General features: G+C 41.4%; 1 protein-coding gene across 5 annotated transcripts; it reads right to left on the bottom strand.

The window, feature by feature from the left end:
• Positions 1-60,159: 60,159 nt before the first annotated feature.
• LOC139561065 (polyamine-modulated factor 1-binding protein 1-like) lies at positions 60,160-111,069 on the bottom strand. Of its 5 annotated transcripts, XR_011672043.1 has the most exons (21): positions 110,829-111,069; positions 109,839-109,859; positions 109,708-109,740; positions 108,620-108,640; positions 97,523-97,543; positions 97,392-97,424; positions 97,280-97,300; positions 93,401-93,421; positions 93,272-93,301; positions 93,071-93,091; positions 89,480-89,509; positions 88,231-88,251; positions 74,795-74,815; positions 74,622-74,654; positions 72,809-72,829; positions 69,261-69,281; positions 67,869-67,889; positions 63,852-63,872; positions 61,855-61,929; positions 61,243-61,766; positions 60,160-61,161 (listed from the first exon to the last, which is right to left on the bottom strand). XR_011672043.1 is itself a non-coding variant. In XM_071377883.1 (20 exons), exons 1-20 carry the CDS (start codon positions 111,031-111,033, stop codon positions 61,687-61,689), a joined length of 771 nt encoding a protein of 256 aa, XP_071233984.1. In that variant the 5' UTR covers positions 111,034-111,069; the 3' UTR covers positions 60,160-61,686. The 5 variants fall into 5 exon arrangements, 4 of the variants coding, with proteins under 4 accessions (XP_071233984.1, XP_071233985.1, XP_071233986.1 ...); XM_071377883.1 differs by having other exon boundaries at positions 60,160-61,766; XM_071377884.1 differs by lacking the exon at positions 67,869-67,889 and having other exon boundaries at positions 60,160-61,766.
• Between the last annotated feature and the right edge of the window lie 16,480 nt (positions 111,070-127,549).

Here is a 127,549-nt window from a genome sequence, read left to right as displayed (position 1 = left end):
CAGACCAGCTAAATCTACTGTCTCTACTATATTAAGACAGACCAGCTACATCTACTGTATTGATTATGTTATGACAGACCTGCTAGATCTACTGTCTCTAGTATATTATGACAGACCAGCTATATCTAATGTCTCTATTAGATTATGACAGACCAGCTAGATCTACTGTCTCTATTATATTATGACAGACCAGCTAGATCTACTGTCTCTATTATATTATGACAGACCAGCTAGATCTAATAACTCTATTATACACTGCTCAAAAAAATAAAGGGAACACTTAAACAACACAATGTAACTCCAAGTCAATCACACTTCTGTGAAATCAAACTGTCCACTTAGGAAGCAACACTGATTGACAATACATTTCACATGCTGTTGTGCAAATGGCATAGACGAAAGGTGGAAATTATAGGCAATTAGCAAGACACCCCCAATAAAGGAGTGGTTCTGCAGGTGGTGACCACAGACCACTTCTCAGTTCCTATGCTTCCTGGCTGATGTTTTGGTCACTTTTGAATGCTGGCGGTGCTTTCACTCTAGTGGTAGCATGAGACGGAGTCTACAACCCACACAAGTGGCTCAGGTAGTGCAGCTCATCCAGGATGGCACATCAATGCGAGCTGTGGCAAGAAGGTTTGCTGTGTCTGTCAGCGTAGTGTCCAGAGCATGGAGGCGCTACCAGGAGACAGGCCAGTACATCCGGAGACGTGGAGGAGGCCGTAGGAGGGCAACAACCCAGCAGCAGGACCGCTACCTCCGCATTTGTGCAAGGAGGAGCAGGTGGAGCACTGCCAGAGCCCTACAAAATGACCTCCAGCAGGCCACAAATGTGCATGTGTCAGCATATGGTCTCACAAGGAGTCTGAGGATCTCATCTCGGTACCTAATGGCAGTCAGGCTACCTCTGGCGAGCCCATGGAGGGCTGTGCGGCCCCCCAAAGAAATGCCACCCCACACCATGACTGACCCACCGCCAAACCGGTCATGCTGGAGGATGTTGCAGGCAGCAGAACGTTCTCCACGGCGTCCCCAGACTCTGTCACGTCTGTCAAGTGTGAACCTGCTTTCTTCTGTGATATGTGCTCTGTCTCCAGAGCTCTATATAACAGACTGATGACCTGTCTCCATAGCTCTATATAACAGACTGATGACCTGTCTCCATAGCTCTATATAACAGACTGATGACCTGTCTCCATAGCTCTATATAACAGACTGATGACCTGTCTCCATAGATCTATATAACAGACTGATGACCTGTCTCCATAGCTCTATATAACAGACTGATGACCTGTCTCCATAGCTCTATATAACAGACTGATGACCTGTCTCCATAGCTCTATATAACAGACTGATGACCTGTCTCCATAGCTCTATATAACAGGCTGATGACCTGTCTACATAGCTCTATATACAGACTGATGACCTGTCTCCATAGCTCTATATAACAGACTGATGACCTGTCTCCATAGCTCTATATAACAGACTGATGACCTGTCTCCATAGCTCTATATAACAGACTGATGACCTGTCTCCATAGCTCTATATAACAGACTGATGACCTGTCTCCATAGATCTATATAACAGACTGATGACCTGTCTCCATAGCTCTATATAACAGACTGATGACCTGTCTCCATAGCTCTATATAACAGACTGATGACCTGTCTCCATAGCTCTATATAACAGACTGATGACCTGTCTCCATAGCTCTATATAACAGGCTGATGACCTGTCTACATAGCTCTATATACAGACTGATGACCTGTCTCCATAGCTCTATATAACAGACTGATGACCTGTCTCCATAGCTCTATATAACAGACTGATGACCTGTCTCCATAGCTCTATATAACAGACTGATGACCTGTCTCCATAGCTCTATATAACAGACTGATGACCTGTCTCCATAGCTCTATATAACAGACTGATGACCTGTCTCCATAGCTCTATATAACAGACTGATGACCTGTCTCCTGATGACCTGTCTCCATAGCTCTATATAACAGACTGATGACCTGTCTCCATAGCTCTATATAACAGACTGATGACCTGTCTTCTGGTGACCTGTCTCCAGAGCTCTATATATCAGACTGACCTGTCTCCAGAGCTCTATATAACAGACTGATGACCTGTCTCCATGGCTCTATATAACAGACTGATGACCTGTCTCCATAGCTCTATATAACAGACTGATGACCTGTCTCCATAGCTCTATATAACAGACTGATGACCTGTCTCCATAGCTCTATATAACAGACTGATGACCTGTCTCCATAGCTCTATATAACAGACTGATGACCTGTCTCCACATATCTATTTAACATACTGATGACCTGTCTCCATAGCTCTATATAACAGACTGATGACCTGTCTCCATAGCTCTATATAACAAACTGATGACCTGTCTCCTGATGACCTGTCTCCATAGCTCTATATAACAGACTGATGACCTGTCTCCATAGCTCTATATAACAGACTGATGACCTGTCTCCATAGCTCTATATAACAGACTGATGACCTGTCTCCATAGCTCTATATAACAGACTGATGACCTGTCTCCATGGCTCTATATAACAGACTGATGACCTGTCTCCATAACTCTATATAACAGACTGATTACCTGTCTCCATAGCTCTATATAACAGACTGATGACCTGTCTCCTGATGACCTGTCTCCATAGCTCTATATAACAGACTGATGACCTGTCTCCATAGCTCTATATAACAGACTGATGACCTGTCTCCATAGCTCTATATAACAGACTGATGACCTGTCTCCATAGATCTATATAACAGACTGATGACCTGTCTCCATAGCTCTATATAACAGACTGATGACCTGTCTCCATAGCTCTATATAACAGACTGATGACCTGTCTCCATAGCTCTATATAACAGACTGATGACCTGTCTCCATAGCTCTATATAACAGACTGATGACCTGTCTCCATAGATCTATATAACAGACTGATGACCTGTCTCCATAGCTCTATATAACAGACTGATGACCTGTCTCCATAGCTCTATATAACAGACTGATGACCTGTCTCCTGATGACCTGTCTCCATAGCTCTATATAACAGGCTGATGACCTGTCTCCATAGCTCTATATACAGACTGATGACCTGTCTCCATAGCTCTATATAACAGACTGATGACCTGTCTCCATAGCTCTATATAACAGACTGATGACCTGTCTCCATAGCTCTATATAACAGACTGATGACCTGTCTCCATAGCTCTATATAACAGACTGATGACCTGTCTCCTGATGACCTGTCTCCGTAGCTCTATATAACAGGCTGATGACCTGTCTCCATAGCTCTATATAACAGACTGATGACCTGTCTCCTGGTGACCTGTCTCCAGAGCTCTATATATCAGACTGACCTGTCTCCAGAGCTCTATATAACAGACTGATGACCTGTCTCCATGGCTCTATATAAACAGACTGATGACCTGTCTCCATAGCTCTATATAACAGACTGATGACCTGTCTCCACATATCTATATAACATACTGATGACCTGTCTCCATAGCTCTATATAACAGACTGATGACCTGTCTCCATAGCTCTATATAACAAACTGATGACCTGTCTCCTGATGACCTGTCTCCATAGCTCTATATAACAGACTGATGACCTGTCTCCTGATGACCTGTCTCCATAGCTCTATATAACAGGCTGATGACCTGTCTCCATAGCTCTATATAACAGACTGATGACCTGTCTCCTGATGACCTGTCTCCATAGCTCTATATAACAGACTGATGACCTGTCTCCAGAGCTCTATATAACAGACTGATGACCTGTCTCCATGGCTCTATATAACAGACTGATGACCTGTCTCCATAACTCTATATAACAGACTGATGACCTGTCTCCATAGCTCTATATAACAGACTGATGACCTGTCTCCTGATGACCTGTCTCCATAGCTCTATATAACAGACTGATGACCTGTCTCCATAGCTCTATATAACAGACTGATGACCTGTCTCCATAGCTCTATATAACAGACTGATGACCTGTCTCCATAGATCTATATAACAGACTGATGACCTGTCTCCATAGCTCTATATAACAGACTGATGACCTGTCTCCATAGCTCTATATAACAGACTGATGACCTGTCTCCATAGCTCTATATAACAGACTGATGACCTGTCTCCATAGCTCTATATAACAGACTGATGACCTGTCTCCATAGATCTATATAACAGACTGATGACCTGTCTCCATAGCTCTATATAACAGACTGATGACCTGTCTCCATAGCTCTATATAACAGACTGATGACCTGTCTCCTGATGACCTGTCTCCATAGCTCTATATAACAGACTGATGACCTGTCTCCATAGCTCTATATACAGACTGATGACCTGTCTCCATAGCTCTATATAACAGACTGATGACCTGTCTCCATAGCTCTATATAACAGACTGATGACCTGTCTCCATAGCTCTATATAACAGACTGATGACCTGTCTCCTGATGACCTGTCTCCATAGCTCTATATAACAGGCTGATGACCTGTCTCCATAGCTCTATATAACAGACTGATGACCTGTCTCCTGGTGACCTGTCTCCAGAGCTCTATATATCAGACTGACCTGTCTCCAGAGCTCTATATAACAGACTGATGACCTGTCTCCATGGCTCTATATAAACAGACTGATGACCTGTCTCCATAGCTCTATATAACAGACTGATGACCTGTCTCCATAGCTCTATATAACAGACTGATGACCTGTCTCCATAGCTCTATATAACAGACTGATGACCTGTCTCCATAGCTCTATATAACAGACTGATGACCTGTCTCCATAGCTCTATATAACAGACTGATGACCTGTCTCCATAGATCTATATAACAGACTGATGACCTGTCTCCATAGCTCTATATAACAGACTGATGACCTGTCTCCATAGCTCTATATAACAGACTGATGACCTGTCTCCTGATGACCTGTCTCCATAGCTCTATATAACAGGCTGATGACCTGTCTCCATAGCTCTATATACAGACTGATGACCTGTCTCCATAGCTCTATATAACAGACTGATGACCTGTCTCCATAGCTCTATATAACAGACTGATGACCTGTCTCCATAGCTCTATATAACAGACTGATGACCTGTCTCCATAGCTCTATATAACAGACTGATGACCTGTCTCCTGATGACCTGTCTCCATAGCTCTATATAACAGACTGATGACCTGTCTCCATAGCTCTATATAACAGACTGATGACCTGTCTCCATAGCTCTATATAACAGACTGATGACCTGTCTCCTGATGACCTGTCTCCATAGCTCTATATAACAGGCTGATGACCTGTCTCCATAGCTCTATATAACAGACTGATGACCTGTCTCCATAGCTCTATATAACAGACTGATGACCTGTCTCCATAGCTCTATATAACAGACTGATGACCTGTCTCCTGGTGACCTGTCTCCATAGCTCTATATAACAGACTGATGACCTGTCTCCATAGCTCTATATAACAGACTGATGACCTGTCTCCTGGTGACCTGTCTCCATAGCTCTATATAACAGACTGATGACCTGTCTCCTGATGACCTGTCTCCATAGCTCTATATAACAGGCTGATGACCTGTCTCCATAGCTCTATATAACAGACTGATGACCTGTCTCCTGATGACCTGTCTCCATAGCTCTATATAACAGACTGATGACCTGTCTCCAGAGCTCTATATAACAGACTGATGACCTGTCTCCATGGCTCTATATAACAGACTGATGACCTGTCTCCATAACTCTATATAACAGACTGATGACCTGTCTCCATAGCTCTATATAACAGACTGATTACCTGTCTCCTGATGACCTGTCTCCATAGCTCTATATAACAGACTGATGACCTGTCTCCATAGCTCTATATAACAGACTGATGACCTGTCTCCATAGCTCTATATAACAGACTGATGACCTGTCTCCATAGATCTATATAACAGACTGATGACCTGTCTCCATAGCTCTATATAACAGACTGATGACCTGTCTCCATAGCTCTATATAACAGACTGATGACCTGTCTCCATGGCTCTATATAACAGACTGATGACCTGTCTCCATAACTCTATATAACAGACTGATGACCTGTCTCCATAGCTCTATATAACAGACTGATGACCTGTCTCCTGATGACCTGTCTCCATAGCTCTATATAACAGACTGATGACCTGTCTCCATAGCTCTATATAACAGACTGATGACCTGTCTCCATAGCTCTATATAACAGACTGATGACCTGTCTCCATAGATCTATATAACAGACTGATGACCTGTCTCCATAGCTCTATATAACAGACTGATGACCTGTCTCCATAGCTCTATATAACAGACTGATGACCTGTCTCCATAGCTCTATATAACAGACTGATGACCTGTCTCCATAGCTCTATATAACAGACTGATGACCTGTCTCCATAGATCTATATAACAGACTGATGACCTGTCTCCATAGCTCTATATAACAGACTGATGACCTGTCTCCATAGCTCTATATAACAGACTGATGACCTGTCTCCTGATGACCTGTCTCCATAGCTCTATATAACAGGCTGATGACCTGTCTCCATAGCTCTATATACAGACTGATGACCTGTCTCCATAGCTCTATATAACAGACTGATGACCTGTCTCCATAGCTCTATATAACAGACTGATGACCTGTCTCCATAGCTCTATATAACAGACTGATGACCTGTCTCCTGATGACCTGTCTCCATAGCTCTATATAACAGGCTGATGACCTGTCTCCATAGCTCTATATAACAGACTGATGACCTGTCTCCTGGTGACCTGTCTCCAGAGCTCTATATATCAGACTGACCTGTCTCCAGAGCTCTATATAACAGACTGATGACCTGTCTCCATGGCTCTATATAAACAGACTGATGACCTGTCTCCATAGCTCTATATAACAGACTGATGACCTGTCTCCATAGCTCTATATAACAGACTGATGACCTGTCTCCATAGCTCTATATAACAGACTGATGACCTGTCTCCATAGCTCTATATAACAGACTGATGACCTGTCTCCATAGCTCTATATAACAGACTGATGACCTGTCTCCATAGATCTATATAACAGACTGATGACCTGTCTCCATAGCTCTATATAACAGACTGATGACCTGTCTCCATAGCTCTATATAACAGACTGATGACCTGTCTCCTGATGACCTGTCTCCATAGCTCTATATAACAGGCTGATGACCTGTCTCCATAGCTCTATATACAGACTGATGACCTGTCTCCATAGCTCTATATAACAGACTGATGACCTGTCTCCATAGCTCTATATAACAGACTGATGACCTGTCTCCATAGCTCTATATAACAGACTGATGACCTGTCTCCATAGCTCTATATAACAGACTGATGACCTGTCTCCTGATGACCTGTCTCCATAGCTCTATATAACAGACTGAGGACCTGTCTCCATAGCTCTATATAACAGACTGATGACCTGTCTCCATAGCTCTATATAACAGACTGATGACCTGTCTCCTGATGACCTGTCTCCATAGCTCTATATAACAGGCTGATGACCTGTCTCCATAGCTCTATATAACAGACTGATGACCTGTCTCCATAGCTCTATATAACAGACTGATGACCTGTCTCCATAGCTCTATATAACAGACTGATGACCTGTCTCCTGGTGACCTGTCTCCATAGCTCTATATAACAGACTGATGACCTGTCTCCATAGCTCTATATAACAGACTGATGACCTGTCTCCTGGTGACCTGTCTCCATAGCTCTATATAACAGACTGATGACCTGTCTCCTGATGACCTGTCTCCATAGCTCTATATAACAGGCTGATGACCTGTCTCCATAGCTCTATATAACAGACTGATGACCTGTCTCCTGATGACCTGTCTCCATAGCTCTATATAACAGACTGATGACCTGTCTCCAGAGCTCTATATAACAGACTGATGACCTGTCTCCATAGCTCTATATAACAGACTGATGACCTGTCTCCATAACTCTATATAACAGACTGATGACCTGTCTCCATAGCTCTATATAACAGACTGATTACCTGTCTCCTGATGACCTGTCTCCATAGCTCTATATAACAGACTGATGACCTGTCTCCATAGCTCTATATAACAGACTGATGACCTGTCTCCATAGCTCTATATAACAGACTGATGACCTGTCTCCATAGATCTATATAACAGACTGATGACCTGTCTCCATAGCTCTATATAACAGACTGATGACCTGTCTCCATAGCTCTATATAACAGACTTATGACCTGTCTCCATAGCTCTATATAACAGACTGATGACCTGTCTCCATAGATCTATATAACAGACTGATGACCTGTCTCCATAGCTCTATATAACAGACTGATGACCTGTCTCCATAGCTCTATATAACAGACTGATGACCTGTCTCCATAGCTCTATATAACAGACTGATGACCTGTCTCCATAGATCTATATAACAGACTGATGACCTGTCTCCATAGCTCTATATAACAGACTGATGACCTGTCTCCATAGCTCTATATAACAGACTGATGACCTGTCTCCATAGCTCTATATAACAGACTGATGACCTGTCTCCATAGATCTATATAACAGACTGATGACCTGTCTCCATAGCTCTATATAACAGACTGATGACCTGTCTCCATAGCTCTATATAACAGGCTGATGACCTGTCTACATAGCTCTATATACAGACTGATGACCTGTCTCCATAGCTCTATATAACAGACTGATGACCTGTCTCCATAGCTCTATATAACAGACTGATGACCTGTCTCCATAGCTCTATATAACAGACTGATGACCTGTCTCCATAGCTCTATATAACAGACTGATGACCTGTCTCCATAGCTCTATATAACAGACTGATGACCTGTCTCCATAGCTCTATATAACAGACTGATGACCTGTCTCCTGATGACCTGTCTCCATAGCTCTATATAACAGGCTGATGACCTGTCTCCATAGCTCTATATAACAGACTGATGACCTGTCTTCTGGTGACCTGTCTCCAGAGCTCTATATATCAGACTGACCTGTCTCCAGAGCTCTATATAACAGACTGATGACCTGTCTCCATGGCTCTATATAAACAGACTGATGACCTGTCTCCATAGCTCTATATAACAGACTGATGACCTGTCTCCATAGCTCTATATAACAGACTGATGACCTGTCTCCATAGCTCTATATAACAGACTGATGACCTGTCTCCACATATCTATATAACATACTGATGACCTGTCTCCATAGCTCTATATAACAGACTGATGACCTGTCTCCATAGCTCTATATAACAAACTGATGACCTGTCTCCTGATGACCTGTCTCCATAGCTCTATATAACAGACTGATGACCTGTCTCCATAGCTCTATATAACAGACTGATGACCTGTCTCCATAGCTCTATATAACAGACTGATGACCTGTCTCCATAGCTCTATATAACAGACTGATGACCTGTCTCCATAGCTCTATATAACAGACTGATGACCTGTCTCCTGGTGACCTGTCTCCATAGCTCTATATAACAGACTGATGACCTGTCTCCATAGCTCTATATAACAGACTGATGACCTGTCTCCATAGATCTATATAACAGACTGATGACCTGTCTCCATAGCTCTATATAACATACTGATGACCTGTCTCCATAGCTCTATATAACAGACTGATGACCTGTCTCCATAGCTCTATATAACAGACTGATGACCTGTCTCCATAGCTCTATATAACAGACTGATGACCTGTCTCCATAGATCTATATAACAGACTGATGACCTGTCTCCATAGCTCTATATAACAGACTGATGACCTGTCTCCATAGCTCTATATAACAGACTGATGACCTGTCTCCTGATGACCTGTCTCCATAGCTCTATATAACAGGCTGATGACCTGTCTCCATAGCTCTATATACAGACTGATGACCTGTCTCCATAGCTCTATATAACAGACTGATGACCTGTCTCCATAGCTCTATATAACAGACTGATGACCTGTCTCCATAGCTCTATATAACAGACTGATGACCTGTCTCCATAGCTCTATATAACAGACTGATGACCTGTCTCCTGATGACCTGTCTCCATAGCTCTATATAACAGACTGATGACCTGTCTCCATAGCTCTATATAACAGACTGATGACCTGTCTCCATAGCTCTATATAACAGACTGATGACCTGTCTCCTGATGACCTGTCTCCATAGCTCTATATAACAGGCTGATGACCTGTCTCCATAGCTCTATATAACAGACTGATGACCTGTCTCCTGGTGACCTGTCTCCAGAGCTCTATATAGCAGACTGACCTGTCTCCAGAGCTCTATATAACAGACTGATGACCTGTCTCCATGGCTCTATATAAACAGACTGATGACCTGTCTCCATAGCTCTATATAACAGACTGATGACCTGTCTCCATAGCTCTATATAACAGACTGATGACCTGTCTCCATAGCTCTATATAACAGACTGATGACCTGTCTCCACATATCTATATAACATACTGATGACCTGTCTCCATAGCTCTATATAACAGACTGATGACCTGTCTCCATAGCTCTATATAACAAACTGATGACCTGTCTCCTGATGACCTGTCTCCATAGCTTTATATAACAGACTGATGACCTGTCTCCTGATGACCTGTCTCCATAGCTCTATATAACAGGCTGATGACCTGTCTCCATAGCTCTATATAACAGACTGATGACCTGTCTCCTGATGACCTGTCTCCATAGCTCTATATAACAGACTGATGACCTGTCTCCAGAGCTCTATATAACAGACTGATGACCTGTCTCCATGGCTCTATATAACAGACTGATGACCTGTCTCCATAACTCTATATAACAGACTGATGACCTGTCTCCATAGCTCTATATAACAGACTGATGACCTGTCTCCATAGCTCTATATAACAGACTGATGACCTGTCTCCTGATGACCTGTCTCCATAGCTCTATATAACAGGCTGATGACCTGTCTCCATAGCTCTATATAACAGACTGATGACCTGTCTCCTGGTGACCTGTCTCCATAGCTCTATATAACAGACTGATGACCTGTCTCCTGATGACCTGTCTCCATAGCTCTATATAACAGGCTGATGACCTGTCTCCATAGCTCTATATAACAGACTGATGACCCGTCTCCTGGTGACCTGTCTCCAGAGCTCTATATATCAGACTGACCTGTCTCCAGAGCTCTATATAACAGACTGATGACCTGTCTCCATGGCTCTATATAAACAGACTGATGACCTGTCTCCATAGCTCTATATAACAGACTGATGACCTGTCTCCATAGCTCTATATAACAGACTGATGACCTGTCTCCATAGCTCTATATAACAGACTGATGACCTGTCTCCACATATCTATATAACATACTGATGACCTGTCTCCATAGCTCTATATAACAGACTGATGACCTGTCTCCATAGCTCTATATAACAAACTGATGACCTGTCTCCTGATGACCTGTCTCCATAGCTTTATATAACAGACTGATGACCTGTCTCCTGATGACCTGTCTCCATAGCTCTATATAACAGGCTGATGACCTGTCTCCATAGCTCTATATAACAGACTGATGACCTGTCTCCTGATGACCTGTCTCCATAGCTCTATATAACAGACTGATGACCTGTCTCCAGAGCTCTATATAACAGACTGATGACCTGTCTCCATGGCTCTATATAACAGACTGATGACCTGTCTCCATAACTCTATATAACAGACTGATGACCTGTCTCCATAGCTCTATATAACAGACTGATGACCTGTCTCCATAGCTCTATATAACAGACTGATGACCTGTCTCCTGATGACCTGTCTCCATAGCTCTATATAACAGGCTGATGACCTGTCTCCATAGCTCTATATAACAGACTGATGACCTGTCTCCTGGTGACCTGTCTCCAGAGCTCTATATATCAGACTGACCTGTCTCCAGAGCTCTATATAACAGACTGATGACCTGTCTCCATGGCTCTATATAAACAGACTGATGACCTGTCTCCATAGCTCTATATAACAGACTGATGACCTGTCTCCATAGCTCTATATAACAGACTGATGACCTGTCTCCATAGCTCTATATAACAGACTGATGACCTGTCTCCACATATCTATATAACATACTGATGACCTGTCTCCATAGCTCTATATAACAGACTGATGACCTGTCTCCATAGCTCTATATAACAAACTGATGACCTGTCTCCTGATGACCTGTCTCCATAGCTTTATATAACAGACTGATGACCTGTCTCCTGATGACCTGTCTCCATAGCTCTATATAACAGGCTGATGACCTGTCTCCATAGCTCTATATAACAGACTGATGACCTGTCTCCTGATGACCTGTCTCCATAGCTCTATATAACAGACTGATGACCTGTCTCCTGAGCTCTATATAACAGACTGATGACCTGTCTCCATGGCTCTATATAACAGACTGATGACCTGTCTCCATAACTCTATATAACAGACTGATGACCTGTCTCCATAGCTCTATATAACAGACTGATGACCTGTCTCCATAGCTCTATATAACAAACTGATGACCTGTCTCCTGATGACCTGTCTCCATAGCTTTATATAACAGACTGATGACCTGTCTCCTGATGACCTGTCTCCATAGCTCTATATAACAGGCTGATGACCTGTCTCCATAGCTCTATATAACAGACTGATGACCTGTCTCCTGATGACCTGTCTCCATAGCTCTATATAACAGACTGATGACCTGTCTCCAGAGCTCTATATAACAGACTGATGACCTGTCTCCATGGCTCTATATAACAGACTGATGACCTGTCTCCATAACTCTATATAACAGACTGATGACCTGTCTCCATAGCTCTATATAACAGACTGATGACCTGTCTCCTGATGACCTGTCTCCATAGCTCTATATAACAGACTGATGACCTGTCTCCATAGCTCTATATAACAGACTGATGACCTGTCTCCATAGCTCTATATAACAGACTGATGACCTGTCTCCATGGCTCTATATAAACAGACTGATGACCTGTCTCCATAGCTCTATATAACAGACTGATGACCTGTCTCCATAGCTCTATATAACAGACTGATGACCTGTCTCCATAGATCTATATAACAGACTGATGACCTGTCTCCATAGCTCTATATAACAGACTGATGACCTGTCTCCATAGCTCTATATAACAGACTGATGACCTGTCTCCTGATGACCTGTCTCCATAGCTCTATATAACAGGCTGATGACCTGTCTCCATAGCTCTATATACAGACTGATGACCTGTCTCCATAGCTCTATATAACAGACTGATGACCTGTCTCCATAGCTCTATATAACAGACTGATGACCTGTCTCCATAGCTCTATATAACAGACTGATGACCTGTCTCCATAGCTCTATATAACAGACTGATGACCTGTCTCCTGATGACCTGTCTCCATAGCTCTATATAACAGGCTGATGACCTGTCTCCATAGCTCTATATAACAGACTGATGACCTGTCTCCTGGTGACCTGTCTCCAGAGCTCTATATATCAGACTGACCTGTCTCCAGAGCTCTATATAACAGACTGATGACCTGTCTCCATGGCTCTATATAAACAGACTGATGACCTGTCTCCATAGCTCTATATAACAGACTGATGACCTGTCTCCATAGCTCTATATAACAGACTGATGACCTGTCTCCATAGCTCTATATAACAGACTGATGACCTGTCTCCATAGCTCTATATAACAGACTGATGACCTGTCTCCATAGCTCTATATAACAGACTGATGACCTGTCTCCATAGATCTATATAACAGACTGATGACCTGTCTCCATAGCTCTATATAACAGACTGATGACCTGTCTCCATAGCTCTATATAACAGACTGATGACCTGTCTCCTGATGACCTGTCTCCATAGCTCTATATAACAGGCTGATGACCTGTCTCCATAGCTCTATATACAGACTGATGACCTGTCTCCATAGCTCTATATAACAGGCTGATGACCTGTCTCCATAGCTCTATATACAGACTGATGACCTGTCTCCATAGCTCTATATAACAGACTGATGACCTGTCTCCATAGCTCTATATAACAGACTGATGACCTGTCTCCATAGCTCTATATAACAGACTGATGACCTGTCTCCATAGCTCTATATAACAGACTGATGACCTGTCTCCTGATGACCTGTCTCCATAGCTCTATATAACAGACTGATGACCTGTCTCCATAGCTCTATATAACAGACTGATGACCTGTCTCCATAGCTCTATATAACAGACTGATGACCTGTCTCCTGATGACCTGTCTCCATAGCTCTATATAACAGGCTGATGACCTGTCTCCATAGCTCTATATAACAGACTGATGACCTGTCTCCATAGCTCTATATAACAGACTGATGACCTGTCTCCATAGCTCTATATAACAGACTGATGACCTGTCTCCTGGTGACCTGTCTCCATAGCTCTATATAACAGACTGATGACCTGTCTCCATAGCTCTATATAACAGACTGATGACCTGTCTCCTGGTGACCTGTCTCCATAGCTCTATATAACAGACTGATGACCTGTCTCCTGATGACCTGTCTCCATAGCTCTATATAACAGGCTGATGACCTGTCTCCATAGCTCTATATAACAGACTGATGACCTGTCTCCATAGCTCTATATAACATACTGATGACCTGTCTCCATAGCTCTATATAACAGACTGATGACCTGTCTCCATAGCTCTATATAACAAACTGATGACCTGTCTCCTGATGACCTGTCTCCATAGCTTTATATAACAGACTGATGACCTGTCTCCTGATGACCTGTCTCCATAGCTCTATATAACAGGCTGATGACCTGTCTCCATAGCTCTATATAACAGACTGATGACCTGTCTCCTGATGACCTGTCTCCATAGCTCTATATAACAGACTGATGACCTGTCTCCTGAGCTCTATATAACAGACTGATGACCTGTCTCCATGGCTCTATATAACAGACTGATGACCTGTCTCCATAACTCTATATAACAGACTGATGACCTGTCTCCATAGCTCTATATAACAGACTGATGACCTGTCTCCATAGCTCTATATAACAAACTGATGACCTGTCTCCTGATGACCTGTCTCCATAGCTTTATATAACAGACTGATGACCTGTCTCCTGATGACCTGTCTCCATAGCTCTATATAACAGGCTGATGACCTGTCTCCATAGCTCTATATAACAGACTGATGACCTGTCTCCTGATGACCTGTCTCCATAGCTCTATATAACAGACTGATGACCTGTCTCCAGAGCTCTATATAACAGACTGATGACCTGTCTCCATGGCTCTATATAACAGACTGATGACCTGTCTCCATAACTCTATATAACAGACTGATGACCTGTCTCCATAGCTCTATATAACAGACTGATGACCTGTCTCCTGATGACCTGTCTCCATAGCTCTATATAACAGACTGATGACCTGTCTCCATAGCTCTATATAACAGACTGATGACCTGTCTCCATAGCTCTATATAACAGACTGATGACCTGTCTCCATGGCTCTATATAAACAGACTGATGACCTGTCTCCATAGCTCTATATAACAGACTGATGACCTGTCTCCATAGCTCTATATAACAGACTGATGACCTGTCTCCATAGATCTATATAACAGACTGATGACCTGTCTCCATAGCTCTATATAACAGACTGATGACCTGTCTCCATAGCTCTATATAACAGACTGATGACCTGTCTCCTGATGACCTGTCTCCATAGCTCTATATAACAGGCTGATGACCTGTCTCCATAGCTCTATATACAGACTGATGACCTGTCTCCATAGCTCTATATAACAGACTGATGACCTGTCTCCATAGCTCTATATAACAGACTGATGACCTGTCTCCATAGCTCTATATAACAGACTGATGACCTGTCTCCATAGCTCTATATAACAGACTGATGACCTGTCTCCTGATGACCTGTCTCCATAGCTCTATATAACAGGCTGATGACCTGTCTCCATAGCTCTATATAACAGACTGATGACCTGTCTCCTGGTGACCTGTCTCCAGAGCTCTATATATCAGACTGACCTGTCTCCAGAGCTCTATATAACAGACTGATGACCTGTCTCCATGGCTCTATATAAACAGACTGATGACCTGTCTCCATAGCTCTATATAACAGACTGATGACCTGTCTCCATAGCTCTATATAACAGACTGATGACCTGTCTCCATAGCTCTATATAACAGACTGATGACCTGTCTCCATAGCTCTATATAACAGACTGATGACCTGTCTCCATAGCTCTATATAACAGACTGATGACCTGTCTCCATAGATCTATATAACAGACTGATGACCTGTCTCCATAGCTCTATATAACAGACTGATGACCTGTCTCCATAGCTCTATATAACAGACTGATGACCTGTCTCCTGATGACCTGTCTCCATAGCTCTATATAACAGGCTGATGACCTGTCTCCATAGCTCTATATACAGACTGATGACCTGTCTCCATAGCTCTATATAACAGACTGATGACCTGTCTCCATAGCTCTATATAACAGACTGATGACCTGTCTCCATAGCTCTATATAACAGACTGATGACCTGTCTCCATAGCTCTATATAACAGACTGATGACCTGTCTCCTGATGACCTGTCTCCATAGCTCTATATAACAGACTGATGACCTGTCTCCATAGCTCTATATAACAGACTGATGACCTGTCTCCATAGCTCTATATAACAGACTGATGACCTGTCTCCTGATGACCTGTCTCCATAGCTCTATATAACAGGCTGATGACCTGTCTCCATAGCTCTATATAACAGACTGATGACCTGTCTCCATAGCTCTATATAACAGACTGATGACCTGTCTCCATAGCTCTATATAACAGACTGATGACCTGTCTCCTGGTGACCTGTCTCCATAGCTCTATATAACAGACTGATGACCTGTCTCCATAGCTCTATATAACAGACTGATGACCTGTCTCCTGGTGACCTGTCTCCATAGCTCTATATAACAGACTGATGACCTGTCTCCTGATGACCTGTCTCCATAGCTCTATATAACAGGCTGATGACCTGTCTCCATAGCTCTATATAACAGACTGATGACCTGTCTCCTGATGACCTGTCTCCATAGCTCTATATAACAGACTGATGACCTGTCTCCAGAGCTCTATATAACAGACTGATGACCTGTCTCCATGGCTCTATATAACAGACTGATGACCTGTCTCCATAGCTCTATATAACAGACTGATGACCTGTCTCCATAGCTCTATATAACAGACTGATGACCTGTCTCCTGATGACCTGTCTCCATAGCTCTATATAACAGACTGATGACCTGTCTCCATAGCTCTATATAACAGACTGATGACCTGTCTCCATAGCTCTATATAACAGACTGATGACCTGTCTCCATAGATCTATATAACAGACTGATGACCTGTCTCCATAGCTCTATATAACAGACTGATGACCTGTCTCCATAGCTCTATATAACAGACTGATGACCTGTCTCCATAGCTCTATATAACAGACCGATGACCTGTCTCCATAGATCTATATAACAGACTGATGACCTGTCTCCATAGCTCTATATAACAGACTGATGACCTGTCTCCATAGCTCTATATAACAGACTGATGACCTGTCTCCATAGCTCTATATAACAGACTGATGACCTGTCTCCATAGATCTATATAACAGACTGATGACCTGTCTCCATAGCTCTATATAACAGACTGATGACCTGTCTCCATAGCTCTATATAACAGACTGATGACCTGTCTCCATAGCTCTATATAACAGACTGATGACCTGTCTCCATAGATCTATATAACAGACTGATGACCTGTCTCCATAGCTCTATATAACAGACTGATGACCTGTCTCCATAGCTCTATATAACAGGCTGATGACCTGTCTACATAGCTCTATATACAGACTGATGACCTGTCTCCATAGCTCTATATAACAGACTGATGACCTGTCTCCATAGCTCTATATAACAGACTGATGACCTGTCTCCATAGCTCTATATAACAGACTGATGAGCTGTCTCCATAGCTCTATATAACAGACTGATGACCTGTCTCCATAGCTCTATATAACAGACTGATGACCTGTCTCCATAGCTCTATATAACAGACTGATGACCTGTCTCCTGATGACCTGTCTCCATAGCTCTATATAACATACTGATGACCTGTCTCCATAGCTCTATATAACAGACTGATGACCTGTCTTCTGGTGACCTGTCTCCAGAGCTCTATATATCAGACTGACCTGTCTCCAGAGCTCTATATAACAGACTGATGACCTGTCTCCATGGCTCTATATAAACAGACTGATGACCTGTCTCCATAGCTCTATATAACAGACTGATGACCTGTCTCCATAGCTCTATATAACAGACTGATGACCTGTCTCCATAGCTCTATATAACAGACTGATGACCTGTCTCCACATATCTATATAACATACTGATGACCTGTCTCCATAGCTCTATATAACAGACTGATGACCTGTCTCCATAGCTCTATATAACAAACTGATGACCTGTCTCCTGATGACCTGTCTCCATAGCTCTATATAACAGACTGATGACCTGTCTCCATAGCTCTATATAACAGACTGATGACCTGTCTCCATAGCTCTATATAACAGACTGATGACCTGTCTCCATAGCTCTATATAACAGACTGATGACCTGTCTCCATGGCTCTATATAACAGACTGATGACCTGTCTCCATAACTCTATATAACAGACTGATTACCTGTCTCCATAGCTCTATATAACAGACTGATGACCTGTCTCCTGATGACCTGTCTCCATAGCTCTATATAACAGACTGATGACCTGTCTCCATAGCTCTATATAACAGACTGATGACCTGTCTCCATAGCTCTATATAACAGACTGATGACCTGTCTCCATAGATCTATATAACAGACTGATGACCTGTCTCCATAGCTCTATATAACAGACTGATGACCTGTCTCCATAGCTCTATATAACAGACTGATGACCTGTCTCCATAGCTCTATATAACAGACTGATGACCTGTCTCCATAGCTCTATATAACAGACTGATGACCTGTCTCCATAGATCTATATAACAGACTGATGACCTGTCTCCATAGCTCTATATAACAGACTGATGACCTGTCTCCATAGCTCTATATAACAGACTGATGACCTGTCTCCTGATGACCTGTCTCCATAGCTCTATATAACAGGCTGATGACCTGTCTCCATAGCTCTATATACAGACTGATGACCTGTCTCCATAGCTCTATATAACAGACTGATGACCTGTCTCCATAGCTCTATATAACAGACTGATGACCTGTCTCCATAGCTCTATATAACAGACTGATGACCTGTCTCCATAGCTCTATATAACAGACTGATGACCTGTCTCCTGATGACCTGTCTCCATAGCTCTATATAACAGGCTGATGACCTGTCTCCATAGCTCTATATAACAGACTGATGACCTGTCTCCTGGTGACCTGTCTCCAGAGCTCTATATATCAGACTGACCTGTCTCCAGAGCTCTATATAACAGACTGATGACCTGTCTCCATGGCTCTATATAAACAGACTGATGACCTGTCTCCATAGCTCTATATAACAGACTGATGACCTGTCTCCATAGCTCTATATAACAGACTGATGACCTGTCTCCATAGCTCTATATAACAGACTGATGACCTGTCTCCACATATCTATATAACATACTGATGACCTGTCTCCATAGCTCTATATAACAGACTGATGACCTGTCTCCATAGCTCTATATAACAAACTGATGACCTGTCTCCTGATGACCTGTCTCCATAGCTCTATATAACAGACTGATGACCTGTCTCCTGATGACCTGTCTCCATAGCTCTATATAACAGGCTGATGACCTGTCTCCATAGCTCTATATAACAGACTGATGACCTGTCTCCTGATGACCTGTCTCCATAGCTCTATATAACAGACTGATGACCTGTCTCCAGAGCTCTATATAACAGACTGATGACCTGTCTCCATGGCTCTATATAACAGACTGATGACCTGTCTCCATAACTCTATATAACAGACTGATGACCTGTCTCCATAGCTCTATATAACAGACTGATGACCTGTCTCCTGATGACCTGTCTCCATAGCTCTATATAACAGACTGATGACCTGTCTCCATAGCTCTATATAACAGACTGATGACCTGTCTCCATAGCTCTATATAACAGACTGATGACCTGTCTCCATAGATCTATATAACAGACTGATGACCTGTCTCCATAGCTCTATATAACAGACTGATGACCTGTCTCCATAGCTCTATATAACAGACTGATGACCTGTCTCCATAGCTCTATATAACAGACTGATGACCTGTCTCCATAGCTCTATATAACAGACTGATGACCTGTCTCCATAGATCTATATAACAGACTGATGACCTGTCTCCTGATGACCTGTCTCCATAGCTCTATATAACAGACTGATGACCTGTCTCCATAGCTCTATATAACAGACTGATGACCTGTCTCCATAGCTCTATATAACAGACTGATGACCTGTCTCCTGATGACCTGTCTCCATAGCTCTATATAACAGGCTGATGACCTGTCTCCATAGCTCTATATAACAGACTGATGACCTGTCTCCATAGCTCTATATAACAGACTGATGACCTGTCTCCATAGCTCTATATAACAGACTGATGACCTGTCTCCTGGTGACCTGTCTCCATAGCTCTATATAACAGACTGATGACCTGTCTCCATAGCTCTATATAACAGACTGATGACCTGTCTCCTGGTGACCTGTCTCCATAGCTCTATATAACAGACTGATGACCTGTCTCCTGATGACCTGTCTCCATAGCTCTATATAACAGGCTGATGACCTGTCTCCATAGCTCTATATAACAGACTGATGACCTGTCTCCTGATGACCTGTCTCCATAGCTCTATATAACAGACTGATGACCTGTCTCCAGAGCTCTATATAACAGACTGATGACCTGTCTCCATGGCTCTATATAACAGACTGATGACCTGTCTCCATAACTCTATATAACAGACTGATGACCTGTCTCCATAGCTCTATATAACAGACTGATGACCTGTCTCCTGATGACCTGTCTCCATAGCTCTATATAACAGACTGATGACCTGTCTCCATAGCTCTATATAACAGACTGATGACCTGTCTCCATAGCTCTATATAACAGACTGATGACCTGTCTCCATAGATCTATATAACAGACTGATGACCTGTCTCCATAGCTCTATATAACAGACTGATGACCTGTCTCCATAGCTCTATATAACAGACTGATGACCTGTCTCCATAGCTCTATATAACAGACCGATGACCTGTCTCCATAGATCTATATAACAGACTGATGACCTGTCTCCATAGCTCTATATAACAGACTGATGACCTGTCTCCATAGCTCTATATAACAGACTGATGACCTGTCTCCATAGCTCTATATAACAGACTGATGACCTGTCTCCATAGCTCTATATAACAGACTGATGACCTGTCTCCTGATGACCTGTCTCCATAGCTCTATATAACAGGCTGATGACCTGTCTCCATAGCTCTATATAACAGACTGATGACCTGTCTCCATAGCTCTATATAACAGACTGATGACCTGTCTCCATAGCTCTATATAACAGACTGATGACCTGTCTCCTGGTGACCTGTCTCCATAGCTCTATATAACAGACTGATGACCTGTCTCCATAGCTCTATATAACAGACTGATGACCTGTCTCCTGGTGACCTGTCTCCATAGCTCTATATAACAGACTGATGACCTGTCTCCTGATGACCTGTCTCCATAGCTCTATATAACAGGCTGATGACCTGTCTCCATAGCTCTATATAACAGACTGATGACCTGTCTCCTGATGACCTGTCTCCATAGCTCTATATAACAGACTGATGACCTGTCTCCAGAGCTCTATATAACAGACTGATGACCTGTCTCCATGGCTCTATATAACAGACTGATGACCTGTCTCCATAACTCTATATAACAGACTGATGACCTGTCTCCATAGCTCTATATAACAGACTGATGACCTGTCTCCTGATGACCTGTCTCCATAGCTCTATATAACAGACTGATGACCTGTCTCCATAGCTCTATATAACAGACTGATGACCTGTCTCCATAGCTCTATATAACAGACTGATGACCTGTCTCCATAGATCTATATAACAGACTGATGACCTGTCTCCATAGCTCTATATAACAGACTGATGACCTGTCTCCATAGCTCTATATAACAGACTGATGACCTGTCTCCATAGCTCTATATAACAGACCGATGACCTGTCTCCATAGCTCTATATAACAGACTGATGACCTGTCTCCATAGCTCTATATAACAGACTGATGACCTGTCTCCTGATGACCTGTCTCCATAGCTCTATATAACAGGCTGATGACCTGTCTCCATAGCTCTATATAACAGACTGATGACCTGTCTCCATAGCTCTATATAACAGACTGATGACCTGTCTCCATAGCTCTATATAACAGACTGATGACCTGTCTCCTGGTGACCTGTCTCCATAGCTCTATATAACAGACTGATGACCTGTCTCCATAGCTCTATATAACAGACTGATGACCTGTCTCCTGGTGACCTGTCTCCATAGCTCTATATAACAGACTGATGACCTGTCTCCTGATGACCTGTCTCCATAGCTCTATATAACAGGCTGATGACCTGTCTCCATAGCTCTATATAACAGACTGATGACCTGTCTCCTGATGACCTGTCTCCATAGCTCTATATAACAGACTGATGACCTGTCTCCAGAGCTCTATATAACAGACTGATGACCTGTCTCCATGGCTCTATATAACAGACTGATGACCTGTCTCCATAACTCTATATAACAGACTGATGACCTGTCTCCATAGCTCTATATAACAGACTGATGACCTGTCTCCTGATGACCTGTCTCCATAGCTCTATATAACAGACTGATGACCTGTCTCCATAGCTCTATATAACAGACTGATGACCTGTCTCCATAGCTCTATATAACAGACTGATGACCTGTCTCCATAGATCTATATAACAGACTGATGACCTGTCTCCATAGCTCTATATAACAGACTGATGACCTGTCTCCATAGCTCTATATAACAGACTGATGACCTGTCTCCATAGCTCTATATAACAGACCGATGACCTGTCTCCATAGATCTATATAACAGACTGATGACCTGTCTCCATAGCTCTATATAACAGACTGATGACCTGTCTCCATAGCTCTATATAACAGACTGATGACCTGTCTCCATAGCTCTATATAACAGACTGATGACCTGTCTCCATAGATCTATATAACAGACTGATGACCTGTCTCCATAGCTCTATATAACAGACTGATGACCTGTCTCCATAGCTCTATATAACAGACTGATGACCTGTCTCCATAGCTCTATATAACAGACTGATGACCTGTCTCCATAGATCTATATAACAGACTGATGACCTGTCTCCATAGCTCTATATAACAGACTGATGACCTGTCTCCATAGCTCTATATAACAGGCTGATGACCTGTCTACATAGCTCTATATACAGACTGATGACCTGTCTCCATAGCTCTATATAACAGACTGATGACCTGTCTCCATAGCTCTATATAACAGACTGATGACCTGTCTCCATAGCTCTATATAACAGACTGATGACCTGTCTCCATAGCTCTATATAACAGACTGATGACCTGTCTCCATAGCTCTATATAACAGACTGATGACCTGTCTCCTGATGACCTGTCTCCATAGCTCTATATAACAGGCTGATGACCTGTCTCCATAGCTCTATATAACAGACTGATGACCTGTCTTCTGGTGACCTGTCTCCAGAGCTCTATATATCAGACTGACCTGTCTCCAGAGCTCTATATAACAGACTGATGACCTGTCTCCATGGCTCTATATAAACAGACTGATGACCTGTCTCCATAGCTCTATATAACAGACTGATGACCTGTCTCCATAGCTCTATATAACAGACTGATGACCTGTCTCCATAGCTCTATATAACAGACTGATGACCTGTCTCCACATATCTATATAACATACTGATGACCTGTCTCCATAGCTCTATATAACAGACTGATGACCTGTCTCCATAGCTCTATATAACAAACTGATGACCTGTCTCCTGATGACCTGTCTCCATAGCTCTATATAACAGACTGATGACCTGTCTCCATAGCTCTATATAACAGACTGATGACCTGTCTCCATAGCTCTATATAACAGACTGATGACCTGTCTCCATAGCTCTATATAACAGACTGATGACCTGTCTCCATGGCTCTATATAACAGACTGATGACCTGTCTCCATAACTCTATATAACAGACTGATTACCTGTCTCCATAGCTCTATATAACAGACTGATGACCTGTCTCCTGATGACCTGTCTCCATAGCTCTATATAACAGACTGATGACCTGTCTCCATAGCTCTATATAACAGACTGATGACCTGTCTCCATAGCTCTATATAACAGACTGATGACCTGTCTCCATAGATCTATATAACAGACTGATGACCTGTCTCCATAGCTCTATATAACAGACTGATGACCTGTCTCCATAGCTCTATATAACAGACTGATGACCTGTCTCCATAGCTCTATATAACAGACTGATGACCTGTCTCCATAGCTCTATATAACAGACTGATGACCTGTCTCCATAGATCTATATAACAGACTGATGACCTGTCTCCATAGCTCTATATAACAGACTGATGACCTGTCTCCATAGCTCTATATAACAGACTGATGACCTGTCTCCTGATGACCTGTCTCCATAGCTCTATATAACAGGCTGATGACCTGTCTCCATAGCTCTATATACAGACTGATGACCTGTCTCCATAGCTCTATATAACAGACTGATGACCTGTCTCCATAGCTCTATATAACAGACTGATGACCTGTCTCCATAGCTCTATATAACAGACTGATGACCTGTCTCCATAGCTCTATATAACAGACTGATGACCTGTCTCCTGATGACCTGTCTCCATAGCTCTATATAACAGGCTGATGACCTGTCTCCATAGCTCTATATAACAGACTGATGACCTGTCTCCTGGTGACCTGTCTCCAGAGCTCTATATATCAGACTGACCTGTCTCCAGAGCTCTATATAACAGACTGATGACCTGTCTCCATGGCTCTATATAAACAGACTGATGACCTGTCTCCATAGCTCTATATAACAGACTGATGACCTGTCTCCATAGCTCTATATAACAGACTGATGACCTGTCTCCATAGCTCTATATAACAGACTGATGACCTGTCTCCACATATCTATATAACATACTGATGACCTGTCTCCATAGCTCTATATAACAGACTGATGACATGTCTCCATAGCTCTATATAACAAACTGATGACCTGTCTCCTGATGACCTGTCTCCATAGCTCTATATAACAGACTGATGACCTGTCTCCTGATGACCTGTCTCCATAGCTCTATATAACAGGCTGATGACCTGTCTCCATAGCTCTATATAACAGACTGATGACCTGTCTCCTGATGACCTGTCTCCATAGCTCTATATAACAGACTGATGACCTGTCTCCAGAGCTCTATATAACAGACTGATGACCTGTCTCCATGGCTCTATATAACAGACTGATGACCTGTCTCCATAACTCTATATAACAGACTGATGACCTGTCTCCATAGCTCTATATAACAGACTGATGACCTGTCTCCTGATGACCTGTCTCCATAGCTCTATATAACAGACTGATGACCTGTCTCCATAGCTCTATATAACAGACTGATGACCTGTCTCCATAGCTCTATATAACAGACTGATGACCTGTCTCCATAGATCTATATAACAGACTGATGACCTGTCTCCATAGCTCTATATAACAGACTGATGACCTGTCTCCATAGCTCTATATAACAGACTGATGACCTGTCTCCATAGCTCTATATAACAGACTGATGACCTGTCTCCATAGCTCTATATAACAGACTGATGACCTGTCTCCATAGATCTATATAACAGACTGATGACCTGTCTCCATAGCTCTATATAACAGACTGATGACCTGTCTCCATAGCTCTATATAACAGACTGATGACCTGTCTCCTGATGACCTGTCTCCATAGCTCTATATAACAGGCTGATGACCTGTCTCCATAGCTCTATATACAGACTGATGACCTGTCTCCATAGCTCTATATAACAGACTGATGACCTGTCTCCATAGCTCTATATAACAGACTGATGACCTGTCTCCATAGCTCTATATAACAGACTGATGACCTGTCTCCTGATGACCTGTCTCCATAGCTCTATATAACAGGCTGATGACCTGTCTCCATAGCTCTATATAACAGACTGATGACCTGTCTCCTGGTGACCTGTCTCCAGAGCTCTATATATCAGACTGACCTGTCTCCAGAGCTCTATATAACAGACTGATGACCTGTCTCCATGGCTCTATATAAACAGACTGATGACCTGTCTCCATAGCTCTATATAACAGACTGATGACCTGTCTCCATAGCTCTATATAACAGACTGATGACCTGTCTCCATAGCTCTATATAACAGACTGATGACCTGTCTCCATAGCTCTATATAACAGACTGATGACCTGTCTCCATAGCTCTATATAACAGACTGATGACCTGTCTCCATAGATCTATATAACAGACTGATGACCTGTCTCCATAGCTCTATATAACAGACTGATGACCTGTCTCCATAGCTCTATATAACAGACTGATGACCTGTCTCCTGATGACCTGTCTCCATAGCTCTATATAACAGGCTGATGACCTGTCTCCATAGCTCTATATACAGACTGATGACCTGTCTCCATAGCTCTATATAACAGACTGATGACCTGTCTCCATAGCTCTATATAACAGACTGATGACCTGTCTCCATAGCTCTATATAACAGACTGATGACCTGTCTCCATAGCTCTATATAACAGACTGATGACCTGTCTCCTGATGACCTGTCTCCATAGCTCTATATAACAGACTGATGACCTGTCTCCATAGCTCTATATAACAGACTGATGACCTGTCTCCATAGCTCTATATAACAGACTGATGACCTGTCTCCTGATGACCTGTCTCCATAGCTCTATATAACAGGCTGATGACCTGTCTCCATAGCTCTATATAACAGACTGATGACCTGTCTCCATAGCTCTATATAACAGACTGATGACCTGTCTCCATAGCTCTATATAACAGACTGATGACCTGTCTCCTGGTGACCTGTCTCCATAGCTCTATATAACAGACTGATGACCTGTCTCCATAGCTCTATATAACAGACTGATGACCTGTCTCCTGGTGACCTGTCTCCATAGCTCTATATAACAGACTGATGACCTGTCTCCTGATGACCTGTCTCCATAGCTCTATATAACAGGCTGATGACCTGTCTCCATAGCTCTATATAACAGACTGATGACCTGTCTCCTGATGACCTGTCTCCATAGCTCTATATAACAGACTGATGACCTGTCTCCAGAGCTCTATATAACAGACTGATGACCTGTCTCCATGGCTCTATATAACAGACTGATGACCTGTCTCCATAACTCTATATAACAGACTGATGACCTGTCTCCATAGCTCTATATAACAGACTGATTACCTGTCTCCTGATGACCTGTCTCCATAGCTCTATATAACAGACTGATGACCTGTCTCCATAGCTCTATATAACAGACTGATGACCTGTCTCCATAGCTCTATATAACAGACTGATGACCTGTCTCCATAGATCTATATAACAGACTGATGACCTGTCTCCATAGCTCTATATAACAGACTGATGACCTGTCTCCATAGCTCTATATAACAGACTGATGACCTGTCTCCATAGCTCTATATAACAGGCCGATGACCTGTCTCCATAGATCTATATAACAGACTGATGACCTGTCTCCATAGCTCTATATAACAGACTGATGACCTGTCTCCATAGCTCTATATAACAGACTGATGACCTGTCTCCATAGCTCTATATAACAGACTGATGACCTGTCTCCATAGATCTATATAACAGACTGATGACCTGTCTCCATAGCTCTATATAACAGACTGATGACCTGTCTCCATAGCTCTATATAACAGACTGATGACCTGTCTCCATAGCTCTATATAACAGACTGATGACCTGTCTCCATAGATCTATATAACAGACTGATGACCTGTCTCCATAGCTCTATATAACAGACTGATGACCTGTCTCCATAGCTCTATATAACAGGCTGATGACCTGTCTACATAGCTCTATATACAGACTGATGACCTGTCTCCATAGCTCTATATAACAGACTGATGACCTGTCTCCATAGCTCTATATAACAGACTGATGACCTGTCTCCATAGCTCTATATAACAGACTGATGACCTGTCTCCATAGCTCTATATAACAGACTGATGACCTGTCTCCATAGCTCTATATAACAGACTGATGACCTGTCTCCATAGCTCTATATAACAGACTGATGACCTGTCTCCTGATGACCTGTCTCCATAGCTCTATATAACAGGCTGATGACCTGTCTCCATAGCTCTATATAACAGACTGATGACCTGTCTTCTGGTGACCTGTCTCCAGAGCTCTATATATCAGACTGACCTGTCTCCAGAGCTCTATATAACAGACTGATGACCTGTCTCCATGGCTCTATATAAACAGACTGATGACCTGTCTCCATAGCTCTATATAACAGACTGATGACCTGTCTCCATAGCTCTATATAACAGACTGATGACCTGTCTCCATAGCTCTATATAACAGACTGATGACCTGTCTCCACATATCTATATAACATACTGATGACCTGTCTCCATAGCTCTATATAACAGACTGATGACCTGTCTCCATAGCTCTATATAACAAACTGATGACCTGTCTCCTGATGACCTGTCTCCATAGCTCTATATAACAGACTGATGACCTGTCTCCATAGCTCTATATAACAGACTGATGACCTGTCTCCATAGCTCTATATAACAGACTGATGACCTGTCTCCATAGCTCTATATAACAGACTGATGACCTGTCTCCATAGCTCTATATAACAGACTGATGACCTGTCTCCATAGCTCTATATAACAGACTGATGACCTGTCTCCTGGTGACCTGTCTCCATAGCTCTATATAACAGACTGATGACCTGTCTCCATAGCTCTATATAACAGACTGATGACCTGTCTCCATAGATCTATATAACAGACTGATGACCTGTCTCCATAGCTCTATATAACAGACTGATGACCTGTCTCCATAGCTCTATATAACAGACTGATGACCTGTCTCCATAGCTCTATATAACAGACTGATGACCTGTCTCCATAGCTCTATATAACAGACTGATGACCTGTCTCCATAGATCTATATAACAGACTGATGACCTGTCTCCATAGCTCTATATAACAGACTGATGACCTGTCTCCATAGCTCTATATAACAGACTGATGACCTGTCTCCTGATGACCTGTCTCCATAGCTCTATATAACAGGCTGATGACCTGTCTCCATAGCTCTATATACAGACTGATGACCTGTCTCCATAGCTCTATATAACAGACTGATGACCTGTCTCCATAGCTCTATATAACAGACTGATGACCTGTCTCCATAGCTCTATATAACAGACTGATGACCTGTCTCCATAGCTCTATATAACAGACTGATGACCTGTCTCCTGATGACCTGTCTCCATAGCTCTATATAACAGACTGATGACCTGTCTCCATAGCTCTATATAACAGACTGATGACCTGTCTCCATAGCTCTATATAACAGACTGATGACCTGTCTCCTGATGACCTGTCTCCATAGCTCTATATAACAGGCTGATGACCTGTCTCCATAGCTCTATATAACAGACTGATGACCTGTCTCCTGGTGACCTGTCTCCAGAGCTCTATATAACAGACTGATGACCTGTCTCCATGGCTCTATATAAACAGACTGATGACCTGTCTCCATAGCTCTATATAACAGACTGATGACCTGTCTCCATAGCTCTATATAACAGACTGATGACCTGTCTCCATAGCTCTATATAACAGACTGATGACCTGTCTCCACATATCTATATAACATACTGATGACCTGTCTCCATAGCTCTATATAACAGACTGATGACCTGTCTCCATAGCTCTATATAACAAACTGATGACCTGTCTCCTGATGACCTGTCTCCATAGCTCTATATAACAGACTGATGACCTGTCTCCATAGCTCTATATAACAGACTGATGACCTGTCTCCATAGCTCTATATAACAGACTGATGACCTGTCTCCATAGCTCTACATAACAGACTGATGACCTGTCTCCATAGCTCTATATAACAGACTGATGACCTGTCTCCATAGCTCTATATAACAGACTGATGACCTGTCTCCTGGTGACCTGTCTCCATAGCTCTATATAACAGACTGATGACCTGTCTCCATAGCTCTATATAACAGACTGATGACCTGTCTCCATAGATCTATATAACAGACTGATGACCTGTCTCCATAGCTCTATATAACAGACTGATGACCTGTCTCCATAGCTCTATATAACAGACTGATGACCTGTCTCCATAGCTCTATATAACAGACTGATGACCTGTCTCCATAGCTCTATATAACAGACTGATGACCTGTCTCCATAGATCTATATAACAGACTGATGACCTGTCTCCATAGCTCTATATAACAGACTGATGACCTGTCTCCATAGCTCTATATAACAGACTGATGACCTGTCTCCTGATGACCTGTCTCCATAGCTCTATATAACAGGCTGATGACCTGTCTCCATAGCTCTATATACAGACTGATGACCTGTCTCCATAGCTCTATATAACAGACTGATGACCTGTCTCCATAGCTCTATATAACAGACTGATGACCTGTCTCCATAGCTCTATATAACAGACTGATGACCTGTCTCCATAGCTCTATATAACAGACTGATGACCTGTCTCCTGATGACCTGTCTCCATAGCTCTATATAACAGACTGATGACCTGTCTCCATAGCTCTATATAACAGACTGATGACCTGTCTCCATAGCTCTATATAACAGACTGATGACCTGTCTCCTGATGACCTGTCTCCATAGCTCTATATAACAGGCTGATGACCTGTCTCCATAGCTCTATATAACAGACTGATGACCTGTCTCCTGGTGACCTGTCTCCAGAGCTCTATATATCAGACTGACCTGTCTCCAGAGCTCTATATAACAGACTGATGACCTGTCTCCATGGCTCTATATAAACAGACTGATGACCTGTCTCCATAGCTCTATATAACAGACTGATGACCTGTCTCCATAGCTCTATATAACAGACTGATGACCTGTCTCCATAGCTCTATATAACAGACTGATGACCTGTCTCCACATATCTATATAACATACTGATGACCTGTCTCCATAGCTCTATATAACAGACTGATGACCTGTCTCCATAGCTCTATATAACAAACTGATGACCTGTCTCCTGATGACCTGTCTCCATAGCTTTATATAACAGACTGATGACCTGTCTCCTGATGACCTGTCTCCATAGCTCTATATAACAGGCTGATGACCTGTCTCCATAGCTCTATATAACAGACTGATGACCTGTCTCCTGATGACCTGTCTCCATAGCTCTATATAACAGACTGATGACCTGTCTCCAGAGCTCTATATAACAGACTGATGACCTGTCTCCATGGCTCTATATAACAGACTGATGACCTGTCTCCATAACTCTATATAACAGACTGATGACCTGTCTCCATAGCTCTATATAACAGACTGATGACCTGTCTCCATAGCTCTATATAACAGACTGATGACCTGTCTCCTGATGACCTGTCTCCATAGCTCTATATAACAGGCTGATGACCTGTCTCCATAGCTCTATATAACAGACTGATGACCTGTCTCCTGGTGACCTGTCTCCAGAGCTCTATATATCAGACTGACCTGTCTCCAGAGCTCTATATAACAGACTGATGACCTGTCTCCATGGCTCTATATAAACAGACTGATGACCTGTCTCCATAGCTCTATATAACAGACTGATGACCTGTCTCCATAGCTCTATATAACAGACTGATGACCTGTCTCCATAGCTCTATATAACAGACTGATGACCTATCTCCACATATCTATATAACATACTGATGACCTGTCTCCATAGCTCTATATAACAGACTGATGACCTGTCTCCATAGCTCTATATAACAAACTGATGACCTGTCTCCATAGCTCTATATAACAGACTGATGACCTGTCTCCTGATGACCTGTCTCCATAGCTCTATATAACAGACTGATGACCTGTCTCCTGATGACCTGTCTCCATAGCTCTATATAACAGGCTGATGACCTGTCTCCATAGCTCTATATAACAGACTGATGACCTGTCTCCTGATGACCTGTCTCCATAGCTTTATATAACAGACTGATGACCTGTCTCCTGATGACCTGTCTCCATAGCTCTATATAACAGGCTGATGACCTGTCTCCATAGCTCTATATAACAGACTGATGACCTGTCTCCTGATGACCTGTCTCCATAGCTCTATATAACAGACTGATGACCTGTCTCCAGAGCTCTATATAACAGACTGATGACCTGTCTCCATGGCTCTATATAACAGACTGATGACCTGTCTCCATAACTCTATATAACAGACTGATGACCTGTCTCCATAGCTCTATATAACAGACTGATGACCTGTCTCCTGATGACCTGTCTCCATAGCTCTATATAACAGACTGATGACCTGTCTCCATAGCTCTATATAACAGACTGATGACCTGTCTCCATAGATCTATATAACAGACTGATGACCTGTCTCCATAGCTCTATATAACAGACTGATGACCTGTCTCCATAGCTCTATATAACAGACTGATGACCTGTCTCCATAGCTCTATATAACAGACTGATGACCTGTCTCCATAGATCTATATAACAGACTGATGACCTGTCTCCATAGCTCTATATAACAGACTGATGACCTGTCTCCATAGCTCTATATAACAGACTGATGACCTGTCTCCTGATGACCTGTCTCCATAGCTCTATATAACAGGCTGATGACCTGTCTCCATAGCTCTATATACAGACTGATGACCTGTCTCCATAGCTCTATATAACAGACTGATGACCTGTCTCCATAGCTCTATATAACAGACTGATGACCTGTCTCCATAGCTCTATATAACAGACTGATGACCTGTCTCCATAGCTCTATATAACAGACTGATGACCTGTCTCCTGATGACCTGTCTCCATAGCTCTATATAACAGGCTGATGACCTGTCTCCATAGCTCTATATAACAGACTGATGACCTGTCTCCTGGTGACCTGTCTCCAGAGCTCTATATATCAGACTGACCTGTCTCCAGAGCTCTATATAACAGACTGATGACCTGTCTCCATGGCTCTATATAAACAGACTGATGACCTGTCTCCATAGCTCTATATAACAGACTGATGACCTGTCTCCATAGCTCTATATAACAGACTGATGACCTGTCTCCATAGATCTATATAACAGACTGATGACCTGTCTCCATAGCTCTATATAACAGACTGATGACCTGTCTCCATAGCTCTATATAACAGACTGATGACCTGTCTCCATAGCTCTATATAACAGACTGATGACCTGTCTCCATAGCTCTATATAACAGACTGATGACCTGTCTCCACAGATCTATATAACAGACTGATGACCTGTCTCCATAGCTCTATATAACAGACTGATGACCTGTCTCCATAGCTCTATATAACAGACTGATGACCTGTCTCCTGATGACCTGTCTCCATAGCTCTATATAACAGGCTGATGACCTGTCTCCATAGCTCTATATACAGACTGATGACCTGTCTCCATAGCTCTATATAACAGACTGATGACCTGTCTCCATAGCTCTATATAACAGACTGATGACCTGTCTCCATAGCTCTATATAACAGACTGATGACCTGTCTCCATAGCTCTATATAACAGACTGATGACCTGTCTCCTGATGACCTGTCTCCATAGCTCTATATAACAGACTGATGACCTGTCTCCATAGCTCTATATAACAGACTGATGACCTGTCTCCTGATGACCTGTCTCCATAGCTCTATATAACAGGCTGATGACCTGTCTCCATAGCTCTATATAACAGACTGATGACCTGTCTCCATAGCGCTATATAACAGACTGATGACCTGTCTCCATAGCTCTATATAACAGACTGATGACCTTTCTCCATAGCTCTATATAACAGACTGATGACCTGTCTCCTGGTGACCTGTCTCCATAACTCTATATAACAGACTGATGACCTGTCTCCATAGCTCTATATAACAGACTGATGACCTGTCTCCTGGTGACCTGTCTCCATAGCTCTATATAACAGACTGATGACCTGTCTCCTGATGACCTGTCTCCATAGCTCTATATAACAGGCTGATGACCTGTCTCCATAGCTCTATATAACAGACTGATGACCTGTCTCCTGATGACCTGTCTCCATAGCTCTATATAACAGACTGATGACCTGTCTCCAGAGCTCTATATAACAGACTGATGACCTGTCTCCATGGCTCTATATAACAGACTGATGACCTGTCTCCATAACTCTATATAACAGACTGATGACCTGTCTCCATAGCTCTATATAACAGACTGATGACCTGTCTCCTGATGACCTGTCTCCATAGCTCTATATAACAGACTGATGACCTGTCTCCATAGATCTATATAACAGACTGATGACCTGTCTCCATAGCTCTATATAACAGACTGATGACCTGTCTCCATAGCTCTATATAACAGACTGATGACCTGTCTCCATAGCTCTATATAACAGACTGATGACCTGTCTCCATAGCTCTATATAACAGACTGATGACCTGTCTCCATAGATCTATATAACAGACTGATGACCTGTCTCCATAGCTCTATATAACATACTGATGACCTGTCTCCATAGCTCTATATAACAGACTGATGACCTGTCTCCATAGATCTATATAACAGACTGATGACCTGTCTCCTGATGACCTGTCTCCATAGCTCTATATAACAGACTGATGACCTGTCTCCATAGCTCTATATAACAGACTGATGACCTGTCTCCATAGCTCTATATAACAGACTGATGACCTGTCTCCATAGCTCTATATAACAGACTGATGACCTGTCTCCATAGCTCTATATAACAGACTGATGACCTGTCTCCATAGCTCTATATAACAGACTGATGACCTGTCTCCTGGTGACCTGTCTCCATAGCTCTATATAACAGACTGATGACCTGTCTCCATAGCTCTATATAACAGACTGATGACCTGTCTCCATAGATCTATATAACAGACTGATGACCTGTCTCCATAGCTCTATATAACAGACTGATGACCTGTCTCCATAGCTCTATATAACAGACTGATGACCTGTCTCCATAGCTCTATATAACAGACTGATGACCTGTCTCCATAGCTCTATATAACAGACTGATGACCTGTCTCCATAGATCTATATAACAGACTGATGACCTGTCTCCATAGCTCTATATAACAGACTGATGACCTGTCTCCATAGCTCTATATAACAGACTGATGACCTGTCTCCTGATGACCTGTCTCCATAGCTCTATATAACAGGCTGATGACCTGTCTCCATAGCTCTATATACAGACTGATGACCTGTCTCCATAGCTCTATATAACAGACTGATGACCTGTCTCCATAGCTCTATATAACAGACTGATGACCTGTCTCCATAGCTCTATATAACAGACTGATGACCTGTCTCCATAGCTCTATATAACAGACTGATGACCTGTCTCCTGATGACCTGTCTCCATAGCTCTATATAACAGACTGATGACCTGTCTCCATAGCTCTATATAACAGACTGATGACCTGTCTCCATAGCTCTATATAACAGACTGATGACCTGTCTCCTGATGACCTGTCTCCATAGCTCTATATAACAGGCTGATGACCTGTCTCCATAGCTCTATATAACAGACTGATGACCTGTCTCCTGGTGACCTGTCTCCAGAGCTCTATATATCAGACTGACCTGTCTCCAGAGCTCTATATAACAGACTGATGACCTGTCTCCATGGCTCTATATAAACAGACTGATGACCTGTCTCCATAGCTCTATATAACAGACTGATGACCTGTCTCCATAGCTCTATATAACAGACTGATGACCTGTCTCCATAGCTCTATATAACAGACTGATGACCTGTCTCCACATATCTATATAACATACTGATGACCTGTCTCCATAGCTCTATATAACAGACTGATGACCTGTCTCCATAGCTCTATATAACAAACTGATGACCTGTCTCCTGATGACCTGTCTCCATAGCTTTATATAACAGACTGATGACCTGTCTCCTGATGACCTGTCTCCATAGCTCTATATAACAGGCTGATGACCTGTCTCCATAGCTCTATATAACAGACTGATGACCTGTCTCCTGATGACCTGTCTCCATAGCTCTATATAACAGACTGATGACCTGTCTCCAGAGCTCTATATAACAGACTGATGACCTGTCTCCATGGCTCTATATAACAGACTGATGACCTGTCTCCATAACTCTATATAACAGACTGATGACCTGTCTCCATAGCTCTATATAACAGACTGATGACCTGTCTCCATAGCTCTATATAACAGACTGATGACCTGTCTCCTGATGACCTGTCTCCATAGCTCTATATAACAGGCTGATGACCTGTCTCCATAGCTCTATATAACAGACTGATGACCTGTCTCCTGGTGACCTGTCTCCAGAGCTCTATATATCAGACTGACCTGTCTCCAGAGCTCTATATAACAGACTGATGACCTGTCTCCATGGCTCTATATAAACAGACTGATGACCTGTCTCCATAGCTCTATATAACAGACTGATGACCTGTCTCCATAGCTCTATATAACAGACTGATGACCTGTCTCCATAGCTCTATATAACAGACTGATGACCTGTCTCCACATATCTATATAACATACTGATGACCTGTCTCCATAGCTCTATATAACAGACTGATGACCTGTCTCCATAGCTCTATATAACAAACTGATGACCTGTCTCCTGATGACCTGTCTCCATAGCTTTATATAACAGACTGATGACCTGTCTCCTGATGACCTGTCTCCATAGCTCTATATAACAGGCTGATGACCTGTCTCCATAGCTCTATATAACAGACTGATGACCTGTCTCCTGATGACCTGTCTCCATAGCTCTATATAACAGACTGATGAGCTGTCTCCAGAGCTCTATATAACAGACTGATGACCTGTCTCCATGGCTCTATATAACAGACTGATGACCTGTCTCCATAACTCTATATAACAGACTGATGACCTGTCTCCATAGCTCTATATAACAGACTGATGACCTGTCTCCTGATGACCTGTCTCCATAGCTCTATATAACAGACTGATGACCTGTCTCCATAGCTCTATATAACAGACTGATGACCTGTCTCCATAGCTCTATATAACAGACTGATGACCTGTCTCCATAGATCTATATAACAGACTGATGACCTGTCTCCATAGCTCTATATAACAGACTGATGACCTGTCTCCATAGCTCTATATAACAGACTGATGACCTGTCTCCATAGCTCTATATAACAGACTGATGACCTGTCTCCATAGATCTATATAACAGACTGATGACCTGTCTCCATAGCTCTATATAACAGACTGATGACCTGTCTCCATAGCTCTATATAACAGACTGATGACCTGTCTCCTGATGACCTGTCTCCATAGCTCTATATAACAGGCTGATGACCTGTCTCCATAGCTCTATATACAGACTGATGACCTGTCTCCATAGCTCTATATAACAGACTGATGACCTGTCTCCATAGCTCTATATAACAGACTGATGACCTGTCTCCATAGCTCTATATAACAGACTGATGACCTGTCTCCATAGCTCTATATAACAGACTGATGACCTGTCTCCTGATGACCTGTCTCCATAGCTCTATATAACAGGCTGATGACCTGTCTCCATAGCTCTATATAACAGACTGATGACCTGTCTCCTGGTGACCTGTCTCCAGAGCTCTATATATCAGACTGACCTGTCTCCAGAGCTCTATATAACAGACTGATGACCTGTCTTCATGGCTCTATATAAACAGACTGATGACCTGTCTCCATAGCTCTATATAACAGACTGATGACCTGTCTCCATAGCTCTATATAACAGACTGATGACCTGTCTCCATAGATCTATATAACAGACTGATGACCTGTCTCCATAGCTCTATATAACAGACTGATGACCTGTCTCCATAGCTCTATATAACAGACTGATGACCTGTCTCCATAGCTCTATATAACAGACTGATGACCTGTCTCCATAGCTCTATATAACAGACTGATGACCTGTCTCCATAGATCTATATAACAGACTGATGACCTGTCTCCATAGCTCTATATAACAGACTGATGACCTGTCTCCATAGCTCTATATAACAGACTGATGACCTGTCTCCTGATGACCTGTCTCCATAGCTCTATATAACAGGCTGATGACCTGTCTCCATAGCTCTATATACAGACTGATGACCTGTCTCCATAGCTCTATATAACAGACTGATGACCTGTCTCCATAGCTCTATATAACAGACTGATGACCTGTCTCCATAGCTCTATATAACGGACTGATGACCTGTCTCCATAGCTCTATATAACAGACTGATGACCTGTCTCCTGATGACCTGTCTCCATAGCTCTATATAACAGACTGATGACCTGTCTCCATAGCTCTATATAACAGACTGATGACCTGTCTCCTGATGACCTGTCTCCATAGCTCTATATAACAGGCTGATGACCTGTCTCCATAGCTCTATATAACAGACTGATGACCTGTCTCCATAGCTCTATATAGCAGACTGATGACCTGTCTCCATAGCTCTATATAACAGACTGATGACCTTTCTCCATAGCTCTATATAACAGACTGATGACCTGTCTCCTGGTGACCTGTCTCCATAACTCTATATAACAGACTGATGACCTGTCTCCATAGCTCTATATAACAGACTGATGACCTGTCTCCTGGTGACCTGTCTCCATAGCTCTATATAACAGACTGATGACCTGTCTCCTGATGACCTGTCTCCATAGCTCTATATAACAGGCTGATGACCTGTCTCCATAGCTCTATATAACAGACTGATGACCTGTCTCCTGATGACCTGTCTCCATAGCTCTATATAACAGACTGATGACCTGTCTCCAGAGCTCTATATAACAGACTGATGACCTGTCTCCATGGCTCTATATAACAGACTGATGACCTGTCTCCATAACTCTATATAACAGACTGATGACCTGTCTCCATAGCTCTATATAACAGACTGATGACCTGTCTCCTGATGACCTGTCTCCATAGCTCTATATAACAGACTGATGACCTGTCTCCATAGATCTATATAACAGACTGATGACCTGTCTCCATAGCTCTATATAACAGACTGATGACCTGTCTCCATAGCTCTATATAACAGACTGATGACCTGTCTCCATAGCTCTATATAACAGACTGATGACCTGTCTCCATAGCTCTATATAACAGACTGATGACCTGTCTCCATAGATCTATATAACAGACTGATGACCTGTCTCCATAGCTCTATATAACAGACTGATGACCTGTCTCCATAGCTCTATATAACAGACTGATGACCTGTCTCCATAGATCTATATAACAGACTGATGACCTGTCTCCATAGCTCTATATAACAGACTGATGACCTGTCTCCATAGCTCTATATAACAGACTGATGACCTGTCTCCTGATGACCTGTCTCCATAGCTCTATATAACAGGCTGATGACCTGTCTCCATAGCTCTATATACAGACTGATGACCTGTCTCCATAGCTCTATATAACAGACTGATGACCTGTCTCCATAGCTCTATATAACAGACTGATGACCTGTCTCCTGATGACCTGTCTCCATAGCTCTATATAACAGACTGATGACCTGTCTCCATAGCTCTATATAACAGACTGATGACCTGTCTCCATAGCTCTATATAACAGAATGATGACCTGTCTCCTGATGACCTGTCTCCATAGCTCTATATAACAGACTGATGACCTGTCTCCATAGCTCTATATAACAGACTGATGACCTGTCTCCATAGCTCTATATAACAGACTGATGACCTGTCTCCTGATGACCTGTCTCCATAGCTCTATATAACAGGCTGATGACCTGTCTCCATAGCTCTATATAACAGACTGATGACCTGTCTCCTGGTGACCTGTCTCCAGAGCTCTATATATCAGACTGACCTGTCTCCAGAGCTCTATATAACAGACTGATGACCTGTATCCATGGCTCTATATAAACAGACTGATGACCTGTCTCCATAGCTCTATATAACAGACTGATGACCTGTCTCCATAGCTCTATATAACAGACTGATGACCTGTCTCCATAGCTCTATATAACAGACTGATGACCTGTCTCCACATATCTATATAACATACTGATGACCTGTCTCCATAGCTCTATATAACAGACTGATGACCTGTCTCCATAGCTCTATATAACAAACTGATGACCTGTCTCCTGATGACCTGTCTCCATAGCTCTATATAACAGACTGATGACCTGTCTCCATAGCTCTATATAACAGACTGATGACCTGTCTCCATAGCTCTATATAACAGACTGATGACCTGTCTCCATAGCTCTATATAACAGACTGATGACCTGTCTCCATAGCTCTATATAACAGACTGATGACCTGTCTCCATAGCTCTATATAACAGACTGATGACCTGTCTCCTGGTGACCTGTCTCCATAGCTCTATATAACAGACTGATGACCTGTCTCCTGATGACCTGTCTCCAGAGCTCTATATAACAGACTGATGACCTGTCTCCATAGCTCTATATAACAGACTGACCTGTCTCCATAGCTCTATATAACAGACTGATGACCTGTCTCCATAGCTCTATATAACAGACTGATGACCTGTCTCCAGAGCTCTATATAACAGACTGATGACCTGTCTCCATGGCTCTATATAACAGACTGATGACCTGTCTCCATGGCTCTTTATAAACAGACTGATGACCTGTCTCCATAGCTCTATATAACAGACTGATGACCGGTCTCCATAGCTCTATATAACAGACTGATGACCTGTCTCCATAGCTCTATATAACAGACTGATGACCTGTCTCCATAGCTCTATATAACAGACTGATGACCTGTCTCCAGAGCTCTATATAACAGACTGATGACCTGTCTCCATAGCTCTATATAACAGACTGATGACCTGTCTCCATAGCTCTATATAACAGACTGATGACCTGTCTCCATAGCTCTATATAACAGACTGATGACCTGTCTCCATAGCTCTATATAACAGACTGATGACCTGTCTCCTGATGACCTGTCTCCAGAGCTCTATATAACAGACTGATGACCTGTCTCCATAGCTCTATATAACAGACTGATGACCTGTCTCCATAGCTCTATATAACAGACTGATGACCTGTCTCCATAGCTCTATATAACAGACTGATGACCTGTCTCCATAGATCTATATAACAGACTGATGACCTGTCTCCATAGCTCTATATAACAGACTGATGACCTGTCTCCATAGCTCTATATAACAGACTGATGACCTGTCTCCATAGCTCTATATAACAGACTGATGACCTGTCTCCATAGCTCTATATAACAGACTGATGACCTGTCTCCATAGATCTATATAACAGACTGATGACCTGTCTCCATAGCTCTATATAACAGACTGATGACCTGTCTCCATAGCTCTATATAACAGACTGATGACCTGTCTCCATAGATCTATATAACAGACTGATGACCTGTCTCCATAGCTCTATATAACAGACTGATGACCTGTCTCCATAGCTCTATATAACAGACTGATGACCTGTCTCCTGATGACCTGTCTCCAGAGCTCTATATAACAGACTGATGACCTGTCTCCATAGCTCTATATAACAGACTGATGACCTGTCTCCATAGCTCTATATAACAGACTGATGACCTGTCTCCATAGCTCTATATAACAGACTGATGACCTGTCTCCATAGATCTATATAACAGACTGATGACCTGTCTCCATAGCTCTATATAACAGACTGATGACCTGTCTCCATAGCTCTATATAACAGACTGATGACCTGTCTCCATAGCTCTATATAACAGACTGATGACCTGTCTCCATAGCTCTATATAACAGACTGATGACCTGTCTCCATAGATCTATATAACAGACTGATGACCTGTCTCCATAGCTCTATATAACAGACTGATGACCTGTCTCCATAGCTCTATATAACAGACTGATGACCTGTCTCCATAGATCTATATAACAGACTGATGACCTGTCTCCATAGCTCTATATAACAGACTGATGACCTGTCTCCATAGCTCTATATAACAGACTGATGACCTGTCTCCTGATGACCTGTCTCCATAGCTCTATATAACAGGCTGATGACCTGTCTCCATAGCTCTATATACAGACTGATGACCTGTCTCCATAGCTCTATATAACAGACTGATGACCTGTCTCCATAGCTCTATATAACAGACTGATGACCTGTCTCCTGATGACCTGTCTCCATAGCTCTATATAACAGACTGATGACCTGTCTCCATAGCTCTATATAACAGACTGATGACCTGTCTCCTGATGACCTGTCTCCATAGCTCTATATAACAGACTGATGACCTGTCTCCATAGCTCTATATAACAGACTGATGACCTGTCTCCATAGCTCTATATAACAGACTGATGACCTGTCTCCTGATGACCTGTCTCCATAGCTCTATATAACAGGCTGATGACCTGTCTCCATAGCTCTATATAACAGACTGATGACCTGTCTCCTGGTGACCTGTCTCCAGAGCTCTATATATCAGACTGACCTGTCTCCAGAGCTCTATATAACAGACTGATGACCTGTCTCCATGGCTCTATATAAACAGACTGATGACCTGTCTCCATAGCTCTATATAACAGACTGATGACCTGTCTCCATAGCTCTATATAACAGACTGATGACCTGTCTCCATAGCTCTATATAACAGACTGATGACCTGTCTCCACATATCTATATAACATACTGATGACCTGTCTCCATAGCTCTATATAACAGACTGATGACCTGTCTCCATAGCTCTATATAACAAACTGATGACCTGTCTCCTGATGACCTGTCTCCATAGCTCTATATAACAGACTGATGACCTGTCTCCATAGCTCTATATAACAGACTGATGACCTGTCTCCATAGCTCTATATAACAGACTGATGACCTGTCTCCATAGCTCTATATAACAGACTGATGACCTGTCTCCATAGCTCTATATAACAGACTGATGACCTGTCTCCATAGCTCTATATAACAGACTGATGACCTGTCTCCTGGTGACCTGTCTCCATAGCTCTATATAACAGACTGATGACCTGTCTCCTGATGACCTGTCTCCAGAGCTCTATATAACAGACTGATGACCTGTCTCCATAGCTCTATATAACAGACTGACCTGTCTCCATAGCTCTATATAACAGACTGATGACCTGTCTCCATAGCTCTATATAACAGACTGATGACCTGTCTCCAGAGCTCTATATAACAGACTGATGACCTGTCTCCATGGCTCTATATAACAGACTGATGACCTGTCTCCATGGCTCTTTATAAACAGACTGATGACCTGTCTCCATAGCTCTATATAACAGACTGATGACCGGTCTCCATAGCTCTATATAACAGACTGATGACCTGTCTCCATAGCTCTATATAACAGACTGATGACCTGTCTCCATAGCTCTATATAACAGACTGATGACCTGTCTCCAGAGCTCTATATAACAGACTGATGACCTGTCTCCATAGCTCTATATAACAGACTGATGACCTGTCTCCATAGCTCTATATAACAGACTGATGACCTGTCTCCATAGCTCTATATAACAGACTGATGACCTGTCTCCATAGCTCTATATAACAGACTGATGACCTGTCTCCTGATGACCTGTCTCCAGAGCTCTATATAACAGACTGATGACCTGTCTCCATAGCTCTATATAACAGACTGATGACCTGTCTCCATAGCTCTATATAACAGACTGATGACCTGTCTCCTGATGACCTGTCTCCATAACTCTATATAACAGACTGGTGACCTGTCTCCATAGCTCTATATAACAGACTGATGACCTTTCTCCATAGCTCTATATAACAGACTGATGACCTGTCTCCATAGCTCTATATAACAGACTGATGACCTGTCTCCATAGCTCTATATAACAGACTGATGACCTGTCTCCATAGCTCTATATAACAGGCTGATGACCTGTCTCCATAGCTCTATATAACAGACTGATGACCTGTCTCCATAGCTCTATATAACAGACTGATGACCTGTCTCCATAGCTCTATATAACAGGCTGATGACCTGTCTCCACAGCTCTATATAACAGGCTGATGACCTGTCTCCATAGCTCTATATAACAGACTGATGACCTGTCTCCATAGCTCTATATAACAGACTGATGACCTGCCTCCATAGCTCTATATAACAGACTGATGACCTGTCTCCTGATGACCTGTCTCCATAGCTCTATATAACAGACTGATGACCTGTCTCCATAGCTCTATATAACAGACTGACCTGTCTCCAGAGCTCTATATAACAGACTGATGACCTGTCTCCATAGCTCTATATAACAGACTGATGACCTGTCTCCAGAGCTCTATATAACAGACTGATGACCTGTCTCCATGGCTCTATATAACAGACTGATGACCTGTCTCCATAGCTCTATATAACAGACTGATGACCTGTCTCCATAGCTCTATATAACAGACTGATGACCTGTCTCCATAGCTCTTTATAACAGACTGATGACCTGTCTCCTGATGACCTGTCTCCATAGCTCTATATAACAGACTGATGACCTGTCTCCGTAGCTCTATATAACAGACTGATGACCTGTCTCCATAGCTCTATATAACAGACTGATGACCTGTCTCCATAGCTCTATATAACAGACTGATGACCTGTCTCCTGAGGACCTGTCTCCATAGCTCTATATAACAGACTGATGACCTGTCTCCTGATGACCTGTCTCCATAGCGCTATATAACAGACTGATGACCTGTCTCCATAGCTCTATATAACAGACTGATGACCTGTCTCCATAGCTCTATATAACAGACTGATGACATGTCTCCATAGCTCTATATAACAGACTGACCTGTCTCCAGAGCTCTATATAACAGACTGATGACCTGTCTCCATAGCTCTATATAACAGACTGATGACCTGTCTCCAGAGCTCTATATAACAGACTGATGACCTGTCTCCATGGCTCTATATAACAGACTGATGACCTGTCTCCATGGCTCTTTATAAACAGACTGATGACCTGTCTCCATAGCTCTATATAACAGACTGATGACCGGTCTCCATAGCTCTATATAACAGACTGATGACCTGTCTCCATAGCTCTATATAACAGACTGATGACCTGTCTCCATAGCTCTATATAACAGACTGATGACCTGTCTCCAGAGCTCTATATAACAGACTGATGACCTGTCTCCATAGCTCTATATAACAGACTGATGACCTGTCTCCATAGCTCTATATAACAGACTGATGACCTGTCTCCATAGCTCTATATAACAGACTGATGACCTGTCTCCATAGCTCTATATAACAGACTGATGACCTGTCTCCATAGCTCTATATAACAGAGTGATGACCTGTCTCCATAGCTCTATATAACAGACTGATGACCTGTCTCCATAGCTCTATATAACAGACTGATGACCTGTCTCCATGGCTCTATATAACAGACTGACCTGTCTCCATGGCTCTATATAAACAGACTGATGACCTGTCTCCATAACTCTATATAACAGACTGATGACCTGTCTCCATAGCTCTATATAACAGACTGATGACCTGTCTCCATAGCTCTATATAACAGACTGATGACCTGTCTCCATAGCTCTATATAACAGGCTGATGACCTGTCTCCACAGCTTTATATAACAGGCTGATGACCTGTCTCCATAGCTCTATATAACAGACTGATGACCTGTCTCCATAGCTCTATATAACAGACTGATGACCTGTCTCCATAGCTCTATATAACAGACTGATGACCTGTCTCCATAGCTCTATATAACAGAGTGATGACCTGTCTCCATAGCTCTATATAACAGAGTGATGACCTGTCTCCATAGCTCTATATAACAGACTGATGACCTGTCTCCATAGCTCTATATAACAGACTGATGACCTGTCTCCATAGCTCTATATAACAGACTGATGACCTGTCTCCTCTATATAACAGACTGATGACCTGTCTCCATAGCTCTATATAACAGACTGATGACCTGTCTCCATAGCTCTATATAACAGACTGATGACCTGTCTCCATAGCTCTTTATAACAGACTGATGACCTGTCTCCTGATGACCTGTCTCCATAGCTCTATATAACAGACTGATGACCTGTCTCCGTAGCTCTATATAACAGACTGATGACCTGTCTCCATAGCTCTATATAACAGACTGATGACCTGTCTCCATAGCTCTATATAACAGACTGATGACCTGTCTCCTGATGACCTGTCTCCATAGCTCTATATAACAGACTGATGACCTGTCTCCTGATGACCTGTCTCCATAGCTCTATATAACAGACTGATGACATGTCTCCATAGCTCTATATAACAGACTGATGACCTGTCTCCATAGCTCTATATAACAGACTGATGACCTGTCTCCATAGATCTATATAACAGACTGATGACCTGTCTCCATAGCTCTATATAACAGACTGATGACCTGTCTCCATAGCTCTATATAACAGACTGATGACCTGTCTCCATAGCTCTATATAACAGACTGATGACCTGTCTCCATAGATCTATATAACAGACTGATGACCTGTCTCCATAGCTCTATATAACAGACTGATGACCTGTCTCCATAGCTCTATATAACAGGCTGATGACCTGTCTACATAGCTCTATATACAGACTGATGACCTGTCTCCATAGCTCTATATAACAGACTGATGACCTGTCTCCATAGCTCTATATAACAGACTGATGACCTGTCTCCATAGCTCTATATAACAGACTGATGACCTGTCTCCATAGCTCTATATAACAGACTGATGACCTGTCTCCATAGCTCTATATAACAGACTGATGACCTGTCTCCATAGCTCTATATAACAGACTGATGACCTGTCTCCTGATGACCTGTCTCCATAGCTCTATATAACAGGCTGATGACCTGTCTCCATAGCTCTATATAACAGACTGATGACCTGTCTTCTGGTGACCTGTCTCCAGAGCTCTATATATCAGACTGACCTGTCTCCAGAGCTCTATATAACAGACTGATGACCTGTCTCCATGGCTCTATATAAACAGACTGATGACCTGTCTCCATAGCTCTATATAACAGACTGATGACCTGTCTCCATAGCTCTATATAACAGACTGATGACCTGTCTCCATAGCTCTATATAACAGACTGATGACCTGTCTCCACATATCTATATAACATACTGATGACCTGTCTCCATAGCTCTATATAACAGACTGATGACCTGTCTCCATAGCTCTATATAACAAACTGATGACCTGTCTCCTGATGACCTGTCTCCATAGCTCTATATAACAGACTGATGACCTGTCTCCATAGCTCTATATAACAGACTGATGACCTGTCTCCATAGCTCTATATAACAGACTGATGACCTGTCTCCATAGCTCTATATAACAGACTGATGACATGTCTCCATAGCTCTATATAACAGACTGATGACCTGTCTCCAGAGCTCTATATAACAGACTGATGACCTGTCTCCATAGCTCTATATAACAGACTGATGACCTGTCTCCAGAGCTCTATATAACAGACTGATGACCTGTCTCCATGGCTCTATATAACAGACTGATGACCTGTCTCCATGGCTCTTTATAAACAGACTGATGACCTGTCTCCATAGCTCTATATAACAGACTGATGACCGGTCTCCATAGCTCTATATAACAGACTGATGACCTGTCTCCATAGCTCTATATAACAGACTGATGACCTGTCTCCATAGCTCTATATAACAGACTGATGACCTGTCTCCAGAGCTCTATATAACAGACTGATGACCTGTCTCCATAGCTCTATATAACAGACTGATGACCTGTCTCCATAGCTCTATATAACAGACTGATGACCTGTCTCCATAGCTCTATATAACAGACTGATGACCTGTCTCCATAGCTCTATATAACAGACTGATGACCTGTCTCCATAGCTCTATATAACAGAGTGATGACCTGTCTCCATAGCTCTATATAACAGACTGATGACCTGTCTCCATAGCTCTATATAACAGACTGATGACCTGTCTCCATGGCTCTATATAACAGACTGACCTGTCTCCATGGCTCTATATAAACAGACTGATGACCTGTCTCCATAACTCTATATAACAGACTGATGACCTGTCTCCATAGCTCTATATAACAGACTGATGACCTGTCTCCATAGCTCTATATAACAGACTGATGACCTGTCTCCATAGCTCTATATAACAGGCTGATGACCTGTCTCCACAGCTTTATATAACAGGCTGATGACCTGTCTCCATAGCTCTATATAACAGACTGATGACCTGTCTCCATAGCTCTATATAACAGACTGATGACCTGTCTCCATAGCTCTATATAACAGACTGATGACCTGTCTCCATAGCTCTATATAACAGAGTGATGACCTGTCTCCATAGCTCTATATAACAGAGTGATGACCTGTCTCCATAGCTCTATATAACAGACTGATGACCTGTCTCCATAGCTCTATATAACAGACTGATGACCTGTCTCCATAGCTCTATATAACAGACTGATGACCTGTCTCCTCTATATAACAGACTGATGACCTGTCTCCATAGCTCTATATAACAGACTGATGACCTGTCTCCATAGCTCTATATAACAGACTGATGACCTGTCTCCATAGCTCTTTATAACAGACTGATGACCTGTCTCCTGATGACCTGTCTCCATAGCTCTATATAACAGACTGATGACCTGTCTCCGTAGCTCTATATAACAGACTGATGACCTGTCTCCATAGCTCTATATAACAGACTGATGACCTGTCTCCATAGCTCTATATAACAGACTGATGACCTGTCTCCTGATGACCTGTCTCCATAGCTCTATATAACAGACTGATGACCTGTCTCCTGATGACCTGTCTCCATAGCGCTATATAACAGACTGATGACCTGTCTCCATAGCTCTATATAACAGACTGATGACATGTCTCCATAGCTCTATATAACAGACTGATGACCTGTCTCCATAGCTCTATATAACAGACTGATGACCTGTCTCCATAGATCTATATAACAGACTGATGACCTGTCTCCATAGCTCTATATAACAGACTGATGACCTGTCTCCATAGCTCTATATAACAGACTGATGACCTGTCTCCATAGCTCTATATAACAGACTGATGACCTGTCTCCATAGATCTATATAACAGACTGATGACCTGTCTCCATAGCTCTATATAACAGACTGATGACCTGTCTCCATAGCTCTATATAACAGGCTGATGACCTGTCTACATAGCTCTATATACAGACTGATGACCTGTCTCCATAGCTCTATATAACAGACTGATGACCTGTCTCCATAGCTCTATATAACAGACTGATGACCTGTCTCCATAGCTCTATATAACAGACTGATGACCTGTCTCCATAGCTCTATATAACAGACTGATGACCTGTCTCCATAGCTCTATATAACAGACTGATGACCTGTCTCCATAGCTCTATATAACAGACTGATGACCTGTCTCCTGATGACCTGTCTCCATAGCTCTATATAACAGGCTGATGACCTGTCTCCATAGCTCTATATAACAGACTGATGACCTGTCTTCTGGTGACCTGTCTCCAGAGCTCTATATATCAGACTGACCTGTCTCCAGAGCTCTATATAACAGACTGATGACCTGTCTCCATGGCTCTATATAAACAGACTGATGACCTGTCTCCATAGCTCTATATAACAGACTGATGACCTGTCTCCATAGCTCTATATAACAGACTGATGACCTGTCTCCATAGCTCTATATAACAGACTGATGACCTGTCTCCACATATCTATATAACATACTGATGACCTGTCTCCATAGCTCTATATAACAGACTGATGACCTGTCTCCATAGCTCTATATAACAAACTGATGACCTGTCTCCTGATGACCTGTCTCCATAGCTCTATATAACAGACTGATGACCAGTCTCCATAGCTCTATATAACAGACTGATGACCTGTCTCCATAGATCTATATAACAGACTGATGACCTGTCTCCATAGCTCTATATAACAGACTGATGACCTGTCTCCATAGCTCTATATAACAGACTGATGACCTGTCTCCATAGCTCTATATAACAGACTGATGACCTGTCTCCATAGCTCTATATAACAGACTGATGACCTGTCTCCATAGCTCTATATAACAGACTGATGACCTGTCTCCATGGCTCTATATAACAGACTGACCTGTCTCCATGGCTCTATATAAACAGACTGATGACCTGTCTCCATAACTCTATATAACAGACTGATGACCTGTCTCCATAGCTCTATATAACAGACTGATGACCTGTCTCCATAGCTCTATATAACAGACTGATGACCTGTCTCCATAGCTCTATATAACAGGCTGATGACCTGTCTCCACAGCTTTATATAACAGGCTGATGACCTGTCTCCATAGCTCTATATAACAGACTGATGACCTGTCTCCATAGCTCTATATAACAGACTGATGACCTGTCTCCATAGCTCTATATAACAGACTGATGACCTGTCTCCATAGCTCTATATAACAGAGTGATGACCTGTCTCCATAGCTCTATATAACAGAGTGATGACCTGTCTCCATAGCTCTATATAACAGACTGATGACCTGTCTCCATAGCTCTATATAACAGACTGATGACCTGTCTCCATAGCTCTATATAACAGACTGATGACCTGTCTCCTCTATATAACAGACTGATGACCTGTCTCCATAGCTCTATATAACAGACTGATGACCTGTCTCCATAGCTCTATATAACAGACTGATGACCTGTCTCCATAGCTCTTTATAACAGACTGATGACCTGTCTCCTGATGACCTGTCTCCATAGCTCTATATAACAGACTGATGACCTGTCTCCGTAGCTCTATATAACAGACTGATGACCTGTCTCCATAGCTCTATATAACAGACTGATGACCTGTCTCCATAGCTCTATATAACAGACTGATGACCTGTCTCCTGATGACCTGTCTCCATAGCTCTATATAACAGACTGATGACCTGTCTCCTGATGACCTGTCTCCATAGCGCTATATAACAGACTGATGACCTGTCTCCATAGCTCTATATAACAGACTGATGACATGTCTCCATAGCTCTATATAACAGACTGATGACCTGTCTCCATAGCTCTATATAACAGACTGATGACCTGTCTCCATAGATCTATATAACAGACTGATGACCTGTCTCCATAGCTCTATATAACAGACTGATGACCTGTCTCCATAGCTCTATATAACAGACTGATGACCTGTCTCCATAGCTCTATATAACAGACTGATGACCTGTCTCCATAGATCTATATAACAGACTGATGACCTGTCTCCATAGCTCTATATAACAGACTGATGACCTGTCTCCATAGCTCTATATAACAGGCTGATGACCTGTCTACATAGCTCTATATACAGACTGATGACCTGTCTCCATAGCTCTATATAACAGACTGATGACCTGTCTCCATAGCTCTATATAACAGACTGATGACCTGTCTCCATAGCTCTATATAACAGACTGATGACCTGTCTCCATAGCTCTATATAACAGACTGATGACCTGTCTCCATAGCTCTATATAACAGACTGATGACCTGTCTCCATAGCTCTATATAACAGACTGATGACCTGTCTCCTGATGACCTGTCTCCATAGCTCTATATAACAGGCTGATGACCTGTCTCCATAGCTCTATATAACAGACTGATGACCTGTCTTCTGGTGACCTGTCTCCAGAGCTCTATATATCAGACTGACCTGTCTCCAGAGCTCTATATAACAGACTGATGACCTGTCTCCATGGCTCTATATAAACAGACTGATGACCTGTCTCCATAGCTCTATATAACAGACTGATGACCTGTCTCCATAGCTCTATATAACAGACTGATGACCTGTCTCCATAGCTCTATATAACAGACTGATGACCTGTCTCCACATATCTATATAACATACTGATGACCTGTCTCCATAGCTCTATATAACAGACTGATGACCTGTCTCCATAGCTCTATATAACAAACTGATGACCTGTCTCCTGATGACCTGTCTCCATAGCTCTATATAACAGACTGATGACCTGTCTCCATAGCTCTATATAACAGACTGATGACCTGTCTCCATAGCTCTATATAACAGACTGATGACCTGTCTCCATAGCTCTATATAACAGACTGATGACCTGTCTCCATAGCTCTATATAACAGACTGATGACCTGTCTCCATAGCTCTATATAACAGACTGATGACCTGTCTCCTGGTGACCTGTCTCCATAGCTCTATATAACAGACTGATGACCTGTCTCCATAGCTCTATATAACAGACTGATGACCTGTCTCCATAGATCTATATAACAGACTGATGACCTGTCTCCATAGCTCTATATAACAGACTGATGACCTGTCTCCATAGCTCTATATAACAGACTGATGACCTGTCTCCATAGCTCTATATAACAGACTGATGACCTGTCTCCATAGCTCTATATAACAGACTGATGACCTGTCTCCATAGATCTATATAACAGACTGATGACCTGTCTCCATAGCTCTATATAACAGACTGATGACCTGTCTCCATAGCTCTATATAACAGACTGATGACCTGTCTCCTGATGACCTGTCTCCATAGCTCTATATAACAGGCTGATGACCTGTCTCCATAGCTCTATATACAGACTGATGACCTGTCTCCATAGCTCTATATAACAGACTGATGACCTGTCTCCATAGCTCTATATAACAGACTGATGACCTGTCTCCATAGCTCTATATAACAGACTGATGACCTGTCGCCATAGCTCTATATAACAGACTGATGACCTGTCTCCTGATGACCTGTCTCCATAGCTCTATATAACAGACTGATGACCTGTCTCCATAGCTCTATATAACAGACTGATGACCTGTCTCCATAGCTCTATATAACAGACTGATGACCTGTCTCCTGATGACCTGCCTCCATAGCTCTATATAACAGGCTGATGACCTGTCTCCATAGCTCTATATAACAGACTGATGACCTGTCTCCTGGTGACCTGTCTCCAGAGCTCTATATATCAGACTGACCTGTCTCCAGAGCTCTATATAACAGACTGATGACCTGTCTCCATGGCTCTATATAAACAGACTGATGACCTGTCTCCATAGCTCTATATAACAGACTGATGACCTGTCTCCATAGCTCTATATAACAGACTGATGACCTGTCTCCATAGCTCTATATAACAGACTGATGACCTGTCTCCACATATCTATATAACATACTGATGACCTGTCTCCATAGCTCTATATAACAGACTGATGACCTGTCTCCATAGCTCTATATAACAAACTGATGACCTGTCTCCTGATGACCTGTCTCCATAGCTTTATATAACAGACTGATGACCTGTCTCCTGATGACCTGTCTCCATAGCTCTATATAACAGGCTGATGACCTGTCTCCATAGCTCTATATAACAGACTGATGACCTGTCTCCTGATGACCTGTCTCCATAGCTCTATATAACAGACTGATGACCTGTCTCCAGAGCTCTATATAACAGACTGATGACCTGTCTCCATGGCTCTATATAACAGACTGATGACCTGTCTCCATAGATCTATATAACAGACTGATGACCTGTCTCCATAGCTCTATATAACAGACTGATGACCTGTCTCCATAGCTCTATATAACAGACTGATGACCTGTCTCCATAGCTCTATATAACAGACTGATGACCTGTCTCCATAGATCTATATAACAGACTGATGACCTGTCTCCATAGCTCTATATAACAGACTGATGACCTGTCTCCATAGCTCTATATAACAGACTGATGACCTGTCTCCATAGATCTATATAACAGACTGATGACCTGTCTCCATAGCTCTATATAACAGACTGATGACCTGTCTCCATAGCTCTATATAACAGACTGATGACCTGTCTCCTGATGACCTGTCTCCATAGCTCTATATAACAGGCTGATGACCTGTCTCCATAGCTCTATATAACAGACTGATGACCTGTCTCCATAGCTCTATATAACAGACTGATGACCTGTCTCCTGATGACCTGTCTCCATAGCTCTATATAACAGACTGATGACCTGTCTCCATAGCTCTATATAACAGACTGATGACCTGTCTCCATAGCTCTATATAACAGACTGATGACCTGTCTCCTGATGACCTGTCTCCATAGCTCTATATAACAGACTGATGACCTGTCTCCATAGCTCTATATAACAGACTGATGACCTGTCTCCATAGCTCTATATAACAGACTGATGACCTGTCTCCTGATGACCTGTCTCCATAGCTCTATATAACAGGCTGATGACCTGTCTCCATAGCTCTATATAACAGACTGATGACCTGTCTCCTGGTGACCTGTCTCCAGAGCTCTATATATCAGACTGACCTGTCTCCAGAGCTCTATATAACAGACTGATGACCTGTCTCCATGGCTCTATATAAACAGACTGATGACCTGTCTCCATAGCTCTATATAACAGACTGATGACCTGTCTCCATAGCTCTATATAACAGACTGATGACCTGTCTCCATAGCTCTATATAACAGACTGATGACCTGTCTCCACATATCTATATAACATACTGATGACCTGTCTCCATAGCTCTATATAACAGACTGATGACCTGTCTCCATAGCTCTATATAACAAACTGATGACCTGTCTCCTGATGACCTGTCTCCATAGCTCTATATAACAGACTGATGACCTGTCTCCATAGCTCTATATAACAGACTGATGACCTGTCTCCATAGCTCTATATAACAGACTGATGACCTGTCTCCATAGCTCTATATAACAGACTGATGACCTGTCTCCATAGCTCTATATAACAGACTGATGACCTGTCTCCATAGCTCTATATAACAGACTGATGACCTGTCTCCTGGTGACCTGTCTCCATAGCTCTATATAACAGACTGATGACCTGTCTCCTGATGACCTGTCTCCAGAGCTCTATATAACAGACTGATGACCTGTCTCCATAGCTCTATATAACAGACTGACCTGTCTCCATAGATCTATATAACAGACTGATGACCTGTCTCCATAGCTCTATATAACAGACTGATGACCTGTCTCCAGAGCTCTATATAACAGACTGATGACCTGTCTCCATGGCTCTATATAACAGACTGATGACCTGTCTCCATGGCTCTTTATAAACAGACTGATGACCTGTCTCCATAGCTCTATATAACAGACTGATGACCTGTCTCCATAGCTCTATATAACAGACTGATGACCTGTCTCCATAGCTCTATATAACAGACTGATGACCTGTCTCCATAGCTCTATATAACAGACTGATGACCTGTCTCCAGAGCTCTATATAACAGACTGATGACCTGTCTCCATAGCTCTATATAACAGACTGATGACCTGTCTCCATAGCTCTATATAACAGACTGATGACCTGTCTCCATAGCTCTATATAACAGACTGATGACCTGTCTCCATAGCTCTATATAACAGACTGATGACCTGTCTCCTGATGACCTGTCTCCAGAGCTCTATATAACAGACTGATGACCTGTCTCCATAGCTCTATATAACAGACTGATGACCTGTCTCCATAGCTCTATATAACAGACTGATGACCTGTCTCCTGATGACCTGTCTCCATAACTCTATATAACAGACTGGTGACCTGTCTCCATAGCTCTATATAACAGACTGATGACCTTTCTCCATAGCTCTATATAACAGACTGATGACCTGTCTCCATAGCTCTATATAACAGACTGATGACCTGTCTCCATAGCTCTATATAACAGACTGATGACCTGTCTCCATAGCTCTATATAACAGGCTGATGACCTGTCTCCATAGCTCTATATAACAGACTGATGACCTGTCTCCATAGCTCTATATAACAGACTGATGACCTGTCTCCATAGCTCTATATAACAGGCTGATGACCTGTCTCCACAGCTCTATATAACAGACTGATGACCTGTCTCCATAGCTCTATATAACAGACTGATGACCTGTCTCCATAGCTCTATATAACAGACTGATGACCTGCCTCCATAGCTCTATATAACAGACTGATGACCTGTCTCCTGATGACCTGTCTCCAGAGCTCTATATAACAGACTGATGACCTGTCTCCATAGCTCTATATAACAGACTGACCTGTCTCCAGAGCTCTATATAACAGACTGATGACCTGTCTCCATAGCTCTATATAACAGACTGATGACCTGTCTCCATAGCTCTATATAACAGACTGATGACCTGTCTCCATGGCTCTATATAACAGACTGATGACCTGTCTCCATGGCTCTTTATAAACAGACTGATGACCTGTCTCCATAGCTCTATATAACAGACTGATGACCGGTCTCCATAGCTCTATATAACAGACTGATGACCTGTCTCCATAGCTCTATATAACAGACTGATGACCTGTCTCCATAGCTCTATATAACAGACTGATGACCTGTCTCCATAGCTCTATATAACAGACTGATGACCTGTCTCCATAGCTCTATATAACAGACTGATGACCTGTCTCCATAGCTCTATATAACAGAATGATGACCTGTCTCCATAGCTCTATATAACAGACTGATGACCTGTCTCCATAGCTCTATATAACAGACTGATGACCTGTCTCCATAGCTCTATATAACAGAGTGATGACCTGTCTCCATAGCTCTATATAACAGACTGATGACCTGTCTCCATAATTCTATATAACAGACTGATGACCTGTCTCCATAGCTCTATATAACAGACTGATGACCTGTCTCCATGGCTCTATATAACAGACTGACCTGTCTCCATGGCTCTATATAAACAGACTGATGACCTGTCTCCATAGCTCTATATAACAGACTGATGACCTGTCTCCATAGCTCTATATAACAGACTGATGACCTGTCTCCATAGCTCTATATAACAGGCTGATGACCTGTCTCCACAGCTTTATATAACAGGCTGATGACCTGTCTCCATAGCTCTATATAACAGACTGATGACCTGTCTCCATAGCTCTATATAACAGACTGATGACCTGTCTCCATAGCTCTATATAACAGACTGATGACCTGTCTCCATAGCTCTATATAACAGAGTGATGACCTGTCTCCATAGCTCTATATAACAGAGTGATGACCTGTCTCCATAGCTCTATATAACAGAGTGATGACCTGTCTCCATAGCTCTATATAACAGACTGATGACCTGTCTCCATAGCTCTATATAACAGACTGATGACCTGTCTCCTCTATATAACAGACTGATGACCTGTCTCCATAGCTCTATATAACAGACTGATGACCTGTCTCCATAGCTCTATATAACAGACTGATGACCTGTCTCCATAGCTCTTTATAACAGACTGATGACCTGTCTCCTGATGACCTGTCTCCATAGCTCTATATAACAGACTGATGACCTGTCTCCGTAGCTCTATATAACAGACTGATGACCTGTCTCCATAGCTCTATATAACAGACTGATGACCTGTCTCCATAGCTCTATATAACAGACTGATGACCTGTCTCCTGATGACCTGTCTCCATAGCGCTATATAACAGACTGATGACCTGTCTCCATAGCTCTATATAACAGACTGATGACCTGTCTCCATAGCTCTATATAACAGACTGATGACATGTCTCCATAGCTCTATATAACAGACTGACCTGTCTCCAGAGCTCTATATAACAGACTGATGACCTGTCTCCATAGCTCTATATAACAGACTGATGACCTGTCTCCAGAGCTCTATATAACAGACTGATGACCTGTCTCCATGGCTCTATATAACAGACTGATGACCTGTCTCCATGGCTCTTTATAAACAGACTGATGACCTGTCTCCATAGCTCTATATAACATACTGATGACCGGTCTCCATAGCTCTATATAACAGACTGATGACCTGTCTCCATAGCTCTATATAACAGACTGATGACCTGTCTCCATAGCTCTATATAACAGACTGATGACCTGTCTCCAGAGCTCTATATAACAGACTGATGACCTGTCTCCATAGCTCTATATAACAGACTGATGACCTGTCTCCATAGCTCTATATAACAGACTGATGACCTGTCTCCATAGCTCTATATAACAGACTGATGACCTGTCTCCATAGCTCTATATAACAGACTGATGACCTGTCTCCATAGCTCTATATAACAGAGTGATGACCTGTCTCCATAGCTCTATATAACAGACTGATGACCTGTCTCCATAGCTCTATATAACAGACTGATGACCTGTCTCCATGGCTCTATATAACAGACTGACCTGTCTCCATGGCTCTATATAAACAGACTGATGACCTGTCTCCATAACTCTATATAACAGACTGATGACCTGTCTCCATAGCTCTATATAACAGACTGATGACCTGTCTCCATAGCTCTATATAACAGACTGATGACCTGTCTCCATAGCTCTATATAACAGGCTGATGACCTGTCTCCACAGCTTTATATAACAGGCTGATGACCTGTCTCCATAGCTCTATATAACAGACTGATGACCTGTCTCCATAGCTCTATATAACAGACTGATGACCTGTCTCCATAGCTCTATATAACAGACTGATGACCTGTCTCCATAGCTCTATATAACAGAGTGATGACCTGTCTCCATAGCTCTATATAACAGAGTGATGACCTGTCTCCATAGCTCTATATAACAGACTGATGACCTGTCTCCATAGCTCTATATAACAGACTGATGACCTGTCTCCATAGCTCTATATAACAGACTGATGACCTGTCTCCTCTATATAACAGACTGATGACCTGTCTCCATAGCTCTATATAACAGACTGATGACCTGTCTCCATAGCTCTATATAACAGACTGATGACCTGTCTCCATAGCTCTTTATAACAGACTGATGACCTGTCTCCTGATGACCTGTCTCCATAGCTCTATATAACAGACTGATGACCTGTCTCCGTAGCTCTATATAACAGACTGATGACCTGTCTCCATAGCTCTATATAACAGACTGATGACCTGTCTCCATAGCTCTATATAACAGACTGATGACCTGTCTCCTGATGACCTGTCTCCATAGCTCTATATAACAGACTGATGACCTGTCTCCTGATGACCTGTCTCCATAGCGCTATATAACAGACTGATGACCTGTCTCCATAGCTCTATATAACAGACTGATGACATGTCTCCATAGCTCTATATAACAGACTGATGACCTGTCTCCATAGCTGATAGAAACAGAAGGAATATCCTCCCCAATGACACTACTAATAACTGTCCTGCTGAGGAAGAGACGTCTCCATTGTCCCTGAACAGCTTGAAGTGTTCAGGCAGAATGACAGAGACACTTTGTTCCCACGAATCACATGTTCAATAATGATGACATCATAACAAGACCTGTTACCTGGAGGACAATGTCTCTACCACAGGTTACCAAGGAAACAGTAACACTACCTAGTAACATTCAATAATGTTAAAATATTACACTGGAGTCACGTTCTGACACAATGATTTCCTAGTTTATTAAAATCAAGAAATCATCAATACATGGAAAATACCATTTAACTGTATATACATGATCAATATATAACATACAGTGGGTCTGGAATTATTGACACCCTTGATAAAGGTAATAATGACTGTATAAAATAAATACTGAGCTATATCATCTGCTCAACATGTGTCAATTACGATTGATCTGATTATAATATTTAGTTTAAGGAGTAGTATTTATTTTCTAAATGATTGACCCCCCTGAAGAGTCTGATAAACTAGTCAGAAGGTTATCTGGTTATCTGGTTATCTGTTATCTGGTTCTATATTCATAACAATGACATCATCACACTCCTGTAGATTTTGGGCCGTCAATCATTTTGACCCCTAACTTTTTACAACAAAAATACATTACAAACATATATTTCTCTGAGCAATTGTGTTAGTTTAAAATATTATAATTTACAATTTATTTTGAGCATACAATAGGTCAGTATTTTATTTATTTATGTAATATAGTCATTATTGCTAATCTTTAACAAGGATGTCAATAATTTGACCCCTCTGTATATAATCAAGGTGAACACTAAAAAAGCAGAGCAAAAATAAACACTTAAAGTCAAATAAAAAACTGGCACATTGACATGAAGCTAAAATATAAACATTTCAATAAATGGTTTAATCAGTCTTGTTCACAGAAGCTGACAGGTTGAAGCTAAAATATAAACATTTCAATAAATGGTTTAATCAGTCTTGTTCACAGAAGCTGACAGGTTGAAGATAAAATATAAACATTTCACTCAGTCTTGTTCACAGGAAACTGAGGGGAGGAGCCTCACAATAATGGCTGGAACGGAGCCAATGGAATGGCATCAAACATGGAAACCATGGAAACCACATGTTGGATGTATTTGATACCAGACCACTGATTCCTCTTCAGCCAATACCACGAGCCCCTCCTCCCCAATTAAGGTGCCACCAACCTCCTGTGGTCTGGTTGATATACCTGATTATCAGGTACTGGACATAAGAGAGTCTGTAACAGATTCTAACAGGAGACCTTAGTCCTGTGGTCTGGTTGATATACCTGTGATTATCAGGTACTGGACATAAGAGGGTCTGTAACAGATTCTAACAGGAGACCTTAGTCCTGTGGTCTGGTTGATATACCTGATTATCAGGTACTGGACATAAGAGAGTCTGTAACAGATTCTGACAGGAGACTTTAGTCCATCATTCAATTCAACACTATCAATTCCTGAGGGGGATTAGAAAGACATTGTTTATGGGGAAAACATATATAGAATAACCAGGAAATGGATATAAACCCATAATACAAACATGGGTAGTAAAACTTCAAAAAGTAAAGAACTACTGAAAGTGGATTATAGAGTAATGACTAACACGTTTATCAAATGACTTTGTCTTACCAAGATTCATATCACTCACAAGTAATATACTCAGAAACTCAGCTTTGTTAGGTCTGTTATTGTTAGGTCCCCCCTCCCCCACCCTCCCTCTCTATAGAAACTCAACTTCCACCCCTCTCCAGCTCATCCAGATAATCATTCTTTGAACCCAGTAAAGACTCCATCTCCATCTCTTCAGACTCTATTAAAGATAGAAAGGATTTAGAACGAATCAACAACATTAAGAATGAATTAATTCTAGAAACATTAGAATCATAAAGACTGATTACTTTGGGAAGGAGTCTGTGTTTTCTGTTGACCTCCTGGAGAGGTGGAGAGGGATTGGATGGTCTCTTTAGCTTTCCCTGAGGACAAGAACAGACAGTCAGATAGATAGAATACATATAACAGATAGATAGATATAATAGATATAACAGATAGATAGAATAGATATAACAGATAGATAGAATAGATATAACAGATAGATAGAATAGATATAACAGATAGATAGAATAGATATAACAGATAGATAGAATAGATATAACAGATAGATAGAATAGACATAACAGATAGATAGAATAGACATAACATATATAACAGATAGAATAGAATAGATATAACAGATAGAATAGATATAACAGATAGACAGAATAGATAGAATATAATAGATATAATAGATATAATAGATAGAATAGATAGAATAGAATAGATATAATAGATAGATAGAATATATATAATAGATAGATAGAACAGATATAACAGATAGAATAGATATAACAGATAGATAGAATAGATATAACAGATAGATAGAATAGATAGAATAGATATAATAGATAGATAGAATAGATATAACAGATAGATAGAATAGATATAACAGATAGATATAACAGATAGAATAGATAGAATATAATAGATATAACAGATAGATAGAATAGATATAACAGATAGATAGAATAGATAGAATAGATATAATAGATAGAATAGAATAGATATAATAGATAGAATAGAATAGATATAATAGATAGAATAGATATAACAGATAGATAGAATAGATATAACAGACAGATAGATATAACAGATAGAATAGATATAACAGATAGATATAATAGATATAACAGATAGAATAGATATAACAGATAGAATAGATATAACAGATAGAATAGATATAACAGATAGAATAGATATAACAGATAGATAGAATAGATATAACAGATAGAATAGATATAACAGATAGATAGAATAGATATAACAGATAGAATAGAATAGATATAACAGATAGAATAGAATAGATATAACAGATAGAATAGATATAACAGATAGAATAGATATAACAGATAGAATAGATATAACAGATAGATAGAATAGATATAACAGATAGAATAGATATAACAGATAGAATAGATATAACAGATAGATAGAATAGATATAACAGATAGAATAGAATAGATATAACAGATAGATAGAATAGATATAACAGATAGATAGAATAGATATAACAGATAGATAGAATAGATATAACAGACAGATAGATATAACAGATAGAATAGATATAACAGATAGATAGAATAGATAGAATATAATAGATATAACAGATAGATAGAATAGATAGATAGAATAGATATAACAGATATAACAGACAGATAGATATAACAGATAGAATAGATATAACAGATAGAATAGATATAACAGATAGATATATAACAGATAGAATAGATATAACAGATAGAATAGAATAGATATAACAGATAGATAGAATATATATAACAGATAGAATATAATAGATATAACAGATAGAATAGAATATATATAACAGATAGATAGAATAGATATAACAGATAGATAGAATAGATATAACAGATAGATAGAATAGATATAACAGATAGATAGAATAGATATAACAGATAGATATAATATATATAACAGATAGAATAGAATATATATAACAGATAGAATATATATAACAGATAGATAGAATAGATATAACAGATAGATAGAATAGATATAACAGATAGAATAGATATAACAGATAGAAATAATAGATATAACAGATAGAATAGATATAACAGATAGAATAGATATAACAGATAGATAGAATAGATATAACAGATAGATAGAATAGATATATATAACAGATAGATATAATCGATATAACAGATAGATAGATAGAAAAGATAGATATATGGATATAATAAACTGACCATCAATTGTATATATGTAATATAACAGATAGTCAGAACACACATGTTGGTGAGCCTTAACAATGTAGACAAACACACACACTACTTACTCAGTTCTGCTTTCAGTCCATCTGGTGTAAAAATTAAATAAAGATAGTGAGATATTGATAATTAAATAATCATTGAATCATGATATTTATACACTACATGACCAAAAGCATGTGGACACCTGCTCATTGAGCATCTCATTCCAAAATCATGGGCATTAATATGGAGTTGGTTCCCCTTTGCTGCTATAACAGCCTCCACTCTTCTGGGAAGTCATTAATATGGAGTTGGTTCCCCTTTGCTGCTATAACAGCCTCCACTCTTCTGGGAAGTCATTAATATGGAGTTGGTCCCCCTTTGCTGCTATAACAGCCTCCACTATTCTGGGAAGTCATTAATATGGAGTCAGTCCCCCTTTGCTGCTATAACAGCCTCCACTATTCTGGGAAGTCATTAATATGGAGTTGGTCCCCCTTTGCTGCTATTACAGCCTCCACTCTTCTGGGAAGTCATTAATATGGAGTTGGTCCCCCTTTGCTGCTATAACAGCCTCCACTCTTCTGGGAAGTCATTAATATGGAGTTGGTCCCCCTTTGCTGCTATAACAGCCTCCACTATTCTGGGAAGTCATTAATATGGAGTCAGTCCCCCTTTGCTGCTATAACAGCCTCCACTACTCTGGGAAGGCATTAATATGGAGTTGGTCCCTCTTTGCTGCTATAACAGCCTCCACTATTCTGGGAAGTCATTAATATGGAGTTGGTCCCCCTTTGCTGCTATAACAGCCTCCACTATTCTGGGAAGGCTTTAATATGGAGTTGGTCCCCCCTTTGCTGCTATAACAGCCTCCACTATTCTGGGAAGGCATTAATATGGAGTTGGTCCCCCTTTGCTGCTATAACAGCCTCCACTATTCTGGGAAGGCTTTAATATGGAGTTGGTCCCCTCTTTGCTGCTATAACAGCCTCCACTATTCTGGGAAGTCATTAATATGGAGTTGGTCCCCCTTTGCTGCTATAACAGCCTCCACTATTCTGGGAAGGCATTAATACGGAGTTGGTCCCCCTTTGCTGCTATAACAGCCTCCACTATTCTGGGAAGGCATTAATATGGAGTTGGTCCCCCTTTGCTGCTATAACAGCCTCCACTATTCTGGGAAGGCATTAATATGGAGTTGGTCCCCCTTGGCTGCTATAACAGCCTCCACTATTCTGGGAAGGCTTTCCACTAGATGATGGAACATTGCTGTGGGGAATTGCTTCCATTCAGCCACAAGAGCATTAGTGAGGTCTCCCTCTCTCTCTTCTCTCAGAGGACCTGAGCCCTAGGACCATGCCTCAGGACTATCTGGCCTGATGACTCCTTGCTGTCCCCAGTCCACCTGGTTGTGCTAAGCATCAGTATAGAGCTAACAAGCTGTGTCAGTATAGAGACAAAGTTGATTCACAATTCAACGGCTCAGACACGAGAGGTATGTGGCAGGGTCTACAGTCAATCACGGATTACAAAAAGAAAACCAGCCCCGTCGCGGACCAGGATGTCTTGCTCCCAGACAGACTAAATAACTTTTTTGCTCGCTCTGAGGACAATACAGTGCCACTGACACGGCCCCCTACCAAAACCTGCGGACTCTCCTTCACCGCGGCCAACGTGAGTAAAGCATTTAAACGTGTTAACACTCGCAAGGCTGCAGGCCCAGACGGCATTCCCAGCCGCGTCCTCAGAGCATGCGCAGACCAGCTGGCTGGAGTGTTTACGGACATATTCAATCAATCCTTATCCCAGTCTGCTGTTCCCACATGCTTCAAGAGGGCCACCATTGTTCCTGTTCCCAAGAAAGCTAAGGTAACTGAGCTAAATGACTATCGCCCCGTAGCACTCACTTCCGTCATCATGAAGTGCTTTGAGAGACTAGTCAAGGACCATATCACCTCCACCCTACCTGATACCCTAGACCCACTCCAATTTGCTTAACGCTCACGCCTCCAACCCGATCATCAAGTTTGCAGATGACACTACAGTGGTAGGCTTGATTACCAACAACGACGAGACGGCCTACAGGGAGGAGGTGAGGGCCCTCGGAGTGTGGTGTCAGGAAAATAACCTCTCACTCAACGTCAACAAAAGAGATGATTGTGGACTTCAGGAAACAGCAGAGGGAGCACCCCCCTATACACATCGACGGGACAGTAGTGGAGAAGGTGGAAAGTTTTAAGCTACCTTTTCCCAGACCTGCTGTTTTCAACTGTTCTGCCTGCGGCTATGTAACCCTGACCTGTTCACCGGACGTGCTACCTGTCCCAGACCTGCTGTTTTCAACTCTCCAGAGACAGCAGGAGCAGTAGAGATACTCAGAATGATCGGCTATGAAAAGCAAACTGACATTTACTCCTGAGGTGCTGACCTGTTGCACCCTCTACAACCACTGTGATTATTATTATTTGACCCTGCTGGTCATTTATCAACATTTGAACATCTTGGCCATGTTCTGTTATAATCTCCACCTGGCACAGCCAGAAGAGGACTGGCCACCCCTCATAGCCTGGTTCCTCTCTAGGTTTCTTCCTAGGTTTTGGCCTTTCTAGGGAGTTTTTCCTAGCCACCGTGCTTCTACATCTACATTGCTTGCTGTTTTGGGTTTTAGGCTGGGTTTCTGTACAGCACTTTGTGACATCGGCTGATGTAAAAAGGGCTTCATAAATACATTTGATTGATCGATTGATGCTGGGCGATTAGGCCTGACTCGCAGTCGGCGTCCAATTCATCCCAAAGGTGTTCGATGGGGTTGAGGTCAGGGCTCTGTGTAGGCCAGTCAAGTTCTTCCATACCGATCTCGACAAAACATCTGTATGGATCTCGCTTTGTGCATAGTGGCATTGTCATGCAGAAACAGGAAAGGGCCTTCCCCAAACTGTTGCCACAAAGATTTCTCTTCACTGGAACTAAGGGGCCCGAACCATGAAAAACAGCCCCAGACCATTATTCCTCCTCCACCAAACTTTACAGTTGGCACTATGCATTGGGGCAGGTAGTGTTCTCCTGGCATCTGCCAAACCCAGATTCATCTGTCAGACTGCCAGATGGTGAAGCGTGATTCATCACTCCTGAGAACGTATTTCCACTAGTCCAGAGTCCAATGGCGGTGAGCTTTACACTACTCCATCCGACGCTTGGCATTGAGCATGGTGGTCTTAGGCTTGTGTGCGGCTGCTCGGCCACGGAAACCCATTTCATGAAGCTCCAGACAAACAGTTATTGTGTTGACGTTGCATCCAGAGGCAGTTTGGAACTCAGTACTGAGTGTTGCAACCGAGGACAGACGATTTTTACGGCCTTCAACACTTGGCGGTCCCATTCTGTGAGATTCTGTGGCCTACCACTAAACGGCTGAGACATTTTTGCTCCTAGATGTTTCCACTCCACAATAACAGCACTTACACTTGACCGGGGCAGCTCTAGCAGGGCAGAAACTTGACCAACTGACTTGTTGGAAAGGTGGCATCCTAAGACAGTGCCACGTTGAAAGTCGCTGAGCTCTTCAGTAAGGCCATTCTACTGACAATGTTTGTCTATGGAGATTGCATGGCTGTGTGCTTGATTTTATACACCTGTCAGCAACGGGTGTGGCTGAAATAGAATCTACTAATTTAAAGAGTTGTCCACATACTTTTGTATATATAGTGTAGTTAATCTGTGTATTATATAGTGTAGCTAATCTGTGTAATATATAGTGTAGTTAATCAGTGTAATATATAGTGTAGTTAATCAGTGTAATATATATTGTAGTTAATCAGTGTAATATATAGTGTAGTTAATCAGTGTAATATATAGTGTAGTTAATCAGTGGAATATATAGTGTAGTTAATCAGTGTAATATATAGTGTAGTTAATCGGTGTAATATATAGTGTAGTTAATCGGTGTAATATATAGTGTAGTTAATCAGTGTAATATATAGTGTAGTTAATCAGTGTAATATATAGTGTAGTTAATCTGTGTAATATATATAGTGTAGTTAATCTGTGTAATATATAGTGTGTTTTCACTTAAATCAATGAAATACAGCCCATAGACAACTTACCGTTCTCTATTCTGACCTCCTCTGTAGACAGTAGATAAAACATGATGTATTATGGGTACTAGAACATGAAGACAGACTACATCCTCTCTATTCTGACCTCCTCTGTAGACAGTAGATAAAACATGATGTATTATGGGTACTAGAACATGAAGACAGACTACATCCTCTCTATTCTGACCTCCTCTGTAGACAGTAGATAAAACATGATGTATTATGGGTACTAGAACATGAAGACGGACTACATCCTCTCTATTCTGACCTCCTCTGTAGACAGTAGATAAAACATGATGTATTATGGGTACTAGAACATGAAGACAGACTACATCCTCTCTATTCTGACCTCCTCTGTAGACAGTAGATAAAACATGATGTATTATGGGTACTAGAACATGAAGACAGACTACATCCTCTCTATTCTGACCTCCTCTGTAGACAGTAGATAAAACATGATGTATTATGGGTACTAGAACATGAAGACAGACTACATCCTCTCTATTCTGACCTCCTCTGTAGACAGTAGATAAAACATGATGTATTATGGGTACTAGAACATGAAGACAGACTACATCCTCTCTATTCTGACCTCCTCTGTAGACAGTAGATAAAACATGATGTATTATGGGTACTAGAACATGAAGACAGACTACATCCTCTCTATTCTGACCTCCTCTGTAGACAGTAGATAAAACATGATGTATTATGGGTACTAGAACATGAAGACAGACTACATCCTCTCTATTCTGACCTCCTCTGTAGACAGTAGATAAAACATGATGTATTATGGGTACTAGAACATGAAGACAGACTACATCCTCTCTATTCTGACCTCCTCTGTAGACAGTAGATAAAACATGATGTATTATGGGTACTAGAACATGAAGACAGACTACATCCTCTCTATTCTGACCTCATCTGTAGACAGTAGATAAAACATGATGTATTATGGGTACTAGAACATGAAGACAGACTACATCCTCTCTATTCTGACCTCCTCTGTAGACAGAAGATAAAACATGATGTATTATGGGTACTAGAACATGAAGACAGACTACATTCTCTCTATTCTGACCTCCTCTGTAGACAGTAGATAAAACATGATGTATTATGGGTACTAGAACATGAAGACAGACTACATTCTCTCTATTCTGACCTCCTCTGTAGACAGTAGATAAAACATGATGTATTATGGGTACTAGAACATGAAGACAGACTACATTCTCTCTATTCTGACCTCCTCTGTAGACAGTAGATAAAACATGATGTATTATGGGTACTAGAACATGAAGACAGACTACATTCTCTCTATTCTGACCTCCTCTGTAGACAGTAGATAAAACATGATGTATTATGGGTACTAGAACATGAAGACAAAGACACAGACACACTACTTACTCAGGTGTCCTTGTAGTTCATCTGGTGTAAAAATTAAATAAAGATAGTGATAATTAAATAATCATTGAATCATGAGATTTATACACTACATGACCAAAAGTATGTGGACACCTGCTCATTGAACATCTCATTCCAAAATCATGGGCATTAATATGGAGTTGGTCCCCCTTTGCTGCTATAACAGCCTGCACTATTCTGGGAAGTCATTAATATGGAGTTGGTCCCCCTTTGCTGCTATAACAGCCTGCACTATTCTGGGAAGTCATTAATATGGAGTTGGTCCCCCTTTGCTGCTATAACAGCCTCCACTATTCTGGGAAGTCATTAATATGGAGTTGGTCCCCCTTTGCTGCTATAACAGCCTCCACTATTCTGGGAAGTCATTAATATGGAGTTGGTCCCCCTTTGCTGCTATAACAGCCTCCACTATTCTGGGAAGTCATTAATATGGAGTTGGTCCCCCTTTGCTGCTATAACAGCCTCCACTATTCTGGGAAGTCATTAATATGGAGTTGGCCCCCCTTTGCTGCTATAACAGCCTCCACTATTCTGGGAAGTCATTAATATGGAGTTGGTCCCCCTTTGCTGCTATAACAGCCTCCACTATTCTGGGAAGTCATTAATATGGAGTTGGTCCCCCTTTGCTGCTACAACAGCCTCCACTTTTCTGGGAAGTCATTAATATGGAGTTGGTCCCCCCTTTGCTGCTATAACAGCCTCCACTACTCTGGGAAGTCATTAATATGGAGTTGGTCCCCCTTTGCTGCTATAACAGCCTCCACTATTCTGGGAAGGCTTTCCACTAGATGATGGAACATTGCTGTGGGGACTTGCTTCCATTCAGCCACAAGAGCATTAGTGAGGTCTCCCTCTCTCTCTTCTCTCAGAGGACCTGAGCCCTAGGACCACGCCTCAGGACTATCTGGCCTGATGACTCCTTGCTGTCCCCAGTCCACCTGGTTGTGCTAAGCGTCAGTATAGAGCTAACAAGCTAAGCGTCAGTATAGAGACAAAGTAGAGTCGCAATTCAACGGCTCAGACACGAGACGTATGTGGCAGGGTCTACGGTCAATCACGGATTACAAAAAGAAAACCAGCCCCGTCGCGGACCAGGATGTCTTGCTCCCAGACAGACTAAACAACTTCTTTGCTCGCTTTGAGGACAATACAGTGTCACCGACACGGCCCGCTACCAAAACCTGCGGACTCTCCTTCACCGCGGCCAACGTGAGTCAAACATTTAAACGTGTTAACCCTCGCAAGGCTGCCAGCCCAGACGGCATCAACAGCTGCGTCCTCAGAGCATGTGCAGACCAGCTGGCTGGTGTGTTTACGGACATATTCAATCAACCCCTATCCCAGTCTGCTGTTCCCACATGCTTCAAGATGGCCACCATTGTTCCTGTTCCCAAGAAAGCGAAGGTAACTGAACTAAATGACTACCGCCCCGTAGCACTCACCTCTGTCATCATGAAGTGCTTTGAGAGACTAGTCAAGGACCATATCACCTCCACCCTACCTGACACCCTAGACCCACTCCAATTTGCTTAACGCTCACGCCTCCAACCCATCATCAAGTTTGCAGACGACACTACAGTGGTAGGCTTGATTACCAACAACGACAAGACGGCCTACAGGGAGGAGGTGAGGGCCCTCGGAGTGTGGTGTCAGGAAAATAACCTCTCACTCAACGTCAGCAAAATAAAAGAGATGATCGTGGACTTCAGGAAACAGCAGAGGGAGCACCCCCCTATCCACATCGACGGGACAGTAGTGGAGAGGGTAGTAAGTTTTAAGCTACTTTGTCCCAGACCTGCTGTTTTCAACTCTCTAGAGACAGCAGGAGCGGTAGAGATACTCTTAATGATCGGCTATGAAAAGCCAACTGACATTTACTCCTGAGGTGCTGACTTGCTGCACCCTCGACAACTACTGTGATTATTATTATTTGACCATGCTGGTCATTTATGAACATTTGAACATCTTGGCCATGTTCTGTTATAATCTCCACCCGGCACAGCCAGAAGAGGACTGGCCACCCCTCATAGCCTGGTTCCTCTCTAGGTTTCTTCCTAGGTTTTGGCCTTTCTAGGGAGTTTTTCCTAGCCACCGTGCTTCTACACCTGCATTGCTTGCTGTTTGGGGTTTTAGGCTGGGTTTCTGTACAGAACTTTGTGACATCGGCTGATGTAAAATGGGCTTAATAAATACATTTGATTGATCGATTGATGCTGAGCGATTAGGCTTGGCTCGCAGTCGCGTTCCAATTCATCCCAAAGGTGTTCAATGGGGTTGAGGTCAGGGCTCTGTGCAAGCCAGTCAAGTTCTTCCATACCGATCTCGACAAACCATTTCTGTATTGACCTCGCTTTGTGCACAGGGACATTGTCATACTAAAACAGGAAAGGGCCTTCCCCAAACTGTTGACACAAAGATTTCTCTTCACTGGAACTAAGGGGCCCAAACCATGAAAAACAGCCCCAGACCATTATTCCTCCTCCACCAAACTTTACAGTTGGAAGTATGCATTGGGGCAGGTAGTGTTCTTCTGGCATCCACCAAACCCAGATTCATCTGTCAGACTGCCAGATGGTGAAGCGTGATTCATCACTCCTGAGAACGTATTTCCACTAGTCCAGAGTCCAATGGCGGCGAGCTTTACACCACTCCACCCAACGCTTGGCATTGAGCATGGTGATCTTAGGCTTGTGTGCGGCTGCTCGGCCACGGAAACCCATTTCATGAAGCTCCAGACAAACAGTTATTGTGTTGACGTTGCATCCAGAGGCAGTTTGGAACTCAGTACTGAGTGTTGCAACCGAGGACAGACGATTTTTACGGCCTTCAACACTTGGCGGTCCCATTCTGTGAGCTTCTGTGGCCTACCACTAAACGGCTGAGACATTTTTGCTCCTAGATGTTTCCACTCCACAATAACAGCACTTACACTTGACCGCGGCAGCTCTAGCAGGGCAGAAACTTGACCAACTGACTTGTTGGAAAGGTGGCATCCTAAGACAGTGCCACGTTGAAAGTCACTGAGCTCTTCAGTAAGGCCATTCTACTGACAAGGTTTGTCTATGGAGATTGCATGGCTGGGTGCTTGATTTTATACACCTGTCAGCAACGGGTGTGGCTGAAATATAATCTACTAATTTAAAGAGTTGTCCACATACTTTTGTATATATAGTGTAGTTAATCAGTGTAATATATAGTGAAGTTAACCCGTGTAATATATAGTGTAGATAATCAGTGTAATATATAGTGTAATATATAGTGTAGTTAATCAGTGTAATATATAGTGTAATATATAGTGTAGTTAATCAGTGTAATATATAGTGTAGTTAATCAGTGTAATATATAGTGTAGTTAATCAGTGTAATATATAGTGTAGTTAACCCGTGTAATATATAGTGTAGATAATCCAATTTGTAAGTCGCTCTGGATAAGAGCGTCTGCTAAATGACTTAAATGTAAATGTAATAATCAGGAAATAAGGAAAGTGTTTTCACTTAAATCAATGAAATACATGCAGTTGTGCAACTCACCCCTCTCTCTTGTGACCTTGTCTGTAGACAGAAGATAAAACATGATGTATTATGGGTACTGGAACATGAAGACAGACTACATCCTCTCTATTCTGACCTCCTCTGGGGCCAGAAGATAAAACATGATGTATTATGGGAACTAGAACATGAAGACAGACTACATCCTCTCTATTCTGATCTCCTCTGTAGACAGTAGATAAAACATGATGTATTATGGGTACTAGAACATGAAGACAGACTACATCCTCTCTATTCTGACCTCTGTAGACAGTAGATAAAACATGATGTATTATGGGTACTAGAACATGAAGACAGACTACATCCTCTCTATTCTGACCTCCTCTGTAGACAGTAGATAAAACATGATGTATTATGGGTACTAGAACATGAAGACAGACTACATCCTCTCTATTCTGACCTCCTCTATAGACAGTAGATAAAACATGATGTATTATGGGTACTAGAACATGAAGACAGACTACATCCTCTCTATTCTGACCTCCTCTGTAGACAGTAGATAAAACATGATGTATTATGGGTACTAGAACATGAAGACAGACTACATCCTCTCTATTCTGACCTCCTCTATAGACAGTAGATAAAACATGATGTATTATGGGTACTAGAACATGAAGACAGACTACATCCTCTCTATTCTGACCTCTGTAGACAGTAGATAAAACATGATGTATTATGGGTACTAGAACATGAAGACAGACTACATCCTCTCTATTCTGACCTCCTCTGTAGACAGTAGATAAAACATGATGTATTATGGGTACTAGAACATGAAGACAGACTACATCCTCTCTATTCTGACCTCCTCTGTAGACAGTAGATAAAACATGATGTATTATGGGTACTAGAACATGAAGACAGACTACATCCTCTCTATTCTGACCTCCTCTGTAGACAGTAGGTAAAACATGATGTATTATGGGTAATAGAACATGAAGACAGACTTCATCCTCTCTATTCTGACCTCCTCTGTAGACAGTAGATAAAACATGATGTATTATGGGTACTAGAACATGAAGACAGACTACATCCTCTCTATTCTGACCTCCTCTGTAGACAGTAGATAAAACATGATGTATTATGGGTACTAGAACATGAAGACAGACTACCTCCTCTGTAGACAGTAGATAAAACATGATGTATTATGGGTACTAGAACATGAAGACAGACTACATCCTCTCTATTCTGAACTCCTCTATAGACAGTAGATAAAACATGATGCATTATGGGTACTAGAACATGAAGACAGACTACATCCTCTCTATTCTGACCTCCTCTGTAGACAGTAGATAAAACATGATGTATTATGGGTACTAGAACATGAAGACAGACTACATCCTCTCTATTCTGACCTCCTCTGTAGACAGTAGATAAAACATGATGTATTATGGGTAATAGAACATGAAGACAGACTACATCCTCTATATTCTGACCTCCTCTGTAGACAGTAGATAAAACATGATGTATTATGGGTACTAGAACATGAAGACAGACTACATCCTCTCTATTCTGACCTCCTCTGTAGACAGTAGATAAAACATGATGTATTATGGGTACTAGAACATGAAAACAGACTACATCCTCTCTATTCTGACCTCCTCTGTAGACAGTAGATAAAACATGATGTATTATGGGTACTAGAACATGAAGACAGACTACATCCTCTCTATTCTGACCTCCTCTGTAGACAGTAGATAAAACATGATGTATTATGGGTAATTTCCTCAATTTCCTTTGATAATGTTGGTAATGTTGAAAATGACATGAATATAGTAAACACAGAGACAACACTTACCCAGCTGTCCAGTCAGGTTTTGAATGAGTTCATCTAGGGGGGAGGGAAATATATTCACTCAACTTGTCAAAAATAAATAAATACACAGACAGACAGACAGACAGACAGACAGACAGACAGACAGACAGACAGACAGACAGACAGACAGACAGACAGACAGACAGACTACTTACTCAGCTCTCCTTGTCGTTCATCTGGTATAAAAATAAAATAAAGATAGTGATAATTAAATAATCATTGAATCATGAGATTTATACACTACATGACCAAAAGTATGTGGACACCTGCTCATTGAACATCTCATTCCAAAATCATGGGCATTAATATGGAGATGGTCCCCCTTTGCTGCTATAACAGCCTCCACTATTCTGGGAAGGCTTTAATATGGAGTTGGTCCCCCTTTGCTGCTATAACAGCCTCCACTATTCTGGGAAGGCTTTAATATGGAGATGGTCCCTCCTTTGCTGCTATAACAGCCTCCACTATTCTGGGAAGACATTAATATGGAGTTGGTCCCCCTTTGCTGCTATAACAGCCTCCACTATTCTGGGAAGGCTTTAATATGGAGTTGGTCCCCCTTTGCTGCTATAACAGCCTCCACTATTCTGGGAAGGCTTTAATATGGAGTTGGTCCCCCTTTGCTGCTATAACAGCCTCCACTATTCTGGGAAGTCATTAATATGGAGTTGGTCCCCCTTTGCTGCTATAACAGCCTCCACTATTCAGGGAAGGCTTTCCACTAGATGATGGAACATTGCTGTGGGGACTTGCTTCCATTCAGCCACAAGAGCATTAGTGAGGTCTCCCTTTCTCTCTTCTCTCAGAGGACCTGAGCCCTAGGACCATGCCTCAGGACTATCTGATCTGATGACTCCTTGCTGTCCCCAGTCCACCTGGTTGTGCTAAGCGTCAGTACAGAGCTAACAAGCTAAGCGTCAGTATAGAGACAAAGTAGAGTCACAATTCAACGGCTCAGACATGAGACGTATGTGGCAGGGTCTACGGCCAATCACGGATTACAAAAAGAAAACCAGCCCAATCGCGGACCAGGATGTCTTGCTCCCAGACAGGCTAAATAACTTTTTTGCTAACTTTGAGGACAATACAGTGCCACTGACACGGCCCGCTACCAAAACCTGCGGACTCTCCTTCACCGCGGCCAACGTGAGTAAAACATTTAAACGTGTTAACCCTCGCAAGGCTGCAGGCCCAGACGGCATCCCCAGCCGCGTCCTCAGAGCATGCGCAGACCAGCTGGCTGGTGTGTTTACAGACATATTCAATTAAACCTTATCCCATTCTGCTGTTCCCACATGCTTCAAGAGGGCCACCATTGTTCCTGTTCCCAAGAAAGCTAAGGTAACTGAGCTAAACGACTATCGCCCCGTAGCACTCACTTCCGTCATCATGAAGTGCTTTGCGAGACTAGTCAAGGACCATATCACCTCCACCCTACCTGACACCCTAGACCCACTCCAATTTGTTTAACGCTCACGCCTCCAAATCAATCATCAAGTTTGCAGACGACACTACTACAACGAGACGGCCTACAGGGAGGAGGGGAAGGCCCTCGGCCCTCTACAACAGTTTGCTGACGACACTACTACAGCTAGACGGCCTACAGGGAGGAGGGGAGGGCCCTCGGCCCTCTACAACAGTTTGCTGACGACACTACTACAACGAGACGGGGAGGAGGGGAGGGCCCTCGGCCCTCTACAACAGTTTGCTGACGACACTACTACAACGAGACGGCCTACAGGGAGGAGGGGAGGGCCCTCAGCCCTCTACAACAGTTTGCTGACGACACTACTACAACGAGACGGGGAGGAGGGGAGGGCCCTCGGCCCTCTACAACAGTTTGCTGACGACACTACTACAACGAGACGGCCTACAGGGAGGAGGGGAGGGCCCTCAGCCCTCTACAACAGTTTGCTGACGACACTACTACAACGAGACGGGGAGGAGGGGAGGGCCCTCAGCCCTCTACAACAGTTTGCTGACGACACTACTACAACGAGACGGTCTAAAGGGAGGAGGGGAGGGCCCTCTACAACAGTTTGCTGACGACACTACTACAACGAGACGGCCTACAGGGAGGAGGGGAGGGCCCTCAGCCCTCTACAACAGTTTGCTGACGACACTACTACAACTAGACGGCCTACAGGGAGGAGGGGAGGGCCCTCAGCCCTCTACAACAGTTTGCTGACGACACTACTACAACTAGACGGCCTACAGGGAGGAGGGGAGGGCCCTCGGCCCTCTACAACAGTTTGCTGACGACACTACTACAACGAGACGGCCTACAGGGAGGAGGGGAGGGCCCTCAGCCCTCTACAACAGTTTGCTGACGACACTACTACAACGAGACGGGGAGGAGGGGAGGGCCCTCAGCCCTCTACAACAGTTTGCTGACGACACTACTACAACGAGACGGCCTACAGGGAGGAGGGGAGGGCCCTCAGCCCTCTACAACAGTTTGCTGACGACACTACTACAACGAGACGGTCTAAAGGGAGGAGGGGAGGGCCCTCTACAACAGTTTGCTGACGACACTACTACAACGAGACGGTCTACAGGGAGGAGGGGAGGGCCCTCAGCCCTCTACAACAGTTTGCTGACGACACTACTACAACGAGACGGCCTACAGGGAGGAGGGGAGGGCCCTCAGCCCTCTACAACAGTTTGTTGACGACACTACTACAACGAGACGGCCTACAGGGAGGAGGGGAGGGCCCTCAGCCCTCTACAACAGTTTGCTGACGACACTACTACAACGAGACGGCCTACAGGGAGGAGGGGAGGGCCCTCAGCCCTCTACAACAGTTTGCTGACGACACTACTACAACGAGACGGTCTAAAGGGAGGAGGGGAGGGCCCTCTACAACAGTTTGCTGACGACACTACTACAACGAGACGGTCTACAGGGAGGAGGGGAGGGCCCTCAGCCCTCTACAACAGTTTGCTGACGACACTACTACAACGAGACGGCCTACAGGGAGGAGGGGAGGGCCCTCAGCCCTCTACAACAGTTTGCTGACGACACTACTACAACGAGACGGGGAGGAGGGGAGGGCCCTCAGCCCTCTACAACAGTTTGCTGACGACACTACTACAACGAGACGGTCTAAAGGGAGGAGGGGAGGGCCCTCAGCCCTCTACAACAGTTTGCTGACGACACTACTACAACGAGACGGGGAGGAGGGGAGGGCCCTCAGCCCTCGACAACCACTGTGATTATTATTATTTGACCCTGCTGGTCATCTATGAACATTTGAACATCTTGGCCATGTTCTGTTATAATCTCCACCCAGCACAGCCAAAAGAGGACTGGCCACCCCTCATAGCCTGTTTCTTCTCTAGGTTTCTTCCTAGGTTTTGGCCTTTCTAGGGAGTTTTTCCTAGACACCGTGCTTCTACACCTGCATTGCTTGCTGTTTGGGGGTTTTAGGCTGGGTTTCTGTACAGCACTTTGTGACATCGGCTGATGTAAGAAGGGCTTCATTAATACATTTGATTGATCAATTGATGCTGGGCGATTAGGCCTGGCTCGCAGTCGCCGTTCCAATTCATCCCAAAGGTGTTCGATGGGGTTGAGGTCAGGGCTCTGTGCAGGCCAGTCTAGTTATTCCATACCGATCTCGACAAAACATTTGTATGGACCTCGCTTTGTGCATAGTGGCATTGTCATGCAGAAACAGGAAAGGGCCTTCCCCAAACTGTTGCCACAAATATTTCTCTTCACTGGAACTAAGGGGCCCGAACCATGAAAAACAGCCCCAGACCATTATTCCTCCTCCACCAAACTTTACAGTTGGCACTATGCATTGGGGAAGGTAGTGTTCTCCTGGCATCCGCCAAACCCAGATTCATCTGTCAGACTGCCAGATGGTGAAGCGTGATTCATCACTCCTGAGATCGTATTTCCACTAGTCCAGAGTCCAATGGCGGTGAACTTTACACCACTCCACCCGCTGCTTGGCATTGAGCATGGTGATCTTAGGCTTGTGTGCGGCTGCTCGGCCATGGAAACCCATTCCATGAAGCTCCAGACAAACAGTTCTTGTGCTGATGTTGCTTCCAGAGGCAGTTTGGAACTCTGTAGTGAGTGTTGCAACCGAGGACAGACGATTTTTACGCCCTTCAATACTTGGCGGTCCCATTCTGTGAGATTCTGTGGCCTACCACTAAACGGCTGAGACATTTTTGCTCCTAGATGCTTCCAATCCACAATAACAGCACTTACACTTGACCGGGGCAGCTCTAGCAGGGCAGAAACTTGACAAACTGACTTGTTGGAAAGGTGGCATCCTAAGACAGTGCCACGTTGAAAGTCACTGAGCTCTTCAGTAAGGCCATTCTACTGACAATATTTGTCTATGGAGATTGCATGGCTGTGTGCTTGATTTTATAAACCAGTCAGCAACAGGTGTGGCTGAAATAGAATTTACTAATTTAAAGTTGTCCACATACTTTTGTATATACAGTGTAGTTAATCAGTATAATATATAGTGTAGTTGACCAGTGTAGTTAATCAGTGTAATATATAGTGTACTATATAGTGTAGTTAATCAGTGTAATATATAGTGTAGTTAACCAGTGTAATATATAGTGTAGTTAATCAGTATAATATATAGTGTAGTTAATCAGTGTAATATATAGTGTAGTTAATCAGTGTAATATATAGTGTAGTTAACCAGTGTAATATATATAGTGTAGTTAACCAGTGTAATATATAGTGTAGTTAATCAGTGTAATATATAGTGTAATATATAGTTTGGTTAATCAGTGTAATATATAGTGTAGTTAATCAGTGTAATATACAGTGTAGTTAATCAGTGTAATATATAGTGTAGTTAACCAGTGTAATATATAGTGTAGTTAATCAGTGTAGTATATAGTGTAGTTAATCTGTGTAATATATAGTGTAGTTAATCAGTGTAATATATAGTGTAGTTAATCTGTGTAATATATACTGGAGTTAATCAGTGTAATATATAGTGTAGTTAATCAGTGTAATATATAGTGTAGTTAATCAGTGTAATATATAGTGTAGTTAACCAGTATAATATATAGTGTAGTTAATCAGTATAATATATAGTGTAGTTAATCAGTGTAATATATAGTGTAGTTAATCAGTGTAATATATAGTGTAGTTAACCAGTGTAATATATATAGTGTAGTTAACCAGTGTAATATATAGTGTAGTTAATCAGTGTAATATATAGTTTGGTTAATCAGTATAATATATAGTGTAGTTAATCAGTGTAATATATAGTGTAGTTAATCAGTGTAATATACAGTGTAGTTAATCAGTGTAATATATAGTGTAGTTAACCAGTGTAATATATAGTGTAGTTAATCAGTGTAGTATATAGTGTAGTTAATCTGTGTAATATATAGTGTAGTTAATCAGTGTAATATATAGTGTAGTTAATCTGTGTAATATATACTGGAGTTAATCAGTGTAATATATAGTGGAGTTAATCAGTGTAATATAGTGTAATATATAGTGTAGTTAACCAGTGTAATATATAGTGTAGTGAATCAGTATAATATATAGTGTGGTTAATCAGTGTAATATATAGTGTAGTTAATCAGTGTAATATATAGTGTAGTTAACCAGTGTAATATACAGTGTAATATATAGTGTAGTTAATCAGTGTAATATATAGTGTAATATATAGTGTAGTTAATCAGTGTAATATATAGTGTAGTTAATCAGTGTAATATACAGTGTAATATATAGTGTAGTTAATCAGTGTAATATATAGTGTAGTTAACCAGTGTAATATTTGTGTAGTTAACCAGTGTAATATATCAACACAGTCTCACATTCAATTCGCGCATATATGTACAAAATGTATTTCAGCAGTTTTCGTGCGTTTTTGTGCATTTTTGGGGTGGTTCAATTCGTTTGAAAATACACAAGTTTCTGTGCTACTTAATTCGTGCGAAAAGACACGAATTTAACCAGTAGGCTACACACAAGCCGTTGCAACAACCATGTAGACGCGATAATTTGTATTTCATTTTTGTTCTTCTTAATGGCTAATTCAACGTCATGAATATACAGAAATGTTGTCTTTGTTTAACCATGTTTTAAAATGTGTCGTTGTATGCCTATATGTACTGTTTTAGACTTGGTGAACAGAATTTTTGAGAAAAGACGCACATTTACGTGCGACTTAATTCGTTGGAAATATTGTTTTATTAATGCTGTTTTCTGTGCTTAATACTTTGGATACTGGTGCACTTGTAATCAGAAGGCCTTTTTGTCATGTAGGCAACCATACACGATTTTCTTCATAACCCATTTCATATTTCGTGGAGCCTAAATTACACCATTTTCTTCATAATGCATGTATTACATGTTAATGTAAAATAATGAATTATGTTGGCTTACACTTATGGCCTTTCCAAGGCCTTTCCATACCTTAAGGGAACATTTTAGCACTCGCCATATGGTTAGTGAGAAACGCCACATTGCAAATATACGGTCCCTTACTAGACGTCCTGCAACGTTTCTAAAATTCGCGGACGGCGTCGGGCTGTGCGCGGGGGAGAGATCTTTCAGGAAGTCATCAAACAAAATCTCTCGGACATTCGGTTTCCGTTTTATAAAAATAACACATTTTGGTCATTTTTCCGCAGTCTCGGAAATTCCCACCAGAGGGAAAATAAATAATATTGCAAATGCACAATCACATTGCAAATGCATGTGGCCTTTTCTCCTAAACGGAAAATATTTCGAAGACGTAATGGACAGTTGGCCCCGAACAAGATGGCGTCGAGGTCTCAACGCTTTTTGAGTTATGGCCATTTTTCTGGGATTAAAGGTCAAAAACGCAAAGTAGGGTGCTAATTTGACCACTTCACGTCAAAGTACATAAGCATACGGTGTCAGGAAAAAAAGAACCAGCCATTTATCTATCGTAATTTAAGAGAAATCGTACATTGACAAATTGGTAATGTTCACAAAAAGGAGTTAAAAAAAAAATAGTTACAGATCCAGTTGCAGTGTGTTCAGACGAACATTTTTTATGTGGGTCTCGAAGCTCTGCCAGAATTCTGTGATTTTATGTGATTTTATGAAATAACACACACTCATTTAACCCTCTGTAAATAAGTCAGTTCTTAACATAAAGACTTAAAACTCAATATTATATAAGAGCCTACCCCAAGGAGGATATGTGTTCACTTTCAGCTTCCTATGTCAACCGGAAGTACCTTCAAATGGTGCCATAGGGTCAGTTTCGAAGGGTTAAAAAGGTCAGCTCTGCCTCCCGGGTGGCGCAGTGGTCTAGGGCATTGCATCGCAGTGCTAGCTGCGCCACCAGAGTCTCTGGGTTCGCGCCCAGGCTCTGCCGCAGCCGGCCGCGACCGGGAGGTCCGTTGGCCTAGCGTCGTCCGGGTTAGGGAGGATTTGGCCGGTAGGGATATCCTTGTCTCATCGCGCTCCAGCGACTCCTGTGGCGGGCCGGGGGCAGTGCGCGCTAGCCAAGGGGGCCAGGTGCACGGTGTTTCCTCTGACACATTGGTGCGGCTGGCTTCCGGGTTGGAGGCGCGCTGTGTTAAGAAGCAGTGCGGCTTGGTTGGGTTGTGCTTCGGAGGACGCGTGGCTTTCGACCTTCGTCTCTCCTGAGCCCATACGGGCGATGAGACAAGATAGTAATTACTAGCGATTGGATACCACAAAGAAAAGGGGATAAAAGGATGGAGTGAAAAAGTACGGTGCTTAAAGACACACAAAGCCTGCAATGGCATTGCCGTTATCTCCAGGCCGTGCCGAGTTCAACGAGATGCCCCGCTTGACCGTAGCTCGCTCGGTCTGAGCGCAGCGAACGTTACAAGAAGACGGACACAAATGACCCTTTGACCTCAATTTCATATTTTTTTGCTTTTGGGAGACAGAGAGAGAACCGTTAAGGTTAGAAGCACAATTTGACCTCAGGAACGTTCCTAAGGTCCTCCCGATCTGTGCAAGCCTAACATTGACCGTGTGGCATTAACCCTTAACAGTTAAAAGAAGGTGTTTACATCAAACAGTTTACAATGACATGTCTCCCCATAGGAACATATTGCCTGCACCCCTAAATTCAACCTGAAGCCTATGTGGGTTATGAATGTCTTATGAACCTGTCTTTGATAACAATCCATCAAGCCACTATGAGGTCTACCTGTGTCGATTCTAAGCTTCCTGGAGCAACCGGAAGTGGTTAAATCACCCTAAAAGTGTTTTGCCATAGCCAACCAGCAGTTTGTGATATATAGTGCATTCAACCCTGTGTAAATCAGTCAGTTCTTAACGTATAGACTTAAAACTCAGGATTCTCTAAGAGCATACCCCGATCAGGATATCTCTTTACTTATAGCTTCCTGTGACAACCAGAAGGGCCTTAAAATGGGGTCATAGGTGCTGTTTCGAAGGTTTAAAAAAGTCAGATCTTTCCAAAACTTTAAATGTGTGAATCGGTCAACCCTCATGAACTGTAAATCAGTAATTTCTCTAAACAGATGTCAAAGAAAAGCTCTCACACACACACACACACACACACACACACACACACACACACACACACACACACACACACACACACACACACACACACACACACACACACACACACACAGCAAGGATGGAGTGAAAAAGTATGGTGCTTAAAGACACACAGAGCCTTAAATGCTTTTAGGGGGGATCCAGACTTCCATACCCGCTCTGGGAGCGCTATACTACGGCCCCAAATCAATGGGTGCTGGCCTGAGTGATTTATGGAGGTTTTCAAAAAATATTCTAAGTCCAAACTTTTCGTGCACCTGGTATTTTTTGGGGGTTACCAGGCGTCATTTTTCAAAACGGTTGAAATTGCTTTTAGGAGTGTCACATGACCGGATGAGGTAACTATTCTTGTTCTTCTTGTAACTTTCCGGTAGGCTAGAAGCTTTCCGGTGTTTTGCTGCTCGACACAGGTCGACGCAGGTATTGCACTTGATTTATCGTTATCGTAACCGTAGGTGCAGCCAAGTGGAAATACGAAAGCTTTCTAGCTATTTCGCACTGACGGTAATCAAATCAAATCAAATCAAATTGTATTAGTCACATACACATGGTTAGCAGATGTTAATGCGAGTGTAGCGAAATGCTTGTGCTTCTAGTTCCGACAATGCAGTAATAACCAACAAGTAATCTAACCTAACAATTCCACAATTACTACCTTATACACACACACAAGTGTAAAGGGATAAAGAATATGTACATAAAGATATATGAATGAGTGGTGGTACAGAACGGCATGGCAAGATGCAGTAGATGGTATAGAGTACGGTATATACATATGAGATGAGTACTGTAGGGTATGTAAACATAAAGTGGCATAGTTTAAAGTGGCTAGTGGTACATGTATTACATAAGATGGCAAGATGCAGTAGATGATATAGAGTACAGTATATACATATGAGATGGGTAATGTAGGGTATGTAAACATTATATTAAGTGGCATTGTTTAAAGTGGCTAGTGGTACATTTTTACATAATTTCCATCAATTCCCATTTTTAAAGTGGCTGGAGTTGAGTCAGTATGTTGGCAGCGGCCGCTAAATGTTAGTGGTGGCTGTTTAACAGTCTGATGGCCTTGAGATAGAAGCTGTTTTTCAGTCTCTCGGTCCCTGCTTTGATGCACCTGTACTGACCTCGCCTTCTGGATGATAGCGGGGTGAACAGGCAGTGGCTTGGGTGGTTGTTGTCCTTGATGATCTTTATGGCCTTCCTGTGACATCAGGTGGTGTAGGTGTCCTGGAGGGCAGGTAGTTTGCCCCCGGTGATGCGTTCTGCAGACCTCACTACCCTCTGGAGAGCCTTACGGTTGTGGGCGGAGCAGTTGCCGTACCAGGCGGTGATACAGCCCGACAGGATGCTCTCGATTGTGCATCTGTAGAAGTTTGTGAGTGCTTTTGGTGACAAGCCGAATTTCTTCAGCCTCCTGAGGTTGAAGAGGCGCTGCTGCGCCTTCTTCACAACGCTGTCTGTGTGGGTGGACCAATTCAATTTGTCCGTGATGTGTACACCGAGGAACTTAAAACTTTCCACCTTCTCCACTACTGACCCGTCGATGTGGATAGGGGGGTGCTCCCTCTGCTGTTTCCTGAAGTCCACAATCATCTCCTTTGTTTTGTTGACGTTGAGTGTGAGGTTATTTTCCTGACACCACACTCCGAGGGCCCTCACCTCCTCCCTGTAGGCCGTCTCGTCGTTGTTGGTAATCAAGCCTACCACTGTAGTGTCATCCGCAAACTTGATGATTGAGTTGGAGGCGTGCATGGCCACACAGTCGTGGGTGAACAGGGAGTACAGGAGAGGGCTCAGAACGCACCCTTGTGGGGCCCCAGTGTTGAGGATCAGCGGGGTGGAGATGTTGTTACCTACCCTCACCACCTGGGGGCGGCCCATCAGGAAGTCCAGGACCCAGTTGCACAGGGCGGGGTCGAGACCCAGGGTCTCGAGCTTGATGACGAGTTTGGAGGGTACTATGGTGTTAAATGCTGAGCTGTAATCGATGAACAGCATTCTCACATGGGTATTCCTCTTGTCCAGATGGGTTAGGGCAGTGTGCAGTGTGGTTGCGATTGCGTCGTCTGTGGACCTATTGGGTCGGTAAGCAAATTGGAGTGGGTCTAGGGTGTCCGGTAGGGTGGAGGTGATATGGTCCTTGACTAGTCTCTCAAAGCACTTCATGATGACGGAAGTGAGTGCTACGGGGCGGTAGTCGTTTAGCTCAGTTACCTTAGCTTTCTTGGGAACAGGAACAATGGTGGCCCTCTTGAAGCATGTGGGAACAGCAGACTGGGATAAGGATTGATTGAATATGTCCGTAAACACACCAGCCAGCTGGTCTGCGCATGCTCTGAGGACGCGGCTGGGAATGCCGTCTGGGCCTGCAGCCTTGCGAGGGTTAACACGTTTAAATGTTTTACTCACCTCGGCTGCAGTGAAGGAGAGCCCGCAGGTTTTGGTAGGGGGCCGTGTCAGTGGCACTGTATTGTCCTCAAAGCGGGCAAAAAAGTTGTTTAGCCTGTCTGGGAGCAAGACATCCTGGTCCGCGACGGGGCTGGTTTTCTTTTTGTAATCCGTGATTGACTGTAGACCCTGCCACATACCTCTTGTGTCGGAGCCGTTGAATTGCGACTCGATTTTGAACACAAGAACGTTTCTAGTGAAAAGGTGCTTACACTCAGAGCCATGTATTTACACTCAGCCACCCTAGCCTTATTACGGGTTAACGGTTTGGTAATTTTGGTTGGCCAACAAAATGTAAGACTACAATGACTGCATACGTTTCCCCAAATGTTATACGAACAATTTTTTTTTTGTTATTGATGGACAATGGCAAGGCTGCCATTGTATTTTCAGTTACATTCTGGTCAATAAAAATGGTTTACACGTTTATTTTTTAAGAAATACATGGAACTCCAACCGAATAAAACACCATTAACCATCATGCATTGCTTACATTCATTCTATTCTGAAAAGTCTGTTCAGAAAAATCGAAAACAGTACATAAAGGCATAAAACCACAATGTTTTAATAGGGATTAAAAAGACAATATATATATAACCTCTTATGGTTATATGGTTAAAAAAAGACAAAATATCTATATATTCATAACGTAAAATAAATAAATACAGGCGATAGCGTCTATGGTTGTTGCAACGGCTTGTGTGTCGCCTACTGGTTAAATTCGTGTCTTTTCGCACGAATTAAGTAGCACAGAAATTTGTGTATTTTCAAACGAATTGAACCACCCCAAAAATGCACAAAAACGCACGAAATCTGCTGAAATACATTTTGTACATATATGCGTGAATTGAATGTGAGACTGGGCTGGTATATAGTGTAGTTAATCAGTGTAATATATAGTGTAGTTAACCAGTGTAATATACAGTGTAGTTAATCAGTGTAATATATAGTGTAGTTAATCAGTGTAATATATAGTGTAGTTAACCAGTGTAATATATAGTGTAGTTAATCAGTGTAATATATAGTGTAGTTAACCAGTGTAATATATAGTGTAGTTAATCAGTGTAATATACAGTGTAATATATAGTGTAGTTAATCAGTGTAACATATAGTGTAGTTAACCAGTGTAATATATAGTGTAGTTAATCAGTGTAATATACAGTGTAATATATAGTGTAGTTAATCAGTGTAATATATAGTGTAGTTAATCAGTGTAATATACAGTGTAATATATAGTGTAGTTAATCAGTGTAATATATAGTGTAGTTAACCAGTGTAATATATAGTGTAGTTAATCAGTGTAATATACAGTGTAATATATAGTGTAGTTAATCAGTGTAATATATAGTGTAGTTAACCAGTGTAATATATAGTGTAGTTAATATATAGTGTAGTTAATCAGTGTAATATATAGTGTAGTTAATCAGTGTAATATATAGTGTAGTTAATCAGTGTAATATATAGTGTAGTTAATCAGTGTAATATATAGTGTAGTTAATCAGTGTAATATATAGTGTAGTTAATCAGTGTAATATACAGTGTAATATATAGTGTAGTTAATCAGTGTAATATATAGTGTAGTTAATCAGTGTAATATACAGTGTAATATATAGTGTAGTTAATCAGTGTAAAATACAGTATAATATATAGTGTAGTTAATCAGTGTAATATACAGTATAATATATAGTGTAGTTAATCAGTGTAATATATAGTGTAGTTAATCAGTGTAATATATATAGTGTAGTTAATCAGTGTAATATATAGTGTAGTTAATCAGTGTAATATATAGTGTAGTTAATCAGTGTAATATACAGTGTAATATATAGTGTAGTTAATCAGTGTAATATATAATGTAGTTAACCAGTGTAATATATAGTGTAGTTAATCAGTGTAATATATAGTGTAGTTAATCCGTGTAATATATAGTGTAGTTAATCAGTGTAATATATAGTGTACTTAATCTGTGTAATATATAGTGTAGTTAACCAGTGTAATATATAGTGTAGTTAATCAGTGTAATATATAGTGTAGTTAATCAGTGTAATATATAGTGTAGTAAACCAGTGTAATATATATAGTGTAGTTAACCAGTGTTAATATATAGTGTAGTAAACCAGTGTAATATATATAGTGTAGTTAACCAGTGTTAATATATAGTGTAGTTAACCAGTGTAATATATATTGTAGTTAATCAGTGTAATATATACTGTAGTTAATCAGTGTAATATATAGTGTAGTTAATCAGTGTAATATACAGTGTAATATATAGTGTAGTTAATCAGTGTAATATATAGTGTAGTTAATCAGTGTAATATATAGTGTAGTTAATCAGTGTAATATATAGTGTAGTTAACCAGTGTAATATATAGTGTAGTTAACCAGTGTAATATATAGTGTAGTTAATCAGTGTAATATACAGTGTAATATATAGTGTAGTTAATCAGTGTAATATATAGTGTCGTTAACCAGTGTAATATATAGTGTAGTTAATCAGTGTAATATATAGTGTAGTTAATCAGTATAATATATAGTGGACATATCTTTAAAGGAAAGTCTTTTCACTTAAATCAATGAAATACATGCAGTTATGCAACTCACCCCTCTCTCTTATGACCTTGTCTGTAGACAGAAGATAAAACATGATGTATTATGGGTACTAGAACATGAAGACAGACTACATCCTCTCTATTCTGACCTCCTCTGTAGACAGTAGATAAAACATGATGTATTATGGGTACTAGAACATGAAGACAGACTACATCCTCTCTATTCTGACCTCCTCTGTAGACAGTAGATTAAAACATGATGCATTATGGGTACTAGAACATGAAGACAGACTACATCCTCTCTATTCTGACCTCCTCTGTAGACAGTAGATAAAACATGATGTATTATGGGTACTAGAACATGAAGACAGACTACATCCTCTCTATTCTGACCTCCTCTGTAGACAGTAGATAAAACATGATGTATTATGGGTACTAGAACATGAAGACAGACTACATCCTCTCTATTCTGACCTCCTCTGTAGACAGTAGATAAAACATGATGTATTATGGGTACTAGAACATGAAGACAGACTACATCCTCTCTATTCTGACCTCCTCTGTAGACAGTAGATAAAACATGATGTATTATGGGTACTAGAACATGAAGACAGACTACATCCTCTCTATTCTGACCTCCTCTGTAGACAGTAGATAAAACATGATGTATTATGGGTACTAGAACATGAAGACAGACTACATCCTCTCTATTCTGACCTCCTCTGTAGACAGTAGATAAAACATGATGTATTATGGGTACTAGAACATGAAGACAGACTACATCCTCTCTATTCTGACCTCCTCTGTAGACAGTAGATAAAACATGATGTATTATGGGTACTAGAACATGAAGACAGACTACATCCTCTCTATTCTGACCTCCTCTGTAGACAGTAGATAAAACATGATGTATTATGGGTACTAGAACATGAAGACAGACTACATCCTCTCTATTCTGACCTCCTCTGTAGACAGTAGATAAAACATGATGTATTATGGGTACTAGAACATGAAGACAGACTACATCCTCTCTATTCTGACCTCCTCTGTAGACAGTAGATAAAACATGATGTATTATGGGTACTAGAACATGAAGACAGACTACATCCTCTCTATTCTGACCTCCTCTGTAGACAGAGAAGATAAAACATGATGTATTATGGGTACTAGAACATGAAGACAGACTACATCCTCTCTATTCTGACCTCCTCTGTAGACAGTAGATAAAACATGATGTATTATGGGTACTAGAACATGAAGACAGACTACATGCATATAGTAAACACAGAGACAACACTTACCCAGCTGTCTAGACAGGTTTTGAAGATCATCTAGGGGGAGAAATATATTCACTCATCTTGCCACCAAAACAGACAGACAAGACAGGTACACAGACAGACAGACACATAGAAAGACAGACAGACAGACAGACACATAGAAAGACAAACAGACAGACATAGACAGAGACACACAGTACACAGACAGACAGGAACACAGGCAGACAGGAATAAACAGACAGACAGACAGATAGGGACACAGACAGACAGACAGGAACACAGACAGACAGACAGACAGACAGACAGACAGACAGACAGACAGACAGACAGACAGACAGACAGACAGACAGACAGACAGACAGACAGACACACAGACAGGACATACAGTTGTGGCCAAAAGTTTTGAGAAAATATTCATTTCAAATCAAAACGTGTGCCGAATACAACCGGTGTAATGCAGTGAAATGCTTATTTACAGGCTCTAACCAATAGTGCGAAAATAAAGGTAATAGGTAGGTATAGAAATAAAACAACAGTAAAAAGACATTTGAAAATAACAGTAGCGAGGCTACATACAGACACCGGTTAGTCAGGCTGATTGAGGTAGTATGTACATGTAGGTATGGTTAAAGTGACTATGCATATATGATGAACAGAGAGTAGCAGCAGCGTAAAAGAGGGGTTGGCGGGGGGGACACACAATGCAAATAGTCCGGGTAGCCATTTGGTTACCTGTTCAGGAGTCTTATGGCTTGGCGGTAAAAACTGTTGAGAAGCCTTTTTGTCCAAGACTTGGCACTCCGGTACCGCTTGCCATGCGGTAGTAGAGAGAACAGTCTGTGACTGGGGTCTTTGACAATTGTTAGGGCCTTCCTCTGACACCGCCTGGTGTAGAGGTCCTGGATGGCAGGCAGCTTAGCCCCAGTGATGTACTGGGCCGTACGCACTACCCTCTGTAGTGCCTTGCGGTCGGAGGCCGAGCAGTTGCCATACCAGGCAGTGATGCAACCGGTCAGGATGCTCTCGATGTTGCAGCTGTAGAACTTTTTGAGGATCTGAGGACCCATGCCAAATCTTTTCCTGAGAGGGAATTGTCTTTGTCGTGTCCTCTTCACGACTGTCTTGGTGTGTTTGGACCATGTTGGTTTGTTGGTGATGTGGACACCCAAGGAACTTGAAGCTCTCAACCTGCTCCACTACAACCCCGTCGATAAGAATGGGGGCGTGCTCGGTCCTCCTTTTCCTGTAGTCCACTTTTTTCCACAAAGTTTGCTGCTTCAGTGTCTTTATATATTTTTGTCAGATGTTACTATGGAATTCTGAAGTATAATTACAAGCATTTCATAAGTGTCAAAGGCTTTTATTGACAATTACATGAAGTTGATGCAAAGAGTCAATATTTGCAGTGTTGACCCTTCTTTTTCAAGACCTCTGCAATCCATCCTGGTATGCTGTCAATTAACTTCTGGGCCCCATCCTGACTGATGGCAGCCCATTCTTGCATAATCACTGCTTGGAGTTTGTCAGAATTTGTGGGGTTTTGTTTGTCCCCCCGCCTCTTGAGGATTGACCACAAGTTCCCTGTCCGGGGGTTTCTTCTGATGGGGCCACAGTGTCTCCTGACCCCTCCTGTCTCAGCCTCCAGTATTTATGCTGCAGTAGTTTATGTGTCAGGGGGCTAGGGTCAGTTGGTTATACCTGGAGTACTTCTCCTATCTTATCCAGTGTCCTGTGTGAATTTAAGTATGCTCTCTCTAATTCTCTCGTTCTCTCTTTCTTTCTCTCTCTCGGAGGACCTGAGCCCTAGGACCATACGTCACGGCAAACCGGGCATGATGACTCCTTGCTGTCCCCAGTCCGCCTGGCCTTGCTGCTATTCCAGTTTCAACTGTTCTGCCTGCGGTTATGGAACCGCCACCTGTCCCAGACCTGCTATTTTCAACTCTTAATGATCGGCTATGAAAAGCCAACTGATATTTATTCCTGATTATTATTTGACCATGCTTGTCACTTATGAATATTTTGAACATCTTGGCATAGTTCTGTTATAATCTCCACCCGGCACAGCCAGAAGAGGACTTGCCACCCCTCATAGCCTGGTTCCTCTCTAGGTTTCTTCCTAGGTTTTGGCCTTTCTATGGAGTTTTTCCTAGCCACCGTGCTTCTACACCTGCATTGCTTGCTGTTTGGGGTTTTAGGCTGGGTTTCTGTACAGCACTTCGAGATATTAGCTGATGTACGAAGGGCTATATAAAATAACCTTGATTTGATTTGATTTGATTCACAATGGGATTAAGTTCTGGGGAGTTTCCTGGCCATGGACCCAAAATATCAATGTTATGTTCCCCGAGCCACTTAGTTATACCAAGCAACTTACTTTTGCCTTATGGCAAGGTGCTCCATCATGCTGGAAAAGGCATTGTTCGTCACCAAACTATTCCTGGATGGTTGGGAGAAGTTGCTCTCGGAGGATGTGTTGGTACCATTCTTTATTCATGGCTGTGTTCTTAGGCAAAATTGTGAGTGAGCCCACTCCCTTGGCTGAGAAGCAACCCCACACATGAATGGTCTCAGGATGCTTTACTGTTGGCATGACACAAGACTGATGGTAGCGCTCACCTTGTCTTCTCCGGACAAGCTTTTTTCCGGATGCCCCAAACAATTGGAAAGGGGATTCATCAGAGAAAATGACTTTACCCCAGTCCTCAGCAGTCCAATCCCTGTACCTTTTGCAGAATATCAGTCTGTCCCTGATGTTTTTCCTGGAGAGAAGTGGCTTCTTTGCTGCCCTTCTTGACACCAGGCCATCCTCCAAAAGTCTTCGCCTCACTGTGCGTGCAGATGGACTCACACCTGCCTGCTGCCATTCCTGAGCAAGCTCGGTACTGGTGGTGCCCGATCCCGCAGCTGAATCAACTTTAGGAGACGGTCCTGGCGCTTGCTGGACTTTCTTGGGCGCCCTGAAGCCTTCTTCACAACAATTTAACCGCTCTCCTTGAAGTTCTTGATGATCCAATAAATGGTTGATTTAGGTGCAATCTTACTGGCAGCAATATCCTTGCCTGTGAAGTCCTTTTTGTACAAAGCAATAATGACGGCATGTGTTCCCTTGCAGGTAACCATGGTTGACAGAGGAAGAACAATGATTCCAAGCACCACCCTCCTTTTGAAGCTTCCAGTCTGTTATTTGAACTCAATCAGCATGACAAAGTGATCTCCAGCCTTGTCCTCGTCAACACTCACACCTGTGTTAACGAGAGAATCACTGACATGTCAGCTGGTCCTTTTGTGGCAGGGCTGAAATGCAGTGGACATGTTTTTATGGGATTCAGTTCATTTGCATGGCAAAGAGGGACTTTGCAATTAATTGCAATTCATCTGATCACTCTTCATAACATTCTGGAGTATATGCAAATTGCCATCATACAAACTGAGGCAGCAGACTTTGTGAAAATTAATATTTGTGTCATTCTCAAAACGTTTGGCCACGACTGTACATATTTTTTCACTTGTGCAACAATCTCTTAAGACGGAGAAGATAAAAACATCAGATGCGTATTATGGGAACTAGATCATGAAGTTGGAGAAAGACAGACTTTCAAACACACAACTCACCTCTCTGTTTTATAACCTTCTCTGTAGACAGAAGACAGAAGATAAAAACATGACGCATTTTGGGTAGTAGAACATGAAGACAGACTACATCCTCTCTATTCTGACCTCCTCTGTAGACAGTAGATACAACATGATGTATTATGGGTACTAGAACATGAAGACAGACTACATGCATATAGTAAACACAGAGACAACACTTACCCAGCTGTCCAGTCAGGTTTTTAAGATCATCTAGGGGGAGAAAAATATTCACTCATCTTGCCACCAAAACAGACAGTACACAGACACACAGACAGGTAGGCAAAATCAGACACAAAAACACATACTTACAAAGGTAAAGTTCTTCTGAATCTGTGGATGTTTGAAAAAAACACAGATTATCAGTTAGAAGACATGTTGACACCTTCTAAAACCATCATGTTATTATCTAACCCTGCTGGTCACCCCTCAGAGCCTGGTTCCTCTAGTCTACCCAGTACAGCCAGTAGAGGACTGGTCGCCCCTCAGAGCCTGGTTCCTCTGGTCTACCCAGTACAGCCAGTAGAGGACTGGTCACCCCTCAGAGCCTGGTTCCCCTCTACTCAGTACAGCCAGTAGAGGACTGGTCACCCTTCAGAGCCTGGTTCCTCTGGTCTACCCAGTACAGCCAGTAGAGGACTGGTCACCCCTCAGAGCCTGGTTCCTCTGGTCTACCCAGTACAGCCAGTAGAGGACTGGTCACCCCTCAGAGCCTGGTTCCTCTGGTCTACCCAGTACAGTCAGTAGAGGACTGGTCACCCCTCAGAGCCTGGTTCCTCTGGTCTACCCAGTACAGCCAGTAGAGGACTGGTCCCCCCTCAGAGCCTGGTTCCTCTGGTCTACCCAGTAGAGCCAGTAGAGGACTGGTCACCCCTCAGAGCCTGGTTCCTCTGGTCTACCCATTACAGCCAGTAGAGGACTGGTCACCCCTCAGAGCCTGGTTCCTCTCTACCCAGTACAGCCAGTAGAGGACTGGTCACCCCTCAGAGCCTGGTTCCTCTCTAGGTTTCTTCCTAGGTTCATGCCTTTCTAGGGAGTTTTTCCTAGCCACCGTGCTTCTACATCTGCATTTATTGCTGTTTGGGGTTTTAGGCTGGGTTTCTGTACAGCACTTTGTGACATTGGCCGATGTAAAAAGCGCTTCATAAATACATTTGATTGATCGATTGATGCTGGGCGATTAGGCCTGGCTCGCAGTCGGAGTTCCAATTCATCCCAAAGGTGTTCGACGGGGTGGAGGTCAGGGCTCTGTGCAGGCCAGTCAAGTTCTTCCATACCAATCTTGACAAACCATTTCTGAATGGACCTCGCTTGTGTTCGGGGGTATTGTCATGCTGAAAAAGGAAAGAGCCTTCCCCAAACTGTTGCCGCAAAGTTGGAAGCACAGAATCATCTAGAATGTCATTATATGCTGTACGGTTTAGATTTCCCTTCACTGGAACTAAGGGGCCCGAACCATGAAAAACAGCCCCAGACCATTATTCCTCCTCCACCAAACTTTACAGTTGACACTATGCATTGGGGCAGGTAGTGTTCTCCTGGCATCCGCCAAACCCAGATTAATCTGTCACACTGCCAGATGGTGAAGCGTGATTCATCACTCCTGAGAACGAATTTCCACTAGTCCAGAGTCCAATGGCGGCGAGCTTTACACCACTCCACCCGACGCTTGGCATTGAGCATGGTGATCTTAGGCTTGTGTGCGGCTGCTCGGCCACGGAAACCCATTTCATGAAGCTCCAGACAAACAGTTCTTGTGTTGACGTTGCTTCCAAAGGCAGTTTGGAACTCTGTAGTGAGTGTTGCAACCGAGGACAGACGATTTTTACGCGCTTCAACACTTGGCGGTCCCATTCTGTGAGATTCTGTGGCCTACCACTAAACGGCTGAGACATTTTTGCTCCTAGATGTTTCCACTCCACAATAACAGCACTTACACTTGACCGGGGCAGCTCTAGCAGGGCAGAAACTTGACAAACTGACTTGTTGGAAAGGTGGCATCCTAAGACAGTGCCACGTTGAAAGTCACTGAGCTCTTCAGTAAGGCCATTCTACTGACAATGTTTGTCTATGGAGATTGCATGGCTGTGTGCTTGATTTTATACACTAGTTAATATATAGTGTAGTTAATCAGTGTAATAAATAGTGTAATATATATTGTAGTTAATCAGTATAATAGATAGTGTAGTTAATCAGTATAATATATAGTGTAGTTAATCAGTATAATATATAGTATAATATATAGTGTAGTTAATCAGTGTAATATATAGTGTAATATATAGTGTAGTTAACCAGTGTAATATATAGTGTAGTTAATCAGTATAATATATAGTATAATATATAGTGTAGTTAATCAGTGTAATATATAGTGTAATATATAGTGTAGTTAACCAGTGTAATATATAGTGTAGTTAATCAGTGTAATATATAGTGTAGTTAATCAGTATAATATATAGTATAATATATAGTGTAGTTAATCAGTGTAATATATAGTGTAATAAATAGTGTAGTTAATCAGTGCAATATATAGTGTAGTTAATCAGTGTAATATATAGTGTAGTTAATCTGTGTAATATATAGTGTAGTTAATAAGTGTAATATATAGTATACTATATAGTGTAGTTAACCAGTGTAATATATAGTGTAATATATAGTGTAGTTAATAAGTGTAATATAAAGTGTAGTTAATCAGTGTAATATATAGTGTAGTTAATCAGTATAATATATAGTATACTATATAGTGTAGTTAACCAGTGTAATATATAGTGTAATATATAGTGTAGTTAACCAGTGTAATATATAGTGTAGTTAATCAGTGTAATATATAGTTTAGTTAATCAGTGTAATATATAATGTAGTTAGTCAGTGTAATATGTAGTGTAATATATAGTGTAGTTAATCAGTGTAATATATAGTGTAGTTAATCAGTGTAATATATAATGTAGTTAGTCAGTGTAATATATAGTGTAGTTAATCAGTGTAATATGTAGTGTAGTTAATCAGTATAATATATAGTGTAGTTAGTCAGTGTAATATATAGTGTAGTTAATCAGTGTAATATGTAGTGTAATATATAGTGTAGTTAATCAGTGTAATATATAGTGTAGTTAATCAGTGTAATATATAGTGTAGTTAACCAGTGTAATATATATTATAATATATAGTGTAGTTAATCAGTGTAATATATAGTGTAGTTAATCAGTGTAATATATAGTGTAGTTAATCAGTGTAATATATAGTGTAGTTAATCAGTATAATATATAGTGTAGTTAGTCAGTGTAATATATAGTGTAGTTAACCAGTGTAATATATATTATAATATATAGTATAGTTAATCAGTGTAATATATAGTGTAATATATAGTGTAGTTAATCAGTGTAATATATAGTGTAATATATAGTGTAGTTAACCTGTGTAATGTATAGTGTAGTTAACCAGTGTAATATATAGTGTAGTTAATCAGTGTAATATATAGTGTAGTTAATCAGTGTAATATATAGTGTAGTTAATCAGTGTAATATGTAGTGTAGTTAGTCAGTGTAATATATAGTGTAGTTAACCAGTGTAATATATATTATAATATATAGTATAGTTAATCAGTGTAATATATAGTGTAATATATAGTGTAGTTAATCAGTGTAATATATAGTGTAATATATAGTGTAGTTAACCTGTGTAATGTATAGTGTAGTTAACCAGTGTAATATATAGTGTAGTTAATCAGTGTAATATATAGTGTAGTTAACCAGTGTAATATATAGTGTAGTTAATCAGTGTAATATATAGTGTAGTTAATCAGTGTAATATATAGTGTAGTTAATCAGTGTAATATATAGTGTAGTTAACCAGTGTAATATATAGTGTAGTTAACCAGTGTTAATATATAGTGTAGTTAATCAGTGTAATATATAGTGTAGTTAATCAGTGTAATATATAGTGTAGTTAATCAGTGTAATATATAGTGTAGTTAATCAGTGTAATATATAGTGTAGTTAATCAGTGTAATATATATTATAATACATAGTGTAGTTAATCAGTGTAATATATAGTGTAGTTAATCAGTGTAATATATAGTGTAGTTAATCAGTGTAATATATAGTGTAGTTAATCAGTATAATATATAGTGGAAATATTTTTTAAGGAAAGTTTTTTCACTTAAATCAATGAAATACATGCAGGTGTGCAACTCACCCATCTCTCTTATGACCTTGCCTGTAGATAGAAGATAAAACATGATGTATTATGGGTACTAGAACATGAAGACGGACTACATGCATATAGTAAACACAGAGGCAACACTTACCCAGCTGTCTAGACAGGTTTTGACTGAGTTCATCTAGGGGGAGAAAAATATTCACTCATCTTGCCACCAAAACAGACAGTACACAGACACACAGACAGGTAGGCAAAATCAGACACAAACACACTACTTACAAAGGTAAAGTTCTTCTGAATCTGTGGATGTTTGAAAAAAACACAGATTATCAGTTAGAAGACATGTTGACACCTTCTAAAACCATCATGTTATTATCTAACCCTGCTGGTCACCCCTCAGAGCCTGGTTCCTCTAGTCTACCCAGTACAGCCAGTAGAGGACTGGTCGCCCCTCAGAGCCTGGTTCCTCTGGTCTACCCAGTACAGTCAGTAGAGGACTGGTCACCCCTCAGAGCCTGGTTCCTCTCTACCCAGTACAGTCAGTAGAGGACTGGTCACCCCTCAGAGCCTGGTTCCTCTGGTCTACCCAGTACAGCCAGTAGAGGACTGGTCACCCCTCAGAGCCTGGTTCCTCTGGTCTACCCAGTACAGTCAGTAGAGGACTGGTCACCCCTCAGAGCCTGGTTCCTCTGGTCTACCCAGTACAGCCAGTAGAGGACTGGTCGCCCCTCAGCCTGGTTCCTCTCTACCCAGTACAGCCAGTAGAGGACTGGTCACCCCTCAGAGCCTGGTTCCTCTCTACCCAGTACAGCCAGTAGAGGACTGGTCACCCCTCAGAGCCTGGTTCCTCTGGTCTACCCAGTACAGTCAGTAGAGGACTGGTCACCCCTCAGAGCCTGGTTCCTCTCTACCCAGTACAGCCAGTAGAGGACTGGTCACCCCTCAGAGCCTGGTTCCTCTCTACCCAGTACAGCCAGTAGAGGACTGGTCACCCCTCAGAGCCTGGTTCCTCTCTACCCAGTACAGTCAGTAGAGGACTGGTCACCCCTCAGAGCCTGGTTCCTCTCTACCCAGTACAGCCAGTAGAGGACTGGTCATCCCTCAGAGCCTGGTTCCTCTCTACCCAGTACAGCCAGTAGAGGACTGGTCACCCCTCAGAGCCTGGTTCCTCTGGTCTACCCAGACCCAGTACAACCAGTAGAGGACTGGTCACCCCTCAGAGCCTGGTTCCTCTGGTCTACCCAGTACAGTCAGTAGAGGACTGGTCACCCCTCAGAGCCTGGTTCCTCTCTACCCAGTACAGCCAGTAGAGGACTGGTCACCCCTCAGAGCCTGGTTCCTCTCTACCCAGTACAGTCAGTAGAGGACTGGTCACCCCGCAGAGCCTGGTTCCTCTCTACCCAGTACAGTCAGTAGAGGACTGGTCACCCCTCAGAGCCTGGTTCCTCTGGTCTACCCAGTACAGCCAGTAGAGGACTGGTCACCCCTCAGAGCCTGGTTCCTCTGGTCTAACCAGTACAGCCAGTAGAGGACTGGTCACCCCTCAGAGCCTGGTTCCTCTCTACCCAGTACAGCCAGTAGAGGACTGGTCATCCCTCAGAGCCTGGTTCCTCTGTACCCAGTACAGCCAGTAGAGGACTGGTCACCCCTCAGAGCCTGGTTCCTCTGGTCTACCCAGTACAGCCAGTAGAGGACTGGTCACCTCTCAGAGCCTGGTTCCTCTGGTCTACCCAGTACAGCCAGTAGAGGACTGGTCACCCCTCAGAGCCTGGTTCCTCTCTACCCAGTACAGTCAGTAGAGGACTGGTTACCCCTCAGAGCCTGGTTCCTCTCTACCCAGTACAGCCAGTAGAGGACTGGTCACCCCTCAGAGCCTGGTTCCTCTCTAGATAAGGTTTTTAGCTTTTAGGGTGTAAGACACTTTGTGACAACATCTGCTTAAAATGGCTTCATAAAATACATTTCATTGACCTGTCCGTTAGGAACTACAGTTGAAGTCGGAAGTTTAGTGAAGTCATTAAAACTCGACACATTTCTTGTTAACAAACTATAGCTTTGGCAAGTCAGTTACTTTGTGCATGACACAAGTCATTTTTCCTACAATTGTTTACAGACAGATTATTCATGGCTTTAGAAGCTTCTGATTGACTCAAATGTTGTCAATTAGCCTATCAGAGGCTAATTAACATCATTTGAGTCAATTGGAGGTGTACCTGTGGGTGTATTTCAAGGCCTACCTTCAAACTCAGTGCCTCTTTGCTTGACATCATGGTAAAATCAAAAGAAATCAGTCAATTTCCAGGAATTTTCAGGAAGGAGAAACGTTCTTTGGTGCAAAAAGTGCAAATCAATCCCAGAACAACAGCAAAGGACCTTGTGAAGATGCTGGAGGAAACAGGTACAAAAGTATCTATATCCACAGTAAAACGAGTCCTATATCGACATAACCTGAAAGGCCGCTCAACAAGGAAGAAACCACTGCTCCAAAACCGCCATAAAAAACCAGACTACTGTTTGCAACTGCACATGGGGACAAAGATCGTACTTTTTGGAGAAATGTCCTCTGGTCTGATGAAACAAAAATAGAACTGTTTGGCCATAATGACCATCGTTATGTTTGGTGGAAAAGGGGGAGGCTTGCAAGCTGAAGAACACCATCCCAACTGTGAAGCACGGGGGTGGCAGCATCATGTTGTGGGGGCGCTTTCCTGCAGGAGGGACTGGTGCACTTCACAAAATAGATGGCATCATGAGGCAGGAAAATTGTGTGGCTATATTGAAGCAACATCTCAAGACATCAGTCAGGAAGTTAAAGCTTGGTCGCAAATGTGTCTTCCAAATGGACAATGACCCCAAGCATACGTCCAAAGTTGTGGCAAAATGGCTTAAGGACAACAAAGTCAAGGTATTGGGGTGGCCATCACAAAGCCCTGACCTCAATCCTATAGACAATTTGTGGGCAGAACTGAAAAGTGTGTGCGAGCAAGGGGGCCTACAAACCTGACTCAGTTACACCAGCTCTGTCAGGAGGAATGGTCCAAAATTCACCCAACTTACTGTGGGAAGCTATTGGAAGGCTACCTGAAACGTTTGACCCAAATTAAACAATTTAAAAGCAATGCTACCAAATACTAATTGAGTGTATGTAAACTTCTGACCCACTGGGAATGTGATGAATGAAATAAAAGCTGAAATAAATAATTCTCTACTATTATTTTTACTACTCTACATTTCACATTCTTAAAATAAAGTGGTGATCCTAACTGACTTGACAGGGAATTTTTACTAGGATTAAATGTCAGGAATTGTGAAAAACTGAGTTTAAATGTATTTGGCTAAGGTGTATGTAAACTTCTGACTTCAACTGCATATTGACCCGCTAACAGCCCATAATGAGCTATTATATATAATACTGTACAAGGTGTCACTCAGCTTTATGTAGGTGATGCTATATGACTGAGTCACTCAGCTTTATGTAGTTGCTGAGGCTATATGACTGAGTCACTCAGCTTTATGTAGGTGACGAGGCTATATGACTGAGTCACTCAGCTTTATGTAGGTGACGATGCTATATGACTGAGTCACTCAGCTTTATGTAGGTGACGATGCTATATGACTGAGTCACTCAGCTTTATGTAGGTGACGAGGCTATATGACTGAGTCACTCAGCTTTATGTAGGTTATGAGGCTATATGACTGAGTCACTCAGCTTTATGTAGGTGACGAGGCTATATGACTGAGTCACTCAGCTTTATGTAGGTGCTGAGGCTATATGACTGAGTCACTCAGCTTTATGTAGGTGACGAGGCTATATGACTGAGTCACTCAGCTTTATGTAGGTGTCGAGGCTATATGACTGAGTCACTCAGCTTTATGTAGGTGACGAGGCTATATGACTGAGTCACTCAGCTTTATGTAGGTGCTGAGGCTATATGACTGAGTCACTCAGCTTTATGTAGGTGCTGAGGCTATATGACTGAGTCACTCAGCTTTATGTAGGTGATGAGGCTATATGACTGAGTCACTCAGCTTTATGTAGGTGCTGAGGCTATATGACTGAGTCACTCAGCTTTATGTAGGTGACGAGGCTATATGACTGAGTCACTCAGCTTTATGTAGGTGACGAGGCTATATGACTGAGTCACTCAGCTTTATGTAGGTGCTGAGGCTATATGACTGAGTCACTCAGCTTTATGTAGGTGCTGAGGCTATATGACTGAGTCACTCAGCTTTATGTAGGTGACGAGGCTATATGACTGAGTCACTCAGCTTTATGTAGGTGTCGAGGCTATATGACTGAGTCACTCAGCTTTATGTAGGTGCTGAGGCTATATGACTGAGTCACTCAGCTTTATGTAGGTGCTGAGGCTATATGACTGAGTCACTCAGCTTTATGTAGGTGCTGAGGCTATATGACTGAGTCACTCAGCTTTATGTAGGTGCTGGGCTATATGACTGAGTCACTCAGCTTTATGTAGGTGCTGAGGATATATAACTGAGTCACTCAGCTTTATGTAGGTGCTGAGGATATATAACTGAGTCACTCAGCTTTGTGTAGGTGACGAGGCTATATGACTGAGTCACTCAGATTTATGTAGGTGCTGAGGCTATATGACTGAGTCACCCAGCTTTATGTAGGTGACGAGGCTATATGACTGAGTCACTCAGCTTTATGTAGGTGATGCTATATGACTGAGTCACTCAGCTTTATGTAGGTGATGCTATATGACTGAGTCACTCAGCTTTATGTAGGTGCTGAGGCTATATGACTGGGTCACTCAGCTTTATGTAGGTGCTGAGGCTATATGAGTGAGTCACTCAGCTTTATGTAGGTGCTGAGGCTATATGACTGAGTCACTCAGCTTTATGTAGGTGATGAGGCTATATGACTGAGTCACTCAGCTTTATGTAGGTGCTGCTATATGACTGAGTCACTCAGCTTTATGTAGGTGATGAGGCTATATGAGTGAGTCACTCAGCTTTATGTAGGTGCTGAGGCTATATGAGTGAGTCACTCAGCTTTATGTAGGTGCCGGGGCTATATGACTGAGTCACTCAGCTTTATGTAGGTGCTGAGGCTATATGACTGAGTCACTCAGCTTTATGTAGGTGCTGCTATATGACTGAGTCACTCAGCTTTATGTAGGTGATGAGGCTATATGACTGAGTCACTCAGCTTTATGTAGGTGCCGAGGCTATATGACTGAGTCACTCAGCTTTATGTAGGTGATGAGGCTTTATGACTGAGTCACTCAGCTTTATGTAGGTGCTGAGGCTATATGACTGAGTCACTCAGCTTTATGTAGGTGCTGAGGCTATATGACTGAGTCACTCAGCTTTATGTAGGTGCTGAGGCTATATGACTGAGTCATTCAGCTTTATGTAGGTGCTGAGGCTATATGACTGAGTCACTCAGCTTTATGTAGGTGATGAGGCTTTATGACTGAGTCACTCAGCTTTATGTAGGTGACGAGGCTATATGACTGAGTCACTCAGCTTTATGTAGGTGCTGAGGCTATATGACTGAGTCACTCAGCTTTATGTAGGTGCTGAGGCTATATGACTGAGTCACTCAGCTTTATGTAGGTGCTGAGGCTATATGACTGAGTCACTCAGCTTTATGTAGGTGCTGAGGCTATATGACTGAGTCACTCAGCTTTATGTAGATGAGGCTATATGACTGAGTCACTCAGCTTTATGTAGGTGCTGAGGCTATATGACTGAGTCACTCAGCTTTATGTAGGTGCTGAGGCTATATGAATGAGTCACTCAGCTTTATGTAGGTGAGGCTATATGACTGAGTCACTCAGCTTTATATAGGTGAGGCTATATGACTGAGTCACTCAGCTTTATGTAGGTGTCGAGGCTATATGGCTGAGTCACTCAGCTTTATGTAGGTGTCGAGGCTATATGACTGAGTCACTCAGCTTTATGTAGGTGAGGCTATATGACTGAGTCACTCAGCTTTATGTAGGTAACGGGCTATATGAGTGAGTCACTCAGCTTTATGTAGGTACCGGGCTATATGACTGAGTCACTCAGCTTTATGTAGGTAACGGGCTATATGAGTGAGTCACTCAGCTTTATGTAGGTAACGGGCTATGTGACTGAGTCACTCAGCTTTATGTAGGTGTCGAGGCTATATGACTGAGTCACCCAGCTTTATGTAGGTGACGGGCTATATGACTGAGTCACTCAGCTTTATGTAGGTGATACTATATGACTGAGTCACTCAGCTTTATGTAGGTGTCGAGGCTATATGACTGAGTCACTCAGCTTTATGTAGGTGACGGGCTATATGAGTGATTCACACAGCGTTATGTAGGTGACGAGGCTATATGACTGAGTCACTCAGATTTATGTAGGTGAGGCTATATGACTGAGTCACTCAGCTTTATGTGGGTGAGGCTATATGACTGAGTCACTCAGCTTTATGTAGGTGAGGCTATATGACTGAGTCACTCAGCTTTATGTAGGTGCTGAGGCTATATGAGTGAGTCACTCAGCTTTATGTAGGTGAGGCTATATGAATGAGTCACTCAGCTTTATGTAGGTGCTGGGCTATATGACTGAGTCACTCAGCTTTATGTAGGTGAGGCTATATGACTGAGTCACTCAGCTTTATGTAGGTGATGAGGCTATATGACTGAGTCACTCAGCTTTATGTAGGTGCCGGGGCTATATGACTGAATCACTCAGCTTTATGTAGGTGTCGAGGCTATATGACTGAGTCACTCAGCTTTATGTAGGTGCTGAGGCTATATGACTGAGTCACTCAGCTTTATGTAGGTGTCGAGGCTATATGACTGAGTCACTCAGCTTTACGTAGGTGAGGCTATATGACTGAGTCACTCAGCTTAATGTAGGTGCTGAGGCTATATGACTGAGTCACTCAGCTTTATGTAGGTGCTGAGGTTATATGACTGAGTCACTCAGCTTTATGTAGGTGCCGGGCTATATGACTGAGTCACTCAGCTTTATGTAGGTGCTGAGGCTATATGACTGAGTCACTCAGCTTTATGTAGGTGCTGAGGCTATATGACTGAGTCACTCAGCTTTATGTAGGTGATGCTATATGACTGAGTCACTCAGCTTTATGTAGGTGAGGCTATATGACGGAGTCACTCAGCTTTATGTAGGTGTCGAGGCTATATGACTGAGTCACTCAGCTTTATGTAGGTGTCGAGGCTATATGACTGAGTCACTCAGCTTTATGTAGGTGCTGAGGCTATATGACTGAGTCACTCAGCTTTATGTAGGTGCCGAGGCTATATGACTGAGTCACTCAGCTTTATGTAGGTGCTGGGCTATATGACTGAGTCACTCAGCTTTATGTAGGTGCTGGGCTATATGACTGAGTCACTCAGCTTTATGTAGGTCCCGAGGCTATATGACTGAGTCACTCAGCTTTATGTAGGTGCTGGGCTATATGAGTGAGTCACTCAGCTTTATGTAGGTGCTGGGCTATATGAGTAAGTCACTCAGCTTTATGTAGGTGCCGAGGCTATATGACTGAGTCACTCAGCTTTATGTAGGTGCTGAGGCTATATGACTGAGTCACTCAGCTTTATGCAGGTGAGGCTATATGACTGAGTCACTCAGCTTTATGTAGGTACCGGGCTATATGACTGAGTCACTCAGCTTTATGTAGGTGAGGGTATATGACTGAGTCACTCAGCTTTATGTAGGTGCTGAGGCTATATGACTGAGTCACTCAGCTTTATGTAGGTGAGGCTATATGACTGAGTCACTCAGCTTTATGTAGGTGAGGCAATATGACTGAGTCACTCAGCTTTATGTAGGTGAGGCTATATGACTGAGTCACTCAGCTTTATGTAGGTGAGGCTATATGACTGAGTCACTCAGCTTTATGTAGGTACCCGGGCTATATGACTGAGTCACTCAGCTTTATGTAGGTACCGGGCTATATGACTGAGTCACTCAGCTTTATGTAGGTGAGGCTATATGACTGAGTCACTCAGCTTTATGTAGGTGAGGCTATATGACTGAGTCACTCAGCTTTATGTAGGTACCGGGCTATATGACTGAGTCACTCAGCTTTATGTAGGTGAGGCTATATGACTGAGTCACTCAGCTTTATGTAGGTGCCGAGGCTATATGACTGAGTCACTCAGCTTTATGTAGGTGACGAGGCTATATGACTGAGTCACTCAGCTTTATGTAGGTGCTGCTATATGACTGAGTCACTCAGCTTTATGTAGGTGCTGAGGCTATATGACTGAGTCACTCAGCTTTATGTAGGTGAGGCTATATGACTGAGTCACTCAGCTTTATGTAGGTGCTGAGGCTATATGAGTGAGTCACCCAGCTTTATGTAGGTGTCGAGGCTATATGATTGAGTCAAACAGCTTTATGTAGGTGTTGAGGATATATGACTGAGTCACTCAGCTTTATGTAGGTGAGGCTATATGACTGAGTCACTCAGCTTTATGTAGGTGAGGCTATATGACTGAGTCACTCAGCTTTATGTAGGTGCTGGGCTATATGACTGAGTCACTCAGCTTTATGTAGGTGGTGGGATATATGACTAAGTCAGCTCCATTATTAGTTATTAGTTACCGTACTAAACCACACATTACCTCTAACTCCCCTTGTGGTGGTCTGAGGTAGTGATGCAGGGTACCGTACTAAACCACACATTACCTCTAACTCCCCCTAGAGGTGGTCTGAGGTAGTGATGCAGGGTACCCTACTAAACCACACATTATCTCTAACTCCCCTAGTGGTGGTCTGAGGTAGTGATGCAGGGTACCGTACTAAACCACACATTACCTCTAACTCCCCCTAGTGGTGGTCTGAGGTAGTGATGCAGGGTACCGTACTAAACCACACATTACCTCTAACTCCCCCTAGTGGTGGTCTGAGGTAGTGATGCAGGGTACCGTACTAAACCACACATTACCTCTAACTCCCCCTAGTGGTGGTCTGAGGTAGTGATGCAGGGTACCGTACTAAACCACACATTACCTCTAACTCCCCCTAGTGGTGGTATGAGGTAGTGATGCAGGGTACCGTACTAAACCACACATTACCTCTAACTCCCCCTAGTGGTGGTCTGAGGTAGTGATGCAGGGTACCGTACTAAACCACACATTACCTCTAACTCCCCCTAGTGGTGGTCTGAGGTAGTGATGCAGGGTACCGTACTAAACCACACATTACCTCTAACTCCCCCTAGTGGTGGTCTGAGGTAGTGATGCAGGGTACCGTACTAAACCACACATTACCTCTAACTCCCCCTAGTGGTGGTCTGAGGTAGTGATGCAGGGTACCGTACTAAACCACACATTACCTCTAACTCCCCCTAGTGGTGGTCTGAGGTAGTGATGCAGGGTACCGTACTAAACCACACATTACCTCTAACTCCCCCTAGTGGTGGTCTGAGGTAGTGATACAGGGTACCGTACTAAACCACACATTACCTCTAACTCCCCTAGTGGTGGTCTGAGGTAGTGATACAGGGTACCGTACTAAACCACACATTACCTCTAACTCCCCCTAGTGGTGGTCTGAGGTAGTGATGCAGGGTACCGTACTAAACCACACATTACCTCTAACTCCCCCTAGTGGTGGTCTGAGGTAGTGACGCAGGGTACCGTACTAAACCACACATTACCTCTAACTCCCCCTAGTGGTGGTCTGAGGTAGTGATGCAGGGTACCCTACTAAACCACACATTATCTCTAACTCCCCCTAGTGGTGGTCTGAGGTAGTGATGCAGGGTACCGTACTAAACCACACATTACCTCTAACTCCCCCTAGTGGTGGTCTGAGGTAGTGATGCAGGGTACCGTACTAAACCACACATTACCTCTAACTCCCCCTAGTGGTGGTCTGAGGTAGTGATGCAGGGTACCGTACTAAACCACACATTACCTCTAACTCCCCCTAGTGGTGGTCTGAGGTAGTGATGCAGGGTACCGTACTAAACCACACATTACCTCTAACTCCCCCTAGTGGTGGTCTGAGGTAGTGATGCAGGGTACCGTACTAAACCACACATTACCTCTAACTCCCCTAGTGGTGGTCTGAGGTAGTGATACAGGGTACCGTACTAAACCACACATTACCTCTAACTCCCCCTAGTGGTGGTCTGAGGTAGTGATGCAGGGTACCGTACTAAACCACACATTACATCTAGCTCCCCCTAGTGGTGGTCTGAGGTAGTGATGCAGGGTACCGTACTAAACCACACATTACCTCTAACTCCCCCTAGTGGTGGTCTGAGGTAGTGACGCAGGGTACCGTACTAAACCACACATTACCTCTAACTCCCCCTAGTGGTGGTCTGAGGTAGTGATGCAGGGTACCGTACTAAACCACACATTACCTCTAACTCCCCCTAGTGGTGGTCTGAGGTAGTGATGCAGGGTACCGTACTAAACCACACATTACCTCTAACTCCCCCTAGTGGTGGTCTGAGGTAGTGATGCAGGGTACCGTACTAAACCACACATTACCTCTAACTCCCCCTAGTGGTGGTCTGAGGTAGTGATGCAGGGTACCGTACTAAACCACACATTACCTCTAACTCCCCCTTAACTCTAGAAGCCCATAGTGTAGAGAACCTATCTGGTCCACTAGAGAACCTAACAGGTCCAGTAGAGAACCTAACAGGTCCAGTAGAGAACCTAACAGGTCCAGTAGACAACCTAACAGGTCCAGTAGACAACCTAACAGGTCCAGTAGAGAACCTAACAGGTCCAGTAGAGAACCTAACAGGTCCAGTAGAGAACCTAACAGGTCCAGTAGACAACCTAACCGGTCCAGTAGACAACCTAACCGGTCCAGTAGACAACCTAACCGGTCCAGTAGAGAACCTAACCGGTCCAGTAGAGAACCTAACAGGTCCAGTAGAGAACCTAACAGGTCCAGTAGAGAACCTAACAGGTCCAGTTAGGTCCAGTAGAGAACCTAACAGGTCCAGTAGAGAACCTAACAGGTCCAGTAGAGAACCTAACAGGTCCAGTAGAGAACCTAACCGGTCCAGTAGAGAACCTAACTGGTCCAGTAGAGAACCTAGCAGGTCCAGTAGAGAACCTAACCGGTCAGTAGAGAACCTAACTGGTCCAGTAGAGAACCTAACAGGTCCAATAGAGTTGAATCTCCAACATGCAGTAGCCCATAGTTAATAGTGTTGAATGTCCAATAGACCAATTCCTTTGTCTCTTCCTCCCCTCTCTGAATCCATGGTGTTATAACCAAACGTCCTGTTTCGTTAGTCCTCTAGGGACTGTATATACTGTATGATGTTAGAATGTTTAAATTGTTAACATAGTGTTAAGAAAGTGTTACACAACTGTTTTCACTTACATCAATGAAATAGATGCACACAGACTTTCACACACAACTCACCCATCTGATTTCTGAACATCTCTGTAGAGAGAAGACAGAGAAGATAAAACATGATGTATTATGGGTACTAGAACATGAAGACAGACTACATCCTCTCTATTCTGACCTCCTCTGTAGACAGTAGATAAAACATGATGTATTATGGGTACTAGAACATGAAGACAGACAACATCCTCTCTATTCTGACCTCCTCTGTAGACAGTAGATAAAACATGATGTATTATGGGTACTAGAACATAAAGACAGACTACATCCTCTCTATTCTGACCTCCTCTGTAGACAGTAGATAAAACATGATGTATTATGGGTACTAGAACATGAAGACAGACTACATCCTCTCTATTCTGACCTCCTCTGTAGACAGTAGATAAAACATGATGTATTATGGGTACTAGAACATGTAGACAGACTACATCCTCTCTATTCTGACCTCCTCTGTAGACAGTAGATAAAACATGATGTATTATGGGTACTAGAACATGAAGACAGACTACATCCTCTCTATTCTGACCTCCTCTGTAGACAGTAGATAAAACATGATGTATTATGGGTACTAGAACACGAAGACAGACTACATCCTCTCTATTCTGACCTCCTCTATAGACAGTAGATAAAACATGATGTATTATGGGTACTAGAACATGAAGACAGACTACATCCTCTCTATTCTGACCTCCTCTGTAGACAGTAGATAAAACATGATGCATTATGGGTACTAGAACATGAAGACAGACTACATCCTCTCTATTCTGACCTCCTCTGTAGACAGTAGATAAAACATGATGTATTATGGGTACTAGAACATGAAGACAGACTACATCCTCTCTATTCTGACCTCCTCTGTAGACAGTAGATACAACATGATGCATTATGGGTACTAGAACATGAAGACAGACTACATCCTCTATTCTGACCTCCTCTGTAGACAGAAGATAAAACATGATGTATTATGGGTACTAGAACATGAAGACAGACTACATCCTCTCTATTCTGACCTCTGTAGACAGTAGATAAAACATGATGTATTATGGGTAATAGAACATGAAGACGGACTACATGCATATAGTAAACACAGAGGCAACACTTACCCAGCTGTCTAGACAGGTTTTGAATGAGAACATCTAAGGGGAGAAATATATTCATTCATCTTGCCACCAAAACAGACAGTACACAGACACACAGACAGGTAGGCAAAATCAGACACAAACACACTACTTACAAAGGTAAAGTTCTTCTGAATCTGTGAATGTTTGAAAAAACACAGATTATCAGTTAGAAGACATGTTGACACCTTCTAAAACCATCATGTTATTATCTAACCCTGCTGGTACTTCCTCAGAGCCTGGTTCCTCTCTACCCAGTACAGCCAGTAGAGGACTGGTCACCCCCCTGTAACCAGAGGTAGAGAGGTTCTTACCCAGGTGATAGACTAGATAAGGTTTATATTCCAGTGATATGTAACCAGAGGTAGACAGGTTCTTACCCAGGTGATAGACTAGATAAGGTTTATATTCCAGTGATATGTAACCAGAGGTAGAGAGGTTCTTACCCAGGTGATAGACTAGATAAGGTTTATATTCCAGTGATATGTAACCAGAGGTAGACAGGTTCTTACCCAGGTGATAGACTAGATAAGGTTTATATTCCAGTGATATGTAACCAGAGGTAGAGAGGTTCTTACCCAGGTGATAGACTAGATAAGGTTTATATTCCAGTGATATGTAACCAGAGGTAGAGAGGTTCTTACCCAGGTGATAGACTAGATAAGGTTTATATTCCAGTGATATGTAACCAGAGGTAGAGAGGTTCTTACCCAGGTGATAGACTAGATAAGGTTTATATTCCAGTGATATGTAACCAGAGGTAGAGAGGTTCTTACCCAGGTGATAGACTAGATGAGGTTTATATTCCAGTGATATGTAACCAGAGGTAGACAGGTTCTTACCCAGGTGATAGACTAGATAAGGTTTATATTCCAGTGATATGTAACCAGAGGTAGACAGGTTCTTACCCAGGTGATAGACTAGATAAGGTTTATATTCCAGTGATATGTAACCAGAGGTAGAGAGGTTCTTACCCAGGTGATAGACTAGATAAGGTTTATATTCCAGTGATATGTAACCAGAGGTAGAGAGGTTCTTACCCAGGTGATAGACTAGATAAGGTTTATATTCCAGTGATATGTAACCAGAGGTAGAGAGGTTCTTACCCAGGTCTCTGACAAGGTCAGGTTCCAGATCCAGTAGAATCCTGTAAAAGTCTAATTTCACCCTTCCTGTGTCGTGGCTGGCTTCTTCCAGGGCCTGGTACAACTGTTTCATCTGGTCCCGGCTGGTCATCAGATTGATCCTGATGTTACAGTACAACTTCGCATAGAACATCTCATACATGATGGGTTTCACCTGGGTAACCATTTGAATGAGGTGATCCTTATGGACGTCAACAAATAAGGCACCTAAAAAGAAATGTAGAGTTATATACTGTAGAACAAGAGGACATTACTAGTCAGGTTAGATGTAGAGTTATATACTGTAGAACAAGAGGACATTACTAGTCAGGTTAGATGTAGAGTTATATACTGTAGAGGACATTACTAGTCAGGTTAGATGTAGAGTTATATACTGTAGAACAAGAGGACATTACTAGTCAGGTTAGATGTAGAGTTATATACTGTAGAGGACATTACTAGTCAGGTTAGATGTAGAGTTATATACTGTAGAACAAGAGGACATTACTAGTCAGGTTAGATGTAGAGTTATATACTGTAGAGGACATTACTAGTCAGGTTAGATGTAGAGTTATATACTGTAGAGGACATTACTAGTCAGGTTAGATGTAGAGTTATATACTGTAGAACAAGAGGACATTACTAGTCAGGTTAGATGTAGAGTTATATACTGTAGAACAAGAGGACATTACTAGTCAGGTTAGATGTAGAGTTATATACTGTAGAACAAGAGGACATTACTAGTCAGGTTAGATGTAGAGTTATATACTGTAGAGGACATTACTAGTCAGGTTAGATGTAGAGTTATATACTGTAGAGGATATTACTAGTCAGGTTAGATGTAGAGTTATATACTGTAGAACAAGATGACATTACTAGTCAGGTTAGATGTAGAGTTATATACTCTAGAGGACATTACTAGTCAGGTTAGATGTAGCGTTATATACTGTAGAGGACATTACTAGTCAGGTTAGATGTAGAGTTATATACTGTAGAACAAGAGGACATTACTAGTCAGGTTAGATGTAGAGTTATATACTGTAGAGGACATTACTAGTCAGGTTAGATGTAGAGTTATATACTGTAGAGGACATTACTAGTCAGGTTAGATGTAGAGTTATATACTGTAGAGGACATTACTAGTCAGGTTAGATGTAGAGTTATATACTGTAGAACAAGAGGACATTACTAGTCAGGTTAGATGTAGAGTTATATACTGTAGAACAAGAGGACATTACTAGTCAGGTTAGGTGTAGAGTTATATACTGTAGAACAAGAGGGCATTACTAGTCAGGTTAGATGTAGAGTTATATACTGTAGAACAAGAGGACATTACTAGTCAGGTTAGATGTAGAGTTATATACTGTAGAGGACATTACTAGTCAGGTTAGATGTAGAGTTATATACTGTAGAACAAGAGGACATTACTAGTCAGGTTAGATGTAGAGTTATATACTGTAGAACAAGAGGACATTACTAGTCAGGTTAGATGTAGAGTTATATACTGTAGAACAAGAGGACATTACTAGTCAGGTTAGATGTAGAGTTATATACTGTAGAGGACATTACTAGTCAGGTTAGATGTAGAGTTATATACTGTAGAACATGAGGACAATACTAGTCAGGTTAGATGTAGAGTTACAGTGGGGAGAACAAGTATTTGATACACTGCCGATTTTGCAGGTTTTCCTACTTACAAAGCATGTAGAGGTCTGTAATTTTTATCATAGGTACACTTCAACTGTGAGAGACGGAATCTAAAACAAAAATCCAGAAAATCACATTGTATGATTTTTAAGTAATTAATTTGCATTTTATTGCATGACATAAGTATTTGATACATCAGAAAAGCAGAACTTAATATTTGGTACAGAAACCTTTGTTTGCAATTACAGAGATCATACGTTTCCTGTAGTTCTTGACTAGGTTTGCACACACTGCAGCAGGGATTTTGGCCCACTCCTCCCTACAGATCTTCTCCAGATCCTTCAGGTTTCGGGGCTGTCGCTGGGCAATACGGACTTTCAGCTCCCTCCAAAGATTTTCTATTGGGTTCAGGTCTGGAGACTGGCTAGGCCACTCCAGGACCTTGAGATGCTTCTTACGGAGCCACTCCTTAGTTGCCATGGCTGTGTGCTTCGTGTCGTTGTCATGCTGGAAGACCCAGCCACGACCCATCTTCAATGCTCTTACTGAGGGAAGGAGGTTGTTGGCCAAGATCTCGCGATACATGGCCCCATCCATCCTCCCCTCAATACGGTGCAGTCGTCCTGTCCCCTTTGCAGAAAAGCATCCCCAAAGAATGATGTTTCCACCTCCATGCTTCACGGTTGGGATGGTGTTCTTGGGGTTGTACTCATACTGCTTCTTCCTCCAAACACGGCGAGTGGAGTTAGACCAAAAAGCTCTATTTTTGTCTCATCAGACCACATGACCTTCTCCCATTCCTCCTCTGGATCATCCAGATGGTCATTGGCAAACTTCAGACAGGCCTGGACATGCACTGGCTTAAGCAGGGGGACCTTGCGTGCGCTGCAGGATTTTAATCCATGACGGCGTAGTGTGTTACTAATGGTTTTCTTTGAGACTGTGGTCCCAGCTCTCTTCAGGTCATTGACCAGGTCCTGCCGTGTAGTTCTGGGCTGATCCCTCACCTTCCTCATGATCATTGATGCCCCACGAGGTGAAATCTTGCATGGAGCCCCAGACCGAGGGTGATTGACCGTCATCTTGAACTTCTTCCATTTTCTAATAATTGCGCCAACAGTTGTTTCCTTCTCACCAAGCTGCTTGCCTATTGTCCTGTAGCCCATCCCAGCCTTGTGCAGGTCTGAAATTTTATCCCTGATGTCCTTACACAGCTCTCTGGTCTTGGCCATTGTGGAGAGGTTGGAATCTGTTTGATTGAGTGTGTGGACAGGTGTCTTTTATACAGGTAACGAGTTCAAACAGGTGCAGTTAATACAGGTAATGAGTGGAGAACAGGAGGGCTTCTTAAAGAAAAACTAACAGGTCTGTGAGAGCCGGAATTCTTACTGGTTGGTAGGTGATCAAATACTTATGTTATGCAATAAAATGCAAATTAATTATTTAAAAATCATACAATGTGATTTTCTGGATTTTTGTTTTAGATTCCGTCTCTCACAGTTGAAGTGTACCTATGATAAAAATTACAGACCTCTACATGCTTTGTAAATAGGAAAACCTGCAAAATCGGCAGTGTATCAAATACTTGTTCTCCCCACTGTATATACTGTAGAGGACATTACTAGTCAGGTTAGATGTAGAGTTATATACTGTAGAACAAGAGGACATTACTAGTCAGGTTAGATGTAGAGTTATATACTGTAGAGGACATTACTAGTCAGGTTAGATGTAGAGTTATATACTGTAGAGGACATTACTAGTCAGGTTAGATGTAGAGTTATATACTGTAGAACAAGAGGACATTACTAGTCAGGTTAGATGTAGAGTTATATACTGTAGAACAAGAGGACATTACTAGTCAGGTTAGATGTAGAGTTATATACTGTAGAACAAGAGGACATTACTAGTCAGGTTAGATGTAGAGTTATATACTGTAGAGGACATTACTAGTCAGGTTAGATGTAGAGTTATATACTGTAGAGGATATTACTAGTCAGGTTAGATGTAGAGTTATATACTGTAGAACAAGATGACATTACTAGTCAGGTTAGATGTAGAGTTATATACTGTAGAGGACATTACTAGTCAGGTTAGATGTAGAGTTATATACTGTAGAGGACATTACTAGTCAGGTTGTCAGGTTAGATGTAGAGTTATATACTGTAGAACAAGAGGACATTACTAGTCAGGTTAGATGTAGAGTTATATACTGTAGAACAAGAGGACATTACTAGTCAGGTTAGGTGTAGAGTTATATACTGTAGAACAAGAGGGCATTACTAGTCAGGTTAGATGTAGAGTTATATACTGTAGAACAAGAGGACATTACTAGTCAGGTTAGATGTAGAGTTATATACTGTAGAGGACATTACTAGTCAGGTTAGATGTAGAGTTATATACTGTAGAACAAGAGGACATTACTAGTCAGGTTAGATGTAGAGTTATATACTGTAGAACAAGAGGACATTACTAGTCAGGTTAGATGTAGAGTTATATACTGTAGAACAAGAGGACATTACTAGTCAGGTTAGATGTAGAGTTATATACTGTAGAACAAGAGGACATTACTAGTCAGGTTAGATGTAGAGTTATATACTGTAGAGGACATTACTAGTCAGGTTAGATGTAGAGTTATATACTGTAGAGGACATTACTAGTCAGGTTAGATGTAGATGTATATACTGTAGAACAAGAGGACATTACTAGTCAGGTTAGATGTAGAGTTATATACTGTAGAGGACATTACTAGTCAGGTTAGATGTAGAGTTATATACTGTAGAACAAGAGGACATTACTAGTCAGGTTAGATGTAGAGTTATATACTGTAGAGGACATTACTAGTCAGGTTAGATGTAGAGTTATATACTGTAGAGGACATTACTAGTCAGGTTAGATGTAGAGTTATATACTGTAGAACAAGAGGACATTACTAGTCAGGTTAGATGTAGAGTTATATACTGTAGAGGACATTACTAGTCAGGTTAGATGTAGAGTTATATACTGTAGAGGACATTACTAGTCAGGTTAGATGTAGAGTTATATACTGTAGAACAAGTGGACATTACTAGTCAGGTTAGATGTAGAGTTATATACTGTAGAACAAGAGGACATTACTAGTCAGGTTAGATGTAGAGTTATATACTGTAGAGGACATTACTAGTCAGGTTAGATGTAGAGTTATATACTGTAGAGGACATTACTAGTCAGGTTAGATGTAGAGTTATATACTGTAGAGGACATTACTAGTCAGGTTAGATGTAGAGTTATATACTGTAGAGGACATTACTAGTCAGGTTGTCAGGTTAGATGTAGAGTTATATACTGTAGAACAAGAGGACATTACTAGTCAGGTTAGATGTAGAGTTATATACTGTAGAACAAGAGGACATTACTAGTCAGGTTAGGTGTAGAGTTATATACTGTAGAACAAGAGGACATTACTAGTCAGGTTAGATGTAGAGTTATATACTGTAGAGGACATTACTAGTCAGGTTAGATGTAGAGTTATATACTGTAGAACAAGAGGACATTACTAGTCAGGTTAGATGTAGAGTTATATACTGTAGAACAAGAGGACATTACTAGTCAGGTTAGATGTAGAGTTATATACTGTAGAACAAGAGGACATTACTAGTCAGGTTAGATGTAGAGTTATATACTGTAGAACAAGAGGACATTACTAGTCAGGTTAGATGTAGAGTTATATACTGTAGAGGACATTACTAGTCAGGTTAGATGTAGAGTTATATACTGTAGAGGACATTACTAGTCAGGTTAGATGTAGAGTTATATACTGTAGAGGACATTACTAGTCAGGTTAGATGTAGATGTATATACTGTAGAACAAGAGGACATTACTAGTCAGGTTAGATGTAGAGTTATATACTGTAGAGGACATTACTAGTCAGGTTAGATGTAGAGTTATATACTGTAGAACAAGAGGACATTACTAGTCAGGTTAGATGTAGAGTTATATACTGTAGAGGACATTACTAGTCAGGTTAGATGTAGAGTTATATACTGTAGAGGACATTACTAGTCAGGTTAGATGTAGAGTTATATACTGTAGAACAAGAGGACATTACTAGTCAGGTTAGATGTAGAGTTATATACTGTAGAGGACATTACTAGTCAGGTTAGATGTAGAGTTATATACTGTAGAGGACATTACTAGTCAGGTTAGATGTAGAGTTATATACTGTAGAACAAGTGGACATTACTAGTCAGGTTAGATGTAGAGTTATATACTGTAGAACAAGAGGACATTACTAGTCAGGTTAGATGTAGAGTTATATACTGTAGAGGACATTACTAGTCAGGTTAGATGTAGAGTTATATACTGTAGAGGACATTACTAGTCAGGTTAGATGTAGAGTTATATACTGTAGAACAAGAGGACATTACTCGTCAGGTTAGATGTAGAGTTATATACTGTAGAACAAGAGGACATTACTAGTCAGGTTAGATGTAGAGTTATATACTGTAGAGGACATTACTAGTCAGGTTAGATGTAGAGTTATATACTGTAGAGGACATTACTAGTCAGGTTAGATGTAGAGTTATATACTGTAGAACAAGAGGACATTACTAGTCAGGTTAGATGTAGAGTTATATACTGTAGAACAAGAGGACATTACTAGTCAGGTTAGATGTAGAGTTATATACTGTAGAACAAGAGGACATTACTAGTCAGGTTAGATGTAGAGTTATATACTGTAGAGGACATTACTAGTCAGGTTAGATGTAGAGTTATATACTGTAGAACAAGAGGACATTACTAGTCAGGTTAGATGTAGAGTTATATACTGTAGAGGACATTACTAGTCAGGTTAGATGTAGAGTTATATACTGTAGAACAAGAGGACATTACTAGTCAGGTTAGATGTAGAGTTATATACTGTAGAGGACATTACTAGTCAGGTTAGATGTAGAGTTATATACTGTAGAACAAGAGGACATTACTAGTCAGGTTAGATGTAGAGTTATATACTGTAGAACAAGAGGACATTACTAGTCAGGTTAGATGTAGAGTTATATACTGTAGAGGACATTACTAGTCAGGTTAGATGTAGAGTTATATACTGTAGAACAAGAGGACATTACTAGTCAGGTTAGATGTAGAGTTATATACTGTAGAACAAGAGGACATTACTAGTCAGGTTAGATGTGGAGTTATATACTGTAGAACAAGAGGACATTACTAGTCAAGTTAGATGTAGAGTTATATACTGTAGAGGACATTACTAGTCAGGTTAGATGTAGAGTTATATACTGTAGAGGATATTACTAGTCAGGTTAGATGTAGAGTTATATACTGTAGAACAAGATGACATTACTAGTCAGGTTAGATGTAGAGTTATATACTGTAGAGGACATTACTAGTCAGGTTAGATGTAGAGTTATATACTGTAGAGGACATTACTAGTCAGGTTAGATGTAGAGTTATATACTGTAGAACAAGAGGACATTACTAGTCAGGTTAGATGTAGAGTTATATACTGTAGAACAAGAGGACATTACTAGTCAGGTTAGGTGTAGAGTTATATACTGTAGAACAAGAGGGCATTACTAGTCAGGTTAGATGTAGAGTTATATACTGTAGAACAAGAGGACATTACTAGTCAGGTTAGATGTAGAGTTATATACTGTAGAGGACATTACTAGTCAGGTTAGATGTAGAGTTATATACTGTAGAACAAGAGGACATTACTAGTCAGGTTAGATGTAGAGTTATATACTGTAGAACAAGAGGACATTACTAGTCAGGTTAGATGTAGAGTTATATACTGTAGAACAAGAGGACATTACTAGTCAGGTTAGATGTAGAGTTATATACTGTAGAACAAGAGGACATTACTAGTCAGGTTAGATGTAGAGTTATATACTGTAGAACATGAGGACAATACTAGTCAGGTTAGATGTAGAGTTATATACTGTAGAGGACATTACTAGTCAGGTTAGATGTAGAGTTATATACTGTAGAACAAGAGGACATTACTAGTCAGGTTAGATGTAGAGTTATATACTGTAGAGGACATTACTAGTCAGGTTAGATGTAGAGTTATATACTGTAGAACAAGAGGACATTACTAGTCAGGTTAGATGTAGAGTTATATACTGTAGAACAAGAGGACATTACTAGTCAGGTTAGATGTAGAGTTATATACTGTAGAGGACATTACTAGTCAGGTTAGATGTAGAGTTATATACTGTAGAGGACATTACTAGTCAGGTTAGATGTAGAGTTATATACTGTAGAACAAGAGGACATTACTAGTCAGGTTAGATGTAGAGTTATATACTGTAGAGGACATTACTAGTCAGGTTAGATGTAGAGTTATATACTGTAGAGGACATTACTAGTCAGGTTAGATGTAGAGTTATATACTGTAGAACAAGAGGACATTACTAGTCAGGTTAGATGTAGAGTTATATACTGTAGAACAAGAGGACATTACTAGTCAGGTTAGATGTAGAGTTATATACTGTAGAACAAGAGGACATTACTAGTCAGGTTAGATGTAGAGTTATATACTGTAGAGGACATTACTAGTCAGGTTAGATGTAGAGTTATATACTGTAGAGGATATTACTAGTCAGGTTAGATGTAGAGTTATATACTGTAGAACAAGATGACATTACTAGTCAGGTTAGATGTAGAGTTATATACTGTAGAGGACATTACTAGTCAGGTTAGATGTAGAGTTATATACTGTAGAGGACATTACTAGTCAGGTTAGATGTAGAGTTATATACTGTAGAACAAGAGGACATTACTAGTCAGGTTAGATGTAGAGTTATATACTGTAGAACAAGAGGACATTACTAGTCAGGTTAGGTGTAGAGTTATATACTGTAGAACAAGAGGGCATTACTAGTCAGGTTAGATGTAGAGTTATATACTGTAGAACAAGAGGACATTACTAGTCAGGTTAGATGTAGAGTTATATACTGTAGAGGACATTACTAGTCAGGTTAGATGTAGAGTTATATACTGTAGAACAAGAGGACATTATTAGTCAGGTTAGATGTAGAGTTATATACTGTAGAACAAGAGGACATTACTAGTCAGGTTAGATGTAGAGTTATATACTGTAGAACAAGAGGACATTACTAGTCAGGTTAGATGTAGAGTTATATACTGTAGAACAAGAGGACATTACTAGTCAGGTTAGATGTAGAGTTATATACTGTAGAGGACATTACTAGTCAGGTTAGATGTAGAGTTATATACTGTAGAACATGAGGACAATACTAGTCAGGTTAGATGTAGAGTTATATACTGTAGAGGACATTACTAGTCAGGTTAGATGTAGAGTTATATACTGTAGAACAAGAGGACATTACTAGTCAGGTTAGATGTAGAGTTATATACTGTAGAGGACATTACTAGTCAGGTTAGATGTAGAGTTATATACTGTAGAACAAGAGGACATTACTCGTCAGGTTAGATGTAGAGTTATATACTGTAGAACAAGAGGACATTACTAGTCAGGTTAGATGTAGAGTTATATACTGTAGAGGACATTACTAGTCAGGTTAGATGTAGAGTTATATACTGTAGAGGACATTACTAGTCAGGTTAGATATAGAGTTATATACTGTAGAACAAGAGGACATTACTAGTCAGGTTAGATGTAGAGTTATATACTGTAGAACAAGAGGACATTACTAGTCAGGTTAGATGTAGAGTTATATACTGTAGAACAAGAGGACATTACTAGTCAGGTTAGATGTAGAGTTATATACTGTAGAGGACATTACTAGTCAGGTTAGATGTAGAGTTATATACTGTAGAACAAGAGGACATTACTAGTCAGGTTAGATGTAGAGTTATATACTGTAGAGGACATTACTAGTCAGGTTAGATGTAGAGTTATATACTGTAGAACAAGAGGACATTACTAGTCAGGTTAGATGTAGAGTTATATACTGTAGAGGACATTACTAGTCAGGTTAGATGTAGAGTTATATACTGTAGAACAAGAGGACATTATTAGTCAGGTTAGATGTAGAGTTATATACTGTAGAACAAGAGGACATTACTAGTCAGGTTAGATGTAGAGTTATATACTGTAGAGGACATTACTAGTCAGGTTAGATGTAGAGTTATATACTGTAGAGGACATTACTAGTCAGGTTAGATGTAGAGTTATATACTGTAGAACAAGAGGACATTACTAGTCAGGTTAGATGTAGAGTTATATACTGTAGAGGACATTACTAGTCAGGTTAGATGTAGAGTTATATACTGTAGAGGACATTACTAGTCAGGTTAGATGTAGAGTTATATACTGTAGAACAAGTGGACATTACTAGTCAGGTTAGATGTAGAGTTATATACTGTAGAACAAGAGGACATTACTAGTCAGGTTAGATGTAGAGTTATATACTGTAGAGGACATTACTAGTCAGGTTAGATGTAGAGTTATATACTGTAGAGGACATTACTAGTCAGGTTAGATGTAGAGTTATATACTGTAGAACAAGAGGACATTACTCGTCAGGTTAGATGTAGAGTTATATACTGTAGAACAAGAGGACATTACTAGTCAGGTTAGATGTAGAGTTATATACTGTAGAGGACATTACTAGTCAGGTTAGATGTAGAGTTATATACTGTAGAGGACATTACTAGTCAGGTTAGATGTAGAGTTATATACTGTAGAACAAGAGGACATTACTAGTCAGGTTAGATGTAGAGTTATATACTGTAGAACAAGAGGACATTACTAGTCAGGTTAGATGTAGAGTTATATACTGTAGAACAAGAGGACATTACTAGTCAGGTTAGATGTAGAGTTATATACTGTAGAGGACATTACTAGTCAGGTTAGATGTAGAGTTATATACTGTAGAACAAGAGGACATTACTAGTCAGGTTAGATGTAGAGTTATATACTGTAGAGGACATTACTAGTCAGGTTAGATGTAGAGTTATATACTGTAGAACAAGAGGACATTACTAGTCAGGTTAGATGTAGAGTTATATACTGTAGAGGACATTACTAGTCAGGTTAGATGTAGAGTTATATACTGTAGAACAAGAGGACATTACTAGTCAGGTTAGATGTAGAGTTATATACTGTAGAACAAGAGGACATTACTAGTCAGGTTAGATGTAGAGTTATATACTGTAGAGGACATTACTAGTCAGGTTAGATGTAGAGTTATATACTGTAGAACAAGAGGACATTACTAGTCAGGTTAGATGTAGAGTTATATACTGTAGAACAAGAGGACATTACTAGTCAGGTTAGATGTGGAGTTATATACTGTAGAACAAGAGGACATTACTAGTCAAGTTAGATGTAGAGTTATATACTGTAGAGGACATTACTAGTCAGGTTAGATGTAGAGTTATATACTGTAGAGGATATTACTAGTCAGGTTAGATGTAGAGTTATATACTGTAGAACAAGATGACATTACTAGTCAGGTTAGATGTAGAGTTATATACTGTAGAGGACATTACTAGTCAGGTTAGATGTAGAGTTATATACTGTAGAGGACATTACTAGTCAGGTTAGATGTAGAGTTATATACTGTAGAACAAGAGGACATTACTAGTCAGGTTAGATGTAGAGTTATATACTGTAGAACAAGAGGACATTACTAGTCAGGTTAGGTGTAGAGTTATATACTGTAGAACAAGAGGGCATTACTAGTCAGGTTAGATGTAGAGTTATATACTGTAGAACAAGAGGACATTACTAGTCAGGTTAGATGTAGAGTTATATACTGTAGAGGACATTACTAGTCAGGTTAGATGTAGAGTTATATACTGTAGAACAAGAGGACATTACTAGTCAGGTTAGATGTAGAGTTATATACTGTAGAACAAGAGGACATTACTAGTCAGGTTAGATGTAGAGTTATATACTGTAGAACAAGAGGACATTACTAGTCAGGTTAGATGTAGAGTTATATACTGTAGAACAAGAGGACATTACTAGTCAGGTTAGATGTAGAGTTATATACTGTAGAACATGAGGACAATACTAGTCAGGTTAGATGTAGAGTTATATACTGTAGAGGACATTACTAGTCAGGTTAGATGTAGAGTTATATACTGTAGAACAAGAGGACATTACTAGTCAGGTTAGATGTAGAGTTATATACTGTAGAGGACATTACTAGTCAGGTTAGATGTAGAGTTATATACTGTAGAACAAGAGGACATTACTAGTCAGGTTAGATGTAGAGTTATATACTGTAGAACAAGAGGACATTACTAGTCAGGTTAGATGTAGAGTTATATACTGTAGAGGACATTACTAGTCAGGTTAGATGTAGAGTTATATACTGTAGAGGACATTACTAGTCAGGTTAGATGTAGAGTTATATACTGTAGAACAAGAGGACATTACTAGTCAGGTTAGATGTAGAGTTATATACTGTAGAGGACATTACTAGTCAGGTTAGATGTAGAGTTATATACTGTAGAGGACATTACTAGTCAGGTTAGATGTAGAGTTATATACTGTAGAACAAGAGGACATTACTAGTCAGGTTAGATGTAGAGTTATATACTGTAGAACAAGAGGACATTACTAGTCAGGTTAGATGTAGAGTTATATACTGTAGAACAAGAGGACATTACTAGTCAGGTTAGATGTAGAGTTATATACTGTAGAGGACATTACTAGTCAGGTTAGATGTAGAGTTATATACTGTAGAGGATATTACTAGTCAGGTTAGATGTAGAGTTATATACTGTAGAACAAGATGACATTACTAGTCAGGTTAGATGTAGAGTTATATACTGTAGAGGACATTACTAGTCAGGTTAGATGTAGAGTTATATACTGTAGAGGACATTACTAGTCAGGTTAGATGTAGAGTTATATACTGTAGAACAAGAGGACATTACTAGTCAGGTTAGATGTAGAGTTATATACTGTAGAACAAGAGGACATTACTAGTCAGGTTAGGTGTAGAGTTATATACTGTAGAACAAGAGGGCATTACTAGTCAGGTTAGATGTAGAGTTATATACTGTAGAACAAGAGGACATTACTAGTCAGGTTAGATGTAGAGTTATATACTGTAGAGGACATTACTAGTCAGGTTAGATGTAGAGTTATATACTGTAGAACAAGAGGACATTATTAGTCAGGTTAGATGTAGAGTTATATACTGTAGAACAAGAGGACATTACTAGTCAGGTTAGATGTAGAGTTATATACTGTAGAACAAGAGGACATTACTAGTCAGGTTAGATGTAGAGTTATATACTGTAGAACAAGAGGACATTACTAGTCAGGTTAGATGTAGAGTTATATACTGTAGAGGACATTACTAGTCAGGTTAGATGTAGAGTTATATACTGTAGAACATGAGGACAATACTAGTCAGGTTAGATGTAGAGTTATATACTGTAGAGGACATTACTAGTCAGGTTAGATGTAGAGTTATATACTGTAGAACAAGAGGACATTACTAGTCAGGTTAGATGTAGAGTTATATACTGTAGAGGACATTACTAGTCAGGTTAGATGTAGAGTTATATACTGTAGAACAAGAGGACATTACTCGTCAGGTTAGATGTAGAGTTATATACTGTAGAACAAGAGGACATTACTAGTCAGGTTAGATGTAGAGTTATATACTGTAGAGGACATTACTAGTCAGGTTAGATGTAGAGTTATATACTGTAGAGGACATTACTAGTCAGGTTAGATATAGAGTTATATACTGTAGAACAAGAGGACATTACTAGTCAGGTTAGATGTAGAGTTATATACTGTAGAACAAGAGGACATTACTAGTCAGGTTAGATGTAGAGTTATATACTGTAGAACAAGAGGACATTACTAGTCAGGTTAGATGTAGAGTTATATACTGTAGAGGACATTACTAGTCAGGTTAGATGTAGAGTTATATACTGTAGAACAAGAGGACATTACTAGTCAGGTTAGATGTAGAGTTATATACTGTAGAGGACATTACTAGTCAGGTTAGATGTAGAGTTATATACTGTAGAACAAGAGGACATTACTAGTCAGGTTAGATGTAGAGTTATATACTGTAGAGGACATTACTAGTCAGGTTAGATGTAGAGTTATATACTGTAGAACAAAAGGACATTACTAGTCAGGTTAGATGTAGAGTTATATACTGTAGAACAAGAGGACATTACTAGTCAGGTTAGATGTAGAGTTATATACTGAAGAACAAGAGGACATTACTAGTCAGGTTAGATGTGGAGTTATATACTGTAGAACAAGAGGACATTACTAGTCAAGTTAGATGTAGAGTTATATACTGTAGAGGACATTACTAGTCAGGTTAGATGTAGAGTTATATACTGTAGAGGATATTACTAGTCAGGTTAGATGTAGAGTTATATACTGTAGAACAAGATGACATTACTAGTCAGGTTAGATGTAGAGTTATATACTGTAGAGGACATTACTAGTCAGGTTAGATGTAGAGTTATATACTGTAGAGGACATTACTAGTCAGGTTAGATGTAGAGTTATATACTGTAGAACAAGAGGACATTACTAGTCAGGTTAGATGTAGAGTTATATACTGTAGAACAAGAGGACATTACTAGTCAGGTTAGGTGTAGAGTTATATACTGTAGAACAAGAGGGCATTACTAGTCAGGTTAGATGTAGAGTTATATACTGTAGAACAAGAGGACATTACTAGTCAGGTTAGATGTAGAGTTATATACTGTAGAGGACATTACTAGTCAGGTTAGATGTAGAGTTATATACTGTAGAACAAGAGGACATTACTAGTCAGGTTAGATGTAGAGTTATATACTGTAGAACAAGAGGACATTACTAGTCAGGTTAGATGTAGAGTTATATACTGTAGAACAAGAGGACATTACTAGTCAGGTTAGATGTAGAGTTATATACTGTAGAACAAGAGGACATTACTAGTCAGGTTAGATGTAGAGTTATATACTGTAGAACATGAGGACAATACTAGTCAGGTTAGATGTAGAGTTATATACTGTAGAGGACATTACTAGTCAGGTTAGATGTAGAGTTATATACTGTAGAACAAGAGGACATTACTAGTCAGGTTAGATGTAGAGTTATATACTGTAGAGGACATTACTAGTCAGGTTAGATGTAGAGTTATATACTGTAGAACAAGAGGACATTACTAGTCAGGTTAGATGTAGAGTTATATACTGTAGAACAAGAGGACATTACTAGTCAGGTTAGATGTAGAGTTATATACTGTAGAGGACATTACTAGTCAGGTTAGATGTAGAGTTATATACTGTAGAGGACATTACTAGTCAGGTTAGATGTAGAGTTATATACTGTAGAACAAGAGGACATTACTAGTCAGGTTAGATGTAGAGTTATATACTGTAGAGGACATTACTAGTCAGGTTAGATGTAGAGTTATATACTGTAGAGGACATTACTAGTCAGGTTAGATGTAGAGTTATATACTGTAGAACAAGATGACATTACTAGTCAGGTTAGATGTAGAGTTATATACTGTAGAGGACATTACTAGTCAGGTTAGATGTAGAGTTATATACTGTAGAGGACATTACTAGTCAGGTTAGATGTAGAGTTATATACTGTAGAACAAGAGGACATTACTAGTCAGGTTAGATGTAGAGTTATATACTGTAGAACAAGAGGACATTACTAGTCAGGTTAGGTGTAGAGTTATATACTGTAGAACAAGAGGGCATTACTAGTCAGGTTAGATGTAGAGTTATATACTGTAGAACAAGAGGACATTACTAGTCAGGTTAGATGTAGAGTTATATACTGTAGAGGACATTACTAGTCAGGTTAGATGTAGAGTTATATACTGTAGAACAAGAGGACATTACTAGTCAGGTTAGATGTAGAGTTATATACTGTAGAACAAGAGGACATTACTAGTCAGGTTAGATGTAGAGTTATATACTGTAGAACAAGAGGACATTACTAGTCAGGTTAGATGTAGAGTTATATACTGTAGAACAAGAGGACATTACTAGTCAGGTTAGATGTAGAGTTATATACTGTAGAGGACATTACTAGTCAGGTTAGATGTAGAGTTATATACTGTAGAACATGAGGACAATACTAGTCAGGTTAGATGTAGAGTTATATACTGTAGAGGACATTACTAGTCAGGTTAGATGTAGAGTTATATACTGTAGAACAAGAGGACATTACTAGTCAGGTTAGATGTAGAGTTATATACTGTAGAGGACATTACTAGTCAGGTTAGATGTAGAGTTATATACTGTAGAACAAGAGGACATTACTAGTCAGGTTAGATGTAGAGTTATATACTGTAGAACAAGAGGACATTACTAGTCAGGTTAGATGTAGAGTTATATACTGTAGAGGACATTACTAGTCAGGTTAGATGTAGAGTTATATACTGTGGAGGACATTACTAGTCAGGTTAGATGTAGAGTTATATACTGTAGAACAAGAGGACATTACTAGTCAGGTTAGATGTAGAGTTATATACTGTAGAGGACATTACTAGTCAGGTTAGATGTAGAGTTATATACTGTAGAACAAGAGGACATTACTAGTCAGGTTAGATGTAGAGTTATATACTGTAGAACAAGAGGACATTACTAGTCAGGTTAGATGTAGAGTTATATACTGTAGAACAAGAGGACATTACTAGTCAGGTTAGATGTAGAGTTATATACTGTAGAGGACATTACTAGTCAGGTTAGATGTAGAGTTATATACTGTAGAGGATATTACTAGTCAGGTTAGATGTAGAGTTATATACTGTAGAACAAGATGACATTACTAGTCAGGTTAGATGTAGAGTTATATACTGTAGAGGACATTACTAGTCAGGTTAGATGTAGAGTTATATACTGTAGAGGACATTACTAGTCAGGTTAGATGTAGAGTTATATACTGTAGAACAAGAGGACATTACTAGTCAGGTTAGATGTAGAGTTATATACTGTAGAACAAGAGGACATTACTAGTCAGGTTAGGTGTAGAGTTATATACTGTAGAACAAGAGGGCATTACTAGTCAGGTTAGATGTAGAGTTATATACTGTAGAACAAGAGGACATTACTAGTCAGGTTAGATGTAGAG

The sequence above is a fragment of the Salvelinus alpinus genome, chromosome 31, assembly GCF_045679555.1.
Source record: "Salvelinus alpinus chromosome 31, SLU_Salpinus.1, whole genome shotgun sequence".
NCBI classification, from domain to species: domain Eukaryota; kingdom Metazoa; phylum Chordata; class Actinopteri; order Salmoniformes; family Salmonidae; genus Salvelinus; species Salvelinus alpinus.
Note: the sequence above shows the minus strand (reverse complement) of the source record. Positions and strands in the feature narration are given on the sequence as shown.

Excerpts from the sequence above, each read along its gene's own strand:
- LOC139561065 (XM_071377883.1), bottom strand. The coding sequence starts at position 111,033 with ATGGTTACCCAGGTGAAACCCATCATGTATGAGATGTTCTATGCGAAG. Across the intron at positions 61,930-63,851 it reads TGGACTGAAAGCAGAACTGA|GGAAAGCTAAAGAGACCATC; the intron begins GTAAGTAGTGTG and ends TCTTGTCCTCAG. Across the intron at positions 61,767-61,854 it reads AACACAGACTCCTTCCCAAA|AGTCTGAAGAGATGGAGATG; the intron begins GTAATCAGTCTT and ends TATCTTTAATAG.